The sequence below is a fragment of the Staurois parvus genome, unplaced genomic scaffold, assembly GCF_062004578.1.
Source record: "Staurois parvus isolate SC_StPar_1 unplaced genomic scaffold, SC_StPar_1.0 ptg000867l, whole genome shotgun sequence".
NCBI classification, from domain to species: domain Eukaryota; kingdom Metazoa; phylum Chordata; class Amphibia; order Anura; family Ranidae; genus Staurois; species Staurois parvus.
The window spans coordinates 678497-822675 of NW_028318663.1; the positions used below are offsets into that span (position 1 = coordinate 678497).

At 44.2% G+C, this 144179-nt stretch overlaps 6 protein-coding genes across 11 annotated transcripts in view; 2 read left to right on the forward strand and 4 right to left on the reverse strand.

Moving 5' to 3' along the window:
• Window positions 1–4275, forward strand: part of CDIP1 (cell death inducing p53 target 1) — a 41298-nt gene extending 37023 nt beyond the window's left edge. For all 3 annotated transcript variants that reach the window (XM_089655760.1, XM_089655761.1, XM_089655759.1), the window contains one exon: window positions 1–4275. This exon is cut by the window's left edge and continues 4879 nt beyond it. The gene's annotated coding sequence lies outside the window, so the exon portion shown is untranslated.
• Window positions 4276–7846: 3571 nt separating this feature from the next.
• LOC149443224 (nmrA-like family domain-containing protein 1) lies at window positions 7847–35225 on the reverse strand. The gene is made up of 6 exons (XM_089655762.1): window positions 35120–35225; window positions 23404–23515; window positions 12150–12388; window positions 10644–10893; window positions 9714–9904; window positions 7847–8203 (listed from the first exon to the last, which is right to left on the reverse strand). Exons 2-6 carry the CDS (start codon window positions 23438–23440, stop codon window positions 8024–8026), a joined length of 897 nt encoding a protein of 298 aa, XP_089511888.1. The 5' UTR covers window positions 23441–23515; window positions 35120–35225; the 3' UTR covers window positions 7847–8023.
• Window positions 35226–44786: 9561 nt separating this feature from the next.
• On the reverse strand, window positions 44787–68138 carry LOC149443225 (nmrA-like family domain-containing protein 1). The gene is made up of 5 exons (XM_089655763.1): window positions 67794–68138; window positions 59088–59326; window positions 49717–49966; window positions 47721–47911; window positions 44787–46683 (listed from the first exon to the last, which is right to left on the reverse strand). The coding sequence occupies exons 1-5, from the start codon at window positions 67894–67896 to the stop codon at window positions 46504–46506; spliced, it is 963 nt and encodes a 320-aa protein (XP_089511889.1). The 5' UTR covers window positions 67897–68138; the 3' UTR covers window positions 44787–46503.
• Window positions 68139–73923: 5785 nt separating this feature from the next.
• LOC149443226 (nmrA-like family domain-containing protein 1) lies at window positions 73924–84628 on the reverse strand. The gene is made up of 5 exons (XM_089655764.1): window positions 83694–84628; window positions 79923–80161; window positions 77182–77431; window positions 74476–74666; window positions 73924–74156 (listed from the first exon to the last, which is right to left on the reverse strand). Exons 1-5 carry the CDS (start codon window positions 83731–83733, stop codon window positions 73977–73979), a joined length of 900 nt encoding a protein of 299 aa, XP_089511890.1. The 5' UTR covers window positions 83734–84628; the 3' UTR covers window positions 73924–73976.
• Window positions 84629–90181: 5553 nt separating this feature from the next.
• Window positions 90182–100955, reverse strand: LOC149443227 (nmrA-like family domain-containing protein 1). The gene is made up of 5 exons (XM_089655742.1): window positions 100896–100955; window positions 98948–99189; window positions 97695–97944; window positions 92398–92588; window positions 90182–90407 (listed from the first exon to the last, which is right to left on the reverse strand). The coding sequence occupies exons 1-5, from the start codon at window positions 100933–100935 to the stop codon at window positions 90228–90230; spliced, it is 903 nt and encodes a 300-aa protein (XP_089511868.1). The 5' UTR covers window positions 100936–100955; the 3' UTR covers window positions 90182–90227.
• A 1755-nt stretch (window positions 100956–102710) lies between these two features.
• Window positions 102711–144179, forward strand: part of HMOX2 (heme oxygenase 2) — a 50582-nt gene continuing 9113 nt past the window's right edge. Inside the window, exons 1-5 of one of the 4 annotated variants that reach the window (XM_089655766.1) lie at window positions 102711–102866; window positions 115607–115720; window positions 139044–139161; window positions 142939–143430; window positions 143870–143990. In XM_089655766.1, coding sequence (XP_089511892.1) covers window positions 115629–115720; window positions 139044–139161; window positions 142939–143430; window positions 143870–143990 — 823 coding nt within the window. In that variant the 5' untranslated portion in view covers window positions 102711–102866; window positions 115607–115628. Of the gene's footprint in view, window positions 102867–112052; window positions 112214–115184; window positions 115208–115301; window positions 115341–115606; window positions 115721–139043; window positions 139162–142938; window positions 143431–143869; window positions 143991–144179 lie in introns of those variants that run through there. The other 3 variants (XM_089655765.1, XM_089655768.1, XM_089655767.1) reach the window with 3 other exon arrangements.

The window sequence follows — 144179 nt, forward strand, 5'->3', positions numbered from 1 at the left end:
ATATCATGCAGCCCACCTACATCATCCTTAAAATAAACAATCCATCTTGGGTGGACCGACCCTTGAAGTAGCTTAGCTTACCATCTTTGTGTATAAACTGCAAATATCTTAGAACTTGCTTTTGAATGAATATTTTCTGTATGGAAACCTGTACAGTCGTCTTACTCTCCGTCCTAGGCGTATGGGTCCTCCTGTGGTGCGTTACCTTGATTTTTGTGATGTCACCCTCTGTCCCTTAACCCTGAACCCATGAGAGTGGCATCTTGGCGGTCTTCTCTAGACAAGACCGTGTTCTGATTTTCTCAGGTTTGCTGGTTGATCCTCGCGTGCCACCGCACGGTGTTGCCTTTTTGCCTGAAAGTTGCATAGAATTTTATTTACTGATTATTTTTATGAATTCACACAGCAAAAAAAAATAATGAACTGCCTACTGACAGTTTGATTTTATCGATATTGCTATCTGTTGCATATTGGCTGGTGTTAGATCCTGCATGTCAGTCTGCACAGGGATTTAGATACACAAAAATAACAGTCTGCTAGGGGCTATTATGGCTTGGTATAAATCTCCAATTGTGTTTGATTTTTACAGTCCAGCATAATGTTTTACAAGTGGAACGCCACTTCTCTGAGGTATGAGATACTGTAAGGGAGAGTCAATGAGTCACTTTGGTAAGCGGGATTTCCTTTTTGGTTCCTTTTAAAGTGTCACTAAACTCACATTTTTTGTAAAATAAATTCAATGTGTCTAGATATAAATAGAATGTATTATCTCTCTCCTCCTCCATTTTATTTGTCAAACACAAGCCCTTGTCTTCTATTCTCAGAATTCCTGTTCTAAGGTGGCTGTGATTGTTCTTTATGCCCCCCTTGTGTATGTGAATGTAGCCACACTTTCCCGTTTCCCTGAGAGGGATTAAACGTCTTCATGTGGACACATTCATCTATCTGGGAATTGTAGTATGCATAGAGCAGAGCTACTACACTAGTAGCAATGAGGTGCATCAATGGAGGATCGGAAGCATCAGAGGCGTAACTAGAACCTTCAGGGCCCTGATGCAAAAAACCATGAAGGACTCACCTGACCCTTGGCCAGGGACCTTCTCAGTGTAAAGGGCCCTTTATTACGGTCCCACATCGGGACCCTTTCCAATGTTCTGCAGTGGGCCCCTTCTTGAAATCTTGTGGGCCACCCCAAGATTTCCAAACACCTGTTCCGAGTGTGATCTTTGCAACCCAGGTAGTTCTGCCACTGGTGTCTGTAGTGTTTTTTTTTTGTTCTGTTTTTTTGGAGTTTTTTTACAATTTTTTTATTATTTTTTAAAAAACTTTTACAATTTTTTAATTATTTTTTAAAAAACTTTTAAGGAGTCCCATTGTGTGGCTTTGGTGAGATATCAGAGGTCTAAACAGAGATGTTTCACGGTACCGATCACTGACTCTGTTCATTCATAAGTGAAACATAGTAAACTGTGTTTACTATGCTTCAGTTTGTGAATGAATGGGAATTTCTGTACAGAGTTAGTGAACGGTACCGATCACTGATTCTGTCCATTTCAGAAAATGAAGGGGCCGGTAAATGACATATTTACCATTTCCTTCCTCCACTCTCCATCCTGAAACATCCCGTGGGAGAAGGGAGGGGGGAAGCTGGCTAAACTTGGAAGGGATGAAGGGGCCAGGAAAGTGTACAGGGGCCCAGGGGCAGCAAGACCTGGATAGGAGGGGCAGCAATTAGAGAAACCAGTCCCCTTCATTCTCCAGAAAAATAGGGGGGATCAGTTCCTCTATACGCCGCCCCCGCCTATCCAGGTGTACAGGGGAGCCGCATGGGTCCAGGTTGCAATTGTGACTCCAAGTAGTGGGGTCACACCCCTGGGACATGGGACAATAAACCTTAAAACAATAGGAGACTTAAACAGCCATGCTTGATATTTTATTATGTATTTTATTATGAACAATTAAAGTAAAAAAATGTGAGTTTAGTGTCACTTTAAGGCTATACAGGCTCTCTAACAATCAGTGGTGTCCAATAGGTAATGGTCAAATTCTTCTTTTGCATATTTTAGACACACATACTATTCAGAAGACCGAGGCAGCCAGCCAGTTCTCCATCAGCCCTTTGTGGGGGTAAGGACAAGGGGAGTAAGAGTGCCACACCAAGAGTAAAGTAGCACAGTGGCTTTGGTGGGTAGTCCTCGGTTCAACCCTGGCCAGGGCACTGGTTTTGCATGGAGTTTGTATGTTCTCCCTGTGCTTGCATGAATTTTCTCTGGCTTCCTCCCACATGCCAAAGACATGCTGTTAGGTTAATGGGTTCCTGTTTAAATTGGCCGTCATTAGTGCATGTGTTTATCTATGTATGTGAGATAGGGATCTTAGATTGTAAGCTCCTTGAAGGCAGGGACTGATGTGAATGTGTGGTGTGTAAAGCGTTGTATGAATTGTCAATGCCATATAAATGCCTGTAATAATAAGTAGAGCGCTCATTAGTGCCCTCAAAGTTCATTTGAGAACTACAAGCCATCTGCTGCAGTGGCAGATGGGACTTATAGTTCATTCACAGAACTCTGTTGGATGGATGCAGCTGTGTGGGTGGAGCCCCAAACAGCCATGCTATTTTTAACGGGTGTGGGAAATTGGGGTGGGGGGGTTCTCCTGGGGACGGGAGCACAGTAACATGTTACACCCTACATACGGATGTAAAATGTTACAAAATGTGTACTTATCCTTTCAATTTTTTTTTGCTACAGATTAAGAACTGTCTGGCCAATTTTACTTGGAAAGGTCAGTACTTGATAGAGTTCTGACCTTACCCCAAAATATTGAAGCCTGGGGGGTCAGAACGACAAACAGGCATTTACAGAATGAGAACTCGGCAACCTCTAGGTTCTTTTGAAGAGAGATTTCCCATGTACCAGCTGCAGTGATCATATGTATCACCATGGGGTGTGCCCTGCACTTTAGGGAATGCTGTTTAATAGTATAAGGTGGATATATCAAGAGCCTGTGTGGGTCTAATGGAACAAGACTTTCTCCATTGTTCATTGACGGCATACCTCTTCTTTTTCTTTGACAAAATGGGTTATACTGCCACATACAGGACTGGAAACAGGTTGCAGAACACTAAAAAGATCAGCACTAAGGTAACCATGAGCTCTCTGTGCTAAGCATGCTTCGGGGGGTTAACTTGGTGTCTTCAGGAGGACATATGTCTTTCCTTAGCTCTGCTGGTCTGAGACTTCTATGATGGCTCTTTCTTGGGTTGCAAGACTTCTTGGATGGTCCTTATTCTTGGGCTGCAAGGCTTCCTCCTTTTTTTTTTTACAGGTGTCATAACCCCGCCCCTCACCCCAGATTTCATTTTCTTTGAGGGATTTGTCTCCCTTCCCTCATTTAGGCTTTTCTGTTGGCGTGTAATTTTTTTTATGACTGCTTTGCTAACCCTAAAGCTTTGGAGGGTGTCATAACCCCCTTGGGCCTGTCCCTTTTGGTTTTTGCAACCTAGTGTCCGATCCTCCTGTAGGTGGCAGAATAACCTTCTTTGTCATGGAATAAGAAGAGTTGTGTCCCTCAGTGAACTTTAAAGAAAAGGCCTTTACTACAACAAATTCCCATTATTTCCAAAGATGACCAATACACTGCCCTGCCTTACAGTGTTAATGTTGGTGGAAAAGTGGCATTACTCTGGAAAGTTAGAGTCACCACATTGAGATTAGAACCACAAAGCGAGAATGAAGTGATAAATGATTTAGTTGTGTTTTTTATATTTGCATCTGTACAGAAAACCAGCGGACATTGATCCCAATACACATAGCTGCATGCTGACTTTAAAGCCGATTTGTACCCAATATCTATACCTAGACCAAGGCAGCCATTTTCATGGCCCAGTATAAATTACTCTTAGTCTAGCCCTGTTGCCTCCATAGTAGCAGCAGGCATTGTGGCCAGATCTAGCAAAGCCTCTCTGGTTACACCAACAGTTGTCAGCGAGCTGATAGAACGCAATGCACAAAATGGCCGTCCTCGTTGTGACCAGAGAATGGGAATGGAAGCTGGGCAGATATATATATTTTATTTTTTAAACTCTGAATAATATAGACCACCAGCACACGTAACTCTCAAGTTTTTATTTTTTTTTGTTGTAAATTTTGCCAATTTAAACCTGATGTGACCTTGTTGCTCGCCACAAGAGCCCCTGTGGCGGCGGATTCCTCTAACTGTGAAAAATGTATATTTATTAGTATGTTGCATTAAACCGTAATGACCTAACAATCATCCATTGGTGTGGTGCTTTATGTTGCTGCATCCTGTCCCTGGGATACTTGAAATGGTGAAAAGCAGAAAACGACCACCAAAATACAAGCAGGGATGGAGATGAAATTAATAGGGCCAAGCAAAGTTGAGAGTTTTCATCTCCATGAAATTTCACCATTGGGGTGAAATGCATTGGAGGGAAATCAATGCCCCATTATTAGTGTCAGTGGGAGGAATAGTGCCCCATCATTGGTGTCAGGGGGAGGAATAGTGCCCCATCGTTGGTGTCAGGGGGAGGAATAGTGCCCCATCGTTGGTGTCAGGGGGAGGAATAGTGCCCCATCGTTGGTGTCAGTGGGAGGAATAGTGCCCCATCGTTGGTGTCAGTGGGAGGAATAGTGCCCCATCGTTGGTGTCAGTGGGAGGAATAGTGCCCCATCGTTGGTGTCAGTGGGAGGAATAGTGCCCCATCGTTGGTGTCAGTGGGAGGAATAGTGCCCCATCGTTGGTGTCAGTGGGAGGAATAGTGCCCCATCGTTGGTGTCAGTGGGAGGAATAGTGCCCCATCGTTGGTGTCAGTGGGAGGAATAGTGCCCCATCGTTGGTGTCAGTGGGAGGAATAGTGCCCCATCGTTGGTATCAGTGGGAGGAATAGTGCCCCATCGTTGGTATCAGTGGGAGGAATAGTGCCCCATCGTTGGTATCAGTGGGAGGAATAGTGTCCCATCGTTGGTATCAGTGGGAGGAATAGTGCCCCCATCGTTGGTATCAGTGGGAGGAATAGTGCCCCCATCGTTGGTATCAGTGGGAGGAATAGTGCCCCATCGTTGGTATCAGTGTGTGAGGAATAGTGCCCCATCGTTGGTATCAGTGGGAGGAATAGTGCCCCATCGTTGGTATCAGTGTGTGAGGAATAGTGCCCCATCGTTGGTGTCAGTGGGAGGAATAGTGCCCCATCGTTGGTGTCAGTGGGAGGAATAGTGCCCCATCGTTGGTGTCAGTGGGAGGAATAGTGCCCCATCGTTGGTGTCAGGGGGAGGAATAGTGCCCCATCATTGATGTCAGGGGGAGGAATAGTGCCCCATCATTGGTGTCAGGGGGAGGAATAGTGTCCCATCATTGGTATCAGTGGCGGGAAAAGCGCCCCATCATTGGTGTCAGTGGGGGGGGGGGGGGGGAGGAATAGTGCCCCATCGTTGGTGTCAGTGGGGGAGGAACAGTGCCTCATCGTTGGTGTCAGTGGGGGGGGGGGGGGGGGGAAATAGTGCCAAGAGTGTCACAGCATGGTGCTGCTGCACACTTACTGGCCGCTCCCTCACTCGATTTTCGTGGGGCCGCTCGGCTCCGCCTCCTCGCCGGTGATTGGTCGCCTGTGTGCCTTTCCAGTGCTGGCGCCCAATCACCGGTGAGGAGGCGGAGCCAAGCAGCCGAACTGAAAGGAGCAGCCGCGCTTCCTGGACCGGATCGTCGTGGGACCTGGACCGGAGCCAGGTGAGGTACAGCAGCCCCCTGCCCGCCGCTGTACTTAGTGTCCCTTCCGCCACCGCGCCGCCCCTTGAAAAAGTGCCGCCGTATACCGGCGTATAAGACGACCCCCGACTTTTCAGAAGATTTTCATGGGTTAAAAAGTAGTCTTATATGCCGGAAAATACGGTGTGTATATATATATATATATATATATATATATATATATATATATCGAATCACAACCTATATATTTCCACGCTAAAGTGATGGTGAAAGTAACACAAATTTAAATATAGTAAAACAGAGCAGCCGTTTTAAAGAACTCATAAATCAATATACAGTGACTAGAAAAGTTCACATAAACAGCACTGTTTGTGAATTTTTCTAGTCCCTGTATATTGAACTATTATTTCATAAAGGTTCGTGCACCTTTAGGGATATTTTCTACACAACTTCTCCATGCACTGCGACATCTCAAGCACATTGCAATCCAACCGTCCGCTATAATAAATAAAAAGTGCTGCTTTGACATTCCATACCTAGTTGCCAGAAATGGAGGAACTCAGTAATGAGAAAAGGTTACAGAATATGGCATTAGTAGTTATGCTGCTCCACAGTGGCTCCCTGTACCTCCAGCGCTCATCCATCCCCAATCTGCTATTCTGCTTGTCAAGCCCTTTACGGGGTGTTGTAAGGCGGCCAAGCAAGATACGACGTGAATCATTTACTTTTTATATTACAGTGGTTCTAAAGGCAGGACATGTTGGCATTGACACATTCCCTGCAATTAAAAGGTAGAGGAAAGAAAAAAAAAAGAAAGAAGGTTCCACTGGAAGTACTGCCCCCCCTTATACTTACCCAAGGCGTGTCTCGATCCAGTTCTGTGCCGGTGTGCTGTGGCACTGCTCTCTCTCCCCACAGGACAGACGCAGGAGCCATTGACTCCCCCTGCTGTCAGTGAAATCCTGTGAGGAGGGAGTGGGGCAGTGCAACGCTGTGTATGTCTATGGACGCACACAGACTGGCCCGGGAGGAAGCCCACAGGTGTGCCCCCATAGGAAGAGACTTCCTGTAGTGACGCACTAAGTAAAGGGAGGAGCCTGGAGCGCTGGTAGGGGCCCCAGAACAGGAGGTTTGGAACCGCTCTGTGCAATACTATAGGTAACGTGTTTAAAAAAATAAATAAATACTCTACTAAGCCTTTACAACCAGGTCAACAAGCAATCAATCGCAAGTACACTACAGTGAAGGGGGGTGTAAAGGGGACAGAGGACACTATAGTGTAGGGGGTGTGTGGAGGGGCCAGAGGACACAGCAATTGAGGGGGTAATGTGTGTGAAGGGGACAGAGGACACTGCTTTGAGAGGGCACAGGACACCACTATGGGGGTGCAGAGGACACCACAATGGGAGGGATGTGATGTGAAGGGGACAGAGGTCACTGCTATGAGGGGGGGGGGGGGGGGGGTAATGCGAAGAGAGACAAGGGAAACTGCTCTGAGAGGGCACAGGACACTGCAGTGGGAGGGGGGTAATACGAAGGGAGAAAAAGGAAACTGCTTTGGGGGAAGACTCCCCTACTGTGGGGTGGAAGGGAGCAGAGGACACTAGTGTGGTGAGGGAAATAATGTGAAGGGAAGCGGAGGGCACTATGCTGTTTTTATTAGGAGCATGTTAGTACTGTAAAAAAATAAAAAAAAAAAAAGGGTGCCACCCCTTCCCCTGGGAATCTTTGATTACCTCCATGTTGTCCAGATAGATCTCAACCTAGTCCTGCTTTACAAACACTTAAAAGCTGGCTTTACATTGGTAACAACATCAATGTGCAGCTTGTTCATTTCTACGTGAAAGGGGATATGATCAGAATATACAAATGTCTTTCTAAAGAAGATGCATGGCCACAGAATGAAGTGGACAAGATTCAATTTAATCCTAAAACAGAGCAGTGAAGATGTGGAAATCCTACAGCTAGCTCTACCAGCTAAGGGTGTACTTCGCCTAAATAAACTTCGAGGAGTTTCTCAGCTAACAAAAAATATACAGTGGTGTCATGCACACACCAGGAACTAGAGGAACCTGTGCTTCCATCTCCTTACCAACTATAAGCAGAATGAAATGGAAGCCCATTAGGATTTTCTTATCCATTTTATTATTACAAAAGAATAGGATGACAGTCATGGCTGGTTTTAATTGGAAGGTGGATTGGTCATTGCTTCCTATGAAGAAAAGTCCAAATTCTGACCCACGTGGCATAAGTTCACATTGAAGAAACATTACAGTTTTTACTGTTCAGGGAATAAGGTTCACAGGTTGTCAAAGGCGGCCTTGTTCTCCTCTAGCCAGCACTGGAACTTTTTGGATTTGGGATTGAGCTGAAGGGTGAGCTGAATGTCGCGGTCTGGTTTCATCAAGTAGAACTTAAACATGTTGGCCAGCTCCTGTGCCCCGGGAAAGCCCATTTTTGCATAGTCTTCGGGAGTCATCTGCAAAAGTCAAGAGTGAAAGTTAAGCATGGCCTGCCATGTAATATGTAGCTTGCCATTGCTGGTCTTGTGAAAATGCAAGTTTCAGTCCTTAGCCTAGAACAGTATGTAGGAAGTTCTAAATTCACCTGCTCTGTTCTTGTCCAGCGATTATTATAAGTCGACAATAAGGTAAATAGAATTTTCAAAAGGATTGGCACTGCCAAGTCCTGTATTCTCACTTAATTTAATTTTAAGCATCAGTCCAGTTAAAACGTTTATATTAGCATAAAAGGCCAACATGCTTGTTCCTTCCTCAGGGCTTAGGAATGCTGAAAAGGTGTTTAGACTGAGATTGACGTTCACAAAAAGGGAAATTTGTGCCAGTTCTAAATATTTGTTTCCTGCCACTACTTTGGCAGCCATCCAGATCAGCCTCTCGCAACCATGGTTCCGTGAAACCCTAGGGTTCCTCTAAAGGTCGCTAGGGGGTCCTCAAGCACTGAGCAATTTCTGCTTCTTCAGTTACAACTGACACCAATGCAAAACAATTATCTAGTTATCTGTAAGGAGTGCGTTCTTTTCAATAACCACCAGTTCATTGGAGGTCCTTTTTCCCGCTGACCACAAATTTAAGGAGCATTCTTCCCAATGACTACCAGTGTAATTGGCCTTTCTATCCTCTGGCCACCAGTGTAAAGAGGCCTTTCTCCCTAGTGACCACCCTGGACTGTGCAGGGTGGTAAACAATAAAAAATAAATAGTCCACCAATGTAAGGTGGACCCTTTCACACTGTCCATCAATATAAGTAGGTCCTTCTACTTTCCACCAATGTAAGGGGGTCCTTCTACTCTCCACTAATGTAAGGTGAACCCTTTCCCACTGTCCAATGTAAGGGAAGGGGGTCCTTCTACTCTCCACCAATGTAAGGGGGTCCTACTCTCCACCAATGTAAGGTGGTCCCTCTCCCACTGTCCAATATAAGGAGGTCCTTCTACTCTCCATCAATGTAAGGTGGTTCCTCTCCCACTGTCCATCAATATAAGGAGGTCCTTCTACTCTTCATCAATTTAAGGTGGTTCCTCTCCCACTGTCCATCAATGTAACGGGGTCCTTCTGCTCCACCAATATAAGGAGGTCCTTCTACTCTCCATCAATGTAAGGTGGTCCCTCTCCCACTGTCCAATGTAAGGGGGTCCTTCTCTCCACCAATGTAAGGTGATCCTTTTCCGACTGTCCATCAATGTAAGGGAGTCCTACTCTCCACCAATGTAAGGTGGTCCCTCTCCCACTGTCCACCAATGTAAGGGAATCCTTACTGCAAAGGGCACTTTGAACCACCAAAATGGTTTAGACTTTTTATACTAAAATGCATAGACAAAGTCGATATGGAAAAAAAAAAACCCTTCAAAAACTCTCATCCTTGATTCTCTACTAGGTTTGAATCTTTGTGACCATGTTAGGCAAATCTCCCAATTTCTGTGTAAGCTTTGCCTTAGATTGGAGCGATCACTCGTCACCACTTATTACCTTGACATCTCTGATGTTCTTGCCAAGCACTCTGGTCAGTATAGCAGCATACTGTTCTGTAGTCAGCTTCTCCATGCTGAGACCGAGGTCCTTGCCAGCATATTTTGAGGGAGACTTTAAGATGGTGAGAACAACGCCACCCAGATCCTTCACAGAGAACCCATCCAGGGGGACATCACCCATAGGCAAGCCTGCAAGATGATACATTTCAGCGTCACACTATAGAATATGATCATGCTTCATTTTATAGACATCCATATGAGATCAGTCAAGATTTATTGATGAACATTGAGAAATGTATTATTTTTTGGTAAAGTGGAGAATGGTTAAAATTCTATTTTTTTTGCCATCTGTATCCTGTTGGGGAGATTACCATGCACTTCCTGTCCCAGAGTTACAACGGAAAGTGAGCGAAAGTCCACTCTTAGTTGTCGCCAGACCAGGGACCCTCATTGGAAATCTCCCCCTCTCCTGTTTCTTTGGAAATGGCCATATTTTGGCTTTCCCATCATTTTTCTCAGCGAGCATTGTCTCAAAGACAAACCGAGAGGATGATACTCCCCAGGGAGAATGCAGACATTAATAAAGACCTTACAGACGTTCCAACCCTTCCATACTCCAGTTGAAACAGCTTATAGTTACAAATTTGTGGGACAATATAGATTAGGCCAAGGAACCATTAGTCCAAAACAAATAGACTGACACAAACCTTATCCAAAGAGCGAAAAAAAAATCCAAAAAAGCAAGACTAGTGGCAATGAATGACTGAAGGTAGCATGGTATTGACTACAGACAAGACAAGTATTCACACCTGACTCTGGACCCTGTTGTCTATATGTGCCACATGTCCATTTGTCTACATGTACTTGTTTATTTCCACTTCAGTGGGATACCTACAGGTTAATTAACACTGCTACACCATCATCTTACCCAGAGTGTAGCCATTGCCATCCTTGTCCTTCTGTGGCCTGAAGAAGGTCAGGAAGTTCTCGTAGTAACAAGGGAGTCTCACGCTGGTCATCGGCATGCCGATCTCCCTGAAGTACTCCTCCACCTCCCCTTTACTGTCAAAATGATGCACTTCCAGCTTTCCACCAGTCAACTTCTTCACATTCTCCAAACCACTGAACACCACCAACGTCAGGCCAAGACGCTTAGACACATCCGCGATCAGTTTGCCCTTGAAAGAGAGGTCAGTTGTAACTTTCTGCTAAATAGGTTGTCAAAAACAAATTCTCCCAACCCGAGCTCTCTGCTAATTGTAGAACTGATTAGAGATCTGTAGCTGTCAAATCACAGTGGATCATGCCAGGCGTCTGTAGAGAGGTACCTGCTTCTACATACCTGGAAAGGGTCCTCCTCTACAGCATGCCAGTGAGGGACAGGCTTACTATGGCTGTGGCATGGAAAGTTTTGGAAGAATTTCCCAGGTCCAGGTCTCAAGGTTGGGAGCCACTGCTCTAGATCACTTCTGAAGATATGCTGCAGACACCCCCAGATACATGAAATGTTATTCCTGCAGAACGTTTAGATAATGTTCTCCAAGGTCATCAGAGATAAAACTCCCTCAAGCTTCATAATTGCTCCCTGTTAGTGATTCAAAAGCTACTGAAGTCCCTGGGTAAACATGAAAGTTGGGAACTAGCATATTCAGAAGGAGAGGACAGCAGTGGCATCCTGTGTATTTTCATTACTACAGTTTACAGGTTAGGTCAGCCATTCTCAACCAGGGTTCTGAGGAGCCTTAGGGTACCTCCAGAAGTTGCTAGGGGTTCCTTGAGCAGCGGTTGACTGACCATAGTCTGGGGTCAATGCCACTTGGAAGAACCAGCTGCATGAACCCACTGATCTTTTTATCTGATTGTATGGGTGGCATTCTGACCACCACTGTTAGAAGGCATTCTTCCCATTCACCACCAGTGTAATGGGCATTCTTCCCATGGATTTATCAGAGGTTCCCTAAGGCAAGCCATAGACAATGTGATGTTCTTTCCTGTAACCAGTCAGTGTTGATACAGAGCAGAGGTATTGTATTCTCTGGGTGGGGCTTGGAAAGCTGGCCCGGCCAGAAGAACACGGGGCTATTGCTAGTGGCTATAGCTGCTAGCAGAAAAAAAAAAAAATTAAAAAAGTTGCATGTAAAAACCAACATGCTGGTTGTTTCCAAGTTGTACAATAGCCTGCCCATAGGTGGTTCAAATCTCGGCCGGCCTGCATGACTCAAGACGTGAAAATTATTTCACGGGTTCCTATGGGGGTAGAAGGGCTGGGTTAGGTGATAAAAACAATGACGACATTTCTTCTCTGGAAATATCTACAGAGAAGAAATGCCTTCATTTGGAAGACCACCCTATTGTACATATAGTATGGTAACAGAGTGTCCCTCTTAGAGGAAAGGTTTTAGTACATAGCATGCACATGGATGTCTCAGTTTACCTGGGCAACTTCCTTATCTTTGATGAAATGTTCCCAGTAGTTGGTGACCACAAAAGTTCCATAAGCTCCACTCAGGGCAGCCTCAACGCTCTTCTCATCATCCAGATCTGCGGCCACCACCTCAGCACCAGCTTCCTTCAGCTTCAAAGCAGCTTCTTTGCTGACATCACGAGTCACCGCCCTGACTGCAAAGGTGTCATCTGCCAGCAGAGCCTTGGCTACAGAGCCGCCCTGAGCTCCTGTATAGAAGACAAAAGGTGGTCAGAGAAAGACATTTCCCTGGACAAGTCAAAACAATGAACTTCTCACATTTGCTTCCTTGTGGTCCCTTAAATATATAATAATGAACTAAAACCATTGGAAACTTTTTGATAAAAATAACGGTTGATCTTTTCTGGAACTTAAGAGCTGTATTGTTTCCTCTGCACACTTCCATGTTATCTAGAACAGCCCTCCTAGGTCCGATCTTGGCCTACAGACAGAATGCCTAAGCTGGCCATAGACGAGTCGAAAACCAAACAAACATTCTGTTGATCAAAAAAACGAAGATAGCTCATATGATTGCGACATCATTTGTTTTTTTTTTTGTTTTTTTAGAAAAACGAAATAAAAAAACCACCAGCATGTTGGACCAGGCACTTTCAATTGCAGCACAAAAATTGCATGTTGCCGTTGGCACACCAATGATGTGAACAATGAATGATTCAACGGTCGACACACATTTTGTTCGGTTTTCAGCTCGTCTATGGCGGGCTTTAGTTTCTAGGTTGTAGACATCTGAGAGTGGGAGGGATTGCATTGTAGTTTAGCAAAAGACAGGGTTGGCACCAGTCAGTTCACAAAAATTCTGTGTGTTGTCAGCCCACAATGGGACTTATTTATTTCAGGTACTTATAGCGCTGTCAATTTACACATTATATATATATATAGTGGGGATCGAAAGTTTGGGCACCCCAGCTAAAAATTTGTATAAATGTGCATAAAGAAGCCAAGGAAAGATGGAAAAATCTCCAAAAGGCATCACATTACAGATTAGACATTCTTATAATATGTCAACAAAAGTTAGATTTTATTTCCATCATTTACACTTTCAAAATAACAGAAAACAAAAAAATGGCGTCTGCAAAAGTTTGGGCACCTGCAGAGTTAATATCTTGTACTGCCCCCTTTGGCAAGTATCACAGCTTGTAAACGCTTTTTGTAGCCAGCCAAGAGTCTTTCAATTCTTGTTTGAGGTATCTTTGCCCATTCTTCCTTACAAAAGTCTTCCAGTTCTTTGAGATTTCTGGGCTGTCTGTCACACACTGCTCTTTTAAGGTCTATCCATAGATTTTCAATTATGATGAGGTCAGGAGATTGTGAAGGCCATGGCAAAACCTTCAGTTTACGCCTCTTGATGTAATCCCCCGTAGATTTCGAGGTGTGTTTAGGATCATTATCCATTTGTAAAAGCCATCCTCTCTTTAACTTCAGCTTTTTCACAGATGGCATCAAGTTACCATCCAAAATTTGCTGAAATTTTATTGAATCCATTTTTCCTTCTACTCGTGAGATGTTCCCTGTGCCACTGGCTGCAACACAACCCCAAAGCATGATTGATCCAACCCCATGCTTAACAGTTGGACAGAGGTTCTTTTCATTAGATTTTGTGCCCCTTCTTCTCCAAACGTTCCTTTGCTCATTCCGGCCAAAAAGTTCAATTTTAACCTCATCGGTCCACAGAACTTGTTTCCAAAATGCATCAGGCTTTTCTATATGTTCATTTGCAAAGTTCAAACGATGATTTTTGTGGTGAGGACGTAGAAGAGGTTTTCTTCTGATGACTCTTCCATGAAGACCATATTTGTACAAGTATCTCTTTATAGTGGAATAGTGTACCACAACTCCAGTGTCTGCCAGATCTTTCTGGAGGGATCGTGCAGTCAAACGTGGGTTTTGAATTGTTTTTCTCACAATCCTGCGAGCTGTTCTGTCTGATATTTTTCTTGGTCTTCCAGATCTTGCTTTAACTTCCACTGTTCCTGATGACTGCCATTTTTTAATTACATTCCGAACAGAGGATATTGACATCTGAAAACGCTTTGCTATCTTCTTATAGCCTTCTCCAGCTTTGTGAGCGTCAACTATTTTCAGTTTCAGTTTTCTAGACAACTGCTTAGAAGAACCCATGGTGCTGATTGTTGGGGCAAGGTCAGATGAGTCTGGGCATTTATAACCTTTGAGATTGACATCACCTGGTCTTCCCAGACGATGATTGAGAACAATCCATGACACTGGCAGGTCTCAGCTTTGCAAAGGGGGCAGTGCATGCTATAAATTCTGCAGGGTGCCCAAACTTTTGCAGACGCCATTTTTTTGTTTTCTGTTATTTTGAAAGTGTAAATGATGGAAATAAAATCTAACTTTTGTTGACATATTATAAGAATGTCTAATCTGTAATTTGATGCCTTTTGGAGATTTTTCCATCTTTCCTTGGCTTCTTTATGCACATTAGTACAAATTTTTAGCTGGGGTGCCCAAACTTTCGATCCCCACTGTATATATATATATATATATATATATATATATATATATAGTACATTCACATCAGTCCCTAACCCTCAAGGGGTGTACAATCTAAGGCCCCTAACTCACATTCATACACATACTAGGGACAATTTAGACGGGCCAATTAACCTACCAGCATGTCTTTGGAGTGTGGGAGGAAACCGGAGTACCCGGAGGAAACGCACGCAAGCACAGGGAGAACATGCAAACTCCAGGCAGGTGGTGCCGTGGCTGGGATTCGAACCAGCGACCCGAGTACTGTAAGGCGGAAATGCTAACCCTTTAACCACTAAGCCGCCCGTGCATTTCTGGCGGGTCTACGGGTATTTTTTTGGACTTGCAGTGTCTTTAAAAGCTAAACTCCAGTCTTTCCTTCAGTCTCGCAGAGTTGTACCAGCTCCTCTCCTGAACTGAAATGGCTTCCTCTGATCTCACTGCACACTGTGAGCTTCTCACAATGTGCGTTAGAAACTGCAGGAAGTCAGATAAGCTATTTCCTGGCTGGAGGACATCCAGCTTCATCAAGCCTCCTCAACCAGCCCGATTTTCCCTGGCCTGCCCCTTTCATGAATTGGATTTCAGTTCTTCCATTCATAGAGGCTCAGCATCACATGTGAGTGTTACCAACTTTTCCCGTTTTCAGGAAGCTATGTGCAAAACACTGCCATCCCCTCCCACCAAAATACCAATCCCTGACGAAACACGTAGGAGGGAGCCACGCACACACTACCAACTGGCCAGTGGCCATCTTTGTTGTTGGAATACATCTATGGTGTTTTTTGTACATGCCAATTTTAACTTTGACCATGTAAGTGCAACATACTTAATACTTTTCTTAATATTGGTGGTTTTACAATATGTGGAGCATTTCTCTATTACATGTATTTTACTATGAGTGTCTGCTTTACGGATTCACATTGGAGGGTCTGGAGCCATCATTTAAGAGTCGTTTTGGTTGGCTCCTTGCCACTTTTTCGCAACATTCTGGAGGACTGTCTATATCCATGATGTTACCGATACAATATTAACGAGCGTTGATTGACCACTCTTAGTAAGGGGCCACAATCCTTCCGGTAAGCTTTGCATGCGAGTGGATGGTGTTACACTGGTTATATGAAGTTCTCTGGTTTCATCACGGCACGTGGGACTGATTCGTTTTGATTGTATCAGAGACTTTACACTGTATTATAATTATTTATCACATTTAATTCTTAAGATCAAGGTTTAGGATTTATTCACTGGTTAAGCTCTGCACTATTGGTTTTAAACCCCTCCTACCAACCTGCCTACATTGTATAGAGAAGCACAGTGACCTAGTGATGACATCACTTGATCTAAAATGAGGTGTGCAATAAAGATGGAATGTAAATATCAAACGTAGGCGAGCGCTGGAACTATAAATCAGCTAGCACCAAGGTATAGGTAATAACTCCTTCTAGATAAATATATAGAAAGTGCAGCGCTAAAATAAGTGAATGATATTATAGTGAAAATAAAGTGCAAAGTCAATCTCACATAGCGAAAAAAAAAAATAATAATAAATCAGCGGAACAGTCAAGGGCAGCATATAAAAAAAAAAATGTGCAATTATTGAATAAATGTGAAACAGTAAAGTGCAGCATAAAAGTGAGAATATATAAGTGAATGATATTATAGTGATTTAGTGCGGACTAAGTGTCCAGTGATTATCTGTTCCTGTGCTAATTAATCACCGCTAGCTCTGTAGTGCGCGCACTTGAAGAAAACCCACACTGACACACGAGTTCAGTTTGTGAATATTTCTCATTTATTGGAATGAAAAAGTGAGTTTATATATGCAAGATGATGCAAAAAAATCACATGAGAGCAGCATTAGCATTATATTAGTCTTTGATTGGTCATTTTACACGAAAACAATCTTCCTTCAGAATATAAGCGTAATCCTCTTCTAGGTCTGATCTCTAGAAAGAAATATTTTCTTTGCTCTCAAGTTCACTCGATGGGAGGGGTTGCTGAGCAGCCATTTTTGAGTTGAGGACTACAAAGACACACACAAACACACACTCTCGAAAGTTTGGGCGCCCCAGCTACAAATTTGTATTAATGTGCATAAAGAAGCCAAGGAAAGATGGAAAAATCTCCAAAAGACATCAAATTACAGATTAGACATTCTTATAATATGTCAACAAAAGTTAGATTTTATTTCCATCATTTACACTTTCAAAATAACAGAAAACAAAAAAATGGCGTCTGCAAACGTTTGGGCACCCTGCAGAGTTAATATCTTGTACTGCCCCCTTTGGCAAGTATCACAGCTTGTAAACGCTTTTTGTAGCCAGCCAAGAGTCTTTCAATTCTTGTTTGAGGTATCTTTGCCCATTCTTCCTTACAAAAGTCTTCCAGTTCTTTGAGATTTCTGGGCTGTCTGTCACGCACTGCTCTTTTAAGGTCTATCCATAGATTTTCAATTATGTTGAGGTCAGGAGATTGTGAAGGCCATGGCAAAACCTTCAATTTACGCCTCTTGATGTAATCCCCCGTGGATTTCGAGGTGTGTTTAGGATCATTATCCATTTGTAGAAGCCATCCTCTCTTTAACTTCAGCTTTTTCACAGATGGCATCAAGTTACCATCCAAAATTTGCTGAAATTTTATGGAATCCATTTTTCCTTCTACTCGTGAGATGTTCCCTGTGCCACTGGCTGCAACACAACCCCAAAGCATGATTGATCCAACCCCATGCTTAACAGTTGGACAGAGGTTCTTTTCATTAAATTCTGTGCCCCTTCTTCTCCAAACGTACCTTTGCTCATTCCGGCCAAAAAGTTCAATTTTAACCTCATCGGTCCACAGAACTTGTTTCCAAAATGCATCAGGCTTGTCTATATGTTCATTTGCAAAGTTCAAACGATGATTTTTGTGGTGAGGACATAGAAGAGGTTTTCTTCTGATGACTCTTCCATGAAGACCATATTTGTACAAGTATCTCTTTATAGTGGAATAGTGTACCACAACTCCAGTGTCTGCCAGATCTTTCTGGAGGGATCGTGCAGTCAAACGTGGGTTTTGAATTGTTTTTCACAATCCTGCGAGCTGTTCTGTCTGATATTTTTCTTGGTCTTCCAGATCTTGCTTTAACTTCCACTGTTCCTGATGACTGCCATTTCTTAATTACATTCTGAACAGAGGATATTGACATCTGAAAACGCTTTGCTATCTTCTTATAGCCTTCTCCAGCTTTGTGAGCGTCAACTATTTTCAGTTTCAGTTTTCTAGACAACTGTTTAGAAGAACCCATGGTGCTGATTGTTGGGGCAAGGTCAGATGAGTCTGGGCATTTAAAACCTTTGAGATTGACATCACCTGGTCTTCCCAGACGATGATTGAGAACAATCCATGACACTGGCAGGTCTCAGCTTGGCAAAGGGGGCAGTACATGCTATAAATTCTGCAGGGTGCCCAAACATTTGCAGACGCCATTTTTCTGTTTTCTGTTATTTTGAAAGTGTAAATGGAAATAAAATCTAACTTTTGTTGACAAAATATAAGAATTTCTAATCTGTAATTTGATGCCTTTTGGAGATTTTTCCATCTTTCCTTGGCTTCTTTATGCACATTAATACAAATTTTTAGCTGGGGTGCCCAAACTTTCGATCCCCACTGTATATATATTCATACAAAACATTTAGAAATATAAAAGTAGATATGTATAGAAAAATGTATATATTCAACAGGAAACCAAATAAGCATTTTACCATATCCATCACAGTAGTGAAAATAAAGTGCAAAGTCAATCTGACATATAGCAAAAAAAAAAAAAAAACAACTAATCTCAACAAATACTGCTCTGTCTGCTTTTCTCAAAATGTCTGAAATAAATTTTATTATTTTTCAGTGCATTCTGGAAGGTCTCCTGGGGTTATCTTTAAAAAACCCTTCTAAACGCAAACGCTCATAAACACGGTATGCAAATGGACGTTTTTTAACCTGCGTTTTCCAGCAGTCAGTTTCCATTGTTCAGCAGTGTCCCGTGTACATGGGGCATAATATTCACTTATTTTAGCGCTGCACTTTCAATAACAATGGAATGTCTGAATAATGTCCCCTCTTCTCCTGTCCCATTGACAGCCATTGAATATTGATTGTTCCATCACTAATAGTTTGCATCTCCCCAGCAACAAAAAACCCCGAGAGAGGTTCTAACACTCCTCGTTGATCCACGGGCTTTATTATTTTTTGAGATTCTGGACGTGAACAAGTAGCAGATCTGGAAGTTTGCCTTTAACCCCCCCCCCACAAGCTGGTCGCTTCCAGTAGCATTTGGCCCACCTAATATCCGGATTGTAAAACACTCGGGGCATTTATGAACCATTGGTGCCAGGAACGGTTACTGATAGATGTTGGAGAGGAGCCAAAACAATCACACTTTGTACCGCAACATGTAACCGCTACACGAGCCAAACCAATAACCTGGCTCAGTGGTAGGCACTGGGCAAAGGACACAATCTGCATGGAGTTTGCATGTTCTCCCCTGTATTTGTGTGGGTTTCTTCCAGGTACTCCGGTCGCCTCCCACACTCCAAAGTAGGCCTGGACATAGGGAACATTTGCCCGGTGGGTCAAGGCCACCGGGACAGGAGGGGTGGCGAGGCGGCACATAGAGGAATCGATCCGTACATTTCTCCCACAACCACTGAATGCCAGCTTCTCCTCCTCTCCCTCCTGCAGGCAATTCAGCAGCAGCAGGGAAAAATAAATAAATAAATAAATGCACGGACCGGTTCCTCTATGTGCCACCTGGCAGCCCCCCCTATCCATCTCCTGCTGCCCTGTGCTCCTATATACTCCCCTGGTGGCTGGCTGCCCCCCCAATTCTCTGCAGTGCTCCCAGGTTCCCCCTTCCCTGTGGCTGCTGTAGGGGATCTGTCAGGATAGACTGTCCCCTGGGGCTCTGAGCTGAGAGAGTCTCTCTCACAGCCCAGAGCCAGTGTTGACAGTTCCTCCCACCACCGATGGGATTGAAGAGAGAAAACTGGTTATGCCCCTCCTCCTGTGTCTGCCCCACCCATACTCCCTGGCAGTCTTGTGTCTCCCCCCCCCCCCCCCCTTTCTCACGTGTTTTTTTTTCTTCCTCTCTATCTCACACCAAAGCCCTCGGGGCTGTTAAAAAAAAAAAAAAAAAATATTGTAAATAAAATTGTTACAGTATTAAAAAAAATAAAAACCTACTGACAGTAGTAGTGGAACTACCAGGGTCACAAAGGTCACTCTTGCAACCGGGCCCTGGTGTTCTTCCACTAGGCTACAAAGATAGGGTCCCCGATCTTGGGGCTGCTCAGTCCAAAATGCCTTTTTTTTTTTTTTTTTTTTTTTTTATTGTCCCAGTCCAGGCCTGCTCCAAAAGACATGCTGACAGGATAATCGGCTGCTATCTAAATTGACCCTAGTATGTATGAGAGATAGGGACCTTAGATTGTAAGCTCCTTGGGCGCAGGTTCTCATGTGATGGGTAAATGATCAGCTCTATATGACTACTGGTAATAAATGAAATGCTGAGTTCTAACAGCTGATCTGTGCAATCAGGCAAACATTAACTAGATGTAATAAAAAGCCATCCCTGGATCATTGGTCTCCTCTGCTCACCCATCGCTCTTCAACCGTATTGACAATCAATGCCGAAATCTCAGCAATGAAATCTCTGGATATGACCTGTGCCACGCCAAACACGCCTTCCTCCCGCATGCAGCTAAACCCTTTCTGCAGACACTATGGGGTTTATTTACTAAAGCTGGAGAGTCCAAAATCAGACTCCCTTCTGCATAGAAACCAATCAGCTTCCAGGTTTCATTGCCAAAGCTTCATTGAACAAGCTGAGGTTAGAAGCTGATTGGTTTCTATGCAGAAGGGAGTCTGATGTTGGACTCTCCAGCTTTAGTAAATAAACCCCCACATGTCACATGTCTGCAGCAGATGTGGGACTCAGATTTATAGACAGATAACAGGAGGCGACAAGCAACACCATTCATGGAGAGGGCGCTGTAGAGTCATTTTTGCACTTAAATAGCCACTTATTAGGATGAACCCCTCCCCCTCCAGAGGATCCCCCCCCCTCTTCCTGACCATTGCGCGGTCATGCAATACTGCACCCAAATTAAATTTATGTCCTTTTTTCCTGACAAATAGAGCTTTCTTTCGGTGGTATTTGATCACCTGTGCGGTTTTTTTATACAAAAAAAAAGACTGACAATTTTGAGAAAAAAGTATATATATTTTACTTTTTGCAATAAAACATCCAGTTAAAAAAAAAAAAAAAAAAAAATCAAATTTTGTCATAAATGTATGGGGTCCAAAGTCTCACCCCATGTTTTCCAATGAGCATCTTTCATATCTATACAACTTAATGTAGTTTCTGCACTACTTTGGTCCGACTTTCATGCGACTTGAGGTCTATAGACGTCAATGTTATTACACATCTGTGCGACTTCAAGTTGCAGTGACTTGAAAGTGGTTCCTGCACTAGTTTGGTCTGACTTGTGACTTGAGGGCCATGGAGTTTATTATACAGGATTTATATAACGCCAACAGTTTGCGCAGCGCTTTACAAAATGAAGGCAGACATTACAGTTACAAAAAAAAAAAAAAAAAAATTGTTACAAGAGGAAACAGAGGGCCTGGCTTGTTAGAGCATACAATCTGAATGTAAACCTTCCCAAGTCACACCTAAATGATATACATGCGACTTGTGCATGACTTTGTAGACTGCAAAAAATCATCCTTGGTCAAAGCAAAGTCGCACTAATCCAAAGTCACAATGAAAATCGCACATTTTTAAAATCGCAAAAGTGTAAATGAAGCCTTAGTGCAGATCGGCATTCATTAATGTATCACCAAGACCCCATTCATACTTGTGAGACTTGTAATGTGACTCTGGACATCAAAGTCGCATGACAAGTCCTACTCCATATTTTCCAATGACAAACATTCATATACATGTGACTTAAAGTTGCAGCAACTTCAAAGTAGTTCATGCACTACTTTGGTTCAGCTTTCATGCAACTTGAGGGCCATAGACTGTTAGATGTTAATCCTCAAGTCATGAATGTTGTACATACCACAGTGGGTCTGACTTTACAGAGGGACAAATCGCATCAAAAGTTGCAGAACTTTGGAGTCATAGAAGTGTGAATGGAGCTTACATATAAACAGGAACAAAAACAAACAATGCTATAGTGCATGCACAGCTTGCCAAAACGATTGTTGTTGTAGGCACCATTCACACTTGTGCAACTTGTCATGCAACTTTGGACCTCATCAGCAAGTCACATGACAAGTCGCACCCTGTTTTCCAATGAGTATCTTTCATATCTATGCGACTTAGGCTCCGCTTACATATATGCATTTTGCGTTTGATGCTTTCTGCAGTTTGTTTTGTGTTTTTCTACACGTGTTTTGCTGAACTTTTTTTTTTGTTAAAGTGGAATATTTGTTCGTTGCTGGATAGAATAAAAATGCAAAAAACGCAGCAAAAACACTACCATGCTTTTTAAGTAGCTTCTCCATTGAACTTGGTTGTAGCAGAAATGCTGCTTTTTGCTTTTGAAAAAGTCCCTGACCCTTTCCAAAAATGCAGCAGCTCAAAAAAGCATCGCTGTGAATGTGTTCCATAGGAAAACATGTTAAATGGACTGTAGTGCGTTTCTGCAAAAAGCACAAAAAAAAAAAAAAAGAAAAAAAAAACCCACAGCGGTTTGTATGAATGGGGTGCGATGATGAGGCGGGGTGGAAATTGCACGAATTCCGCACTGTATCAGTGTGAATCCGGGCTGAATGTAGTTCCTGCACTACTTTGGTCCGACTTTCATGCGACTTGAGGGCTATAGACTTCAATGTTAACCCTCATACATCACATGAGAGTCACTCCTGAACGTGTTAACATGCGACAATTGTGCAACAGTTGTCCATTATCATTGGTCAAAGCCAAAGTTGTATCCAAGCCGCACCCATCCAAAGTTGAACTCCAAAGTCACGTGACTTTGGAGTCGTACAAGTGTGAAGGGAGCCCGTCATTGATTGATCTGCCAGAAGTTTTTTTTTTTTTTGTTCTATAGGGCTCCTTCTAGTGAATCAAGCCGTGTCCTCGGCTCAGTCCTGCTGGATATCCAAGTCTGCAATCATCTCCTCTACAAAGTTTACTATTAGGGCCGGTTCACACTAGAAACAGTCCAGATGCGTTTTTGCATGCACGTTTTTTGATGTGTTCTTTATGCATTCCAGTGCGTTTTTTTCCCCATTTCTGCATTGCGTTTTTGCACTTGAGTTTCTGATGCGGTTTTTTTTTCTTGTTTCTAGGCAGATTTAAAACACAGCAAAAATACAATACATGCTTTTCTGCAGCATTCCCATTGAAGTCTACAGAACCATAAATGCAATGTTTTGCGTTAAAAAAAAAGTCCCCAACCCTTTCCAATAAACGCACCAGGTGAAAACACGGAGATGTGAACCTGTCCCATAGGAAATCATGTTAAAATGGACTGTACTGCAAAACGCAGCAGAAAACACTTAGGTGTGAACCCGGGGTAAGGCCAGCCTTGAAGGACAAAATTGTTTGGTGACGTTTAGGCACAGGAGCCAAGACCAAGCTGCAGAAAACCTTCACCCCGATTGTTCGTTGACTTTCCCAGCCTGTCTGAACTCCCCCCCCCGTACAGACTTTCTTTGTCTCACTCACCTGTGGCTCCAAAGACTGTGATCACTTTCTTGGACATGGTGAGGGTGGTAGTGGTGGTGGTGGAGGAGGAGGACACCTTCTGGTCTTAGATGTTCACCTGTGGAAGGCTTCGCTAGAATGAATCAGGAAGGAGAAGAGACAAGTTTATATAGGAAGCCGTGGTCACCCCCACCCCTGACTACTCTGTTTGGCTTTGAACCAAGTTGTCACTATGACTCAGCAGAGTACAATAGATGGCTGGAGGGGGACAGAGCCTGACCGGGCAGATGGACCCCAGCCAGAGACCCCCTCCACCTCCTGATCTCATGCCAGGGCAGTCAGCAGCCAGTCACATTACACAGGAGGAGTCTCCTTCTCTGAATGGATCACTTTTCCTCCCAGAGCCTGGATACAGAATATAAAAGGTACAATGTACCAAAGTTAATGAAACGTCAGCTGCCTGGAATAACAGATGACACAAAAACACTCATTTCAAATCCAGTGCGTTCAGAAAGTATTCATGTGTTCAATGTTGTTACGTTGCAGCCTGATTCTACCGTTGTCTAAATTCATTTTTTTTTCTCATGAATCTACACTCCCCGGAATGGCAAAGTGAAAAACAGAATTTTACAAATGTTTGCAAATGTATAAAAAAAAGGAAAAACTGAAATATCACATTGGCGAAAGTATTCAGACCCTTTGCCGCAACACTTGAAATGTAGCTCCGGTGCCTCCCATTTCTCTTCAACGTTGCTGAGATGTTTCTACACCTTGATTGGAGTCCACCTTTGGTAAGTTAAATGGATTGGACATGATTTGGAAAGGCAAACACTCTCTATAAAGGCCTCATAGCTGACAATGCATACTGTATCAGAGCAAAAACCAGGAGGTCAAAGGAGCTTCCTACAGAGCTCAGAGACAGGATTATTGCAAGGAACAGATCTGGGGAAGGCTACAAAAATTCTGCTGCACTGAAGTTTCCCAAGAGCACAGAGACCTCCATAATTCTCAAATGGAAAAAGTTTGATTGGAGTCCACCTTTGGTAAGTTAAATGGATTGGACATGCTTTGGAAAGGCAAACACTCTCTATAAAGGCCTCATAGCGGACAATGCATACTGTATCAGAGCAAAAGCCAGGAGGTCAAAGGAGCTGCCTGCAGAGCTCAGAGACAGGATTATTGCAAGGAACAGATCTGGGGAATGCTACAAAAATTCTGCTGTACTGAAGTTTCCTAAGAGCACAGTGACCTCCATAATTCTCAAATGGAAAAAGTTTGGCACAACCAGGACTCTTCCAAGAGCTTTTTTGCAAACTCCATATAGGCTTTCATGTGTTTTGCACTGAGGAGAGGCTTCCGTCTAGCTACTCTGCCCAGATCAGTGGAGGGCTGCAGTGATGGTTATCCTTCTGGAGCTTTGTCCCATCTCCACACAGGATCTTTGGAGCTCAGTCAGAGTGACCATCGGGTTTTTGGTCACCTCTCTCACTAAGGCCACTCTACCCTGATTGCTCAGCTTGGCTGGTCAACCAGCTCTTGGAAGAGTCCTGGTTGTGCCAAACTTCTTCCATATGAGAATTATGGAGGCCACCCTACTCTTAGGATTATTGCAAGGCACAGATCTGGGGAGGGCTACAAAAAATTTCTGCTACACTGAAGTTTCCTGTCTCTGAGCTCTGCAGGCATTTCCTTTGACCTCCTGGCTTTGCTCTAATACAGTATGCATGGTCAGCTGTGAGATCTTTTATAAAGAAGTGTGTGCCTTTCCAAATCATGTCCAATTAATTGACTTTACCCCAGGAGGACTCCAAACAAGGTGCAGAAACATCTCAGCAACGATCCAGAGAAATGGGAGACACCTGAGCTAAATTTCAAGTGTTTTTGTAAAGGGTCTGAATACTTGTGCCAATGTGATATTTCAGGTTTTTATTTTTAATAAATTCACAGACATTTCTAAAATTCTGTTTTCACTTTGTCATTATCGAGTACTGAGTGTAGATTAATGAGAAAAGAAAGGAATTTAAACAACTGTAGTATCAGGCTGCAACATAACAACATTGGAAAAAGTGAAGGGGGTCTGAATACTTTATGAATTTCATATATATACACACACACTATTGCCAAAAGTATTGGGGCGCTGGCCTTTACACACACATGAACTTTAATGGCCTCCCAGTCTTAGTCCGTAGGGTTCAATATTGAGTTGGCCCCGCCCTTTGCAGCTATAACACCTTCAACTCTTCTGGGAAGGCCGTCCACAAGGTTTAGGAGGGTGTCTATGGGAAGGTTTGACCATTCTTCCAGAAGCACATTTGTCAGGTCAGGCACTGATGTCGGGGGAGGAGGCCTGGCTCACAGTCTCCGCTCTAATTCATCCCAAAGGTGTTCTATGGGGTTGAGGTCAGGACTCTGTGCAGGCCAGTCAAGTTCCTCCACCCCAAACTGGCTCCTCCATGTCTTTATGGACCTTGCTTTGTTTGTAATGTTGGAACAGGAAGGGGCCATCCCCAAACTCTTCCCAAAAGTTGGGAGCATGAAATTGTCCAAAATGTCTTGGTATGCTGATACCTTAAGAGTTCCCTTCACTGGAACTAGGGGGCCAAGCCCAACCCCTGAAAAATAACCCCACACCATAACCCCCCTCCACCAAACTTTACACTTGGCACAATGCAGTCAAGCAAGTACTGTTCTCCTGGAAACCACCAAACCCAGACACATCCATCGGATTGCCAGACAGAGAAGCGTGATTGGTCACTCCAGAGAACACATCTCCACTACCCTAGAATCCAGTGGTGGCGTGCTTTACACCATGGCATCTGACGCTTTACATTGCACTTGGTGATGTAAGACTTGGATGCAGCTGCTCGGCCATGGAAACCCATTCCATGAAGCTCTCTACGCACTGTTGTTGTGCTCATCTGAAGGCCACACCAAGTTTGGAGGTCTTTAGCTATTGACTCTGCAGACAGTTGGTGACTTCTGCGCACTGTGTGCTTCAGCATGCGCTGACCCCGCTCTGTCACGTGACGTGGCCTACCACTTGGTGGCTGAGTTGCTGTTGTTCCCAGTTGCTTCCACCTTGTTATAATCCCACTAACAGTTGAGCGTGGAATATTTAGTAGCCAGGAAATGTCACGGATGGACTTATTGCACAGGTGACAACCTATCACGGGACCACGCTTGGAGTCACTGAGCTCCTGAGAGCGACCCATTCTTTCACCAATGTTTGTAGAAGCAGTCTGCATGCCTAGGGGCTTGATTGTATACACCTGTGTCCATGGAGGGGATTGGAACACCTGAATCCAATGATTTGGAGGGGAGTCCCAATACTTTTGGCAATATAGTGTATATTATATATATACCACATACAATGAAACCACCTAAAATTTTGCAATCTACACAATAAATAAAATATAAACTGTAACAATTGCTGGAATTTTGCCCACCATTTATCAATCTTCCATAGAACAATGATGGCCGTGTATCCTTCTTGGCCTCCAATAGAGACGCCATTGTAAGATCCTACAGAAACCTGTTCCAGCATAGCGTGCATCAAATATTTAAATTGTCATTATACACCCAATACAGGTGCGCCCTTAAATATTTAGGACTCATTTACACGCGTGACTATTATTGCCTTCCCTCTGAAAAGTATTGTGCGTTGGATCATTTTTCAGAGGGCAACTGACAGAAGGCGTGCAGGTGATCGCCTCTTCTCCATCTGTTTTAACCCTCAAAACGCTGACCCCCCGCGCTGCAACCATGCGAATTGCAAGCAGTTCAAGCCAGTTGCGGTGTGACCCTATTCATTTGTTTGGCTGTGGTAATGTGAATTGCTGTATAGGTTTGCCTGCAGCCTTGGCTTGTGTACAGCCTTGTGCGGTGCAGGGGGAGGGAGGTCAGGAGCAGTAAATCTGTGGCTCAAACAACTGCTTTTACCACCCACTGGCTACCCTTGTGAACAAGCCCCAAGACGCTGCCGTTAAAGCTCAACTCCAGTCGGATATAAAATATACTAAATGAATGCAGCTCTCCAATACATTATACTTAAGAACCTGAATGACCTGGTATCAGCCTCTTGCAGTCCCAATACAGCAGGGCTGGAACATGAGAGGCAGAAGCAGCACAAAGATCCAACAGGAAGCACGCTGATAGGAGGAAGGAGCAGAGTGACAGAGAAATGAGCTTGTTACTGTACTTTTACTCCTTGTACTGCTCAGTCTCAGGCTGGAGGTGGGTCCAGGATGACCTGGGCTCAGAGGAAGTGGGTTGAATGACACTTGCCATCAGCCTGAGGACATCTAGTGGCAGAAGAAAAGTACTGCGGGGAATCCCTGGCTTGCAGGTGAAGATTGCAGCCAAAAATGATTTAGTTATTTGATCCTATAATAAGTTATTCATTTTTAACTCTCTACATCACTGCTGTAACTTGTATATACCATTGGCATCAAGCACCAGCGAAACAGCTGATATATAGAAAGTGGAATGCAAGAAAAAGAAACCCTGCACCATGTGTAATAACGCATCAGGGCTTCCAGGTGTACATAATACATAAAAAGAAAATAAAATTGCCCCTACTATAGAAAATTCCTCTTGTCTCTCTCCTATACTGCCCCAGCGGTCCATAATTGAGCACAGACAGTCCTTATTTCACGTGTCTGAGCTGGAAATTGGCAGAAATGATTAGAAAATGTGAAAATGTAACGGTAATTCTCAGCGTGTTTAGTGTGGAGGGTGCGTTCATTGAAGAGGATCATCTGTGTAATCCTCCGAGCTATGACACGCATGACAGATAATCCGAGCGGTTTGGTCCTCGGCCCAGACATGGACAGTACAGAGCAACAGTCACCAGATGGGAAAGAACATTAAAGCGGAACTCTGGGCAAATGCATATTCTCACCCAGCATCCCTTTAACTGGGCTGTTCCAAAAGTCTGCCTGATCATGTGACCACTGTGATTGGTTGTCACATGATCGGGACTTCCAATCATTAGTGATGGGCCGAACACCCCCCTGTTCGGTTCACGGTTACGTGGCCTACCACTTGGTGGCTGAGTGGCTGTTGTTCCCAGTTGCTTCCACTTTGTTATAATCCCACTAACAGTTGAGCGTGGAATATTTAGTAGCCAGGAAATGTCACGGATGGACTTATTGCACAGGTGACCACCTATCACGGGACCACGCTTGGAGTCACTGAGCTCCTGAGAGCGACCCATTCTTTCACCAATGTTTGTAGAAGCAGTCTGCATGCCTAGGGGCTTGATTGTATACACCTGTGGCCATGGAGGGGATTGGAGCACCTGAATCACATGATTTGGAGGGGTGTCCTAATACTTTTGGCAATATAGTGTATATTATATATATAACACACACACTGAAACCACCTAAAATTTTGCAATCTATGTGATTGGTTGTCACATGATCGGGACTTCCAATCATTAGTGATGGGCCGAACACCCCCCTGTTCAGTTCACGGTTGAACATTCGAACCTAAGGAACGTTTGACTGCAAACTTCAAACAGAGGGGACAATTCACTAAGCGGTATCTTACTGCATCCGAGTCTCTAGACTGGGAGCACGTCATGATTTACTAAATTTGACTTTTATCAGCCTCTAAAGCTGGCCATACAAGGGTCGAATTCCGAACAAATTTTCTTCTAAAATTGTAACTAAGAATTTACGTTTGAATTTTGCACCATTAGTGGGCAGCAGCAACGGCTGATTGTCATGTAGCCATCGAATTTGAATGATCGGGCATGTTGGGAATTTTTTGAAAGATGAATGAATTTCTAATCAATGATGGGAGAATCGTGCGAGATATATAATCACAAAAGAAATGAGCGTGACCTGGAAAGAAAAGAAGATTCCCAGACACGAAAATTCTTTTCAGAAGCAACATGAGGTGAAATTGAAGGCTTGGTTGGTCGAATTTCGAAATCAATGGTGGCGCCATGGGATTACAAAATGCACAAAATTTTTGATTTTCTAAAGAAAATTAATTTGGAATTCGATCTGTGTATGGCCTGCATTACAGTCCCTGTACAGCAGAGCTCAGACCAGGAGAGGGAGTAGTAATACAAGGAGCCAATAAGTTGTGCTGCATTGCATAAGAGCTTTATGGGCCTGGTGCTGAGAAATTTGATGGATCTTTTTTATTGAAATAAATTACATGAAAATGCAATTTTTTTTAGAACAAAATAAATTAAATGGGGGAGAGAGAGAGGGTGGGAGGGGGTGAGAGAGAAAGAGTGAGGGTGGGAGGTGGTGAGAAAGAGGGTGGGAGCAAGAGAGTGGAAGGGAGTGACAGAGAGAGAGAGAGTGTGAGAGGGAGTGAGAGAGAGTGGGAGGGGGTAAGAGAGAGAGAGTGGGAGGGGGTGAGAGAGAGAGAGTGGGAGTGAGAGAGAGAGTGTGGGAGGGGGTGAGAGAAAGAGAGAGGGAGAGTGGGAGGGAGTGAGAGAGGGAGAGTGGGAGGGAGGGGGTGAGAGAGAGGGGGTGTGAGGGTCTAGTGGGAGGGGTGAGAGAGAGAGGGAGTGGGAGGGGTGAGAGAGTGTGTGGGAGGGGTGAGAGAGTGTAAGGGAGTGAGGGAGAGAGAGTGGGATGGGTGAGAAAGAGAGGGGGGTGAGAGAGGGGGGGGCGAGAGAGAGTGGGAGGGGTGAGAGAGAGAGAGTGGGGGGTGAGGGGGAAAGTGTGGGAGGGGGTGAGAGAGAGAGTGGAAGGGAGTGAGTGGGAGGGGGTGCAAGAGAGAGAGGGAGGGGGTGAGAGAGTGGGAGGAGTGAGAGAGAGAATGGGAGGGGGTGAGAGAGAAAGAGAATGGGAGGGGGTGAGAGAGAAAGAGAGTGGGAGGGGTTGAGAGGGAAAGAGAGTGGGAGGGGGTGTGAGAGAGAGTAGAAGGGGGTGAGAGAGAGTGGGAGGGGGTTGAGAGAGAGAGGGTGGGAGGGGTGAGAGAGAGAGTGTGGGAGGGGGTGAGAGAGAGTGGGAGGGGGTTAGAGAGAGAGAGGGTGGGAGGGGTGAGAGAGAGAGGGTGGGAGGGGGTGAGAGGGAATGGGAGGGGTGAGAGAGAGAGAGGGTGGGAGAGAGAGAGAGTGGGAAGGTGGGAAGAAAGTGATGGGCTTTAACTTGGCAGATTTCTAGCCCTCTACGACCTAAACTATCCCCATATACAGAGGTGCTGTGTCAGGGCGCATACTGCTGAGTTCATGCTGGTTCATTGGGAGAAAAGCAAACCAGCAGTAGAATAGCGAGAAGAGGGAATATTTTCCGTCAGCGCTGTCATGATGACAGATGGACAGGTCTGGTTTTACTTCTCACACACTGGTGCCGGTGGCAGGTCGCAGAATGCTGTGTCACTCCTGGCCTCACTTTTTTTTTCTTTTGCACGGAATTCATGTTTTTCTATTTAATTTAGCATTATTTTATTTTTTTTCATAACATTTTTCCTAAAGTTTTGCAGAAAAAAAGTACAAAATACAAAGGTTGCCTCTGCTGAGCTAAAAAAATTAAATAAAAAAATAATAAAAAAGAAATGATAATTTACTAGCTGTCTTTCACCCAGAATGTCATTTCCTTCCACACGGAGTAAAGTGTGGAGGCTTCAACTGCTCACCTCTCCTGAAAATACTACTTCTCCGGCTGGTATTGACAACTTCTGGACAGTTTTACCCCCCTTCATGACCAGGGCATTTGTTTGCTGTTTGGCACTGCACTACTTTATTTGGCAATTTGCCGGTGACACCCTGTATCCAAATGACATTTTTATAATTTTTTTCACACAAATAGAGATTTCTTTTGGTGATTTTTATACATCACATTTTTATTTTTTGAGGTATACTCAGATGTACTGAGATGTACTGCTAGGGTGACAGTATGTAAAAAAAAAAAACATAAATAATCATTAAAAAAAATAAAATAAAAATGTAAAAACAATTTTTGAAAAATTGTAATTTTTGGTTATAAACTAATTTGTTTTTTTTTTACTAAAAAGATAACTGATTACATTTTGGCCAATATTTATGAAGAAAGATTATTTATTTGCAAAATTTTATAAGAAAAACACTTTTTTCAAAATTTTTGGACTATTTCATTTACATAGCAAAAAAATAAAAAAATCCCAGCGGTGAATAAATACCACCAAAATAAAGTTTTATCTGTCTCAAAAAAATGCTAAAACATTCATATGGGTACAGTGTTGCATGACCGCGCATACTGGGATACTGACTGGTGACAATGGATGGGTGCACAAAAAACAAAGTAACTAAGAAAGAGTGACATATGTAAAGCATGCTAACAAACCGCCTTGGGGAGATGGAAATGAAATGATGACTCCCTCCATTGTAGAAGACTCACATGGGTGACAACAGCACAGAAATCTGCAAACTCATCCCAGCACATCACATCTCACCTCTTTGTTTAGTTCTGATTCCCAGCAGCCATGAAGTCCTGACAATGCTGATCCCAGCGCTGGGCCCAAGCTCACTTAGGGTCGGTTCACACCACAATTCCTTCATTCCAGACGCGTTTCTGCATGTGTGTTTTTCATGCATTTTTTATGTGTTCCAGTGTGTTTTTTTCCCCTCTTTTTTTCCTTCATCTCAATCAAGGACAAGTGCTTTCTGGTACATTTTTTATGTATTTTGCTGCGTTCCAAATGCATTGCTGACTCTGGCTCTTTGGCTTGAATCCCTGACTCCAACCTTGTCATCAGAACTGGTACCTTCATTACCAACTGTTATCGACCTTGGCTTCAATCCCTATCTCCAATCTTGTCATCTGAATAGGTAGCTTCACTGCCCAACTGTTACCAACCTTGGTTTGAACATACCACTCTGATCCTGTCTTTTGAATTGGTAACTTCAATGCCCAACTATCACCGACCTCAACTTCAATTCTCAGCTCTTCTCCTGTCTTTTGAATTGGTACCTTCATTGCCCTACTGTTACTGAACTCAGCTTCCATTCCTGTCTCCAATCCTGTCTTCTGAATTGGTACCTTCATTGCCCAACTGTTACTGACCTCAGCTTCAATCATCAACTCTTCTCCTGTCACCTGAATTGGTACCTTCATTGCCCTACTGTTACTGAACTCAGCTTCCATTCCTGTCTCCAATCCTGTCACCTGAATTGGTACCTTCATTGCCCTACTGTTATTGACCTTAGCTTCAATTCCTGCCTCCAATCCTGTCTTCTGAATTGGTATCTTCACTGCCCAACTATTACTGACCTTGGCTTGAATCCTCAACTCTTCTCCTGAATTGGTACCTTCATTTCCCTACTGTTATTGACCTTAGCTTCAATCCCTGCCTCCAATCCTGTCTTCTGAATTGGAACCTTCACTGGCCAACCATTACTGACCTCAGCTTCAATCCTCAACTTTTCTACTGTCTCCTGAATTGGTACCTTCATTGCCCTACTATTATTGACCTTGTCTTTAATCCCTGTCTCCAATCCTGTCTTCTGAATTGGTACCTTCACTGCCCAACTGTTACTGACCTCAGCTTCAATCCTCAACTCTTCTCTTGTCTTCTGAATTGGCACCTTCATTGCCCAACCGTTACTGACCTCAGCTTCAATCCACAACTCTTCTGCTGTCTCTTGATTTGGTACCTTCATTGCCCTACTGTTATTGACCTTGGCTTCAATCCCTGTCTCCAATCCCTTCTTCTGAATTGGTATCTTCACTGCCCAACTATTACTGACCTTGGCTTGAATCCTCAACTCTTCTCCTGAATTGGTACCTTCATTGCCCTACTGTTGCTGACCTTGGCTTCAATCCCTGTCTCCAATCCTGTCTTCTGAATTATTACCTTCATTACCAACTGTTACCGACCTTGTCTTCAATCCTGTCTTCTGAATTGGTACCTTCATTGCCCAAGTGTTACCGACCTCAGCTTCAATCCTCAACTATTCTCCTGAATTGGTACCTTCCTTGCCTTACTGTTATTGTCCTTGGTTTCAATCCCTGTCTCCAATCCTGTCTTCTGAATTGGTACCTTCACTGCCCAACTGTCTCCGACCTCAGCTTCAATCCTCAACTCTTCTCTTCTCTTCTCTCCTGAACTGGTACGTTCATTGCCCAACTGTTATTGACCTTGACTTTAATCCCTGTCTCCAATCCTGTCTTCTCAATTTGTACCTTCATTGCCCAAATGTTACTGACCTCAGCTTCAATCCTCAACTCTCCTGTCTCCTGTCTACCTTCATTGCACTTCAGTTATTGACCTTGGCTTCAGTCCCTGTCTCCAATCCTGTCTTCTGAATTGGTACCTTCATTGCCTTACTGTTATTGACCTTGGCTTCAATCCCTGTCTCCAATCCTGTTTTCTGAATTGGTACCTTCATTGCCCTACAGTTATTGACCTTGGCTTCAATCCCTGTCTCCAATCCTGTCTTCTGAATTGGAGCCTTCCCTACCCAACTGCTACCAATTGCAGCTTGAACCCCCAACTCCAATCCTGTCCCCTGAACTGGTACCTTGTTGCTCAGCTGTTAGTGAACTCAGCTTGTATCCTGTCTATGATCCTGCCACCTGCTCTGGAATCTTGGTGTTTCTGCATCTGGTTCCTGTCCAGGAGTCTACTGTCATCTGGTTCATGGACCTGATGACTTTAACAGATCTGCTACTATTCCTTGTAACACTGGCACTTGTGCCACTCCATGTCTTTGTATGCCCTGTTGCCAATTTCAGGGGTGTTGGACAGGAGGTGCAAGAGGGGTTCTCCTTGTCAATTTGGTGTCCATTAGGTATGTAATAAGTTTAAATATGCTTTAAAGTGGAGTTCCAGTCACTTTTGTATTTATTGAAAGTCAGCAGTAACGAAAACTGTACGAAAACTGTACGAAAACTGTATGAAAACTGTACGAATACTGTACAAAAACTGTACGAAAACTGTAGCTGTTGACTTTTATAAACACACACTCACCTGTCCCAGAGTCCAGCAATGTGCTCACCTGTGCCATCCCTTCTCTGCTTCTTCTTTCCCCGGTGCCGGTATCACAACTGTGGGCACCATGTTGTGACAGCTTGCAGCTTCACAGCCGGGTGCACACTGCGCATGCGCGAGTCGCGCTGCACATTCTGATTGGTCCGGCAGTCTTCTGGGACCTGTGAAGGTTCCCAGGAGACTGCGGGAGGAAGGAAGTGGGCCAATCTTCCAGCTCACTTTGCTGCGGCAAACTGAGCCGGAAGTGGGAGTGGGTACCTGTCAAAACAGGTATCCGCTCCCCCCCAAAAGGTGCCAAATATGGCCGTGGAGAGGGGGGGAGGAAGCAAACAACCACTTTTTAGTGGAACTCCGCTTTAACTATCAGTATAGCCAAGTAGATGAAAATACCGCAGAGGTAAAATCAAGTTGAGTTGCGGCACAGAAAGACGTGAATGGTGACAAATTAAAGAGGTATGCTCAGCTGCCACATCCATCTACCAGTGGCTGAACAATGAATTCACAGTAAAGCAGCCGACAGCCAACAAGCCGCCTCTGCCGAGGCCTCAGACAAGGGGGCCCAGGAGGGCTGCCTGCCTCTCACTGAACATGCTCGGAATCCCCTCCCTGGTGTAGCTGACTACACGTGACAACAAGGCAGTCATTGTGGAAGAGCTTGTCGGCCCCTTCCTCAGATCCTGGACCACCAACAAAACAAAGGGGGAAAAAAAAGAACATGCCTATATTTCCAGGCGCTACAAACGTATCAGAAACAAAGACCCCATAATAATAGAATATAATAAATGCCCAGAGCAGAACTTACTATGCAGCAGACAGAGCTACGGTGCCACCAGCTGTCAGAAGGAAGTGATGTCACCATCTACTAGTTCACCCAGGCTTCGGTGTCAGTGGTGGTCTGAAGAGCAATCAAGCATTTACAACTCTTTTGTGGGTTCGGTCTGTGTATTTAACCCCTCGCCCTCCAGAGGATTTACCCCCCTTCCTGACCAGGCTATTTTTTGCGTTACGGTGCTGCGTTACTTTAACTGACAATTGCGCGGTCATGCAATGCCACACTCAGATGAAATTTACGTCCTTTATTTCCCACAAATTTAGCTTTCTTTCGGTGGTATTTGATCACCTGTGCGTTTTTTTATTTTTTGCACTATAAAAGAAAAGTCCAACAATTTTGAGAAAAATACTATATTTTTGACTTTTTGCTGTTAAACATGTCCAGTATAAAAATCTAAAAAATCAAATTTTGTCATAAACTTAGGCGAAAATGTATTCTGCTCCATGTCTTTGCTAAAAAAATCCCAATACGTGTAAATGAATTGGTTTACGTGAAAGTTATAGGTTTTTTTTTACTAGTAATGGCGGCAATCAGCGATTTATAGCGGGACTGAGGCATTCTGACACTGGGGGGGACTGACTTGGTGTCACTGACATCCCCAGCGACACCAATACAGTGATCAGTGCTAATAAAAAGCACCGACATTGCACTGGGCAGGAAGGGGTTAACATGTGGGGCGATCAAAGGGTTAAGTAATGGCAGCGATCAGCGTCTTATAGCGGGACTGCGGCAGACAATCTGACACTGGGGGGGGGGTAACTAACTTGGTGTCACTGACATCCACAGTGACACCAATACAGTGTTAAAAAAAAAGCACTGTACCAGGGGCGAACTGACAACTAATGGGGCCCCCGGGCAATAGGGGATAATGGGGCCCCTGTGTCCTTGCCCAAACTCAAAAAAGCCTATGAAAATGGTACCAGGGGCATCTCATGGGGCCACCTAATGACCCCAGGCCCTCGGGCGGTGCCCGAGTTTCCAAATGGTCAGTCCGCCCCTGCACTGTACTAATGGCACTGGGCAGGAAGGGGTTAACATGAGGGGCGATCAAAGGGTTAACTGTGTGCTGGGAGTGTTTTACTATGGGGCGGGATGTGTGTGCTTCACTGTTATCACACTGCTTTGGATGGCTGTGCTGTGCACAGCCATCCAGATCACTGTGCCCGAGCTGACAGGGAGGTGAACTGTTAGTAAACAAAACAGTTCTCCTCCCCGTCGGAGAGCCTTGGAAATCACTGGGCGCCTCGCACGTGCCCCCTATCTGGAAATGCAAAATCACATATATATATATATATATATATATATACATGATTTTGCGCACCCGTGCCACCCTGTAGCAGTATTTCTGCTGTAGGACGGTCAGGAAATGGTTAAAGCCCAAATAAAAAGCTTGCAGTTCCTCTTGATGTAATCTGTTGGTGGGCTTTAGCAAGCTTAAAGTAGCTCACTGAAAACGTAAGGCCTGTGCCGATAGTCTTTTGTTTGCTTCACATTTCCATGCAAGTCCATGGGAATGCAAAACCTGCCTTAAGCAAGTGAAATGTAGGTCAGAAGGCCAATGCACCTGTCTGTCGGGAGGTGCAGCATGGTGCGGCGGCAGTGAATATTCCGGTTGAAGGAAGCAGTATTAAAATCAAAGTTAGATTTTACAAACAGCCCGGCGAGAAAACTCACAGATTGTAATGGCAGCATGGAACAGAGCAGGTTCTGGGCGTGCCGACGGCGTCTGTTTCAGAGGGTGGAATGTGGCCTGGCTGGTCTGTACCAAAGTGGGAGGATTCCAGGAAGGATGGCATGTCCCTACTCATCTGGAACCTTTACCTGCCACTATTCACTTTCCCTGACAGACAGGTGACCTGTCCCTACACTACCTACTCCCAAAACGCTTGCCAAACCCGGGAACCAGGGTCTTAAATAGACTCTGCTTGACCCAAGATGGCCACCAGAGTCACGTCTGAATGGATAGCTTCCCCAGTGGTCCAGGAAACCTCTTGATTTACTCTCCTTCTGCAATGCTTAAGTACCACCTGCAGTGGAGAAAGTGGATTGCAATGAATTCTGAATAATCTCAGAAGCTACTCAAACTGATGTCATAGACATCACCTCAAAGGCCATCAACGCAGATCCAGAGCAGAGGACTGACTCTGTAAGACGGGGATCAAATGGATGAAATAGTGCAACCCGAATGTTGCATGCAACATCTAGGAAGGCATAGCAGAAACTGAAGTGCTCCGATGCTTATGGGGGTTGTTAGGTGTTGAGAACATGTGCCAGGAGGCCCCTTTTGGTTCTTTTGTGAATGAAGCCCAAGTGATCCACATCACCCAAATCTAAACTAACAATCTCCATCTAAGTTGTTAGTATGTAGAAAGATATGGCATTTTGAGTTGTCACTGGGAAAGCATTGAGGAGAAATCCTCCAATGGGGACACCTAATAGGGTGACAGTTGTCTAAGAGAGGATTTTCCTTGAAGGTCTTTGGTCTCCAAACTGAAGCTCAGGGGCCAAATGTGGCCCTTTGTATACTTTTATCAGGCCATTGGGGCACTATTCTTCCCACTGACACCAGCGATGGGGCACTAATAATTCCCCTAATACCAAAGATGGGCACCATTTACTCCTACTGATGCCGGGACATTTACTACTTCCACTGGCCCCCATAAAGTTAGAAGTACAGCAAACCGAGCCCTTGTTTGTCGACACAGATGGCATAAAAACATGGAGGCAAATCTCCCTAATGGTGACACAGATGGCATAAAAACATGGAGGCAAATCTCCCCAACGGGGACACAGATGGCATAAAAACATGGAGGCAAATCTCCCCAACGGGGACACAGATGGAATAAAAACATGGAGGCAAATCTCCCCAACAGGGACACAGATGGCATAAAAACATGGTGGCAAATCTCCCCAATGGGGACAGAGATGGCATAAAAACATGGAGGCAAATCTCCCCAACGGGGACACAGATGGCATAAAAACATGGGGGCAAATCTCCCCAACAGGGACACAGATGGAATAAAAACATGGGGGCAAATCTCTCCAACGGGGACACAGATGGCATAAAAACATAGAGGCAAATCTCCCCAACGGGGACACAAATGGCATAAAAACATGGAGGCAAATCTCTCCTATGGTGACACAGATGGAATAAAAACATGGAGGCAAATCTCCCCGCTGGGGACACAGATGGAATAAAAACATGGAGGCAAATCTCCCCAATGGGGACACAGATGGCATAAAAACATGGAGGCAAATCTGCCCAACGAGGACACAGATGGCATAAAAACATGGAGGCAAATCTCCCCAATGGGGACACAGATGGCATAAAAACATGGAGGTATGACCATTCTCTACTCTATCCAAAGCAAAAAAAGTTTTGTATACACTTTAATACGTGTGAAGAATGTATTCTGTATATGTGCAGTACAGTGGCTAAGTGGTTAGCACTTCCGCCTGGCAGTACTCAGGTCGTTGGTTCAAATCCCAACCACGACACCACCTGCCTGGAGTTTGCATGTTTTCCTTCTGCCTGCGTGGGTTTCCTCCGGATACTCCGGTTTCCTTCCACAGACATGCTGGTAGGTTAATTGGCTCCTGTCTAAATTGGCCCTAGTATGTGTATGTATGAATGTGAGTTAGGGACCTTAGATTGTACACCCCTTGAGGGTCAGTGACCTTAGATTGTATGCCCCTTGAGGGTTAGGGACCTTAGATTGTACACCCCTTGAGGGTCAGTGACCTTAGATTGTACGCCCCTTGAGGGTTAGGGACCTTAGATTGTACACCCCTTGAGGGTTAGGGCCCTTAGATTGTACACCCCTTGAGGGTTAGGGACTGATGTGAATATACAATATATATGTAAAGCGCTGCGTAAATTGACGGCGCTATATAAGTACCTGAAATAAATAAATAAAACTGATTGTTGTCATTTATCTGCTGAGTACAGCTGGCTGTGAACAGACATACAAATACATGAATGACACCCTGGCCCTGTACTGTATGTTGTAGTGTTCACGTCAGTCACTCAGCCGGGTTCAGGGATGTAATACATATTTCTCCTGAACAATCAGGTTTTTCAGTTGAATGCAGCAGACTGGCCCAGTGACTTTGCACCTTCTCAGCCGGGTCTCAGGACTGGTTAGACCACTCCTTGTCCTTTCCCCTATTTACAGATAACAGCCACAAATAAATGAAGGGTTTATTAACCCCTTGCCCTCTGGAGGACTTACCCCGCTTCCTGACCAGGTCATTTTTTGCGATACAGCCCTGCGTTACTTTAACTGACAATTGCGCGGTCATGCAACGCTGCACCCAAATTAAATTTACGTCCTTTTTTTTCCCATGAATAGAGCTTTCTTTCGGTGGTATTTGATCGCCTCTGCTGTTTTTATTTTTTGCATTATAAACAAAAAAATACCAACAATTTTGAGAAAAAAACTATATTTTTGACTTTTTGCTAATAAACATGTCCAGTTAAATAAAATGTAAAAAATCCAATTTCATTATAAATATACACCAAAATGTATTCTGCGTCGTGTCTTTGCTAAAAAAAATCCCAATATGTGTGAATTAATTGGTTTACGTGAAACTTATAGCGTCTGCAAATGGCGGTGTAGATACTGGGATTTTTAAATTTTTTTTTACTAGTAATGGCGGCAATTAGCGACTTATAGTGGGCATTGTGACACTGGGGGGAACTGACTCGGTGTCACTGACATCCCCAGCGACACCAATACAGTGATCATTGCTAATAAAAAGCACTGACACTGTACTAATGGCACTGGGCAGGAAGGGGTTAACATGTGGGGCGATCAAAGGGTTAACTGTGTGCTGTGGAGATTGGACATAGTGAATGCAGGGTCCAGGGAGACCAGATATAGTGAATGCAGGGTCCGGGGAGAGCAGATATAGTGAATGCAGGGTCCTGGGAGATCGGATATAGAGAATGCAGGGTCCAGGGAGACCAGATATTGTGAATGCGGGGTCCGGGGAGACCGGATATAGTGAATGCAGGATCCAGGGAGAGTGGATATAGTAAATCCAGGGTCCAAGGAGAGCGGATATAGTGAATGTAGGGTCTAGTGATACCAGATATAGTGAATGCAGGGGTCCAGAGAGACCAGATATAGTGAATGCAGGGTCCGGGGAGAACGGATATAGTGAATGCAGGGTCCGGAGAGACCAGATATAGTGAATGCAGGGTCCGGGGAGACCAAATATAGTGAATGCAGGGTCCGGGGAGACCGGATATAGTGAATGCGGGGTCCGGGGAGACCAGATATAGTGAATGCAGGGTCCGGGGAGACCAGATATAGTGAATGCAGGGTCTGGGGAGAGCGGATATAGTGAATGCAGGGTCCGGGAAGACCGGATATAGTGAATGCAGGGTCCGGGGAGAGCGGCTATAGTGAATGCAGGGTCCGGGGAGAGCGGACAAAGTGAATGCAGGGTCCGGGAAGACTGGATATAGTGAATGCAGGGTCCGGGGAGAGCAGATATAGTGAATGCAGGGTTCGAGGAGAGCAGATTTAGTGAATGCAGGGTCCAGGAAGACTAGGTATAGTGAATGCAGGGTCCAGGGAGACCAGATATAGTGAATGCGGGGTCCGGGGAGACCGGATATAGTGAATGCGGGGTCCGGAGAGACCAGATATAGTGAATGCAGGGTCCGGGGAGACCGGATATAGTGAATGCGGGGTCCGGAGAGACCAGATATAGTGAATGCAGGGTCCGGGGAGACCGGATATAGTGAATGCAGGGTCTGGGGAGAGCGGATATAGCAAATGCAGGGTCCGGGGAGACCGGATATAGTGAATGCAGGGTCAGGGGAGACCAGATATAGTGAATGCAGGGTCCGGGGAGAGCGGATATAGTGAATGCGGGGTCCGGGGAGACCGGATATAGTGAATGCAGGGTCCGGGGAGAGCGGATATAGTGAATGCAGGGTCCGGGGAGAGCGGATATAGTGAATGCAGGGTCCGGGGAGAGCGGATATAGTGAATGCAGGGTCCGGGGAGAGCGGATATAGTGAATGCAGGGTCCGGGGAGAGCGGATATAGTGAATGCAGGGTCCGGGGTTTAGTAACACATTAATCTTGCATTAAACATCTAATTTGTTGCTACCAGCATTAAAAAAATCTGAATGATTCAGCACACCAGTGTGAACAGTAATGTAAAGTACAAAGTCCAGGGAACCAAGGAATCAAAAATGATCTCCTAACACCTTCTGAAGTCAGTTTGGTCCCTGCGGGTGTCCGTCCCTGGTGCCTTATGAATTGACATGTAGGACCTGTGCTGATGGGCTTTTCTTTGCATCAGAACTGCTTTTCTCCCTATACAGGTCTATGAGATTGTAGGACTCAAGCAGGACTGAATGAGATCAACTGCATGTTAATGACTCTGTCAATGAATTCTGAACCACTTTAGAAACATCTCAAATTAATTTCAAAGCCATGCTGGATTATCCCATCCACACACACAAGGACCAAACCCTTCAACACAGGCCAATACTGCCACCCTGGTCAGGACTGGAATTACAAGGTTGCAATCTCACTGTTCACCATTAGGTGGAGACAACAGCCTATGAGAAAAGACCAGCAACCAGATACTGACTTGGCTGCAAGGAGCAAGAACTGCAACTCCCAGCAACCAATCAGAATCATTCTTCTACAGCTGACTATCTCAAACGTTTTTCAGCCGTGTCACCCTTTAAAAGTATGATAAATCTTGTGGCAACCCAGTCTATGATCAGAGCCGCCTTCACATCAGAATCCCCCTTCACATCAGAATCCTACCTTCACATCAGAATCCCCCTTCACATCAGAGCCCTGAATGTTACTTGTCCAGGGAACACCTGAGCCCGGGACAACGCACACAGCCGCCTTGCTGAAATTATCTTCACTACAGAGGCCCCCCTTCACATCAGATGTCCCTCTTCACGTCAGAGGCCCCCCTTCACATCAGATGTCCCTCTTCACGTCAGAGGCCCCCCTTCACATCAGAGTCCCCCCTTCAAATCAGAGGCCCCCTTTACATAGAATCCCCCCTTCACATCAGAAGCCTCCCTTCACATCAGAGTCCCCCCCGTTCACATCAGAGTCCCACCCTTCACATCAGAGTCCCCCCCTTCACATCAGAGCCCCCTTCACATCAGAGTCCCACCTTCAGATCAGAGGCCCCCTTTACATAGAATCCTCTCTTCACATCAGAAGCTTCCCTTCACATCAGAGTCCCCCCCCTTCACATCAGAGTCCCACCCTTCACATCAGAGTCCCCCCTACACATCAGAGTCACCCCCTTCACATCAGGGTCCCCCATTACATAGAATCCCCCCCTTCACATCAGAAGCCTCCCTTCACATCAGAGTCCCCCCCTTCACATCAGAGTCCCACCCTTCACATCAGAGTCCCCCCCCCTTCACATCAGGGTCCCCCTTTACATAGAATCACCCCTTCACATCAGAAGCCTACCATCACATCAGAGCCCCCTTCACATCAGAGGCTCTCTATCACATCAGAGCCCCCATTACATAGAATCCCCCCCTTCACATCAGAGTCCCCCCTTCACATCAGAGGCTCTCTCACATCAGATGTCCCTCTTCATATCAGAGCCCCCTTTTACATCAGAATCCCTCCTTCACATCAGAGGCTCTCTCACATCAGATGTCCCTCTTCACAGCAGAACCCCCCTTTACATCAGAATCCCCCTTTTACAGCGACTCAGCTTTACAGTAGAGCCTCCCCCTCTTACATCAGAGTCCCCCTTTTATGTTCCCCTTTACATCATAGGTCCCCTTTGCATCAATGTCCCTCCGTCACATCAAAGTGCCCAACATTGGAGCCCCCCCTTTACATCACAGTCCCCCCTTTACATCAGAGGTTCCTTCTTTATATCAGATTGCCCCTTTCACATCTGAGGTCCTTCTTCACATCAGAATCCCCCTTTACATCAGATTTCCCCCTTGACAGAACCCCCCCATCACATCAGAGGTGCCCCCATCACATCAGAGCCCCTCACAAGTCCCCATCACATCAGGGTCACCCCTATACTTCAGAGGCCACCTATACATGAGTCCCCCCATCACTTCAGAGTCCCCCCCCTGACCATTTGGAAACTTGGGCACTGCCCGAGGGCCCGGGGTCAGTAGGGGGCCCCATGAGATGCCCCTGGTACCTTTTTCATAGGCTTTTTTGAGTTTGGGCAAGGACACAGGGGCCCCATGATCCCCTATTGCCCGGGGGCCCCATGAGTTGTCAATGCGCCCCTGGTTCTGATGTCACTTGGTAGAGTCAGCTGCATGAACCCAATGATCTTTTTAGCAGTGTGTAAGGATGGCATTCTGACCATCACTGTAAGGGGTGCATTTTTCTCCCTGACCACTATTATAAGGAGTATTATTCCCACTGACCACCAATTTAAAGACCATTCAGACCATTCTTCCAAATGACCACCAAAGTGAGTATCATTCTTCCCACTGACCTCCAATGTAAGGGACATTCTTCCCACTGACCTCCAATGTAAGGGACATTCTTCCCACTGACCTCCAATGTAAGGGACATCCTTCCCACTGACCACCAATGTAAGGGACATTCTTCCCACTGACCACTAATGTAAGGAGCATTCCTCCCACTGACCACCAATGTAGGGTCATTCTTCCCACTGACCCCCAATGTAAGGAGCATTCTTCCCACTGATTACCAATGTAAGGGACATTCTTCCCACTGACCACCAATGTAAGGGACATTCTTCCCACTGACCACCAATGTAAGGGACATTCTTCCCACTGACCACCAATGTAAGGGGCATTCTTCCCACTGACCACCAATGTAAGGAGCATTCTTCCCACTGACCACCAATGTAAGTGCCATTCTTCCCACTGATCACCAATGTAGGGGGCATTCTTCCAACTGACCACCAATGTAAGGGGCATTCTTCCCACTGACCACCAATGTAAGGGACATTCTTCCCACTGACCCCCAATGTGAGGAGCATTCTTCCCACTGACCACCAATGTAAGGGACATTCTTCCCACTGACCACCAATGTAAGGGGCATTCTTCCCACTGACCACCAATGTAAGGGACATTCTTCCCACTGACCACCAATGTAAGGGACATTCTTCCCACTGACCCCCAATGTGAGGAGCATTCTTCCCACTGATCACCAATGTAAGGGGCATTCTTCCCACTGACCACCAATGTAAGGGACATTCTTCCCACTGACCACCAATGTAAGGGACATTCTTCCCACTGACCCCCAATGTGAGGAGCATTCTTCCCACTGACCACCAATGTAAGGGACATTCTTCCCACTGACCACCAATGTAAGGGACATTCTTCCCACTGACCCCCAATGTGAGGAGCATTCTTCCCACTGACCACCAATGTAAGGGACATTCTTCCCACTGACCACCAATGTAAGGGACATTCTTCCCACTGACCCCCAATGTGAGGAGCATTCTTCCCACTGACCACCAATGTAAGGAGCATTCTTTCCACTGACAACCAATGCACTGATTGCCAATAAATTGGTTTGTGCAAGGGTTCCCCGGATCTAGAAATTACTTCAGGTAACAGGAGGACAGGTAAAAAAATTCTGGCTGGACTATACAGTATAAACAATTATAACAGACTATATAAACAACACATTTTGGGTGATTTATTTGGAAAACAGTCAACTTTCTCCTTGTAAAGTAGGTAGGTTTACATGCTGATATAGAGTACAGTTGTGACCAAAATTATTCAACCCCCAATGCTGTAAAGGGGTTTAGGGACTATAGTGTACATTTGGAATTGTATTCAGAATCAAATCCTACAAGGACGTTGTAACTACCCAAATGCAACTAAAATGACATCAATTGTTTATGTAATACAGTAGTAAATGGTTCTTATGTGGTTTCTTCATTGCCACAATTATTCAACCCCTTAAAGACTACCACTCTGAAGAACAGAGGTTCATACAGGTGCTTTCCATCAGGTATTGAAAACACCTGTGGATGTCACCGAGCAGCAATCAAGCATAATAAGCACCAATTAGGCAGCTTTAAAATGACTGTGATACTCAGCTCCTTCTAGACATTTACTGGTGTGGTTACAAACATGGTGAAAGCAAGAGAATGGTCCAGGAAGACAAGAGAAGAGGTGATTTCTCTTCACAGGAAGGGCAATGGCTATAAGAAGATTGCAAAGATGTTAAACATACCAAGAGACACCTTAGGAAGCATCATTCGCAAATTCAAGGCAAAGGGCACTGTTGAAACGCTACCTGGTCGTGGCAGAAAGAAGATGCTGACTTCGACTGCTGTGCGCTACCTGAAGCGTAGAGTGGAGAGAAGTCCCCGTGTGACTGCTGAGGAACTGAGAAAAGATTTGTCAGATGTGGGTACAGAAGTTTCAGCCCAGACAATAAGACGCACACTGCGTAATGAAGGCCTCCGTGCCAGAACTCCCAGGCGTACCCCCTTGCTGTCTCCAAAGAATAAGAAGAGTCGACTGCAGTATGCCAAAAGCCATGTGGACAAACCACAAAAGTTGTGGGATAGTGTTCTGTGGACTGATGAAACAAAATTAGAACTGTTTGGGCCCATGGATCAACGCTATGTTTGGAGGAGGAAGAACAAGGCCTATGATGAAAAGAACACCTTGCCTACTGTGAAGCATGGTGGAGGGTCAATCATGCTTTGGGGCTGTTTTGCTTCTGCAGGTACAGGGAAGCTTCAGCGTGTGCAAGGTACCATGAATTCTCTTCAGTACCAGGAGATATTGGATGGAAACGTGATGCAGTCCGTCACACACCTGAGGCTTGGGAGACGTTGGACCTTTCAACAGGACAATGATCCCAAGCATACCTCCAAGTCCACTAGAGCATGGTTGCAGAGGAAAGGCTGGAACATTTTGGAGTGGCCATCGCAGTCACCAGACTTAAATCCGATTGAGAACCTCTGGTGGGACTTAAAGAAAGCAGTTGCAGTGCGCAAGCCTAAGAATGTGACTGAACTGGAGGCCTTTGCCCATGAAGAATGGGCGAAGATACCCGTAGATCGCTGCAAGACACTTGTGTCAAGCTATGCTTCACGTTTAAAAGCTGTTATAACTGTAAAAGGATGCTGTACTAAGTACTAAGATTGAATGTCACTTGGGGGTTGAATAAAACTGATAATGCTGTGAGCACAGAAAAGACATTTGTGGTTATTTCATTATAACTGTTATGTTATATTTGTCTGACCTACAAGTGCCTCTTTAATGTAAATGTAAGCAAGATGACTGAATGATCAAAAGCAATGTCAAACTGGCCAAAACACTCAATTTCAGTGGGGGTTGAATAATTTTGGTCACAACTGTAGGTAAGACAGCATTACAAGTCCTTAAAAGCTTCCTTATTTGCTTCCATAAACTGCTTGAAGGTTTTAACAGCGGGGTTGAGTTTGCGGGTCAGCTCCACGTTGCGGTCCGGTCTCATGTGGTAGAATAAGAACATACTGGCCATCTCCTGTGCTCCTGGGAAGCTCAGTTTTTCGTATGCCTCAGGAGTAATCTGTATACACAGCAATCAGAGATTAGGAGGAAGACTCTTTAAAGCAGAATGCCATTTATGAAATATCAACTCGCAACAAAGACTCTTCTTTACAATATAAAATAAATCTATATAAATACTAGACGGGAACCACTGTAAAACGATCGCTGTATATATGCAAAGAAACATAAAAGAGGACTAGTGATGACCTATTTGGCTCGTTGGACATTCGCCAAACAATTGACAAAAATTTGCAAACCCCACTGAAGTCTATGGGATGGGAATCTTGTAATATTTTATGGCCCTTTTTAAAGCCAAATTGCAAGCACTGGGTAAGAAAATTAAAGAGGTGGCTTGGCACTGCCATGACACTGCCAATAACACATGTCATTTTTGCAAAAAAAAAGTTAAGAAATGCCATTCATTTGGGAGAGATCACTTCAGTTTATGCAACTTTGAGGGCAACGTGGTAAAAACACCAATCCTGTGCTATAACAACCAATGGCTGAGCACCTGCCAGAACCCTAGCAACCAATAATGTCATTGGTTGCTAGGATGTATGGGTCCAGCCCACATTATATCCTTGGATTCTTTGATAAAGTCAGTCACTAGCATCCTAGCAACCAAGAAGAGGAAAGTCATTCATTTGGTGGTAGTAGTGATACCTCTGCTAAATGAATGACTTCCAGCTGCAGCAGTTGGAGGTTTGGCGGGTGAGTGAACTGGCCACTTGGCGAACTAACAAAAGTCCAAGTTGAACTCCGCATGGCCAGAAACTCGAATCTCATCCTTAAAGCAGATGCAATAAATGATTCCATTGAAGAGGTATTCTGCAATAACTTTAGACTTTTCGAAACAAAATTGAAGTTCTGCTGTAAAGCCCATTACAGACATTTTGTAATTATAAAAATTTACATAGAAACAGGTGTTAGAAATATAAAAACAACAAAAAAAAGTTCTGGCTGCAGCTACTTCACACTCTGAACATGTGTGGGTGTTCCAGACTCTATAGATGATGGCAACATCACCAGAGTCACGGAGATTATGATCAGCCTCACCTTAGAGTCTACGATGGTCTTGCCAGTCACCTTGGACGTGATCTTTGCATATTGGTTGATGGTTAGTTTTTCTGCACTCAGTCCGATATCCTTCCCAATGTATTCTGAGGGACTCTTCAGGATGCTGCAGACAACTGGACCGAGGTCCGTGACTGATATCCCATCCATCGGAATGTCTCCCATAGGAATGACTGAAGAAGAAATAATTCAGGACAGAGCCATGAGAAAGTTATAATAGCTTGATGGTTCACTCAGATCAAAACTGTTGTATTTACATAAAATGGGCATTTTGTATATGTGGATGTTCTGCATTCTAGTTTCCAGGATCTTCTGTGTTACCCTCACTTCCTGTCCTAGAAAGACACAACAGGAAGCGAGAGGAAATTTCTCCAAAGTGAGGAGAAATGCCTTCCTAGACAACTGTCACCAAAATGGGTGTGTCCATTGGAAGATTTTCCCTCACCTGGTCCAATATCAGTAGTTACCAGGACAAAGGGAAGGGGTCCAAGCCCTCCACTGGTTAAAAATAAAGACCTGTAGATTACATATTGAAAGCAGATCTGATTAAAAATGGATAATGGATAGCATGGACAAGATAGTTGGGAAACAATATTCAAAGCTAGAGATCTGATCAAATTGATGTTATATTACTTAATACATCCATTAAGCATGGTTAGCAACAAAGCGATTTTATAACACATTGAAATCTGTCCTAAATGTTAAAAATATGAACTACTGGATACTGAAATATGAAAGATAATAGGTGATGAAATATGATTGGCAATTCATATAGCAACCCCCATGATATCAAAATTGATAATTCATACAGAACAACCCTTATAACAGTTTTCTGTGTAAGTGAATCAAGTTACTGGATGTATCTCCAATGAATCACAATGATATCAAGATGCATTTGATGATCATTATTCTGTGTATTAATAAATAACTAAAGATGAATGTTGCAACTTGTTAGAAACCAAGATGGATACAATAAAAATAGCTATTCTTGATTAATGAGTTGTTTCTAACTATAGCACATAAAACCTGACAGATGTTCTACCACAGCCTTGTTCAACTTTTTGTTAACCCCAGAGGAACCCTTGAAATACTTTTCAGGTCTAGTGGAACCACTGCTAAAAATAATTCATTGGTGGCCAATGGAAAGAATGTCCCCTTTACAGCCGTGTCAGGCAACTGACTCTGCCAAGTGATGTTGGGCCGCAGAACTGTGCAGACACCATCACATGGAAAATCAACCAGCCACATCTCAAGGAACCCCTAGCAACCTCTGGAGGAACCCTAGGGTTTCAATGAACCATGGTTGAAAATAGCTATTCTAACCCATCCCCACTCTACCCAATGCTAAGTTGTAATAGTAATAGTTTTGAATATGCTTTACAAAATCAGAATGGGAAGGGTGCCTAAAATGGTGAATACTAGGGGGTGTTGGTGTGGTGGCCAATACAAGGCTCTTAGCCTAAGAGGGCAGAAAGTTGAAGAGAAATATAAGATGGTACCTGCTTCTCAGACATATAAAACGGGATTTTCAAAAGTTAAATGGCAAGCCAAGGCCAGCTTAATGGTAGCCTGCAACCACAGAAGGCCATGTCCAGTAGTCAGACTGTGATCTTAGGTCTGTATCTGGTAGGAACTTTGGTCCCAAATTCAACATTTGCCTTAGGTTCCATAGGAGACCGGGGAAGGGTGCTATCACCATGCTTGACTCCTAGATTTATGGACTTTTCCTCCTCAATAAATGTGGAAACATCTTAAAGCTGGAATATTTTATGAATCAACCAGTCAAGTCATTCAAAAATAGACAAAATTCTAAACCTTGTTCCCTTGGCGAGGGTCCCAAGACCTTCCAGACATCCTAAATACTCCACAATCATTTTTGTTTAAAGGTGCATTTTTTTTTTTATAAAGATTATCTGGAATATTACATTCATTATGTAATTTCGGCTGTATGTGAAAAATATCCCCCTTGAATCCTTACCCAGCTGATACGTCTTCCCATCTTGGCATTTCTGTGGCCTGCAGAGTGTATAGAAGTTCTCAAAGTAGAAGGCGAGCCTTACACTGGTCATGGGTACTTTGATTTGTCTGAAATATTCTTCTACTTTTCCTTTGCTGTCAAAGTGAAGAACCTCTAGCTTGCCCCCAGTCAGTTTGTGGACATTCTCCAGACCACTGTAGATCACATGCTGTAGGCCCTGCTGTTTGCAGAGATCTGCAATCTGTTTACCCTGCAACATAAGCAAAAAACAAAGCAAAGGGCTTTATCAGGAGTTACTGTGCTTTGACCCTTAAAAGTAAAGGGCAATAATATACCCAATAATGAAGCCACCATCTTTTTCCAATAATATTTCCTTTTAGAGCAGTGGTACTCAACCTTTCTAACCCTTTAATACAGTTCCTCATGTCGTGGTGACCCCCAACCATAAAATTATTTATCCAGTAATTATAATTCATGAAGTGTCGTTTTACCTCCAATACTGCTGCTTTCAACACAGTAGCTGCTTTTAACAGAGTAGCTGCTTTCAACACAGCAGCTGCTTTCTACACAGTAGCTGCTGTTTACACATCAGAAATATGTGTTTTCCAATGGTCTTAGGCGACCCCTGTGAAAGGGTTGTTCGACCCCCAAAGGGGTCGCGACCCATAGGTTGAGAACCACTGTTTTAGAGGAACCTTCTCAGCTCATAGGCAATATCAACAAGTGGGATACACAATGAAAAAACCCCACCATTTAATATTAATGATTTCTCTTAAAGGAACCTTCTCAGCTCCTGTCCAAACATTAACATGGGGCAATATCATATCCCTAAACAAAACCATTACAGTTTTCCACCTGAACCTTCTCAGCTCCTGTATAATAGTGGCAATATCATACGCAACCAAAAAAACACCACAGTGTTCTATTAATGGTTCCTCTTAGAGGAACTTTCTCAGCTCCTAGCCAACATTAACATATGGCAATATCATACTCAACAACAAAATCACCACAGTTTTCCATTAATGGTTTCTCCCTTTAGTATCCTTCTCAGCTCCTTGCCAACATTAACATATGGCGATATCATAGCCAACAACAAAAACCACTACAGTTTTCCATCAATGGTTCCTTATAGAGGAGCCTTCTCAGCTCCTGTCCAAATATTAACATGGGGCAATATAACCAACAACAAAACCACAACAATTTATCATCAATGGTTCCTCCTGAACCCTCTCATCACCTTGTCAATGTTGACTAGCGAAAATATCGTACACAACAAAAAAACCACCACAGTTTTCCATTATTGATTCCTCCTGAAGCTTCTCAGCTAACTAGTGGCAATATAATACACAACCAAAAAAAAAACCACAGTTTGCTATTAATGGTTCCTCTTGGAGGAACTTTCTCAGCTCCTAGCCAACATTAACCTATAGCATAATCATACCCAGCAACAAAACCACCACAATTTTTTATTAATGGTTCCTCTTAGAGGAACCTTCTCAGCTCCTAGGTAATATTATCATATGGCAATCTCATACCCAACAACCAAACCACCATAGTTTTCCATCAATGGTTCCTTTTAGAGCAGATTTCTCAGCTCCTGGCCAGACATTAACATGAGGCAATATCATACCCAACAACAAAACCACCACGGTTTTCCATTAATGGTTCTTCCTGGACCTTTTCAACATCTTGTTAATATTAACTAGTGACAATATCATACATAACCAAAAAAAACACCACAGTTATCCATTAATGGTTCCTCTTGAACTCTTTCAGCTACTTGTTACTATTAACAAGCGGCACTACCCTACACAAAACCTAAAAAAAACCACCACAGTTTTCCATGAATGGATCCTCTTAGAGGAACCTTCCCAGCTCCCAGCCAGTATTAACATATGGAAATTTCATACCCAACAACAGAAACACCACGGTTTTCCATAGAAAGTTCCTTTTAGAGGAGCCTTTACAGCTCTTGGCTGATATTACCACATGGCAAGTAGCTCCATTTCCTTCAACAGGATAATTGAAGAGCTAAAAAGTGTTGAACTAAAAGAACGGGACATGAATTAAACCAATTCCAGTTATGAAAATGTTATGAAAAATACGGCAATTAAGTAATGTTTGCTAAAGTGGATTAAGGATTGGGTATATTTTTCATGTTGGATGCATGCTGAGTAATCTGTAAATATAACACTTCCAGATACATATGACCTCTCACAGTGCAGCCCCTGACAATGTCTTAATTAGAGATGAGCGAATCGAACCAGGCGAACCGGAATTCGAGTCGAATTTCAGGAAATATTCGATTCGCGTCAAATCCGAAATTTTGCCTACTTCGGGTGCGCGAATCGAACATTTCCCGATCAGCCGGCAAAAGTGTCCCTGCAGTGAGCTCCGCTATTTCTGACAGTTCTCTGACAGAAGGAACACATGTTTAGCGGTTGAAACATTGTATCTATTAATTTACATTTAGGATACAGATGTTTCAACCGCTGTACATGTGAAGAAGCTGTGAGAGAACTGTCAGAAATAGAAGAACTCTGCACATACACTTTTTGCCGGCTTGGAATTATTCTTCTTTTCATCCTACTTCTTCTTCTTCTTCTTCTTCTTCTTCTTCATCCTCATCCTCATCCTCTTCTTCTGAGGATGAGGATGAGGATGAAGAAGAAGAAGAAGAAGTAGGATGAAAAGAAGAATAATTCCAAGCCGGCAAAAAGTGTATGTGCAGAGCTCCTCTAAGTGTATCTGCAGAGCTCCTCTAAGTGTATCTGCAGAAGAGAGGAACTCTGCACATACACTTTTTGCCGGAAACCGCTGTATGGAGGGAATGTCCCAGAACTGTCAGAAATAGACTATTAATGACAGTTCTGGGACTGTCCTTCCATACAGCGGTTGAAACATTGTATCTATTTGTTTCCATAAATGACATTCTGCAAATACACTTAGAGGAGCGCTGCAGATACACTTTTTGCCGGCTTGGAATTATTCTTATTTTCATCCTACTTCTTCTTTTTCTTCTTATGAGGATGAGGATGAAGAAGAAGAAGTAGGATGAAAATAAGATTAATTCCAAGCCAGCAAAAAGTGTATCTGCAGCGCTCCTCTAAGTGTATTTGCAGAATGTCATTTATGGAAACAAATAGATACAATGTTTCAACCGCTGTATGGAAGGACAGTCCCAGAACTGTCATTAATAGTCTATTTCTGACAGTTCTATGACATTCCCTCCATACAGCGGTTGAAACAGCTGTATGGAGTGAATGTCCCAGAACTGTCATAAATAGTCTATTTCTGACAGTTCTGGGACAATCACTCCATACAGCGGTTTCAACCGCTGTATGGAGGGAATGTCATAGAACTGTCAGAAATAGACTATTAATGACAGTTCTGGGACTGTCCTTCCATACAGCGGTTGAAACATTGTATCTATTTGTTTCCATAAATGGATCCATTTATGGAAACAAATAGATACAATGTTTCAACCGCTGTATGGAAGGAATGTCCCAGAACTGTCATAAATAGTCTATTTCTGACAGTTCTATGACATTCCCTCCATACAGCGGTTGAAACCGCTGTATGGAGTGAATGTCCCAGAACTGTCAGAAATAGACAGAAACTGTCACAGAACTGTCCTTCTTCTCATCCTTCTCCTTCTTCTCATCCTTCTTCTCATCCTTCTTCTCATCCTTCTCCTTCTTCTCATCCTTCTCCTTCTTCTCATCCTTCTCCTTCTCCTTCTTCTCATCCTTCTCCTTCTCCTTCTTCTCATCCTTCTCCTTCTCCATCTTCTCATCCTTCTCCTTTTCCTTCTTCTCATCCTTCTCCTTCTGCTTCTCCTTCTCCTTCTCCTTCTTCTCATCCTTCTCCTTCTTCTCATCCTTCTCCTTCTTCTCATCCTTCTCCTTCTCCTTCTTCTCATCCTTCTCCTTTTCCTTCTTCTCATCCTTCTCCTTCTGCTTCTCCTTCTCCTTCTCCTTCTTCTCATCCTTCTCCTTCTTCTCATCCTTCTCCTTCTTCTCATCCTTCTCCTTCTCCTTCTTCTCATCCTTCTCCTTCTCCTTCTTCTCATCCTTCTCCTTCTCCATCTTCTCATCCTTCTCCTTCTCCTTCTTCTCATCCTTCTCCTTCTCCTTCTTCTCATCCTTCTCCTTCTTCTCATCCTTCTCCTTCTTCTCATCCTTCTCCTTCTCCTTCTTCTCATCCTTCTCCTTCTTCTCATCCTTCTCCTTCTCCTTCTTCTCATCCTTCTCCTTCTCCTCATCCTTCTCCTTCTTCTCATCCTTCTCCTTCTTCTCATCCTTCTCCTTCTCCTTCTTCTCATCCTTCTCCTTCTCCTTCTTCTCATCCTTCTCCTTCTCCTTCTTCTCATCCTTCTCCTTCTCCATCTTCTCATCCTTCTCCATCTTCTCATCCTTCTCCTTCTTCTCATCCTTCTCCTTCTCCTTCTTCTCATCCTTCTCCTTCTCCTTCTTCTCATCCTTCTCCTTCTTCTCATCCTTCTCCTTCTCCTTCTTCTCATCCTTCTCCTTCTTCTCATCCTTCTCCTTCTTCTCATCCTTCTCCTTCTCCTTCTTCTCATCCTTCTCCTTCTTCTCTTCCTTCTCCTTCTCCTCATCCTTCTCCTTCTCCTTCTTCTCATCCTTCTCCTTCTCCTTCTTCTCATCCTTCTCCTTCTCCTTCTTCTCATCCTTCTCCTTCTCCATCTTCTCATCCTTCTCCTTCTCCTTCTTCTCATCCTTCTCCTTCTCCTTCTTCTCATCCTTCTCCTTCTTCTCATCCTTCTCCTTCTTCTCATCCTTCTCCTTCTCCTTCTTCTCATCCTTCTCCTTCTCCTCATCCTTCTCCTTCTCCTTCTTCTCATCCTTCTCCTTCTTCTCATCCTTCTCCTTCTCCTTCTTCTATCCTTCTCCTTCTCCTTCTTCTCATCCTTCTCCTTCTCCTTCTTCTCATCCTTCTCCTTCTCCTTCTTCTCATCCTTCTCCTTCTCCATCTTCTCATCCTTCTCCTTCTTCTCATCCTTCTCCTTCTCCTTCTTCTCATCCTTCTCCTTCTCCTTCTTCTCATCCTTCTCCTTCTTCTCATCCTTCTCCTTCTTCTCATCCTTCTCCTTCTTCTCATCCTTCTCCTTCTCCTTCTTCTCATCCTTCTCCTTCTTCTCATCCTTCTCCTTCTTCTCATCCTTCTTCTCATCCTTCTCCTTCTCCTTCTTCTCATCCTTCTCCTTCTCCTTCTTCTCATCCTTCTCCTTCTCCTTCTTCTCATCCTTCTCCTTCTTCTCATCCTTCTCCTTCTCCTTCTTCTCATCCTTCTCCTTCTCCATCTTCTCATCCTTCTCCTTCTCCATCTTCTCATCCTTCTCCTTCTTCTCATCCTTCTCCTTCTTCTCATCCTTCTCCTTCTCCTTCTTCTCATCCTTCTCCTTCTCCTTCTTCTCATCCTTCTCCTTCTCCTTCTTCTCATCCTTCTCCTTCTTCTCATCCTTCTCCTTCTCCTTCTTCTCATCCTTCTCCTTCTCCTTCTTCTCATCCTTCTCCTTCTTCTCATCCTTCTCCTTCTTCTCATCCTTCTCCTTCTCCTTCTTCTCATCCTTCTCCTTCTTCTCATCCTTCTCCTTCTCCTTCTTCTCATCCTTCTCCTTCTTCTCATCCTTCTCCTTCTTCTCATCCTTCTCCTTCTCCTTCTTCTCATCCTTCTCCTTCTTCTCATCCTTCTCCTTCTCCTCATCCTTCTCCTTCTCCTTCTTCTCATCCTTCTCCTTCTTCTCATCCTTCTCCATCTTCTCATCCTTCTCCTTCTCCTTCTTCTCATCCTTCTCCTTCTCCTTCTTCTCATCCTTCTCCTTCTCCTTCTTCTCATCCTTCTCCTTCTTCTCATCCTTCTCCTTCTCCTTCTTCTCATCCTTCTCCTTCTCCTCATCCTTCTCCTTCTCCTTCTTCTCATCCTTCTCCTTCTCCTTCTTCTCATCCTTCTCCTTCTCCTTCTTCTCATCCTTCTCCTTCTCCTTCTTCTCATCCTTCTCCTTCTCCTTCTTCTCATCCTTCTCCTTCTTCTCATCCTGCTCCTTCTTCTCATCCTTCTCCTTCTTCTCATCCTTCTCCTTCTCCTTCTTCTCATCCTTCTCCTTCTTCTCATCCTTCTCCTTCTTCTCATCCTTCTCCTTCTTCTCATCCTTCTCCTTCTCCTTCTTCTCATCCTTCTCCTTCTCCTTCTTCTCATCCTTCTCCTTCTTCTCATCCTTCTCCTTCTTCTCATCCTTCTCCTTCTTCTTATCCTTCTCTTCTCCTTCTTCTCATCCTTCTCCTTCTTCTCATCCTTCTCCTTCTTCTCATCCTTATCCTTCTTCTCATCCTTCTCCTTCTTCTCATCCTTCTCCTTCTTCTCATCCTTCTCCTTCTCCTTCTTCTCATCCTTCTCCTTCTCCTTCTTCTCATCCTTCTCCTTCTCCTTCTTCTCATCCTTCTCCTTCTCCTTCTTCTCATCCTTCTCCTTCTCCTTCTTCTCATCCTTCTCCTTCTTCTCATCCTTCTCCTTCTTCTCATCCTTCTCCTTCTCCTTCTTCTCATCCTTCTCCTTCTCCTTCTTCTCATCCTTCTCCTTCTTCTCATCCTTCTCCTTCTCCTTCTTCTCATCCTTCTCCTTCTCCTTCTTCTCATCCTTCTCCTTCTCCTTCTTCTCATCCTTCTCCTTCTCCTTCTCCTTCTCCTTCCTCATCTCCAAGGGCATTTAAATTAAAGGTACAGTGTTCTGCACTAATTTAAAGGCTCTCTGAAGCCTAGAAACCCTTTTTATAAGTCATCTTCATAGCGAAGAAATTCGCATCGAATCGAATTTCACACTGGAATTCGCCGAATCAGCCGAATCAAATTTTGAGAAATTCGCTCATCTCTAGTCTTAATCTGCTTTTCTCTCTAGAAGGAGGGAACAATCTTTGTTCGGGAATCACCATCTACTTCATGGACTGTGATGCTGGCTTGGCATACTCAAATCCTGCTGCCTGTGCAATTCTTGACTGTGTTTACAAATGTCTGATGCAGGTCAGCCCCTGCTGCAGCCTTTCATCTTGTGACTACAAAGGAACAATGTAATTGGTGGGGAGAAAAGAATGAGGAAATGCTAACTCCTGCCTGCAGCAGACTGATGACATCATCTCAGTCGTGGTAAAGTTGAATGCCAAAAGTGTAAAATTCAACATTAATGTAATTTTTAAATATATGGAGGTATAATATGGGAATAACTGTTTTACTGCTATCTGTGTCCCCCTGATGAGATCCACACTCTCAATTTTTTTGGTCACCATAGTCACCAGGACAGAATGTTATGGGAAATTCCACATTTTTTGGTTATCACCAGAATGTGAGGTGGGGGGAAATCCTATGTTGACACTTATTCTGGTGGCTGCTGTCTAAGTGGGGAATTCCCTCACTTTGGAAAAGTATCCTCCTACTTCCTGCTGGGTCACAAGGACAGGAAGTTACAAGAAGTCATCCCAACAAGACAGACGAACTGACAGAGTTTTAAAGTACGTATAAGATGATATAAGCCATAGCCGAAATATATTTTGTCTGCTTAAGCACTTTGTATCATAAACAATTAGCATTTTAAAAAAATACAATACTGTTTTCACTTTTTTTTTATTCTTTTGGGATTATTTTATGAAAGCTGCACATGTAAAAATACTGACATTACATAAATGTGTTGAAGAATAAGACGAGAAGAGGCCCTTTGGGCTGTACGGAGAAAATTGTCAGGGAATACCTTACACCTGTTTGCAGAAGCAATTTAAATTGTTCCTAAAGCCTGCACCCTGCATTCACTGTATCCGCTCTCCCCAGACCCCGCATTCACTATATCCGCTCTCCCCAGACCCCGCATTCACTATATCCGCTCTCCCCGGACCCCGCATTCACTATATCTGGTCTCCCTGGACCCTGCATTCACTATATCTGGTCTCCCCGGACCCTGCATTCACTATATCTGGTCTCCCCGGACCCTGCATTCACTATATCTGGTCTCCCTGGACCCTGCATTCACTATATCTAGTCTCCCCGGACCCTGCATTCACTATATCTGGTCTCCCCGGACCCCGCATTCACTATATCTGCTCTCCCCGGACCCCGCATTCACTATATCTGCTCTCCCCGGACCCCGCATTCACTATATCTGCTCTCCCCGGACCCCGCATTCACTATATCTGGTCTCCCTGGACCCCGCATTCACTATATCTGCTCTCCCTGGACCCCTCAATCACTATTTCCGGTCTCCCCGGACCCTGCATCCACTTGATCTGCTCTCCCGGACCCTGTATTCACTATATCTGGTCTCCCTGGACCCTGCATTCACTATATCCACTTTCCCTGGATCCTGAATTCACTATATCTGGTCTCCTTGGACCATGCATTCACTATATCTGGTCTCCCCGGACCCTGCATTCACTATATTTCGGCTCCCCGGACCCTGCATTCACTATATCCGGTCTCCCCGGACCCTGCACTCACTATATCCGCTCTCCCCGGACCTTGCATTCACTATATCCGCTCTCCCCGGACCCTGCATTCACCATATCCGCTTTCCCCGGACCTTGCATTCACTATATCCGCTCTCCCCGGACCTTGCATTTACTATATCCGCTCTCCCTGGACCCTGCATTCACTATATCTGGTCTTCCTGGACCCCTCATTCACTATATCTGTTCTCCCTGGACCCTGCATCCACTATATCCGCTTTCCCCGGACCCCACATTCACTATATCTGCTCTCCCTGGACCCTGCATTCACTATATCTGCTCTCCCTGGACCCCTCATTCACTATATCTGTTCTCCCTGGACCCTGCATTCACTATATCTTGTCTCCCCGGGCCCTGCATTCACTATATCTGGTCTCCCACAGTACACACAACATGGAAATGCAATTATTTTAGTAAATATAAACTGCTAAATACCTTTTCTCATCAGCAGTATAGAGCAGTCTTTTGACTTCTATCAGTGTCCAACAGAGCACTGGTTAAAGCTTGTAGGAGGAGTTTTTTTCTTCACTGATTGTCTTATGAGGCTGCATGACCCCTGACCCTCTGCCTGGACACTTCTGATTGGCCTGTGCCAATACACACCAAACTACGCATGTGCAGCTTGTCCCAAGACTCTGTTCTATCAGCAGATGGATTGGGGACAGTAGAAGAAGGGGTGGATCAGAGAAGACAAGATCAAACAGCCTTTTTACACAATGCAGAGGATTAACCCCTTAGGTTCCACAGTGAGTATAACAAGCATGCTTTACTGCATATACAGACTGATTGTACTGTTGTGGGTTCAGTAACACTTTACATTAAAGCCAGTCTACAGCAAAGTGAAGTCATTGGCATTATTTGTTACCTGTTTGACCTCCTTATCCTTATCCATATGTTCCCAAAAGTTGGTAACCACGAAAGCTCCATCTGTTCTCTTGAGGGCGGCCTTCACACTTGTCTCATCATCCAGATCCGCAGCTACGACCTCAGCACCGGCTTCCTTCAGCTTCTGAGCTGCTGGTTTGGTGACATCACGAGTCACCGCCCTGACCACAAATGAGCTGTCCTGAAGAAGAGCCTTGACCACCGAACCACCCTGAGCTCCTGCAAGAAGGGACTCGAATGGGTTACCAAGATGGGGTACAGTCTGAGGAGCAACAGGACAATTGAAGGGCTGTGTGTATAGAAATGCACAGAAAAGGCGTACACATTGACATTCATTTTAATGCATTGCACTAGGTTTTACCTATATCCCTCTATAGCAGGGGTCTCCAAACACTCTAAGCAAAGGGCCAGTTTACGATCCCTCGGGCTTTAAGGGGGCCAGACTGTGACTTGTGGGAGTAGAAAATGCCCTGGTGTTAGTGCCCCATCATTGGTCTTAATGGGAGGGATATTGCCCCATTGTTTTTCAATGAGAAGAAAAATCCTTCCTTGATGGAGTGAATAGGGAGTATGGTGATCCATCATTGGTGTCCATTGGTGACATAGTACCCCAAGGGCCAGATAAAGGCAAGCAAAGGGCCACATCCAGCCCCCAGGCTGCAGTTTGGAGACCACTGCTCTATAGGGTGTGCTTATCGAATCCAGAGCACTATGTGTCATTTCTGTCTGATGCTTCATTCCTCTGCTGTCTGCACAAACCACTTCTGAGATGTTTCCCTGACACCAAGAGAAAAATGGTGACAGAGGAAGGAGCTCTAGCAGACTGACAGCCACAGCTCTGTTCCTGTGTGCTGTGTGGAGGAGGCGTGTCCCTTCCCTCCAATCAGCTCTCAGAGCTCTCCTCACTGAGCTCTGCAGTGTGTAATTTCAGCTCTCCACCCCCTTTTTTCTGAACTATCAGACAAGCTATAAATTCAGCAGTTTGAACAGATGTGGGGACGTTAAGACTGCAGAGAGACAGGTACAACTTATGTAGGAATATTTTGTTTCATCTCTGTGTATCACCTGAGGTCAGTCACTTCACTGGGTATATGTAAGGGTTTACAACCACTTTAACTGTGCTTTTTTGGGGGTTTGTGAACTTTACCAAGGCTTAGATGGACTCAGATAGATCTTTAAGTAGGGACAACAAAAACACCTGAAGTCTGGCAGACTAGCTAGGTTCACATACTGTCTCCCAGCTCCAGAGTGAGCAGGATGAATAGGGAGCTGACAATGACAAACATAGATGTCAGTCAGGGCCGGATCTGCGGGGGTGCTGGGGTGGGCTTTGCCCCCCAGATTTTAGTTGTGCACCTCCAGGTCTAAGAGTTCCTCTCTGATGCAGACAGTTGAGGTAAGGGAGCACTCTGATGGAAGCACTGATTAGGGGGAGTAAAATGGGACTCTGATGAGGACTCCTGACATAAAGGGGGACTCTAATAGGGCCATCTGATACACTATATTGCCAAAAGTATTGGGACGCCTGCCTTTCCACGCACATGACCTTTAATGGCCTCCCAGTCTTAGTCCGTAGGGTTCAATATTGAGTTGGCCCCGCCCTTTGCAGCTATAACAGCTTCAACTCTTCTGGGAAGGCCGTCCACAAGGTTTAGGAGGGTGTCTATGGGAAGGTTGGACCATTCTTCCAGAAGCACATTTGTCAGGTCAGGCACTGATGTCGGGGGAGGAGGCCCGGCTCGCAGTCTCCATTCTAATTTGTCCCAAATGTTTTCTATGGGGTTGAGGTCAGCACTCTGTGCAGCCAGTCAAGTTCCTCCACCCCAGACTGGCTCCTCCATGTCTTTATGGACCTTGCTTTGTGCACTGGTCGCAGTCATGTTGGAACAGGAAGGGGCCGTCCCCAAACTCTTCCCACAAAGTCGGGAGCATGAAATTGTTCAAAATGTCTTGGTATGCTGACACCTTAAGGGTTCTCTTCACTGGAACTAGGGGGCCAAGCCCAACCCCTGAAAAACAACCCCACACCATAATCCCCCATCCACTTGGTATAATGCAGTCAGGCAAGTACTGTTCTCCTGGCAACCGCCAAACCCAGACATGTCCATCGGATTGCCAGACAGAGAAGCATGATTGGTCACATCAGAGAACACGTCTCCACTGCTCTAGAGTCCAGTGGCGGCGTGCTTTACACCACTGCATCCGACGCTTTGCATTGCACTTGGTGATGGAAGGCTTGGATGCAGCTGCTCGGCCATGGAAACCCATTCCATGAAGCTCTCTACACACTGTTGTTGTGCTCATCTGAAGGCCACACCAAGTTTGGAGCTCTTTAGCTATTAACTCTGCAGACAGTTGGTGACTTCTGCGCACTGTCCGCTTCAGCATGCGCTGACCCTGCCCTGTCATGTGACGTGGCCTACCACTTGGTGGCTGAGTGGCTGTTGTTCCCAGTTGCTTCCACTTTGTTATAATCCCACTAACAGTTGAGCGTGGAATATTTAGTAGCCAGGAAATGTCACGGATGGACTTATTGCACGGTTGGCAACCTATCACGGGACCACGCTTGGAGTCACTGAGCTCCTGAGAGCGACCCATTCTTTCACCAATGTTTGTAGACGCGTCTGCATGCCTAGGGGCTTGATTGTATACACCTGTGTCCATGGAGGGGATTGGAACACCTGAATCACATGATTTGTAGGGCGGGGCCAATACTTTTAGTGTATAAGGTGGCACAGATTCTGTTTAATCACCCTAATGTAATAACAGCCTAAGGGCTCGTTCACACTTGACTTCTTCCCAAACTCCCCTATAACGTTAGACAGGCATTTTACAAGCGTTAAAAATGCTCCCCAAATGCCCTATGCGCGTTTTTGAGACTTAACCCTAACCCTGACCCTAACCCTAACCCCTGACCCTAACCCTGACCCTAACCCTAACCCTAACCCCTGACCCTAACCCTGACCCCGACCCTAACCCCTGACCCTAACCCTAACCCCTGTCCCTAACCCTGACCCTAACCCTGACCCTAACCCCGACCCTAACCCTAACCTCTGACCCTAACCCTAAACCTAACTCTGACCCTAACTCCTAACCAGGGGCAGACTGACAACTCATGGGGCCCCTGGGCAATAGGGGATCATGGGGCCCCTGTGTTCTTGCCCAAACTCAAAAAAGCCTATGAAAAAGGTAAAGGGGCATCTCATGGGGCCCCCTACTGACCCCGGGCCCTCGGCAGTGCCCGAGTTTCCAAATGGTCAGTCCGCCCCTGCTCCTAACCCTAACCTGCATCATAACACCTACTACATAATGAACTTAATGGTATTAATGCTCCGTAAACGCCTCGCAAATGCCTCAAAAATGCAACGCAAACACCTGCCATTAGTAAGCATGGCATAAAAGAAGTGAAGACTGAATTAATTCATAAACGCAGTTATGATTGGATGTACCAGTATGCTGGCTGAGTGGAAGGACACACAGTCGAGGGAATAGGCAGGACTGATGAATGGCAGAATTCAGGACTTAGTGAGCTCATCTGTTGGCTCACTCTGCTCTCTCCTTCAGCGTACTGCATTATCATCTATTTTCCTGTATTCCTTTCTAATGTTGCATTCCAAGGTAATCTCCTGGGATGAATGCCAGTGAGGAGGTGTGCGGGAGCTGGGTGTGTTCTGTTTGAGTATTATAACCTGAGATTAGGCGTTATGGTCTTTGTGTTGTGTAACCAACTTTCTAACTTCTGCACTGTTTCCCCAGCTTGACTTTGACTACAGCGTAGTGCATTACCGTCTAAAAATGAGATTTATTGAATAAAAAGTAGTATACTCACAAAAGTATAAAATCAAAGGCACATCACAAAGAAGACATGTTGGCTCTGAGGAAGAGGTTCTGCCTTGAAATGCATCAGACATTTGGAACAGCCACCATCTAGGGAGATTGGAACGTGTTGGCTTTTTTGTGATGTGCATTTGATTTTATTCTTTTATGAGCATACTACTTTTTATTCAATAAATCTCATTTTTAGAAGGTGATGCACTAGGCCCGTGCGCCCTCTGTGAAGGTGATGCACTAGGCCCGTGCGCCCTCTGTGAAGGTGATGCACTAGGCCCGTGCGCCCTCTGTGAAGGTGATGCACTAGGCCCGTGCGCCCTCTGTGAAGGTGATGCACTAGGCCCGTGCGCCCTCTGTGAAGGTGATGCACTAGGCCCGTGCGCCCTCTGTGAAGGTGATGCACTAGGCCCGTGCGCCCTCTGTTTGTTTCTTTGCACACAGCTCCTTTGGACTTCCCTGGTCCGTTGAGGGCAGCAAGGCTTGCATTCCCAAAAAGTGCTCCATGTGGGGTTACTGACATTGTGGAGCTCATCGTCCAGCGCAGGAGTTTCAGCATTCATTTGCTCATGCTTTATTATCTGACTTTGACTACAATATGGACTCAGGCCCATAATCCCGTTTGACATGAGGATCCTCCGGCCATGGCATTGGTCACATGACCAGCCAGTGGAGGGAGTCCATAGCACCATGTATAACAAGTTCTAAATGAACAAAGCGTTTTTTTACTGTACGTGGCTATAAATGGAGGCTATAATGGTTTGGGCAGCACAGTGGCTAGATGGTTAGCACTTCCGCCTGGCAGTGCTAAGGTTGTTGGTTCAAATCCTAACCATGGCACCACCTGCCTGGAGTTTGCATGTTCTCCCTGTGCCTGTGTGGGTTTCCTCCAGGTACTCCAGTTTCCTCCCACACTCTAAAGACATGCTGGTAGGTTAATTGGCTCCTGTCTAAATTGTCCCTAGTATGTGTATGTATGAATGTGAGTTAGGGACCTTAGATTGTACACCCCTTGAGGGTTAGGGACCTTAGATTGTACGCCCCTTGAGGGTTAGGGCCCTTAGATTGTACGCCCCTTGAGGGTTAGGGACCTTAGATTGTACACCCCTTGAGGGTTAGGGACCTTAGATTGTACGCCCCTTGAGGGTTAGGGACCTTAGATTGTACGCCCCTTGAGGGTTAGGGACCTTAGATTGTACACCCCTTGAGAGTTAGGGACCTTAGATTGTACGCCCTTTGTGGTTAGGGACCTTAGATTGTACGCCCCTTGAGGGTTAGGGACCTTAGATTGTACGCCCCTTGAGGGTTAGGGCCCTTAGATTGTACGCCCCTTGAGGGTTAGGGACCTTAGATTGTACGCCCCTTGAGGGTTAGGGACCTTAGATTGTACGCCCCTTGAGGGTTAGGGACCTTAGATTGTACGCCCCTTGAGGGTTAGGGACCTTAGATTGTACGCCCCTTGAGGGTTAGGGACCTTAGATTGTACGCCCCTTGAGGGTTAGGGACCTTAGATTGTACGCCCTTTGAGGGTTAGGGACCTTAGATTGTACGCCCTTTGAGGGTTAGGGACCTTAGATTGTACGCCCTTTGAGGGTTAGGGACCTTAGATTGTACGCCCCTTGAGGGTTAGGGACCTTAGATTGTACGCCCCTTGAGGGTTAGGGACCTTAGATTGTACGCCCTTTGAGGGTTAGGGACCTTAGATTGTACGCCCCTTGAGGGTTAGGGACCTTAGATTGTACGCCCTTTGAGGGTTAGGGACCTTAGATTGTACGCCCCTTGAGGGTTAGGGACCTTAGATTGTACGCCCCTTGAGGGTTAGGGACCTTAGATTGTACGCCCCTTGAGGGTTAGGGACCTTAGATTGTACACCCTTTGAGGGTTAGGGACCTTAGATTGTACACCCTTTGAGGGTTAGGGACCTTAGATTGTACGCCCCTTGAGGGTTAGGGACCTTAGATTGTACCCCTTTGAGGGTTAGGGACCTTAGATTGTACGCCCTTTGAGGGTTAGGGACCTTAGATTGTACGCCCCTTGAGGGTTAGGGACCTTAGATTGTACGCCCCTTGAGGGTTAGGGACCTTAGATTGTACGCCCCTTGAGGGTTAGGGACCTTAGATTGTACGCCCCTTGAGGGTTAGGGACCTTAGATTGTACGCCCCTTGAGGGTTAGGGACCTTAGATTGTACGCCCCTTGAGGGTTAGGGACCTTAGATTGTACGCCCCTTGAGGGTTAGGGACCTTAGATTGTACGCCCTTTGAGGGTTAGGGACCTTAGATTGTACACCCCTTGAGGGTTAGGGACATTAGATTGTACACCCTTTGAGGGTTAGGGACCTTAGATTGTACGCCCTTGAGGGTTAGGGACATTAGATTGTACACCCTTTGAGGGTTAGGGACCTTAGATTGTACGCCCCTTGAGGGTTAGGGACTGATGTGAATGTACAATATATATGCAAAGCGCTGCGTAAATTGATGGTGCTATATAGGTACCTGAAATAAATAAAATAATAAATTGTATTTTATTCTTTTGGTTTTCAGTCTGGCCCAATTCTGTCACATGGAGTGAGTTCCTTAAAGTGGTTTTCAACCTCAGACATGAAATATGAACAAAGCATATCCCTCTACAGTGTGTACTTGTCTCAATTAAGAGCACTAAGTGTCATTTCTGTCTGCTGCTTCATTCCACTGCTATCAGCATGAGTCACTTCTGACAAGTTTTCCTGACACCAAGAGAAAAATGGTGACAGGGGAGGGGCTTCCAGCAGATTGACAGCCTCAGCTCTGTTCCTGTGAGTGGAAAAATGCAGCCTGTTCTTCTTTTTTTTCTGCATCTAGAACACACTGGAACTGCAAACACTAATGTGAACTACGACACTGACAGCCATATAACCTACTTTGGATGCAGAAAAAAAGCGACTGAAACGCATGTTGTGTGATCCTAAGCTGGCTATAGATGGGGTGGGCTAAATGAAAAAAAAAAAAAAGATTTCTCCATCCACCCAAGCGAGGTAGTTGGAGGAATCCCCCCTGCCGAGACATTGTATTCTGAGAGTGGGACAATACATTGAACAGAGGCTCCAGCCTATTAGCTGCAGCTACTGATTGACAGAAATGTTTCAGCTTTTCCGTTCAACATACTGTATAAGGGACAGATCACAGGATAAAATTTCACTTTTGATGAGCTAAGGCTGGTCCACAGCAGAGGCAGTCCAGTGCATTTTTATTCTGCATCAAAAATGCATGCACAGTGTTTTCCTTGTATTCCAATGTCCCTAGTTTACACCAGTGCAGTCAACAAAAGTAGAACCTGCTGCATGCTTTCTGTATGGAATGCATCTGGACCGCAGCAAAACACATCAAAAACTCACCAGAACCATGTACTGAACTGGAAAAAAGAGGGGCGAAACGCAGCAGAACGCATAAGAAGAGCATCAAAATGCACATGCAGAAACTCATACAGAACACAGGGATCGTGGTGGGAACTGGACCCTACAAGATACCATAGTCTCCAGGTGAAAGAATAGATTTTAGCTATTATTATTTGGGGTCTAATTCTGGTTCCCCATGCATATTTAGACTAAATCGCAATAATCTGTCACAATAATCAGTAGCAGCACCTTCCCCAGGCTTTATATTTCCAAATACCCAAACATGGCTGCCTTATGGTGGCTATACATAATTAAATATTATTATCATCCGATCAATGTGCGATTTGGCTGAAAAGATCGAAATGGCAAACAATTGAACAATTCTTTCTGATTGATTTGGACTTGATCTAGATTGTATTTGACCATGGTCAGGGCCATGGATAAGGGGGTACCACTGGTTCTCCTGTATGGGTCCCAGGCCAGCAGGGGTGTCCAGGCATCAGGGTGAATAGGATGTGAGCAGGGAGGGTGATCGACGGGGGGGGTGATTACTGGAACTGATCCCTTGTATGGCTCTCTCTGCAGCACCCTCCCAGGGGGTACCACTGGTTCTCCTGTACGGGGCCCAGGCCAGCAGGGGGGTCCAGGCATCAGGGTGAATAGGATGTGAGCAGGGAGGGTGATCGACGGGGGGGTGATTACTGGAACTGATCCCTTGTATGGCTCTCTCTGCAGCACCCTCCCAGTGCATCATACAGTTCCCCATGTTGCCCAAGCCCCCCCTGTGTGCCTTCCCCCATGCCCCTGCAGTTCTGCCAGCTTCCCTCCTCTCCTTCCCACCAGCAGATGCAAGAATACAATAGGATCAATAGGATGGAAGTGTGGGAAGGGTCCGTAAATATGTCACATTTACCAGCCTCTTCCTTTCCTGAATGAACACAATGCTGATCTGTTGCAATCACTCATTGTGTTCATTCGTAAGTGAAGCCTAATAAACTGTGTTTATTTGGGGGCCCTACTACATTGGCTGTATGGGGCCCTGTGGTTTCTAACAGCAGCCCTGATCGCGGTGCATGGATCAGCTGCACTGAGATGCTTTGTTCTTGAATTTTATCACATTATGGGATTTCATTGTGAAAATAGAGATACAGTTGAAAATTTACGATCATATTTTCAAACTGTCATTCGAAATCTACATCCCCATGTGTGTCATATTGATCGAACGTGCTGCTGACTATAGATTTCTTATTTGGAATCAGAAAATAAATTGATCATTTAAAGAAGTGTGTATGGCAACCATTAGGGCTACGGATGTGCAAACTTCAACTATCTCAGCTCTTGGGAAGAGCAGCATTTTGGGATGTTGACCTTGGCCGCCCCAGGACCTCATCCTGGTATGGTGCACACAAGGTGAATACCTTCTACTGTATGACTAGTTCTCCTTTGAACACCATCCAGTGGCCTTGATCCAACTTTATTTCACTCACCTGTGGCTCCAAAGACGGTGATGGTTTTCTTGCCAGCCATGGCTGAGGAAGCAGAACGCTCAGATGATGATGGAAGACCAAGAAGTGCTTTCTTGTAATCCATGCAAAGGTGGACTGACTTCTTACTTCTGTCCCAGCCTGTTTTACCCCTAGATGCTCAGCAATGTACACCATTCCCTGCCCAAACAGGGTTGTGGTTAAAACAGAAAAAAGGATTTATTTAGTTTGAAGCAGATAAACGAAGACGTATTCTTTTCAGTCAGTAGGTAGACGCCTAATGGGTGGTTTTTTTGGCAGAGACTCTGGGCTTTCTCTGCAGGCAGATTTATTTACTTCTCGTAGAACTTCTGGCTGCACTCACCAATGATCTGAGCAAATGCTGGAAAAAACTGAAGCGTAAATTCTATTAGCGGCAGAATCCTGCAAGTCATAGCTATGCACGTTCATGCCCTGTCATGCAGTTGTGACATCCTTCAAATGTAGGTGTGCCACCCATCTTTGTCTTCTCGCATAAAATAGTATTTTATTGATGATTTCCAAACTGTAATTTGTAATGCTTCTAGAAACTGCAGCTACTGATACCAAAAAAGAACAACTGCAACGGCATTTAAAGGAAAGCTTTGCCTAAGACAGTCTACCTATCCACCATATACCCTACTCCATGGAAGCCATAGTTTCCATACACTGCACTGATGATGCCCATAGAGTAAGGCATGCTCTGTTCTAAGTTGGCTTTACTGTGATACGCACTGTTTTGGTTGGAGGGCTATTTGATTCCTCTAGTCCCTTCTTACCATAACCGGTATGGTTCTACTGCTTTTCAGGTCCCAAGCCCTACTCCATAGAAGCCATGGTTTCCATATACTACACTGATGACAACCACAGAATGAGGCATATTCTGTTTTAGGAAGGCTTCACTGTGTGATTTGGTTGAAGGGCTTTTTGATTTCTTTAGTTCCTTTTTGCTATAACCGGTATGGTTCTACTGTTTTGTTGGGTCCCCAGTCCTACTTTATCGAAGCCATGGTTTCCATACACTGCACTGATGATGGCAATAGAATTGGGAATTTTCTGTTCTAGGATGGCTTTACTGTGTTAGACACTTGGGGGTTTATTTACTAAAGCTGGAGAGTCCAAAATCAGACTCCCTTCTGCATAGAAACCAATCAGCTTCCAGGTTTCATTGCCAAAGCTTCATTGAACAAGCTGAGGTTAGAAGCTGATTGGTTTCTATGCAGAAGGGAGTCTGATTTTGGACTCTCGAGCTTTAGTAAATAAACCCCTTGATTTCATTGGTGGGCTTTTTGATTCCTTTAGTCCCTTGTCACCATAACTGGTATGGTTGTACTGTTTTGTTGGGTCCCAAGTCCTATTTTATCAAAGCCATGGTTTCCATACACTGCAATGATGATGACCATAGAATAGGGCATGTTCTCTTTAAAGAAGGCTTCACGGTGCTACACACTGATTTAGTTGGTGGTCTTTTTGATTCCTTTAGTTTTTTTCTCACCATAATCTGTATAGTTATATCATCCTGTTTGGTCCCAAGCCCCATGCCATAGAAGCCTCGGTTTTCATACCCTGCACTGATGATGGCAATAGAATGAAACGCATTCTGTTTTAAGATAGCTTTACTGTACTACGCACTAATTTGGCTGGAGGGCCTTTTGGATCCTTCGGTCCCTTTTCACTATAACCTCTATAGTTATACTGTCTTGTTGTGTCCCAAGCCCTTCGCCATACAAGCCATGGTTTTCAAGTCCTGCACTGATGTTGCCCATAGAATGGGACATGTTCTGTTCTAAGATGCCTTTACTGTGCTATGCACTGATTTGGAAAGCCTTTTGATTCCTTCAGTCCCTTCTCACCATAACCTCTATGGTTATACTGTCTTGTTGGGTTCCAAGCCCTACTCCATAGAAGCCATGGTAGTCATACACTGCACTGATGATGGCCCTAGAATGAAATGTGTTCTGTTTTAAAAAGGCTTCACTGTGCTACACAATGATTCGGTTGGAGGGCCTTTTGATTCCTTTAATTCCTTCTCACCATAACCTGTATAGTTATATGATCCTGTTTGGTCCCAAGCCCCATGCCATAGAAGCCTCGGTTTTCATACCCTGCACTGATGATGGCAATAGAATGAAACGCATTCTGTTTTAAGATGGCTATACTGTACTACGCACTGATTTGGCTGGAGGGCCTTTTGGATCCTTCTGTCCCTTTTCACTATAACCTCTATCGTTATACTGTCTTGTTGGGTTCCAAGCCCTACTCCATAGAAGCTATGCTTTTCACACACTGCACTAATGATGGCCAATAAGCCTGAAACAGCTGTATGCAGTTTGGAATAAATGGGGCTATTTGTGCACCTTACACTAGCACAGGGCATCTGTGTGTTGGGATGTAAAGAAATGACGTGCATTGCTCTATTCAGTCCTGGAAAAAGTAGTAATCCTCTTTTTTGGGATATGTTATGGGATCAGACATGTAAATGCCTTGTGTTCTAAGGAGGCTTTACTGTGCTCACACTACACTGTGTCTAAGGAGTTCTATGGTCACAGCATACACTTTCATTGTATCACATCAGCATTGTAATAACAATACAAACAATAGTTATATTTAAAATCTCCTTTCATGTTATGAGTGCTGCCTGTCTGTTGGTTGTCTCTTTCCACAGCGTCCTGGATTCCCAGCATGCTTTGCAGATTCTCCTAATTTCTAAGGACTACATATCCCATGGTACTGTGCTGCCTGCAAGCAGTCCTGTACTGACTCCGCCTCCTGAATCTCTGTAGTTCAGAAGGCGGACTCTGTGAAAGGTGCGACACAGCACTGCCTATTCACAGGGCATAATGAATATGTGTCACAGAATTCAAGGAATGAAATGTGTGGGGTCTTCACAAAGTAAGTTTACAAACTTCAAGATAGTTCAGAATAATAGGAGTAGTCTAGAAATAATGGAATAAAATGTGGTAATGGATATAGGATTTTACATTTGGACCATAGATACACTTTAAATGTTTTGGTGATATCAGGAGAACAGTGTATGATCATACAATGTTTTGTATGTTTTACTTGTGTCATGCATGTTATACAGCTGGTGTCTAATACTGAGACCCCTTTAATAATAAGTGAAGAAGGGGAAGCCTGCATGGCCCTGGGAGGAACCTGCGTTTGTCCATTTATGATAAAAAGTAGTGGCAGACAGAGTGATCGCTTCTTTCGCTCTTTTCTGCTTGTGGACTGCTGTGGACTACCCTTCGCATTTCAATGTTTTTTATTAGTTTTAAACATTTTAAACAGAAAGGGACATAATCAAAAGACCCCCCCCCCCCCATGCAGGGGCTATCAATGGCACATAAAATATAACCAGAACAATGCTACAACTCCAGCAAAGCAAAAAGCATGTCCACGCAGGGGCTATCAATGGCAGAGACAATACAAAAAGTACAGTGGAGAATCTCCAGCAATGAAGCAAGTCAAAGGCAGATCTCTACTGCAGCACAAAAATCAGACAAGAACAAAAAGGATAAAAGAGTAAACAAGGAAGGAGAAGACAAGACCAAGAGCAGGGATCCGGGAGACACATATGATTACTCTGAAACAGGGCCTCTTACAGAAGTGCCTCTATAGAATACATTCCAAGTGAATAAGGTCATAGTATATATTCTCCACGTGCCTGCCTGTCCTATTCTATATATAGCCCATAGACTGCCATGTACAATGGAAAATGTATACAGTTGTTTATACACTAAGACTGCTTCCAAATGGCCATACAAATCTAATTTCTGCTATTGAGTGTATGCTCCTTTCTGCACCAACAGTGTACCACCAGTGTACAGAACACCTCCAGGCTGCTATATTGTATTGAATTTTGCTGAAAATGACACAAAAAAGTAACTTCTAACAACATTAAATTACAGTATGGCTTGTGTAACATCTATCTATCTATCTATCTATCTATCTATCTATCTATCTATCTATCTATCTATCTATCTATCTATCTATCCATCTATCTATCTATCTATCTATCTATCTATCTATCTATTTATCTATCTCCCAGAAAAAACACATATATACTGTATACAGTGTATATATATATATATATATATATATATATATATATAAAACTTTTGTTTTATTTACTAAAATAATTGCACTTCCATGTTCTGTGTACTGTGGGAGACCGGATATAGTGAATGTAGGAGAGTGGATATAGTGAATGCAGGGTCCGGGGAGACCAGATATAGTGAATACAGGGTCCGGGGAGACCGGATATAGTGAATGCAGGGTCCGGGGAGACCAGATATAGTGAATGCGGGGTCCGGGGAGACCAGATATAGTGAATACAGGGTCCGGGGAGACCGTATATAGTGAATGCAGGGTCCGGGGAGACTGGATATAGTGAATGCAGGGTCCGTGGAGACCAGATATAGTGAATGCAGGGTTCGGGGAGATCAGATATAGTGAATGCAGGGTCTGGGGAGACTGGATATAGTGAATGCAGGGTCCGGGGAGATCGGATATAGTGAATGCAGGGTCCGAGGAGAGCGGATATAGTGAATGCAGGATCCGGGGAGACCATATACAGTGAATGCAGGGTCCAGGGAGACCAGATATAGTGAATGCAGGGTCCGGGGAGACCAGATATAGTGAATACAGGGTGTGGGGAGACCAGATATAGTGAATACAGGGTGTGGGGAGACCGGATATAGTGAATGCAGGGTCCGGGGAGACCGGATATAGTGAATGCAGGGTCCGGGGAGACTGAATATAGTGAATTCAGGATTCGGGGAGACCATATAGAGTGAATGCAGGGTCCGGGGAGACCAGATATAGTGAATACAGGGTGTGGGGAGACCGGATATAGTGAATGCAGGGTCCGGGGAGACCAGATATAGTGAATGCAGGGTCCAGGGAGACCGGATATAGTGAGTGCAGGGTCCGGGGAGACCAGATATAGTGAATACAGGGTCCGGGGAGACCGGATATAGTAAATGCGGGGTCCGGGGAGACCAGATATAGTGAATGCGGGGTCCGGGGAGACCAGATATAGTGAATACAGGGTCCGGGGAGACCGTATATAGTGAATGCAGGGTCCGAGGAGACTGGATATAGTGAATGCAGGGTCCATGGAGACCAGATATAGTGAATGCAGGGTTCAGGGAGATCAGATATAGTGAATGCAGGGTCCGGGGAGACTGGATATAGTGAATGCAGGGTCCGGGGAGACCGGATATAGTGAATGCGGGGTCCAGGGAGAGCAGATACAGTGAATGCAGGGTCCGAGGAGAGCGGATATAGTGAATGCAGGATCCGGGGAGACCATATACAGTGAATGCAGGGTCCAGGGAGACCAGATATAGTGAATGCAGGGTCCGGGGAGACCAGATATAGTGAATACAGGGTGTGGGGAGACCGGATATAGTGAATGCAGGGTCCGGGGAGACCGGATATAGTGAATGCAGGGTCCGGGGAGACTGAATATAGTGAATTCAGGATTCGGGGAGACCATATAGAGTGAATGCAGGGTCCAGGGAGACCAGATATAGTGAATACAGGGTGTGGGGAGACCGGATATAGTGAATGCAGGGTCCGGGGAGAGCGGATATAGTGAATGCAGGGTCCGGGGAGACTGAATATAGTGAATGCAGGGTCCGGGGAGACCAGATATAGTGAATGCAGGGTCCGGGGAGACCAGATATAGTGAATACAGGGTCCGGGGAGACCAGATATAGTGAATGCAGGGTCTGGGGAGACCGGATATAGTGAATGCAGGGTCCTGGGAGACCAGATATAGTGAACGCAGGGCCCGGAGAGACCAGATATAGTGAACGCAGGGCCCGGGGAGACCAGATATAGTGAATGCAGGGACGTGATTTAGGAACACTTTAAGTAATATGTTTAAATTAACATTTTTGCGCCTGAATTTTAACTCTAAAATGTTTGTAGACTGTTAAAGGACAGTACAAAGTTTTGTATGTTTTATCTGTCCCACACAGGTTTAAGGTGTCTGAGGTTTATCAGAGGATCGCATGGTAGAGCTAATGATCGATGATTACAACAAAGAACTATGAGTGATATGAAAAGCAACAACACAACAACTTTACTAATTCAAAGTAGGCCGTTTTATGATTAAAAAAAAAGTTTTAATGCCGATTTATAGTAGGTAATGTCATATTACAAGTCTGTAAGAGCGTCCTTCTTGGAAACCAAAAACTGCTTAAAGATTTTCAGGTTGGGATTCAGTTTGTGGGTCACCTCCACACTGCGCTCAGGTCTCATCCGGTAGAATCGAAACATATTGGCCAGTTCATCTGCTCCCGGGAAGTTGAGTTTTTCGTATTCCTCAGGGGTGATCTATGTGCACAACAAAAAGAGTTTCAGAAAAAGTTTACAACTAAAAAAAGTGATTTAATTTTTCATGAGAATTATGAGCCATAAATCCTTCACTTCTCCTCCTCTGAAATTGTGATGCCATAGCAAGAACTATTACACTAAATTCCTTGTTAGCACTGAAGAAAAATTTACCAAGTGCCAAAGGATTACCTGGTGCCAAAGTTCTGTGACAGTAAACACATTGATTTAAATTTCTGAAGTGTGAAGGTTTCTGCCTCTACGGATGATGGCAGCACCACCAGAAACAAGTAGATGGTCAGTAGAATAATATCAGCCTCACCTTGGAGTCTACAATGGTCTTGCCGGTCACCTCGGACATGATCTCTGCATATTGTTGGACAGTTAGCTTCTCTGCACTAAGGCCAATATTCTTCCCGACATATTCTAAGAAATTCTGTAAGATGCTGTGGACAATTGGGCCGAGATCTGCCACAGATATTCCATCCATAGGAATGTCTCCCATGGGAAGGGCTAAAGGAGAATAAAGAACAGATGAAAAACAATGAAAAATTTGAAGTAACATGTAACCATTAAAATTAACATTTAAACAAATGCAGGGTCGTCATTAACCTTCTATTTGTCTCTAATGGCTCAGTTCAGTTTGTAATGGCTCCACCCCGTCTTCAGCTGCAACACAGTCCCCCTATAGAGAACAACGGCAGCCATGGTCCTTCAGTGCAGGTAGCATTTGGACCATTGTACAAGGTAACAACAGTTCAAATCAGGGGCGGACTGACAACTCATGGGGCCCTCGGGCAATAGGGGATCATGGGACCCCTGTGTCCTTGCCCAAACTCAAAAAAGTCTATGAAAAAGGTACCAGGGGCATTTCATGGGGCCCCCTACTGACCCCAGGCCCTCAGGCAGTGCCCGAGTTTCCAAATGGTCAGTCCGCCACTGGTCCAAATGCTATCCACCTTGATAGGACCCTGGCTTCCTATTGTCATGTAAAAGGGGAGTGTAATGCTTTAGAACAACAACCTAAATGCTATCTGCATTGATGGGACCATGGCTGCCTATTATTCACTATAGAGGTAGTCTGGTGCTACGGTCACAATGATCCAAATGCTATTTGAATTTATGAGACCATCTCTGCCTATTGTTCTCAATATGGGGAGACTGATGTTACACATCCAAAATGCTATCTGCATTGATCGGAATGCCTAATGTTCAACATAGGATGAGTGTGGGTGTCAGGAATGGACTCAGCACTGGTGGTGGGACTCACCTGCCGTGTGGGCTGCAGTACCAGAGCTGACCAGCGGGTGCTCTCAGCAGCCAGAAGCTCACACCTGCAATCAGCCAAACCTGGGGCTGATTGCAGAAGGTGTATTTAAGGCATGACCAGGCCTGTGATCTGGGCCTTGGTGTATGTTTTCCCATGAGCCCCTGTACCTGGTATCTTGTGTTCCTGCCTCGTTGCTGACCCTGCTTGATCCTGACCGCTGCTGATCGTCTCCTGTTGAACCCGGCTTGTGACCCTGACCATTCTCTGCCTGATCCTTTGTACCGCGCTGCCCGTGAGTGACTGAACCCAGCTTGTGACCCTGACCATTCTCTGCCTGCTCCTTTGGTACCTTGCTGCCCGCACATTGCTGACCTGACCCGTCTGACCACGCTAGCTACTCTGCCATCCATCCAACCTGCACGGATCCAGCCGTCCCTGCTCACACCTTCTGCCTCTTCACATCAGGCTTTCTACCTGCACATACCTCTGGCGGATCCCTCTACCACAAGCAGGTATACTCAGGGGCCGCGACCTGGTTCCTGTCTGCTCCAAGTCCATCCCCACCATCAGGGGCCCTGGTGAATAAGCAGACTGGGACATAGACTCCGCGCCCTGGGGAATCCTGTCCTGGGAACTGCTAGAGGTACCACCGAACGGTCATTACAGAACCCTACGGCCGGCCTGACCATTCCACCTCTCCAGCCCTGACTACGCCTGTGTTCCTGCACGTACTAAGATTAGTGGAAGGTTGGTTTGTTCACTGTGCGTTTATATATATTATTATTATTATTATTATTACTACGAGTTTATATAGCGCCAAAGGGTTTCCTCAGCGCTGTACAATAGGGGGGACAATACATGGCACAGTACAACAACAACAAACAACGTACGAGGGGTAAGAGGGCCCTACTCTTATGTGTGGCTAATAATAAACTGTATTATTATACTATACCTGAAACCTGCGTTTCCCTGTGTCAGTCCACACCTTTCTGGTCATTCCTAAATTCCTGACAGTGGGGCAGCCACAGCATGAAGGCAGCCCCCCAAAAACAAAAGCTTGTGTGCTTCAGCTATGGCATTGGGGTCGTAATCTGTTGGGATTTGGATTCCCAAATTCAATAGTTTCCTGGAATCTAATGTAGGAATTTTTTTATAAAGAGAATTTTGTTTGTGTGCTTTAGCAAGACATGCGATCTTACAAAAAAAAAATGCAGTGTTACAAATCAGAGCAGTATCACAGCCTATTAGGTACTAAATATAGGTACTATAGGTACTAAAACAGTAAATAAAGACAAAGCTTATCCGGCAGATATGGAGAGGTTGGTAACCAGTCCAAAAATTTCTATTCATCTGGGGAAACTCCCCTTCTAATGTAGGATTTAGCCTTTTGTGACCCCTAGGCTTTGCTCCCCACTGGCACCCTCTCTTGGTGCACCCTACCACCTCCATCGCACTCACCATACTGCATGTCCCACCACCTTTCCTATATAAGTGGCTCTATGAATGTACAAGTCAAGCTTCAGGTACACAATAGTCCCAATATTCCCAATTAAATCTTACCCAACTCTTTATGGGGGGGTGTAGGGCAGTCTTTTGTGGCTCACTGGGCTATGTTACCCACTGAGGCCCTATCTTGGTGCCCCCCACACCATGGCACTTACCACACTGCATCTCTTACCATCTTGCTTATATTAGTGGCTCCATAAATGTACAAATATAGTTGCATGCAGCTAAACAACATTCCCATTAAAACCTTACCCAATTGATATGTCTTTCCATCTGGGCATTTCTGCGGCCTGCTGAGAGTCAGGAAGTTTTCGAAGTAGAAGGCGAGCCTCACGCTGGTCATGGGTACTTTAATCTGCCGAAAATACTCTTCAACTTCCCCTTTACCATCAAAGTGATGAACCTCCAACTTGCCTCCAGTCAATTTGTAGACATTTTCTAGGCCGCTGAAAACCACATGCTGTAGGCCTTGCTCTTTGCACAGATCTGCGATCCGTTTTCCCTGCAACACAAAAATCCTCAAAGCAACATTGGTAGGAAGGGCCTCGTTAAGAATTGCAAAGTCTTTGAAAGTTGGCACAATATTGTATTTAGTAAAAGTCAACCTCTACTCTCAATCAAAGGAACCTCATCAGGTCTGGCCATCTCTAACATATTGCAATCAACCCTAGAGGCCATTTCCTTCAGTAGCACAACACTACAAAATGCAAGATTGAACCAAAGCAATGTTTTATAGAATCTTTTAAATTCATAATTTGCCAACTAATGGCAACACTGATATAGGACAAGCACAAACATGTTTTGTAGGTTCTCCTCTATCACCTCAGTTGATAGCAGGTCATAACAATGAACAGATGTTTTGCTACTCTGTATGAAATAGAACCCTGGGACCCTCATCAGCGCTATTTAACCAATGTGCTAAATTGACTTTTCTGATGGCAGACAGTGTTGCACCAATTAAATTCTTTTTGGCAGACAACCAATCAAACACAACTGAAATGGTAGGGGGACACTTGGACTGTGCAGAAACAGTTGTCAGTGGTTATTCTGCACCTATTTACAGATGCAGCTTATAAAAAAAATGGAGTATATGAGATGTCAAGCCAGCCCTTCTCTAACATCTTGTCAGGGCTCCGGGTATGACCAGATGTATGTGGACTGACGCAGGGAAATGCAGGCTTCAGATATGTTATAAACAATATAATTTATTAACACTAACAATACATAAACGCAGTGCAATACTAAAACATAACACAGTGCAAACGAACCAAACCAAACCACCCACAGATAACAGTACATACAGTGCAAGCGTCGTCAAGCAGGCCGGGTCAATAACAAGCAGGTAGGAACAGGAGGAGCAGGCAGAGAGTAGTCAGGTCACGAGCCGGGTACAGCAACTAACGGGCAGGTAGGTACAGGGGGTCAGGCAGAGAATGGTCGAGGTCACAAGCCAGGGATCAAACAGGAGAAGTCAGCAGAGGTCCGGATCAGGCAGGGTCAGCAATGAATCAGTCAGACAGGGACAGGAACAGGAACAGGGATGCAGGTAACAAGATACAGCGGCCCAGGAAAAACACACACCAAGGCACAGACTGCAGGTCTGGCCCATCCCTTAAATACACCTGCATAATCAGCTTCAGGTGTTTGGCTGACTGCAGGGTTGAGTCTCTGATTGCTGAGAGCACCCGCTGGCCAGCCCTGGTACTGCAGCCCACAAGGCAGGTGAGTCCCACCATTACTGGCAAGTCCATTCCTGACACATCTGTTCCAACAATGGACTTAGTTTCTGTCTAGCCAGGTGCTTCCTAGGGTTTTCTAACAGTTCAGGCCGAACTATTACTCAATTAACCTTTCACCAGCCCTGATGAAGAGAAGTATTGTCCCCTAAAACGTGTAGGCTTGTTTTATCTGCGCAAATAAAGAAATAGCTGTATTCCTAATGAGTACTTTGGTTCCTGTGATTTATTTCAGCTTTGGTTGCTGTTACCATATATACACTATATTGCCAAAAGTAGTGGGGCAGTCCTCCAGATTATTGGATTCAGGTGTTCCAATCATCTCCATGGCCACAGGTGTAAAAAATCAAGCCCCTAGGCATGCAGACTGCTTCTACAAACATTTGTGAAAGAATGGGTCGCTCTCAGGAGCTCAGTGAATTCAAGAGTGGTACTGTGATAGGTTGCCACCCAGTCTTACATCACCAAGTGCAATGCAAAGCTTCGGATGCCCTTGTGTAAGGCACGCTGCCACTGGACTCTAGAGCAGTGGAGACGTGTTCTCTGGACTGACCAATCACGCTTCTCTGTCTGGCAATCCAATGGACGTGTCTGGGTTTGGCGGTTGCCAGGAGAACAGTACTTGCCTGACTGCATTGTGCCAAGTGTATAGTTTGGGGGAGGGGGAATTATGGTGTGGGGTTGCTTTTCAGGGGTTGGGCTTGGCCCCCTAGTTCCAGTGAAGGGAACTCTTAAGGCGTCAGCATACGAAGACATTTTGGACAATTTCATGCTCCCAACTTTGTGCGAACAGTTTGGGGATGGCCCCTACCTGTTCCATCATGACTGCACACCAGCACAAAGCAAGGTCCATAAAGACATGGAGGAGCCAGTTCGGGGTGGAGGAACTTGACTGGCCTGCACAGAGTCCTGACCTCAACCCCATAGAACACCTTTGGGATGAATTAGAGCGGAGACTGTGAGCCAGGCCTCCTCCCCCGACATCAGTGCCTGACCTGACAAATGTGCTTCTGGAAGAATGGTCCAACCTTCCCATAGACACCCTCCTAAACCTTGTGGACGGCCTTCCCAGAAGAGGTGAAGCTGTTATAGCTGCAAAGGGCGGGCCAACTCAATATTGAAAGTTCAAATATTGAACTTTAATGTAATGCCACTAAAGTTCATGTGCGTGTAAAGGCAGGCGTCCCAATACTTTTGACAACATAGTGTGTGTGTATGTATATATATATATATATAGTCACTAACAGTGGCTATTACCTGTGCAACTTCTTTCTCCTTGCTAAAGTGATCAAAGAAATTGGTCACCACAAAAGCTCCATAAGCACCACTGAGGGCTGACTTCAGGCTCTTCTCGTCATCCAGATCTGCAGCTACCACTTCTGCGCCGGCTTCCTTCAGCTTCACAGCAGCTGGTTTGCTGACATCACGAGTCACCGCCCTGACCGCATACGAGCTGCTCTGTAGAAGAACTTTGACCACTGAACCACCCTGTGCTCCTGAAAGAAGGACATTAGGTACTTTAACGAATATGCCATCAAACCTCTGCAGGCTCTAGGAAGCATTTCCTCAGTCTCCTCTTCTACAATGATCAAACAGCAAGATTGTAAATCTGTAGCAATTCATGCATGTTAATGCACCAAACTCACTTTCCTTGCACCAACATAGCAGCATGCAACCACATGTATGCTGCCATGGATTGTCACCAGGAAAAGAAAAATTATGGTAAGTATTTGAAACAATTTTCCGATTTGATTCAGGCCCCCGCAACAGCTTACACTGACAAGTGACCTACCATATGAAGGAGAATAAGGGAACAATGACCAACAATATTATTATATATTAAAAAAAGAAAGTAGTAAGTCATATCTGCTTACAAATTTGGAGGAGAGCACGTGCACGTGGACTTACAAAAGGAGGCACTACTGTACGTGGAGCCAAGATGCCATTTTCATAAAGCAAAATGTATCTTAGAAAACATGAAGGCTGACATTTCTGACATTTTAAAAATGTTAGTTGCTTGGCTGCCATGATGAGCTATGGCCTTCCAAACTTTAAATGATCTGAAACAAATATGCAGATCAGGAAAGTCCAATAGTGACTAGAAGTTTTGGCTGCTAGACAATTCTGGGCAACAAATTATTGTTCTACAAAGGACTTTGATGATGGAATTAGGAGAAGATTCAACTGAGAGCAAGCTAATCTTCGGGATATATTGGTCAGCCAGACAAATACATTTTTTAAAAAGGGGTCTAAATTGGCAGCACAATTGGCAGCACAGTAATGTGACATCAGCAAACTGCTCTGTCATTAAGTGAAGCTGTTGTCTTTTTTGGGCCAATGGAGTCCTCTCACTCTTTTTTTTTAAAGTTTAAAAAGTCCATTAGAACTAGCCTAGTTAGGTGCTTCCCCGGATGGGAGTGCTGGGGTTAACTTTATCCTGGGTTTTTTGTTTGGCAGGATCTTTGGGTTTGACCCACTGCTCCTGTGATTAAAAATAGGGACAGTGGTCCAGAGCCAGAGAGGCCCTGGAGAAAGAAGGAGGTTCCCCAAAGTTCCCCTTGAAGACATCAAGAGCCTTGTGGCAGGTCCATCAGCTGCGTTCAATGAGGGGTACAGCCACATAAGAGCCTGAGGGATGTGAAAGCCATCCAACTTGGGGTTCACCCCGAAGACACCAGCCACTGGAAGATGCCACTAATGGACCTTTGTTTGCATGGACTCTACCTTTGTGGGTACTCCAGGACAGCCTGAGTAGGATTAGGGAATTAGTGACTTGGAAACGACTGTTTGCTCATTGGACTTTTTTACTGCTTAGCACTTTATTCACTAAAGAGTTGAACATTACCTTTTGTCTGCTCTGAAGTAAATTAAAGGAGTGCATTGCAAGTAACTGGCACAATTCCACACTTAGTCTATTGCCTGGGTCACTATCACATGGGATATGAAGAGTCATCATTATGCATTACTACATGTAGTTGCCATGGGCAATGAAGGCACAGTCAGCAAGCAGCCTGTCGATACCGTGTATCTGTTATAGATGGATTTGCCTCTAGCCGCGAGTGAGATGATGTCAACGCTCCCTACGCTGCATCCCATCTCCCAGGGCAACCAGAGTGAAACTGCATTTCAGAGGTCCCCATCCTGTACAGAGGTTCAAAGAGTCAAAGCCAAATGCAGGATGCATTCTGTGCTATGTGCACAGCGGGGGTTCCAGGTTGCTACCAGGATTGGTAGTGGGAAATGCTGGACAGGTGGCATTGGTCAGTAATTGGCGCGGCCCACCTAATTACGGGGAAGATGTACATTTGCACAGGGAAAGTTAACTGGAGAACAGTTGTTGTGCAAGTCTACATGGTGTACGTTCATCTCGAATAGTGGAGGGCCCGCTTAAGGTTGAGTATTCAATGAGAGCAACCTCAGCCTTGTCCTTTGGCATTGGTGAAAATGGCATGAGATAAAGGTACCCAGTGTGTGAAGTAAAGTGATCCTGTTACAGGTGCCCAGTGTAGGGGATAGTCACGTGTGATCCGCGCTTGGCGCCCAACAGTTTAATTGGGACACATACAGAAAGGCTGGTTATCATCTACCCCTGCCCCACCCTCCATACATGTAATTTCACAGAATGTGCTCCCTCTCCCCTATCCAAAGTAAGCCATCCTCCCCCATCCTAGATGTATCCTGACATCCTGATATGTTTGCATACCACAGGGAAATCTTTCACTGATAAGGCCATGATTGTGTAGTCATTCCCCGTAGATTTTATTGGGACGGTCTACAGCCTCCCTCTCCATACTTGGGTTTCAGTCCTATAAAGGTCTATGGAGATCAACCATGCAGGTGCATTCAGTGCAGAGAGGACTGGAAACGTTGTGGCCATGGAATGTATGCAAATGGGGCAGTGGAGAGACTTTAAGGGAAGGGTCAGGTGTACATTATGTGAATGTGCAGTTATCCTTTAAGAATGTTTAATGAATAACATTCCAGACTGTTTTCTTGCTCTTTTACATACATTTTTCAGCTGAACACATTTGTTTTCTGACTCCTTCTCTATGGAGTTGGCATTTCAAGATGCAATCAATACTATATTATTCAATAAACTGCCTTAGTGCTATTTAAAAGTAGGTAGGTGCAGTCCTTTGTAGATGTGCCGCAGCAAGAGGACAATGTCAGTTGAGCAATCCGATCACCAGCAACAAGATCTCTAAGAAACAACTGACCTTTTCCTATAAAGTGCTCTCCTGCTGGTGGGACCAAGATGTTACCCTATGGCTGCTACCTCAGCTAAAAGTAAGATTCTGAAATATTGCAGGACAGCAAGGGAACAAAAATTATTAAAAGAAGTGGCACCCTCGCCTCCATGATCTGAGAATTGCCTATCTAACATTCATCGTCATTTTTTTTTTTTTTTGATACCAGTATCCCTGTCCTAAAAAACCCATACTAAATTCCAAGTGGCAAACTGACAGCAGGAGTTAAAAAAGATCTAAACCCAATTGCTAATCTTAGCTTTAACAAATGAATGTCTTTTCAAAAGTTGTTTTCACTCCTTTTCAATCAGCTTGCAATAAAAGATTATCTGGTGATCCTGTCATGAAAGTCCTTGCTTGGACACTTCCTGTAAAGAGTGACTACTGCCTCCCAATTCCACTCCTGTGCTGTCACCCTTTCATGTGCTCCCATTGTGAATAGTACAATCGGTAGTGCCACCACAATTTGGGGGAGATTTATACAAACTGGAGCACATAGAATCTGGTGCAGCTGTGCATAGTAACCAATCAGCTTCTGTGCACTCCAGTTTTAGTAAATCTCCCGCCGTTAGGTAGGTATGGTGAACAGTTAACACAATCAGAAAGCCAGTGCAGAGCAATGATGTAAGAGTGCATGTAGACAGGAAAGGTTGGAGGAGATAAGCAGCAAGAAAAAAAATAAAAAAAATTATATATATAAAAAAAATCTAGTCTAAAATGTTTTAGCAAACTAAATATCATTCAGTAAGGGTTTAGATCTTCATGGAGTTCTTTCTCTCACCTGTGGCTCCTAGGACAGTGATAAGTTTCTTGCTAGCCATGATGGAGGAGGGGAAGGACGCAGAATTCTCTGGAGACAACAGATGCAAAAGATGTGCTTGTATGTAGATATACAGAGGTAGATTGCCTTAGTGGATTGTTCCCTAGTATGTCTACCAAGGTGGATTGTCTTCTTAGAAGTCTACAGAGGTGGATAGACTTCGTAAAAGACTACAGAGGTGGATTGTCTTCTTAAAAGTCTAAAGAGGTAGATTGTCTTCTTAAAAGTCTAGAGAGGTAGATTGTCTTCTTATAAGTCAACAGAGGTGGATGAACTTCCTAGAAGACTAAAGAGGTGGATTGTCTTCTTAGAAGACTACAGAGGTATAGTGTCTTCTTATAAGCCAACAGAGGTGTACTGTCTTCTTAGAAGTCCACAGAGGTGGATTTTCTTCTTAGAAGACTACAGAGGTGGATTGTTTTCTTAGAAGTCTGCAGGGTTGCATGGACTTCTTAGAAGATTACAGAGGTAGATTGCCTTCTTATAAGTTCGCAGAAGTGGATTTTCTTCTGAGAAGTCTACAGAGGTAGATTGCCTTCTCATAAGTCCACAGAGGTGGATTGTCTTCTTAGAATTCTACAGAGGTAGATTGCCTTCTTATAAGTCCGCAAAGGTGGATTTTCTTCTTAGAAGTCTACAGAGGTAGATTTTCTTCTTAGAAGTCTACAGAGGTAGAATGCCTTCTTATAAGTCTGCAGAGGTGAATTTTCTTCTTAGAAGTCTACAGAGGTAGATTTTCTTCTTAGAAGTCTACAAAGATGGATGGTTTTCTTATAAGTCTACAGAGTTGAATTTTCTTCTTAGAAGTCTACAAAGATGGATGGTCTTTTTATAAGTCTACAGAGTAGAACTGCTTTCTAGCAATGTGCCTTGTTCCTAATGGCTCAGCACAGCACGCCCCTCCCGTTAAGGAACATTAGTGGAAAAACAAGAAAAGGATTCATTTTGTTTGTAGCTGAACATTCCTATTGGGTGCAATTTTCATAGGCTTTGTTGACAGCATAAGTAGCCAATCAGAACCTCTTCCTCAGGCATTTCAAAGAAGGTCACTAAGTGTGTTTATTTTTGCTACAATGTCTTGCTGCACCCACCAGATATCCAATCAAACGCTGAAAAAAGTGGATACAAATACTCTTTGTTACTACCTAATCTTGCAAGTCATATCTGTGCAGACTCATGCTGACATCCAGTTAGGTGTGTACACGCCTCACCTGCATTTTTTTAGATTTTGACAAGCTGTCATTTACTCAAGGATTATCAATTTGAAGACAGCTTAGATTTCGCCTCTAGCCTTGTAGAGGAAGAGGTGAGGCTCTAGAGCGGGTGGAAACAAAACTGAGAACTAGTGATGAGCTGAGTGGATTGCACAGACTGTGATTTGGCGCAAATTTGGACTTTCTGAGATGATTGGATGTTTACTGCACTTTGCCGATTTGCTGCACTCTGCATAGTCAGCTTGTAATTAGGTCCAGAAGACCCCTTACCAGTCTATTACCTTATGAGAAAGCTGAACCATGCCTGAATGCACCCCTTTGCAGTCTATGAAGCTAGCACCCCCCCTTTCCCCTCACTGTCTGCCGCTGACCGGCCAACAAGCAAAAATGGCAAATTGAAAAAGAAGCACACAGGTGGCACAAACACCTAGCGCGTTATCCAAGGTTTATTTAAAAAAAAAAAAAAAAGACAAGAAAAATACTCACAAAATGAAGTAAATGCAAAAGCCTAAACTCCACAATGATGGTCCACAATGATGGCAGAGTGTCCGTCTGGTGGTACGGATGGCCTGCTGACGTGTTTCAGGGACGTATCCCCTTCCTCAGAGCTGAAGCCGACAAGTGAAGATTCCCTAATATATATATGTGTATGACAAGTGCTTAACAAGAACCTCCCCTCAAAGCCAGAGGGGTTAATCCTCCACATTGTGTAGAAAGGCTCTTTGATCCTGTCTTCTCTGATCCTCCCCTTCTTCTACTGTCCCCAATCCATCAGAAGCTCTTTATTTCTGTTCAGCCAGTTTCAGGATTCAGACACCTCTGCCAAGCAGCGCACCCAGATCTTTGACCTCCAATACAATAGTCACACTGATTATTCAACAGCACAACCTTTATTGAAGGTGTGAGAAAGTAACTCTGACTCCCCTACAGATAACTAAGCTACTAGCAGGAGAAGAAGACCTCTTCAGCATCCATCTGCTTCCTCTATTGGCTGATCTGCTGGGTGTGGTTGTGCTGTTGACTACTCAGTGTGACTGTTGTATTGGAGGTCGAAGATCTAGATGCGTTGCTCGGTGTCTGAATCCTAAAACTGAATGAACAGAAGTAAAGAGCTTTTGATGGATTGGGGACAGTAGAAGGGGAGGATCAGAAGAGACAGGATCAAACAGCCTTTCTACAGATTGTGGAGGATTAACCCTTTAGGTTCCACATCCAAGCTGAATCCAGAGTGGTTTAGCTACCCCAATTAAGGTCCATTGTTTGGAAAATCTTGATCTGCTCTTTTGGAGATCTGGAGGAAGATTCGAGTGTCCGGCTTTCTGGTTAGTTTAAACAAAGAGTGATTGACCACACTTAACAGGGGGTCATGCCATTCCGGTAAGCCTTCTGCAGTAGTGGTTGGTGACACAACAACTGTCCTTGGATTTCTTTTGTTTCATCACAACCTCTGGGACTTTTCTTTCATTTTTGGATGGACTATTTTTTATACACTTTTCACTGTTTCTTTATGATTATTTATCACTTTTTTAAGCTCTGCACTTTTATGTATTATTGCAGATTGCCTAGTATCAGGGTTTTTGTGTTCAGCTGCTATATGTTTCACAAATCATTTTTTAATTATTTATTATCTATTGTTGTTTTTATTAGCGCCGGTTTATATATATATTTATCTTCACATTATACAAATACATTGCATACTTGCCCATTTGCTTGTTCACCAGAAGTCTGCAAGAGTGGACAAGGGATATGAAAGTAGACTAAAGGACCACTCCAGTACGAAACCTAGATTTGCCATTTTAGCTGGTGATTTGTGGAAAATAATCTGTCCTGCTTAGAAGATTGGCGTTTCAGAATTGCCAGATCAATGATCAGAGTTGCAGAACTGCTGGTGACATAACGGACAGGGGAGCTGCAGTATGGAGAGGCAGACGCCTGACGCACTTGGAAGTGTCCAATGCTCAAAACTCTGTTGGCGTCTCTAGTTCTGTAAGGCGCAGTTCACACTTTTCAATAAAAAAGTGCAGCGCGGGATAAGTTTATGATAAACAATTGTCACCAATGAATAAATAAATAATATCGCCAATACAATAAATATTATTATATAACTATTAAGTGAATATGGAGCATCATCAAGCACAAAATAGGAGTGTGATAAAATCAAAAGTCTGTAATTCAGATAAGTGTTCAAAATAGTGCAGGCTTGAGGCGATCAGGTCAGCAGATTAGTGTTTCATTCACATATAATCAATAATGACTTCTGAAAATACGTGCGATTCAATCCGTGTGATATTTGTATAAAGTGCACACTCACCAGATGCACATAAAGAATACGCATTAAGCCCTCCTCTGGACACAAGCTTCCTCTGCAGCCACGCTTCCTCTGGGGGTCTCTGTGAGCTTAGCTCAAATTAGAGCCAATATAAAGTAGTGTAAAATACTAATCTATTAATTCAGATGATCATCCGGCAAATTACTATATAAAACGTTGCATTAAGCAAGAAAAAATGAGAAAAATGACAAATCAAAACATGTGGCTGATCAGCCACTCTCCAAAATGGCCACCGGACCTTCGTACGGCTCTGGCGGCATGACGTCATGACGTATGGCTCCTCCTTGACGCGTTTCGTGCCAAGCGCGTTATCAAAAGGGGTGTGCCTCACTTTGCACTGTGTGAAAACAAGCGTGTTGAGCGTTGGGGTGCTGCAGTGCAATTCATTCCTAAAGGCACCCCAATGCATAGTGGCAAGCGACATACAACAATACATGACTGCAAAAGTGTAAAACCATCCTCACAGGACAAAGACTGGATGCAACTGGGGCCATCATAGTAAATATTATACATATATTTTCCAATACTGTGTTGTTTTTTTTTTTTTGGTAGGTTAAAGCAGTATTAAACCCAAAAGCAAACATTTATTATATTTCATCTTACCGATTCTTCTTTTTTAGACTTCCTTTCTTCTATTTTTATCAGGTGATTCAGCCAGATAGTCTGTTGTTTTTTGACAGAGCAAGCTTTCTTGCAGTTACAGGAATGGGACAGACCATTTAACACTGGCAGGGGTGCTTAAAAATAATCACATTTTATTTCTTTGTATAAAACCTTTATCTTAAAAGGGAAAACTGTTTGCTGTAACCAGGGGTGGACTGACAACTCACGGGGTCCCCGGGCAATAGGGGATCATAGGACCCCTGTGTCCTCGCCCACACTCAAACCACACCCAAAAAAGCCTATGAAAGGTACTAGGGAATCTCATGGGGCCACCTACTGACCCCGGGCCCTCAGGTAGTGCCCGAGTGCCCGAATGGTCAGTCCGCCACTGGCTGTAACTGATTATAAACTGTGAGCTGGATTTCAGCTTCAAGTTGTTATTGTATTTAAATCTGCTAGTACATCCAACACTCCCCTCGCACCAGACTGACAATGCTGTTGTTACATATCTGCCCCCTGTGCTCCTTCGTCCAGAGTGGGGCCACTCTAATACAGGAATTGCGGTACTGGCTAGATCACCAGGGGAAAACAGAGGGAAAAGGCCTACGAAAAACCCCAAAAAACAATGCAGCCACTAGATCTAAGGATCGGTAAGCTGCAATTTGTTATATTTTTTTGGTTTGGTGTTTAATACCACTTGACAGGGTCTCTTTGAATTTTCTATGCAACTATGTGGTGCAAGTGCCTCCCTGATTGTATAAGAATAAGGCCCCATGTACAGGGGACATTTCTGAACGATGGAAACTGACTGCTGGAAAATGTAGGTTAAAAAACGTCTGTTTAGCCGCGTTTGCAAAACGCACAGAAGAACCTCCCAAATTCCCAGAATGCACTGAAAAGTGGTAAATTATTAACTATTTCAGACTGTTTCAGAGAAATACAGAGTAGAAGCAGAGACAGCAGTATGTGTTGAGATTAGCTTAGGTGTGAGTTGCTCATTAACATTTCTTTTGTTTTCAAGGGTGGGAAAGGTGTCTGGTGGGGGGAGTCATTAAGGTCACCTGGCAGGGGGTCTTCATGAGGAATTTGACATGTGAATGGTCATTAACATATCTTTTGTTTCCAAGGGTGGGAGAGGTCTGAGGTGTGAATTGGTCATTACAATGTGTGACAAGCTTGGTAGGAACATCCTGTGTTCAGTGTTTTGTCCATCTGAGTACCTTGAAAATGCTTTGCATGCATTTTTCATGATGAAAAAAGGCTCTGCACAGCATTGGGAACTGGAAGAGTTAAAACAAAAATTCAAACGCAAATGCTTATAAACGCGATTACAAGCGTTTTGTGTTTGAAACGCTGATAAAATCTGCTGAACGCAAGTTTTCGGCGTTCAAAAAAACAACTGTAAACTCAAATGCCTGTAAACGACTGTAAACGATGATGTGTACATGGACACATAGGAAAACATTAGGGAGAGTTCAGGGGCTGCTGAAAAAAACGCTGAACAGCTCCTAAACGTGAGTGTATCAGCTGCAGTGTACATGGAGCCACTAAAAGGATTGTCCAGTTAGATCCTCATACATTAAGTTTAATGGTAATCTAAAGACAGCTGTGCAAAGCCTATACAAGGACAGTAGATTGTAGCCGGTGTGGCCGGCTTCAGATTTACCAACAACTATGTAGAGCAATGGCCTACCCCAAACAATCAGTTACATTTATATCCAATCAGATGGGTCCTTGCCAGGGGCAGACTGACAACTCATGGGGCCCCCGGTCAATAGGGAATCATGTGGCCCCTGTGTCCTTGCCCACACTCAAAAAAGCCTATGCAAAAGGTACTAGGGGCATCTCATGGGGCCCCCTACTGACCCTGGGCCTCGGGCAGTGCCCGAGTTTCCAAATGGTCAGTCCGCCCCTGGTCCTTGCACCACACAATTGTTGGTAAAGCTAATGGTGATTTTACATTCTGCGACATGTGTGACCAGCTTTGGGGAGATTTTATTACTGTAGTTCCCAGGACATATAAAGGGCCTGAACATGCCTCAGATCTTTAGACTCATCTATAACTACTGTATATTATCACTTTTTAGTGGACTGGCCCTTTGATGTATTTTTTGTTTTATATATATCATATCCATAAAGATAAAACTCCATTCAAAAATTAAATATGGCATAGTCAAGTGTGGGAATATTCTCTACATTCTACTCTTTATCCCTGATTTGGCCTGTCAAGTGTCAAGTGTGGTCAAGTGTGGATCCAACTGTGCTGGTTAGATGTCAGATACAGACCATGGAACCACCAATAATACATCTGGCTCACTGTTTATTAAAAAAAAAATATTTTCCATTGTTTTACTCTTTACAGAATGCGGCCTTGTTTTCCTCCATCCAAGGGCGGAAAGCCTTGACCTTGGGGTTGAGCTTGTGGGTCACTTCCACGTCCCGTTCTGGTCTCATCATGTAGAACCGAAACATGTCAGCCATGTGCCTCACTCCATGAGCGATGCGCTTCTCAAAGTCATCAGGGTGGATCTGAAGGGGCAATGTAGTGATATACAATTAGGAAGTCATTCCTGTCCTCCTGGACCCTCTCCCTCTTTCCCACCCATATACAGTAATACCTCGGTTTAAGAATTTAATTCGTTCTGCAAGACTTTTCTTATAGCGAAAAATTCTTAAACCGAAATGCCGTTTCCCATAGGAATGCATTGAAAACCAATTAATCTGTTCCGGAGATCAGAAAAAAGTAAACACTAATAAATACCGCATGAGTTATTTTATCAAGTCATGCGGCATTTTAGTAGTGACAACCATGTGTTAATATTTCACTGTCAGCGGGGTTCCCCACTGACAGCTGAATGTAAAAGAATTGCCGGCAATTAAAAAAATTATTTAAAAAACTGCGTGGGGTCCCCCTTCCCATCCATACCAAGCCCTTCGTGTCTGGTATGGGTTTTGAGGGGAACTCCCACGCCAAAATTTAAAACAAAATGGCGTGGGGGTCCTCCCCAAAATCCATACCAGACCCTTTTCAGAGCATGCAGCCTGGCAGGTCAGGAAAGGGGGGGCAAACAATGTTTCTTTTTAGTTTCTTAAAAGAAACAACATTTCCTTTAACTTTGGGGAAAGTGACAGCTAATTCTGTGAGCTATAATGAAGAAAAAAAAAAGAGCCAGCAATTGCATTTAAAAATCAGCACTGACATACACTTCGTATTGCGAAAAAAATTCATACAAAATTTGTAAACCAAGACATTATTTTCAGTGGATTTTCATTTGTAAACCGAAAATTACTTTAACCCGGGACTCGTGGTAGTGATGTCATCGCGTTTAGGCCAGTCAGCCGGCCAGAGCTCACAAACCCAGAAGGAAGACTGGGTGAAGATGGAAGCCCCGGTGAGCCGTGACAGCGCTCCTCTGGAGGGCTTCGTTTCAAGGTAAGTCCTTCATAATGTTCTAGTATGCATTGCATTGCATACTAGCACATTATGCCTTTACCCAGGGGCGTCCCTGGGGTTGGTTTCACCCGGTGTGATAACACTTGGTGACACCCCCTCCGACGATCCCCGCAGAATGGATCGGATCTGCGGATTGAGCATAATGGATCAGAGTCCGATCGATTATGCTCCCCAATCTGCAGATCCGATCCATCCTGCGGGGATCATCGGCATGCAACCTATACATGGTGACGCCAGACTCGCTCCACGAAAAGGTAAGTTGTAAAGAAAGCCGACGATCCCCGCAGGATGGATTGGATTTGCGCATTGAGCATAATGGATCGGAGTCCGATCCATTATGGTCCCCAATCTGCAGATCCGATCCATCCTGCGGGGATCATCGGCATGCAACCTATACATGGTGACGCCAGACTCGCTCCACGAAAAGGTAAGTTGTAAAGCAAGCCGACGATCCCCACAGGATGGATCGGATCTGCGCATTGAGCATAATAGATCGGAGTCCGATCCATTATGCTCCCCAATCCGCAGATCCGATCCATCCTGTGGGGATCGTCGGCATGCAACCTATACGTGGTGACGCCAGACTTGCTCCACAAAAAGGTAAGTTGTAAAGCAAGCCGATGATCCCCGCAGGTTGGCTCGGATCTGCGGATTGGGGAGGATAATGGTTCGGACTCCGATCTATTATGCTCAATCCGCAGATCCGATCCATCCTGCGGGGATCGTCCGCTTGCTTTACAACTTACCTTTTTTCGTGGAGCGGGACCGGTGTCACCCCGTGCGGTAGGTGTCACCTGCCTAGAGACGCACCTGCCTTTACCTTGTGGTGGTTTTTTTCTGGATGCGGCTTACTACCGCTTTAAATGTATGACATAGTCAAAAAGACTGAAGACCAGAATTTGTGCCAGTCATCTCTGTTTCTAATATGAAATTTCAGCTGGTGTGCAAGAGATGACATGAATCAGTACAGCTAAGGCTTACTATGTGTAGCACAGTTTGGGGCATTGCACAGATGACTGGAAATATCGAACAAAAGGCTACCATGTCATGTAAAGTGATCGTCACCTTGGCATCTTTGATGGTCTTTCCGGTGACTTCAGACATAATATGCGCGTATTGTGCCACCGTTAACTTTTCTGCGCTGAGTCCGATATTCTTCCCGCCGTAGTGAGACGGATGCTTCAGGATGCTGACAACACATGGACCTAAATCCTTTACTGAAATCCCATCCAGGGGGACATCACCCATCGGCAGGTCTAATAGCAGCATAGATAAAAAAATACAGTTTCAGCTTTGTTTAGGCAGCGTTCATCTTTCGCTTCTCTCCTCTCTCTTTCTCCCTTCCATTATTTTTCATTCATTTCCAATATTGACATGACCTAACATTTTCAGTTCTACATACAGTTATTAATTTAGTCCCTGCCCCTGCGGAGCTTCTTCCCAGTAGAGTAGCCAATAGCATCCAGTTAGATACCATAATAGTAAAAGGCATTATTCTTTGGCGTACTGAATAAACCTGTCTCTCTCTAGAAAACCCTGAACAACTGAAAAGAGGATTTTTATTCTTTTATTCCTTTTTTTTCTATGTAAAAAAAAAATCTACAGTTATAGCTGATTGGGATTTCAGTGTTTTACAGGCAGCGTTGTCAGCTCACCACAAGAAATTAAGAGCTCACAGGAAGGTCAAAAAGTCGTTTTCGAAAGTTGCAGTGTCTGTAACCATTAGACTCCATCAGGGGCGGACTGACAACTCATGGGGCCCACGGGCAATAGGGGATCATGGGGCCCCTGTGTCCTTGCCCAAACTCAAAAAAGCCTATGAAAAAAGGTACCAGGGGTATCTCATGGGGCCCCCTACTGACCCCGGGCCCTCGGGCAGTGCCCGAGTTTCCAAATGGTCAGTCTGCGCCTGGGCTCCATGCACACGGGGCATTTTGGTAATGCTGGTACCGTTAGCTGTGTAAAGTCACATTAAAAACGTGAGCTTTTCAGCTTTTTTTTATCATTTGTGCATTAGCGTTTAGCTGCGTTTTCCTGCGTTTGCTTTTTTGTGTTTTTTTACCAAAAAAATAAATTTTTTTGGTCAAAAAAAGTCCAAGAAATGCTAGTTAGCGGCGTTTTACCACGATTTACCACGTTTTGCCGCATTTTTTTCAGAGAAAGTCCTCATGCACACTGGACGTTTTTACAGCTGCTGTTTTTGACTTTTGATGTTTTTTGGTGTTCTTTTCTACAGCTAGTAAACCTCTCAACATGTTATCCTATATATTTTTTTTGGTCAAAAAAGTCCAAAAACACTGGTTAGCTGCGTTTTACCGCGTTTTTCAGCGAATGTCCTCATGCACACTAGACGTTTTTACAGCTGCTGTTTTTGGCTTTTGATGTTTTTTTATATTTTTTTCTACACCCAGTAAACCCCCCAGCATGTTCTCCTATGTGTCCATGCACACATAGACAGTAATCAACATTTTTTGGCTGGAAAAAAAAAACCAAGGACTAGTGGGTTTCTAGAGAAGTTTTTAGCTGTAAAAACGCTCTAATGCTAAAAAATGCAGTAAATCGTGGTAAGATGCCACAAACCGGCATTTTTGGACTTTTGTTTGACCCAAAAATTTTTTTTTGGTTAAAAAAACGCTAAAAAAACGCAAATGCAGAAAAATGTGGTACAAAGCAGCTAAAAGCGGTAAAACACTGCTAAACGCTAATGCAACAACGCTAAAAAAAGCTGAAAAACTCACATAATGTGACTTTATACAGCTAACGCTACCAGAGTTATCAAAACACCCCGTGTGCATGGAGCGTTTTTACAGCTAAAAAACTCCTCTAGAAGCCCACTAGTAATGGGTTTTCTTTCCAGCGAAAAAAACGTCCCTGCCAAAAAACGTAGATTCCAGTCTATGTGTGCATGGACACATAGGATAACATGCTGGGGGGGAGTTTACTAGCTGTAGAAAAAAACTTCAAAAAGTCAAAAGTCAAAAACAGCCGCTGTAAAAACGTCCCGCGCGCATGAGGACTTTGAGTCCCTAGACCTTACAGTTGTGTCCAAAATTATTCAACCCCCAATGCTGTAAAGGGGTTTAGGGACTATAGTGTACATTTGGAATTGTATTCAGAATCAAATCCTACAAGGACGTTGTAACTACCCAAATGCAACTAAAATGACATCAATTGTTTATGTAATACAGTAGTAAATGGTTCTTATGTGGTTTCTTCATTGCCACAATTATTCAACCCCTTAAAGACTACCACTCTGAAGAACAGAGGTTCATACAGGTGCTTTCCATCAGGTATTGAAAACACCTGTGGATGTCACCGAGCAGCAATCAAGCATAATAAGCACCAATTAGGCAGCTTTAAAATGACTGTGATACTCAGCTCCTTCTAGACATTTACTGGTGTGGTTACAAACATGGTGAAGGCAAGAGAATGGTCCAGGAAGACAAGAGAAGAGGTGATTTCTCTTCACAGGAAGGGCAATGGCTATAAGAAGATTGCAAAGATGTTAAACATACCAAGAGACACCTTAGGAAGCATCATTCGCAAATTCAAGGCAAAGGGCACTGTTGAAACGCTACCTGGTCGTGGCAGAAAGAAGATGCTGACTTCGACTGCTGTGCGCTACCTGAAGCGTAGAGTGGAGAGAAGTCCCCGTGTGACTGCTGAGGAACTGAGAAAAGATTTGTCAGATGTGGGTACAGAAGTTTCAGCCCAGACAATAAGACGCACACTGCGTAATGAAGGCCTCCGTGCCAGAACTCCCAGGCGTACCCCCTTGCTGTCTCCAAAGAATAAGAAGAGTCGACTGCAGTATGCCAAAAGCCATGTGGACAAACCACAAAAGTTGTGGGATAGTGTTCTGTGGACTGATGAAACAAAATTAGAACTGTTTGGGCCCATGGATCAACGCTATGTTTGGAGGAGGAAGAACAAGGCCTATGATGAAAAGAACACCTTGCCTACTGTGAAGCATGGTGGAGGGTCAATCATGCTTTGGGGCTGTTTTGCTTCTGCAGGTACAGGGAAGCTTCAGCGTGTGCAAGGTACCATGAATTCTCTTCAGTACCAGGAGATATTGGATGGAAACGTGATGCAGTCCGTCACACACCTGAGGCTTGGGAGACGTTGGACCTTTCAACAGGACAATGATCCCAAGCATACCTCCAAGTCCACTAGAGCATGGTTGCAGAGGAAAGGCTGGAACATTTTGGAGTGGCCATCGCAGTCACCAGACTTAAATCCGATTGAGAACCTCTGGTGGGACTTAAAGAAAGCAGTTGCAGTGCGCAAGCCTAAGAATGTGACTGAACTGGAGGCCTTTGCCCATGAAGAATGGGCGAAGATACCCGTAGATCGCTGCAAGACACTTGTGTCAAGCTATGCTTCACGTTTAAAAGCTGTTATAACTGTAAAAGGATGCTGTACTAAGTACTAAGATTGAATGTCACTTGGGGGTTGAATAAAACTGATAATGCTGTGAGCACAGAAAAGACATTTGTGGTTATTTCATTATAACTGTTATGTTATATTTGTCTGACCTACAAGTGCCTCTTTAATGTAAATGTAAGCAAGATGACTGAATGATCAAAAGCAATGTCAAACTGGCCAAAACACTCAATTTCAGTGGGGGTTGAATAATTTTGGACACAACTGTATTTCCTATAACACCCTTGACCCCCAGAGTGTTTTTATTTTTTTTTTCATTTCGACTTTAATTTGATAGCAGGTTTGGATACATATATTTTTATTTTCTGCTGATTCAAAAGCTATCGCATCAGTGATTTTTATGTAATATAACGAAATGGTAAAGCTCAAAGCGAAGGTTTGCAATGAACTTTCAGACAGAATTATTCCACTTCTGCTTTTACATCGCATTGCATGTAATAATAGGCTCGCTTCATTGGTTAGCATAACATTCAGATAACTTTAAGTCGGGTTGCTGGGGGCACAAATGATGATTTGCGATCACTAACATTCGTGTTCACCAATTAATTTTTTTTTTTAACTCTTTTAATTTTTAATTACATTTTTAAATTTGTTTCACATTAAAAGTTTTTTTTTTCTTCATAGGGGTCTGGATCTGATAAGTGGAGACCTGATCCAGCCATTCAATGCAGCTGTGAATCAAGAGATCCCTTCCAGTAGTGATCTACTGTTGGCTGTGATTGGCCGGAAATAGATCACTATAGGAGTGATCTATTGCTGCAGAAATAGGCAAGTAAGGGCTGCTTCTGTTCCATCCAAGACACCGTATATGAGGAAGTGGCATGACACAACATACATTGTTCCTTCATATTTAAAGGCATTGGATTTGGAGTCATCCGCTTCAAACGCTTCTGTAGATCACTGTATAGCAAGATCAGAAGTTCATGAGCTGACCGTTTTAGCTCCTGAGCTTAATGCTGGAGGCCAACTGTCACTGACAGCCAGTGTCGTAGATATGGAGGTACCACCAGTCCTCCTGTATGGGGTCCAGGCCAGCAGAGGGGCCCAGGCAGCTGGGTGAATCAGATGGGGCAGGGAGGGTGATCGGCATGGCCAGGGGCAATTACTGGAATCAATTTCCTGTACGGTTCTCTCTCTTTGTAGCAGAGAGAAAGTTGGCTTCTTCTCCTGTTCCTCCTGCTTTCAACTGCTGCAGAGAGAGGCACACAGGGGTTCCAGTAATAGCTCTCCCCCCCCTCCGCCACATCTATCACCCTCCCTGTGCACCATACGTTTCCCACTTCTGTCCAGGCCCCCACCCCCGCAGTGCTGCTGGCTTCGCACCTCTCCTTCCCACCGGCAGCTGCAAGCACACAATAGGATCCTTCAGGATGGAAAGTGGGGGAAGCAGCCAGTAAATATGTCATATTTACCAGCCCCTTCTTTTTTTCCTGATTGAACACAATGAATGATCAGTATTGATCACTCGCTGTGTTCATTCATAACTGGAGCATAGTAAACTGTGGCGGTTTTTTGGGGCGGGGGGGTTTGGGGGGGTGGCTGTCAGGTTGGCTGTATTGAGCCCTGTGGTTTCTAGCCTGCTGAAAGCTGGCAGTTCCAACCTAAATGTTGAGTGTCACCCACATGAGCCAATGAGTTCTGAAGCCGTTTGAAAAGATCACTCAGTATTTTTGTGGTTAAAGAGACAGAAAATGTAGAAAAGTGTATGATTTGCAGAGACCTACTGCATATGCTTTTAAATAGTCACTCAACTGTTATGTCCTACTGGTAGCCAATACCAACACATGGACACCATCCTCATTCCAAAAATCTGCATTTTGTTATAAAACATACTGTCCTGCATCATACAACACAAATTTATTTAATTTAAAATATTAATAATTAATCTAAAAAATGAAATATTCTCAGTCACCTACTTAAAGCATAGGATTTCCCATCTTCGCACTTATGGGGCTTATATTCGCCTAGGAAGTTCTCGTAGTAGAAGGGAAGCCTCACGCTGGTCATGTGACATCCGATGTGTCGGAAATATTCCTCCACTTCTCCTTTGCCATCAAAGTGATGGACGCCCAGTTTTCCACTGGTCAGCTTTTTCACGTTCTCAAGACCGCTGTAAACCACATGCTTCAGGCCAAGGCGCTTGGCAAGATCGGCTACCAATTTTCCCTTGGAGAGAGGTGGACAAAAATAGTTTCTCACAGTTGAGGGAAACAGACTGACATCTGAGATCATAAGACTCTTATATGGTCAGTTCGACCAGAAGCCATATTACAAGGAAGCGTTTATTGACACAAAAAGTAAAAAAAAAAAAAAAGCCATTTGTACCTCTCAATCTGAAAAAGGGAAATCTTTTGGCACAGAATATTTAGATGAAGGACACACCCATGTCACCACCAGATGCCATGAATCAACAAACAGCAAAATACACATGTGAAATACACATATAGGAGCTGATTCATCTGCCAAAGGATTTGCCTTACTGTCCATCCAGTCCTGAGATTCCCACAGCTCTGTCCCACAGCACAGCTTTGTCTAACAGGGTACGAGACCTGATGGTTATCTGCTGCAGTTCAGCAACACTTAAAGGTTTTGTCCCTTCTCTAGCCTGTGAATGGACAGGAAAAGGAGTAGCAGTAGACTGAGCTCACCACTGTCACTTTGCGCTCTCCTCCTATCAACTTGCTCCTTGTTGGCACAACTGATTGGCTGCATGAGCCGCTTCTCCATCTCCCAGTCTGAGCTTAACAGTGTTTTCAGACAAGACTTATATATTGTTCACATAAGATTCCATTAAAAAATGTCTGTTGGGTGCAGGGGTGGACTGACAACTCATGGGGCCCCCAGGCAATAGGGGATCATGGGGCCCCTGTGTCCTTGCCCAAACTCAAAAAAGCCTATGAAAAAGGTACCAGGGGCATCTCATGGGGCCCCCTACTGACACTGGACCCTCGGGCAGTGCCCGAGTTTCCAAATGGTCAGTCCACCCCTGGTTGGGTGAAAGCTGTATGTATCCTGGGTAAAAACATTAATAAATAGACCCCGAGGCAGGCGTATGTTAAATCCACTCTGGCTTTATTCACCTCTACTCTTCCTTATATTAGCATTTGAAAATAATGCAAACAATAAACTATAGGATAGACTAAATCTTGCAATTTCCATTAGAGTTTACCTGGGTGATTTCCTTGTTATGGTCAGAGTGCTGGTCTGACGCATTGGTGACCACAAAAGCTCCATGAGCACCTTTTAGCGCAGCTTCCAAACTCTTCTCATGATCCAGATCCCCAACTACCACCTCCGCGCCGGCTGCCTTCAGCTTCGCAGCAGCCGGTTGGCTGGGGTCCCGGGTCACTGCCCTGACCGCAAAGGTGCAGTCTTGCAGGAGAGCACAAGCCACTGAATTACCCTGGGCACCTGCAGGAAAAAGTGACCCCATTATTTTAATATTTTAATTATATGACAAGCATGGTAGGCAGAGCCAGCCCTTCGCTTCTTATTTATCTTAAACCCTTGAAATAGTTTGAACATTTTAGGGAACCTGTGATAAAAATTATCTACTGCTCACAGTACGTTAGTATGACCAGTAGGTTGTAGAGTTATTAAAAAAAATGGTGCTCTATCTAATCATGAAATTACAGTAATAACCAATGTACTGATCAGAAAGAAAAAAGTGAAAATTCCCTTCTATATTGGAGAGTCAGTGGAGAAATGTCTCCTTAGATTGGTAATCAATGAACCACGATTGCATTATAGGTGTGCAGAAAAGGGCTTCTTACATTTGTGGTCAATGACCTGAAGGACATCTCCCATTGGTGGATAAGTGGAGGAAGAATATCCTTTACTTTAATCAGTGGAGGATTACATCCTCCTTACATCTCCTTAGGTTAGCAGTCGGTGGAGAAAAGCCCCACTTACATTGTGGGTCAGCAGAGAAGGACTTCTTACATATTTGGTCAATGAGCCAAGGGACACCTCACATTAGTGGACACCTAGAGGAAGACTACCCTTTACTTTAATGGATGGTTAGTGGAGAAGCCCCCCCCCCCTTTTACATCTCCTTAGATAGTCAGTAGAGAAGGATCCCACTTATATTGAAGGTCAACAGAGAAGACTTCTCAGATTTATGGTCAATGAGCCACGGGACATCATACAATGGTGGACAACTGGAGGAAGAATGTCCTTTACTTTAATTATCAATGGAGAAGCCCCCTGGCCCCTGACTGTAATTGTCATTGAAGAAATGCTTCCTTAGATTGGTGGTCAGTGAAGAAACAGCCCACTTACATTATAGGTCAGCAGAGTGGGGCTTCTTATGTTTACAGCCAATTAGCTAAAAGATCTCACAATGGTGGACAGCTGGAGGAAGAATGTCTTTTACGTTAATGATCAGTGGAGAAGCCCCCTGGCCCCTTACATTAATGGTCATTGAAGAAATGTCTTCTTAGATTGGTGGTCAGTGAAGAAGGGTCCCACTTACATTATAGGTCAGCAGAGTGGGGCTTCTTACATTTACAGTCAATGAGACATCTCACATTGGTGGGCAGCTGCAGGAAGAATATTCTTTACTCACGCCCCTCTCACATCTTACATTGATGGTCAGTGGACAAGAATCCTCACACTTGTGGACCATAGGAGGCAGAATGCCCTTTACATTAGTGGTTACTTTAAAGATTACTTAAGGAACCCCTAGCAACCTCTGAAGGAACCCTAGGCTTCCACAAAACCCTGTTGAGAAAGATAGTCTTGGGTACTTGAACAGTAAGATTTCCCTGCCATAATTCCTGCCCACCTGGGAGTTTTGACTTTTCCTGTCCATCTTTGCGTGTTCCAGCTCCACCTGTTACATTCTCCATAATATAAAATAAATAGAAAAAACTATCAGCAAGAGTGGGAGATCCTCAACAGTTACAACTGGTGTGCAGACCCAGGAACTTGCAGGGATTGTACTAATAGAGTCCCAGAATGTGAGAAGACATTGTCTGATGGTTGAACTCTCCAGATGCTACTAAACACTGAACTATGAGTTTTGGGTAGATGAAGCTACATAATAACAATGCTACAGGTCAACAGTGTTAGCCACCGAGCCTCTGTGCTGTTGAAACAGTCAGTCATTTACTTACCAGTGGCTCCGAAGACCACGATGATTTCCTTTCCAGCCATGGCGAATGAGATAAGAGGCGAGTGGTAATACGTTAACCAGAAGACAAAGAACCCTGAGCTTTATATAAAATTAGGGTGCCCCCTCCTTCTCTCACCAGTCTATTCATGAGAACCATGTGACTCAGCAACGCAAATATTTCCCAGGCCAAAAAGTTGAAGCTGGTCCAGATCTCCAGGGTTTAGAATGTAGCGCTTTGTTTTCTAATTCCATAGCCAATTATGTATTGATCCCTGTGCACACAATCCAGGGTGCAGTGTTTTACCTGTGGAAGCCCGCCAACCAATTGGTGCCTTCGTGGTTGAGATACAGCACTCTTCCATAACGTTATTGTGGAGGTGATGAGAACGATGGGCAAAAAAGAAGGATTATAAATTACTGAAGCAAACAGTCACCAGGCATGGTTCTATATGTTAAGATATGAATGGTTTCATTGTGTGTACTTTAGGATTATCTGTCCATGGAGAATGTAAAAATTACAAGAAAAAATTAAAGCTTAACTCCAGGAAAAACAATGAATGTAGGTGGACAATGGCCATCTTGTGGCTTTATTCAACCATACCACCTATGACCATCAATTCATCCATCAAGGTTGGTTAAATAATGCCCCTTCCCCTGCGTCTCCAATTCAAAATGCTGACAGCCAATGCCCTCCCATAGCACAGGGTGACCAGTGGTGTAACAACCCTTCGTGGTTGATTGAGTAGGTGGGTTCTTTCTGCAGATCCCCTTAGGTCTTTATCTGCCTGTGAATTCCCCCTCCCTGGATTATGGTCTAGTCCTGCTTAGCCAATGAGCACCACCCATAAATCCTCTCAAGGCTCTATGGAGTTAATTTACTAAAGCTGGTTCACTCAGAATCTGGTGCACCTGTGCATGGTAGCCAATCAGCTTCTAACCTCAGCTTGTTCAATTAGTCTTTATCAATAAAACCTGGAAGCTGATTGGTTTCTATGCAGAAATGCACCAGATTCTGAGTGAATTAGCTTTAGTAAATGAACCCTTATGTGTCTAGGCACCATAGAGCATCGGTTAGCGGCCAAAGAGACATGACTAAGGGCACCTTACAGATCCCCCCTCCCTGCGACTGGAGATATACCAAACGTTTGCAGATGAATGATAACATCATGGCAAGTAAAGGTATGGGCGTTTGCCATTGCAAGCATTACGATGGATACTGACTCTGCCCACATTGAAGAAAACATATTTTAAATATATTTTTTTAAATATTCTTCTCAAATATATTGACATATATTTGAAACACTACTATTTTGGCCATATTCAATATATTAAAAAAAAAAAATATATATATATATATATATATATATATATATATATATGTGTGTGCAATGCCTATGAAATGTGTTGGCCTTGGACCTGTTGTTTCTTGGGTAATTTTTACAATAAAGCATCGTTGCGTAAATGCCAGGGTCATGAGAGGTGACTTGATGTCATTTCTTTAGCCAAAGGACCAGAGTCACAAGATATTCTGCTGAGAGCAAGATAACGACTTGTTTATGGAATGAACCGTGTTTAGGACATCTAGTGACCTGTTTAAGGACATCTAAGTTCTAAATTCTTAAGTCTGGGGAGATGAAAAGAGGTATTGGGGTAGATAAGAAAAGTGTGACTTTCAGATAACGCATATGGTGGTTGAACATGACTGTTATCCTAATGGAACCCTTCTGCTAGCCCCTCCCATGGTGGGTGTGGTGCCACCCACTATTGGACTGCTTCCAGAAAAAGGGTTTATAAGGTGAAGGTCCGGCAAGACCAGTGGAAGCTCCCCTAGTGGCCAGAGGACGCTCTGACGCTGGGATTTTTACCAAGGCTATATGGGCTCATCAACTGGTCGCGCCTATGGCTTCTCAGTGACCCCCTAGGCAGTTTGGTTCCGATGGGATTTGTTCCTCCCAGCTTCCACATAGCTTCGGTAATGTATTAATTGTATGCTGTGACGCTGTCAAATGATGTGTCTATTTCATGCTGTGATGCTCACATTATTATTGGTGTGTGTTATAATGCAGATTTTGATGGCTATAAGATATATCCTCCTGTGTGTCGTGTGATAATAAAAGTGGAGGTTTTGACAGTGTAAGAATATTGCAGTTGGATTCTGTTATTTCTTGGAGTGCCGGGTGAATGCTATGATGTGCCAGGGCAGGTATTCATTGGGCAGTTGGTCTTTCACAATGCATAGAACATGCAATGGTTTAACCGGTTACCGCCCGCCCAATAGCACAAAGGCAGCTGGGTGAACAGCTCGTCCGTCCATATGGCGCCCTTTCAGGCAAGCGCAGTGCGCCTGCCCACAGGGCCGTTTTGCGGCCCGATCTGTCACCGGCCGTGTACCTCGCACAAGGCAGATGACAGATCTGTGTACCGTCCCAGTACCATGTGACCTGCTGTGACCAATCACAGCAGGTCAGATGACAGTTGTATACAATGGACGGCTTCCTTTCATGCCATCCATTGTATACAAGTGTGTCTAGCTGTGAATGGCGATCACATGCTCAAGCTGGGCAAAGCTGTGTCATTTGATTAGCCGTGGCCAAATCACAGCTAAGCACAAAAAAAAAACCCTGAATGAATCGATGTCATTCAGGTACCTGCTTGCTTATAGCAAAGTAATTCTTTGCTATAAGCAAATTGTGTAAAAAAAAAAAACACTGATCACTTCCCCAAAGCAGTACAATGTTACTATGGTAACATTATACTACTTTGGTCATAGTGAAATATAAAAAAGAAATCTTAAAAAAGAGAAAAAAATGTAATAAAAAATTTAAATTAATAAACAAATAAAAAAAAATTTAAAAAAATATAATTTTTTTTTTCGTACTGTGACCAGTCAGTGTCCCTGATCACCGCCATGCCAGTTATATGATGACGCTGTACTGCACTGGTGACAATATGTAAAAAAAAATAGTAAAAATAATTTTTTTAATTTTTTCATTTTCTGAAAAAGTATGACAAACAAATTACAACTTCAAAAAATTCACCAAGCCTCTTATGAAGTACGTCGGACTGTCTGCTTTGCAAAAAGGGGTCATTTGGGGGATATCTGTACTATTCTGACATTCTTTGACCTCAAAAAATTAGATTGGCCGTCAGTACTTCAGGACTGATCAATATTCAGATCTATACCATAGTTTGTGAACTCTATAATTTTCCTACAAACTAAATAATACATCCTAATTTGGGTTATTTTCACCAAAGACATGTAGCAGAATACATCTCGGCCTAAATTTATGAAGAACAATTATTTGTTTGCAAACTTTTTTAACAGAAACAAAGAAAAACGTGTTTTTTTTTCAAAATGTTCGGTCTTTTTTTGTTAATTTAGCAAAAAATAAAAACCCCAGTGTTGCTTAAATACCACCAAAATAAAGCTCTATTTGTGTGAAGAAAATGATAAAATTTTAGTTTGGGTACAATGTTGTATGACCGCGCAATTGTCATTCAAAGTGTGAGAGCGCTGAAACCTGAAAACTGGCCTGGGCAGGAAGGGGTAAAAGTGCCCGGTATGGAAGCGGTTAAATGCTGATTAAAAGTACCTGCATGACTGCATGTTGATTGTGTGCATGTATATGACTTGTTTTTAGTAATTGCACCCAGCATCACTATTACAATATATATATATACACACACTGTATGTTGAAATGCGTTTGTTATATATTACAAAGTAAATTAAAAATATTTTTAAAAATATATTTTCGAAATATACTGTATGTCTTTAAAAATACATTTAATCTACGATTTTGGAATACATTTACAAATATATATTAAAATTACTCTTTTATATGTTAAAGAAAATCTGAAGAATATATTTAAAAATAATTTATTTAGTATATTAAAAATATTATTCATATATTATTAATTATTAATATTAAAAATTATTATTATTAATATATAAAAAATGCATATATATATATATATATATATATATATATATATATATATATACACACACATATATATATATACACATACATACACATACAGTATGTATATATATATTTTGAAATATATTGAATACGGCCAAACTTGTAGTACTTCAAGTATATGTCAATATATTTGGGAAGAATATTTTTAAAATATATTTAATATATATTTTTCTTCCATGTGAGCAGAGTCAGTATCCATCATTAACATATAAAAAAGTTATTTTAACATATATTTTTACATGTATTTGTAAATGCATTACAAAAATGTAGATTCCATGTATTTTTAAAGACATACAGTATATTTGAACATTTATTTTTAAAAATACTCTTCATATATTTTGTAATATCTAAAAAACGCATTTCAACATACAGTATATATATATACAGTGTATATACAGTGGGGCAAAAAAGTATTTAGTTAGCCACCAATTGTGCAAGTTCTCCCACTTACAAAGATGAGAGAGGCCTGTAATTGGCATCATAGGTAGACCTCAACTATGAGAGACAAAATGAGAAAACAAATCCAGACAATCACATTGGCTGATCTGGAAAGAATTTATTTGCAAATTATGGTGGAAAATAAGTATTTGGTCACCTACAAACAAGCAGGAATTCTGGCTCTCACAGACCTGTACCTTCTTCTTTAAGAGGCTCCTCTGTCCTGCACTCATTACCTGTATCAATGGCACCTGTTTGAACTTGTTATCCGTATAAAAGACACCTGTCCACAACCTCAAACAGTCACACTCCAAACTCCACTATGGTGAAGACCAAAGAGCTGTCGAAGGATACCACAAACAAAATTGTAGACCTGCACCAGGCTGGGAAGACTGAATCTGCAATAGGCAAGCAGCTTGGTGTGAACAAATCAACTGTGGGAGCAATAATTAGAAAATGGAAGACATACAAGACCACTGATAATCTCCCTCGATCTGGGGCTCCACGCAAGATCTCACCCCGTGGGGTCAAAATGATCACAAGAACGGTGAGCAAAAATCCCAGGACCACAAGGGGGGACCTAGTGAATGACCTGCAGAGAGCTGGGACCAACGTAACAAAGGCTACCATCAGTAACACAATACGCCGCCAGGGACTCAGATCCTGCAGTGCCAGACGTGTCCCCCTGCTTAAGCCAGCACATGTCCGGGCCCATCTGAAATTTGCTAGAGAGCATTTGGATGATCCAGAAGAGGATTGGGAGAATGTCATATGGTCAGATGAAACCAAAATAGAACTGTTTGGTAGAAACACAACTCGTCATGTTTGGAGGAGAGAGAATGCTGAGTTGCATCCAAAGAACACCATACCTACTGTGAAGCATGGGGGCGGCAACATCATGCTTTGGGGCTGTTTCTCCGCAAAGGGACCAGGACGACTGATCCATGTACAGGACAGAATGAATGGGGCCATGTATCGTGAGATTTTGAGTGCAAACCTCCTTCCATCAGCAAGGGCATTGAAGATGAAACATGGCTGGGTCTTCCAACATGGCAATGATCCCAAACATACCGCCCGCGCAACGAAGGAGTGGCTTCGTAAGATGCATTTCAAGGTCCTGGAGTGGCCTAGCCAGTCTCCAGATCTCAACCCCATAGAACACCTTTGGAGGGAGTTGAAAGTCCGCATGCCCAGCGACAGCCCCAAAACATCACTGCTCTAGAGGAGATCTGCATGGAGGAATGGGCCAACATACCAGCAACAGTGTGTGCCAACCTTGTGAAGACTTCCAGGAAACGTCTGACCTCTGTAATTGCCAACAAAGGATATATAACAAAGTATTGAGATGAACTTTTCATATTGACCAAATACTTATTTTCCTCCATAATTTGCAAATAAATTCTTTCCAAATCAGCCAATGTGATTGTCTCTATTTTTATTCTCATTTTGTCTCTCATAGTTGAGGTCTACCTATGATGCCAATTACAGGCCTCTCTCATCTTCTTAAGTGGGAGAACTTGCACAATTGGTGGCTGACTAAATACTTTTTTGCCCCGCTGTATATATAAATATTTTGAAATACATTGAATATGGCCAAAATTGTAGTAGTGTGTATTATGTTTAAACTCAAACACAAAAAAAAATATATTGCAGCTTACCAGTTCTTAGATGGGGTGGCTGCTTTAGTTTTCTTTTTTTTCTCTTTATTTGGGGAGGGGAAAGCTCTTCTTCAGTAAAACCAACTTACCTGCCTCTTTGCAGCCTTCTTTAGAATGTGCATGGTTGGCTCGGTATACATTCTCAGCACGCCTTGGTGCCAGGAAAAATGAACTCCCATGTGCATGCGAGGTATACATGTCAGTCCCCACCAGCCAATCAAGAAAGCTGCTCATTTACATTAGTTAGTATTTCCTGACAACTCAGATGTAAGTGTTGAAGGTCTCACAGACCCCTATGCCTAGGGCTGGGTATTTTGTGGATGGCCTCTGTTCAAGGACACAATGTGAATCTGTGGGATGCTGGGATTTTATTGAATCCCAGGACAGTTCATGGAATCTGGGATGGTTGAGAGGTGTAATTCTGTCCTGGGTCAGTGAGAAGGCCATAATGCCCTGATGTAAGTGGGAGGCAACAACACCCTGGGTTCACTGGGAGGCAACAACACCCTGGGTTCACTGGGAGGCAACAACACCCTGGGTTCACTGGGAGGCAACAACACCCTGGGTTCACTGGGAGGCAACAACACCCTGGGGTTGGTGGGAGAAAACAAAGTCCTGAGGATAACAGGGAAGCAACGATGTCCTGGCATTAGTGCGAGGCAACAACAACCTGAGTTCACTGGGAGGAAACAACATCCTGGGGTCACTGGAAGGCAACAACACTTTGGGGTCACTTGGAGGCAACAGCATCCCAGGGTCAGTGAGAGGCATCAGCGACCTAGAATCAGTAAAAGGCAACAACATCCCAGGGTCAGTGGGAGGCCATAGCGACCTGGAATCAGTAGGAGGCAACAGCGTCCTAGGGTCAGTTGAAGGCAACAATGTCCTGGGGTCACTGGGAGGCAACAACACCCCATGGTCTGTAGCAGGAGGAAACAACATCCTGAGGTCACTGGGAGGCAACAATTCCTCGGCATAAATGGGAGGCAAAACACCCTTGGTTCAATGAGATGCAACAATGTTCTGGGGCCAGTAAGAGGCATCAACACCCCAGGGTTAGTGGGAGAAAACAATGTTTTGTAGTTGTTGGGGCGCCAAAAACACTTGGGGTTACTGAGAGGCAACAACACCCTGGGGTCAGAAGGAAGCAACAACATCCTGGAGTCAGTAGAAGGCAATATCATCCCAGGGTCTTTGGGAGGCAACAACGTCTAGGGTCACAGGGAGCCAACAACACCCCAGAGTCAGTAGGAGGAAACAAAGTACTGTGGTCACTTGGATACAACAACACCCTGAGGTCAGTTGGAGGCAACAACATCCTGGGATCAGTAGATGGCAACAATGTCCCAGGGTCATTGGAAGGCAACAATACTCTGGGTTCAGTAAAAAGCAACAACGTGCCAGGATCACTGGGAAGAAACAACACCCTGGGCTCACTGGCAGACAACATCATGAGCTCACTGGGAGGCAACAATATCCAACAATGCCTTGGCAAAAGTAGGAGGAAAAAACACCCTGGGGTCAGTAAGAGGCATGAACATCCCAGGGTCAGTATGAGGAGAAAATGTCCCATGGTCACTAGGAGGCAACAACACCCTGAGAATCAGTAGAAGGCAACAATGTCCAGGGGTCACTGGGAGGCAAAAGTGCCCAGAGGTAAGAGGCAACAATGTCCCGGGATCAGTAGAAGGAAACAATGTCCTGAGGTCACTGGAAGGCAACAACATCCCAGGTTCAGTGGGAGGCAACAACACCCCAGAATCAGTGGAAGGCAACAACGTCCCAGGGTCAGTTGACGGTAACAATGTCCTGGGGTCTCTGGGAGGCAAGAATGCTCCAAGGTCTGTAGCAGGAGGAAACAATATCCTGAGGTCAATGGGAGGCAGCAATTCCCCGGCATAAATGGGAGGCAAAAACACCCTCAGTTCAATGAGCAGCAACAATGTTCTAGGGCCAGTAAGAAGCATAAACACCCCAGGGCTAATGGGAGGAAATAATGTTCTATGGTCACTAGAAGGCAGCAACACTTTGGGATTACTGAGAGGCAACAACACCCCAGAGTCAGTAGGAGGCAACTACGTCCTGGGTTCAGTAGAAGGCAATATTGTCACAGGTTAATTGGGAAGCAACCTCCAGGGTTACATGGAGGCAATAACACCCGAGAGTCAGCAGGAGAAAACAAAGTACTGTGGTCCCTGGGAGGCAAACATTTGTCCCAGGGTCACTAGGAGGAAACAACACCCTGTGGTTCACTGGAACGTAACAACAGTCCAGGGTCAGTAGAGGGCGACAATATCACCGGGTCACTGAGAGGCAACAACACTCTGAGGTTGGTAGGAGAAAACAACATCCTGGGGATCATTGGGAGGCAACAATTCCCAGAGGTAAGAGTCAATAACGCATTGGGGTCAGTAGAAGTAAACAACACATTGGGGTCACTTGGAAGCAACAACATCCCAGGGTCAGTAGGTGGAAACATCCTGGGGTCAGTAGGAGGAAACAACATCCTGGGGTCAGTAGGAGGAAACAACATCCTTGGGTCAGTAGAAGGCAACAATATCCCCGGGTCACTGGGCGGAAACAACACCCTTGGGTGGTAGGAGGCAACAACACCCGGAATCAGTAGGAGGCAACAATGTCCCAGGGTCAGTTGAAGGTAACAATGTCCTGGGGTCAGTAGAAGGCACCAACATCCCAGGGTCACAGGGAGGCAACAACACCCCAGAGACAGTAGAAAGAAACAAAGTACTGCGGTCACTGGGAAGCTAAGACACTCCGGGTATAGTAAAAGGCAACAAAAGTCCCAGTCTCACTGGGAAGGAACGACGTCCTGGGGTCAGTTGAAGACAGTAATGGTCACTGGAAGGCAACAACATTGCAGGTCACTGAGAGGCAACAACATTGAGGGTCGCTGGGAGGGAACAACATCCTGGGCTCACTGGGAGGGAACAATGTCCTGGGCTCACTGGGAGGGAACAATGTCCTGGGCTCACTGGGAGGGAACAACATCCCAGGGTCAGTAGAAGGCATCAATGTCACTAGGTCACTGGGAACAACGTCCTGGGGTCAGTTGAAGGCAGCAATGGTCACTGGGAGGCAACAATGTCGAAGGTCACTGGAAGGGAGCGTCCCGGGGTCATTGGGAGAGAACAATGTCCCGGGGTCACTGTTAGGGAACAACATCCCGAGGTCACAGGGAGGGAACAATGTCACTGGGTCACTGGGAACCACATCCTGGGGTCAGTTGAAGGCAACAATGGTCACTGGGAGGCAACAATGTCACTGGGTCACTGGGAACCACATCCTGGGGCCAATTGAAGGCAGCAATGGTCACTGGGAGGCAACAATGTCGAAGGTCACTGGGAGGGAGCGTCCCGGGGTCATTGGGAGGGAACAATGTCCCAGGGTCACTGTTAGGGAACAATATCCCGAGGTCACAGAGAGGGAACAACGTCCCGAGGTCACCGGGAGGGAACAACGTTCTAGGGACACTTGGAGGGAACAACGTCCCAGGGTCATTGGGAGGGAACAACGTCACAGGGTCACTGTTAGGGAATAACATCCTGAGGTCACTGGGAGGGAACAATGATCCGGGGTCACAGAGAGGGAACAACGTCCCGGGGTCACCGGGAGGGAACAACGTCCCGGGGTCACAGGGAGGGAACAACGTCCCGGGGACACTTGGAGGGAACAATGCCCCGGGGCCACTGGAAGAGAACAACGTCCCGGGGTCACTGGGAGGGAACAACGTCCCGGGGACACTTGGAGGGAACAACGACCTGAGGTCACTGGGAGAAAACATAGAAATTTGCTCAAAATTAGAAATTTGGAAGAAAAAAGGAAGGGGGAGGAGCTGCAGTGAGGACATTATAATAGGAAGAGAGGGGAGGGGCACTGTGGATGTCAGTGACCAGAGGCAGAAGGTGAGCTGAGAGTGTGTTAAGCCCCATCTGAGCACCTTGAAAACACTTTGCATGCATTTTTCATGATCAAAAAAGGCTCTGGACAGCATCGGGAACTGGAAGAGTTAAACACATTTTTCAAACGCCAATGCTTATAAACACGATTTGCCACGTTTACAAGTGTTTTGCGTTTGAAACTCTGCTAAAATTAACTGATGAACGCAAGTTTTCTGCGTTCAAAAAAACAACTGTAAATGATGATGTGTACATGGACACATAGGAAAACATTAGGGAGAGTTCAGGGGCTGCTGAAAAAAATGCTGAACAGATCCTGAATGTCAGTTTGTCAGCTGTAGTGTACATGAGCCCTTATGCAGGCCATAGACGGGTCGAAAATCAGCTGATTTTTCGGTCGAAAAAAAAAAATCGGCAAATTTTTGCACCGTTAGTGGGTTAATTGGTCGTCCATTTTTCGGGGTTTTGGCACATTTTTTTATCGGTAAATTTGGAAAATTCGCGGCCGATTTTGACGATCGCCCTGATTTTCCTGGCAATGATGGGCAAATCGGCAAATCATTTTACCGATAAAAATCTGTGCATGAGCCGTGACCTGAAAGAAGAAGAAAAAGAATTCCAGTCTGCTATTATATTTTATTTGAAAAGTCTTGCGGTTGCAACAATGTATCCAAATAAAAACCTCTGTATCCGAAATGGATACAAATAGATACATTGTTGCAACTGCAAGACTTTTTCATATCAAGTATAATAGCGCAGCTCTCTGCAGGGACAGAAGTAATTATGGGGTTAAATGCCGGCCATAGACAGGACGAAAATTAGCCAATTTTTTTACCGTTGGCCAATCGAACAACCGGTTTTCTTTTTTTTATAAAAAAAACGGCTGGTTTTCGACCCGTCTATGGCCGGCATTAGTGTTGGTGAGATGCAGGATCCGGAGACAGATCGGTTCTCCTCCACTCTGCCCCTTCCTTGCTTCATTTACACGCTGTTAGCGCCCTCTATACGCCTGTATGTGTATAGCACCTCCCATTGCGCCGTGCTAGCTGGGACTTCACAGCCCAGGCTCCGCCCCCCGCGCTGCATACGGTACATTGTGGGCGGAGATTATCTCTAAAAATAAAGCTTTGGAAGTAAAAAAAAAAAAACAGAAAAAAAAAAACAATGCTCAGTGACAGATGTTCTGGCCTCGCCTCCTCGCGGCTGCCTGTTGCCATAGGAGCGGGTGTTTCCGGTGTGCGGCCTGTTCCTGCGTCACCCGGGAGTTGTGTCCGAGCTGAGAAGAGCGGGGAGAAGGCGGAGAGCGGACACAGGGAGTACCCGGTGAGGAGAGGACCATGTACTCTGTGTGGGGGGACTACAACTCCCAGCATGCCTCCAGAAATGAAGAACCAAAGCTCCCAGCATGCTCAAGGACCACAACTTCCAACATGCCCAGGAGCCACAACACTCAGCATGCCCAGGGGCCACAACACTCAGCAGCCACAACACTCAGCATGCCCAGGGGCCACAGCCCCATGAAGTCCAAGGACCACAGTTCTCAGCATGCCCAGGGGCCACAACACTCAGCATGCCCAGGGGCCACAACACTCAGCATGCCCAGGGGCCACAGCTCCCATGAAGTCCAGGGACCACAGCTCCCAACATGCCCAGGGGCCACAACAGTCAGCATGCCCAGGGGCCACAGCTCCCATGAAGTCCAGGGACCACAGCTCCCATGAAGTCCAGGGGCCACAACACTCAACATGCCCAGGGGCCACGGCTCCCAGCAATGTCTAGGGTGATTAAGAGACCACAATTCCCAGCATGCCCTGACAGCTAAGGCACTACAGTTTCCAGTAGTAGCAGGATAGCTGATATTGGCCAGCATGCCTAGAGAGCTTGGGGTGCACAATTCCCGGGCAGTTGAGGGACTACAGCTCCCAGCATGCCCAGAACTCTGATTTCCAGCAGTGTTCGGAGAGCTGACATTTGCAAGCATGCCTGGGCAGCCGAGGCTCTACAGCTTCCATAATGTCCAGCAGCAGATGAACCGACCACAACTCCCATAATGTCTGGGCAGCTGAAGGGTTATCACTCCCTTGATGCCTGGACATTTTCCAGCCTGTGCTGAGCCAGCTCCTATGACGTTTATGCCTTACCTGTTGTTAGGCACGGAGTCCCCTGTCATGTCTGAACTGCATATGAAAACATTTGTCTCCGCACTACAAGTCCCAGCATGCCCTGCCAGATCAGTCTGCCACAACAAATTCCCATAAGACACACACTTGGTTTCATAGGCCACTCTGCCCTTAGATACGGGTCCCATAAGGTGACGAACGGTCACAGGGATCTGTTACTTTTTATTCTTTTATATAATGTAATGCCTTTCTAAATATTTAACCCCTTCACACCTGAGGGTAAAACAAATGTAAATGCCTAAGCACAATTCAGCAACGATGACGCGTGTTAGTAAAACCGTCCATATCATCACAACTACTCTGTACATCCAGGTGGAATATACCGCGTTTTTTTTCAGGACAAATTGGGCTTTCAGTTGGTGGTAAATGGTAATGGATATCTCCTGATTCTTTTTTATTTATTTTTTTATTATCCAAGGAAAACTGGCCCAAAATAGTAAAAAAAATTCATTATTTTTTATTTAGCTGTGTGTTTCTCGTTACTACCATAACCTACCACCAAAGAACAACCCAAAATAAATTCTCCAGCTCTTGGCGATCGCAGCGATACCATATATGTGTATGTTATTTGTTGTTTGTACCCGTAGTGCAGCCCAGAAACAATAGTGCGCATTTTGTTTTTGTCTTTTTTTTTATTTTTTTAAACCTTGACCTTTGACCCTGACCCAAACACTACCCTGGCACTGAACTAGATCAGGCCGCATATTTTTGTGACGTTGGCGTCAAGGGGTTAAAGATAATTACAACACATCTTAGGATGCTAGTGTGCAAACAGGCTTGGTTATCTCCTGTATCATTCTCACATTGTTTAGTTATATTTGTGTGTCTATATATACAGTGTACCCCGCATTCACTATATCCGGTTTCACCGGACCCCGCATTCACTATATCCGGTTTCACCGGACCCCGCATTCACTATATCAAGTCTCCCCGGACCCTGCATTTGCTTTATCTGGCTTGAAAGAGGAATTTTCTTTCTGCTCTAGGAGGATGCAGAACCCCTGACCTCTGTCTGGACAGCGCTGATTGGCCCTGTGCTGATCACATGCACTCTCCCAAGAAAAAAAAAAAACCTCTCTAGCAATACACACCAAACTGAGCATGTGCAGAATGTCTCCACACGATATGTCTTGTCAGGAGGTATGAGGGGGACACTGGAAGAAGGGGAGGATCAAAGAGGTCAGGATCAAACAGCCTTTTTACACAATGCAAAGGATTAACCCCTTAGGCTCCACACTCAGTATAATGAGCATGCTTTACTGCATATATTATTGTACTGTTGTGGGTTTAGTAACACTTTAAGTCTACCATTGTCCATCTGTAATTTTCTACAATGGATCCCACACCTGTTCTTTGTAGAACTGCAACATCTTTTGTTTCATGACCAGACCTCTCTGATCCAGGTTCATAGGATCTCTCTGATCCCGGCTCACAGGATCTCTCTGATCCCGGCTCACAGGATCTCTCTGATCCCGGCTCACAGGATCTCTCCGATCCCGGCTCACAGGATCTCTCCGATCCCGGCTCACAGGATCTCTCCGATCCCGGCTCACAGGATCTCTCCGATCCCGGCTCACAGGATCTCTCCGATCCCGGCTCACAGGATCTCTCCGATCCCGGCTCACAGGATCTCTCCGATCCCGGCTCACAGGATCTCTCCGATCCCGGCTCACAGGATCTCTCCGATCCCGGCTCACAGGATCTCTCCGATCCCGGCTCACAGGATCTCTCCGATCCCGGCTCACAGGATCTCTCCGATCCCGGCTCACAGGATCTCTCCGATCCCGGCTCACAGGATCTCTCCGATCCCGGCTCACAGGATCTCTCCGATCCCGGCTCACAGGATCTCTCCGATCCAGGCTCACAGGATCGCTCCGATCCCGGCTCACAGGATCGCTCCGATCCCGGCTCACAGGATCGCTCCGATCCCGGCTCACAGGATCGCTCCGATCCCGGCTCACAGGATCGCTCCGATCCCGGCTCACAGGACAGGTTGACTGTTCACTTATATAATTATAGTATACAGTAATTAGCTGAGTCATGGTTTTTTTCCTGGTTCAGACAAAGCAGACAAACAAAACCCTGGAGTGATATGATCTGAGGACGACCCGCCAGTTCCGGGCTCGTTAATCAGTAGGTGCGTTCAGCTGTTGGTCACCTGCTTCCCTGCTTACGTGACAAAACCCGAGAGGTATCCAGAATGGGTGGCAGAGGGTGACAGGGAGCTGTACAGAGCTGTGTATCCGGTGTACAGTCACAGCGCAGTGCTGGTCAGAGGATCCAGTTTGGCTTTGTCATTCTGTAGGGGAAGTGAGGACAAAGGATTAGGTGGTGGGGGGTGGTCAGCAGCGGGGTGGAAGGGGCAGAAGAATGCTAGGTCTTCTCTTAATTGGTACCAGGAGGCCGTGTTGGATTATGTTACTCTTGTGTTGTTTTGTTGCACGCTTGTCCCACTGATTGCAGCAGAAGTCTCTTCCTTTGTTTCCTTTGTCCGCTATCTAGCGCCGGCTTGACCTCATTCTGTTATTTCATACAGAACGGGCTGTAGATCGAGGGCCATGGCTCCAGACAAGCTGGATGGAGAGCAGCAGGAGGAGAACAGTCTTTATGGAGCTACTGCAGGAGAAGAGGAAGAAGACCAAGGTCTGAGGTGAGAGGATGCATCATATCTCAGTTCTTTGTATACTTGTGTGTGGATTGTTATGTGTCAGCACATCCTTGTCTGCGGAAGTGTCTGTACGCCAAACTTGGTAAACAGAGCGTGGAAGTGGCATAGAGCGCCCCCACAATATGTGTATAACACAGACATAGGTGGACAACTACTTCAGGGGGGGCTCATCAAAACCAGCTGTGCATACTGACCAATCCGCTTGTTGAATTAAAGTAGTCTAAAAAGTAAATTATTATTATTATTATAATACAGGATTTATATAGCGCCAACCATTTGCTCAGCACTTACCGCAGGTAAGGGGAAAAAAACATTTAAAATCTCCTCCAAGTTAATGTCATAATGTGCTAGTATACATCGCGGCGTACTAGTACATTATGAAGTACCTTAACCCCTTACCCTCCTGAGGATTTACCCCCCTCTTCCTGACCAGGTAATTTTTTGCGTTACGGCGCTGTGTTACTTTAACTGACAATTGCGCGGTCATGCAACGCTGCACCCAAATTAAATGTACGTCTTTTTTTTTTTTTTTTTCCCCATGAATTGAGCTTTCCTTCAGTGGTATTTGATCGCCTGTGTGGGTTTTTTTCTTTTTTGCACTATAAGCAAAATAAGGCCGACAATTTCAAAGAAAAACAATATTTTGGACTTTTTGCTATAAAAAAAAACTACAATTTTGAGAGAAAAAAAACAATATTTTAGACTTTTTGCTATTAAACATGTCCAGTAAAAAATCTAATTTCGACAAATTTAGGCAAAAATGTATTCTGCGACATCTTTGCTAAAAAAAAAAAAAAATCCCAATACGTGTAAATTAATTGGTTTACGTGAAAGTTAACGTTTACAAATGGTGGTATAGATAATGGGATTTTTTTTTTACTAGTAATGGCGGCAATCAGCGACTTTTAGCGGGACTGCGGCGGACATTCTAACACTGGGGGGGGGGGGAACTAACTTGGTGTCACTGACATCTCAGTGACACTAATACAGTGATCTGTGCTAAAAAAAAAAAAAAAAAGCACTGACACTGTATTAATGGCACTGGGGAAGAAGGGGTTAATGTGAGGGGCGATAAAAGGGTTAGCTGTGTGTGTTTTACTAGGGGGCGGGGGAGGGTGTTTTTCACTGTAAGCACACTGATCGGGATGGCTGTACTGTGCAGTGTGCCTGAGCTGGCAGGGAGGAAGATTGTCAACAAAACAATCTTCCTCCCTGTCGGAGATGCTCAGTAATCACCGGGCGCCGGCGAGCAAATGCCAGGTAGGACTTGGTGATTTGACATCCGCGAATGGCAGTGTGGGTAGGGTGTGTGCGCCCCCTACTCGGAAATGCAAAATCACATATATACGTGATTGTGCGCACAGGTGCCGCCCTGTAGCAGTATATCTGCTGTAGGGTGGTCCTTAAGCGGTCAAAATGAAGCCCTCCAGTGGCACTCTGTCACTGCTTCAGAGGGTTCCATCTTCAACCCATCTTCCTTCCAGGTTCACAAGCTCTGGCCATCCGACTGGCCGAGCCACGATGATGTCACTCCCACGTATGCGCATGGGAGTCCTGGGCCACGGCACAGAACTCTGAAGGTATGGCAGGGGTATGCCATTCCTTCAAAGCACATGCGCCGGCTCTAAGAAACAGCGAACATCTCCTAAATAGTGCAAGTTTAGGAGACATTAATTTTACCTACAAGTAAGCTTTATTGTAAGTAGGTAAAAGTAAAAAAAAAAATAAGTTTACTACCACGTTACACCTCTGCAGTTTTCAGTGTAACACATTGAGGACAGCAAAATAAACATTTCCAAGTAAACTTTTTTTTTTTTTGCTACAATTCTTACCCCAGAATTTGCAGTTTTCAACTGTCAACCCAGCGCTCTCTGCTCTCTGTGCTGCTGCCTTTCTTCACAGGAAAGAGTAAACGGTGGACAGTGCAGTCTCCAGTCAGTCTGTTAGCTTGGCAAAGGAAGGAGGGAGGAACTGGAGAGTGCCTTTTCATCCTAGACTATGGGTTGTGTGTTTCTATTGATGCACACAGTGTAGGGGCGTAAAATTCTAGTCCCTACATGCAAAGGTGTCTCCATAGGATGATGTAAGAAAAGTGTGCTACCATTAAACAGGAAACCTGGGTCAGTGATCATGTTATCGGCTTCAACTGGAACATAGGAAAGGATTAAAGGATAAAGAAGCTGCGTACTCAGTAAGTGATTGGATCAGCTGTTGAAAGAGGGTTTAATATCACTTTAAGCATTGAAAATAAAATATAGAAGCTGATTGGTTGTTGCTCCAGATATCAGTTGCTTCATTTTAGATAAAACTGTATGTCCTTTTTTATATTTTATTTTTTTTTTTTCTGCTCCAGCTACTTGAAGTTTACAACTCTGTTCATTACTGTGCTACTCTCATGATACCTACACTGACAGCAACACGTCAATACAAAGTGGGCCAATGTAAATTTGCTATAAAAAGTTTACAGTCTGAAAAAAAAATCAGTTTCAGCTTTTTACTAAAATACAATGTTTTGTTAAATTAATCGTAGAAAGTATTACATTTTGGTTTAACCACTTTCCTCCCGCCCTATAGCAGAAATACTGCTACAGGGCGGCAGGGCTGTGCAAAGTCGCGTATGTATGTATGTGTGTATACATGTCGCGTATGTATGTATGTGTGTATACATGTCGCGTATGTATGTATGTGTGTATACATGTCGCGTATGTATATATGTATGTGTGTGTATATTTATACCCAGTGATTGCCGTGTAACGCAGACGGAGGAGAGACCTGTGTGTAAACAACACAGGTCTCTCTCTTGCCAGCAAGGACATGCTGCTTTGTATTTCTATGCACAGTAAAGAAATACAAAGCAGTATGTCTTCGTAGTAAAACACACAGAATATGATGTAAAACAGCACATAGTTAACCCTTTGATCGGCCCCAGATGGTAACCGCTTCCCGCCCAGTGTCATTAGTAAAATGTCGGTGCTTTTTAGCAATGATCACTGTATTAGTGCCACTGGGGATGTCAGTGGCAGTTAGTCATTTTGCCCCCCAGTGTCAAAATGCCCGCCACAGTCCTGCTATAAGTCACTGATTGTCGCCATTACTAGTATAAAAAAATGTAAAAAATTCCAGTATCTACACCGCCATTTGTAGACGCTGTAACTTTCACGTAAACCAATTAATTTACACGTATTGGGATTTTTGTCAGCAAAGACATGGAGCAGAATACATTTTGGCCTAAATTTATGAAGAAATTAGATTTTGGATTTTTTTTTTTTTTTTTACTGGACATGTTTTATAGCAAAAAGTCAAAAATATTGTTTTTCTTTTTAAATTGTCTTTTTTTGTTTATAGCGCAAAAAAATAAACACCGCAGAGGTAGAAAGCTTTATTTGAGGGTTAAAAAGTACATAAATATAGTTTATGTACAACGTTGCATGACCGCGCAATTGTCAGTTAACCTCTTGCTGACCGCGCATAGCCGAATGACGGCTTCACCGTGGCCGGCCAGTTCTGAGTGGACGTCATATGACGTCCTCCCAGAACGCGCTCTCCTGCGCGCCCCAGGGGGCGCGCACCCGGCGATCTCCGTGATCGCTGTGTCCTACGGACACAGCTGATCACGTGATGTGGTGAAAGGCCGATCCCACCGGCCTTTTACCACGTGATCAGCGGTGTCCAATGACACGCTGATCACAGGGAAATGCAAGTGCCGGTTCTCGGCTGCACTTTCCTCACGCTGTCAGATCGTGAGGAAAGTACTGCCGAGAACCGGCAGTTGTCAGAGCGGGGATCGGCACCGATCATCAGGGCACTGATGATCAGTGCCCTGATGATCGGTGCCCAGCAGTGACACCCGCAAGTTCCGCCCAGCAGTGCGCCCACTAGCCCTGCCCACCCGTTCCCAGCAGTGCCCCCACCTGTGCCCAGCAGTGCACCCACCTGTGCCACTCTGCAGTGCCACCTACCTGTACCCAGAAGTGCCACCTACATGTGCCCACCTGTGCCCACCCACCTGTGCCCACCCACCTGTGCCCACCTGTGCCCACCCACCTGTGCCCACCCACCTGTGCCGCCCACCAGTGCCGCCCACCAGTGCTGCCAGTCAGTGCCACCAGTCAGTGCCCAGGGATTGTGCCAGTCAGTGCCGCCAGTCAGTGCCCAGAAGTGATGCCAGTCAGTGCCGTCTATCAGTACCCATCATCAGTGTCACCTATCAGTGCCGCCTATCAGTGCTGCATATCAGTGCCGCCTATCCGTGACCCCTAATTAGTGCTGTCTATCAGTGCCGCCTATCCGTGCCACCTCATTAGTACTGCCTATCGGTGCCCTTTAGTGCTGCCTATCAGTGCCCATCAGTGCCGCCTATCAGTGCCCATCAGTGCCGCCTCATCAACGCAAATCAGTGAAGGAGAAAAAATGCCTGTTTGAAAAATTTTATAAAAGAAACAAATAAACTTTTTTTTTTTTCAAATTTTTTGCACTTTTTTTAATTTATAGCGCAAAAAGTAAAGCGCCCAGTGGCGATTAAATACCACCAAAAGAAAGCTCTATTTGTGAGAAAAAAATGATCAAAATTTCATATGGGTACAATGTTGCATGACCGCGCAATTGTCAATCAAAGTGCGGCAGCGCTGAAAGCTGAAAATTGGCCTGGTAAGGAAGGGGGTATAAGTGCCTGGTAGGCAAGTGGTTAAAATAACGCTGCGCCCTATCACAAAAAATGGCCTGCTCAGGAAGGGGGGGGTAAGTCCTCTGGAAGGGAAGTGGTTAAAAGAAACATGAAATACACACATTCTTAGCATGTCCGAATGTTGTGCATTCACAGATTTATTGATCGTTTATTTTTTGTAGTTGCTCAGTTGCTAATGTCTATTTTGCCTTCTCACCACAAGCAGTGATATATTCTGCTGCATCACCTCCGAGTTTGTGGCCAGTGATTTTGTTTTTAACTACTTTAATACTGGGCACTTTGACCCCCTTCCTGCCCAGGCTAATTTTCAGCTTTCAGTGCTGTCGCCCTTTGAATGACAATTGCACGGTCATGCAACACTGTACCCATATGATACATGTTTTTGTTTTTTTTTTACTTTAACACATTGTGACCAGAGCAATATATTGTATTACTCTGGGGAACTGATCAGGATGTTTGTTTGTTTTTTTTTTTTAAACACATTATGATTGCTTATACCAGTGCATTTCACTGGTATAAGCAACCATTTTTACTGAAAGAAATTGATTCATTCAGTGTTTACTATTATGGATAGCTGTGAGTGACCATATCTAATTACATGGTACGGATTGGCTGTGATTGGCCCTGTCTATATCATGTGATCACTGTCACCAATCACAGCGAGCAGCACAGTAGTACACAATAGATGGCATGAATGAAAGCCATCCATTGTGTATAATTGTCAAGTGATTTACTGTGATTGGTCACAGCAAACACACGGCACCAGCAGCGGCCAGTACACTGATCGGTTATCTGCTGTGTCCGGGGATCACAACATCCACCCAGAACAGTGAATGTCCTGCTGGTCATCATTTGACTATAGGCAGGGCAGGAACTGGTTAAAGAAAAATTAAAGGCAAAACATTTTTTTCATTTTGGATAGAGTAAAAGGCTTGTTCACACCAGAAAGCAGTGCAGAAAAGGAACTTTCCATGCGCATTTCCCACACTGCGCTCACAACGCATTACCTTTTGTGATTTGCTGTGGGTACCAGTGTAATATTTACAGCACACCAAATGCAGATCACAAATGCAATGTATTTGCAGGCACTGGATTGCATGGCACCATAGTACCATAGTACCATGCGATTTGGTGCAGTGCATTTTTGAAAAGTAGAGCATGGACTAGTTTTTTTGGAGTTCCATTGTGATTTGCAGTCCCTTCCAAATGAATGGGTTGCAAAGTCTCACTGCATGGGAATCAAGAGGAATCACACAGGAAAACAGGCCGCATTTCTGTGTGATTTTTAGATGTGAACTGGTCTGTATGGGAGGATTTATAACTACGGTTAGGTTTTGTTTTCTCCGTTTGTGTATCATTGGGGAGATTTCACTTCACTTCCTGACCCATAGCCAAAACAGGAAGTGAGAGGAAATCCCTTCAAATTTCCCCTCTTTTACTGTTTTAGTGGCAACTTAAAATTTGTGGGTTTTTTTTTTTTATTACTTTATGGTGATAAAGGTAAACAGAAGAACAGTAGAAGGTGAATCTCCCTAACTGGGGCTCAGATGGCAATAAAAACCTGACTGGTTTTCGAATCCCTCTTCACGCTATCCAAAATTTAAAAAAATTGTGTACTTTTATATTTTCTTAAAGGCTTTGATCATGTTCATTTTCTGTTAAGGCTTTGATCATGTTGTTTGCTGTTGGTGAGAGAGGCTGGTGTATCTGGTAAGAGCAAGTTGTAGCCTGCCTGGACAGTTTTGTGCTCTGACTTGCATTTCACAAATTGTATGAGAGTCCTAAACAGCATACCGTAAATCATTACCATTTATGTACCTGTGACTTAGGCTTGGTTCACACCTATGCTTTTTGCTTTCTATCCGTTTTTAATGCTTTTTGCATTGTGCTTTGCATTTTTACATGCTTTTTTTTTTTTTATGCATTTTTCCTGCATTTTGTGTTTTTTTTTTTTTGTTTTTTTTTTCTTTTCTTTTCTTTCTTGTTAAAGTGGACATTTGTCTGTTGCTGGGAAGAAAAAAAATGCAAAATGGTGCATTTTTGCTTTAATAGACTTCAGGGGAGATGCTGCAAAAAAGTATGCAGAGCGTTTTTTGACACATTTTAATCTGCTCAACAACAAATTGATTTAACCCCTTCACGCTGCCGCCTCCCATTCCTTTAAGGGTTCCAGAAGCTGGGAGTTAGGGTCATGTGACCGCCATGACGCGCCGTCACGGCGGTCACGTGATCGGGAAAGGTCCAGATCGAAAGAGGAGATCAGGACCTTTCCGTGAGTACCGGACATGTGTGCTGGCAGTGCTCGGGGCACACGCTCACAGCACATATGTCCTTTTTTATTTGCACTCAAATGTGCAGCCGCTTGGCGTCTAGGCCAAGACACTGGGAGGCCGCACATTTGTCTGCAGCCGGCGTGAAGAGGTTAAAAAGAAAAGCACAGAAAATGCAAAACGAATCAAGAAATGCATGTGCCGAAACGCACTGCAGAAACAGATCACAAGCAAACTGCATAGGTGTGAACCGGGCCTTTGGATAGCTCGCCTGTAATGGGGAACAGAAGACTGGTCTGCATCCACTTACTGTAGTTGGAACAGAAGAGAATAGTAATTAATCCGCTCTTCATTTCTTACAACAAATACAGTATATTACAAAGGTGATAAAAGAAACATTGCACTCTTGTAGACATTTCTGTCAGAATGATAAAATCTCCTTTACCCTAGGTTCACATCTATGCGGGGGGTGCCGCTGCGGATCCGCACGAAAATCCGTGCAGCCGTACCACCCGCACAGAGAAATGCAGACCCACGTGCAGGTGCCACTAGTTCTAATGGCACGCCGTCCGCACTGGAAAACACAACCGTACTGGGGACCGAGGTGCCCGTGCGGGCTGCTTTTTCCAAATAAGTGCAGGGACTTCTTCCCTGCGGGTCATGGGCACAGGAGTCCATTCAAATGAATGGGCTCTCGTGCCCGTGCAAAACGCAGCCCGCACGGCCGCATATATGTGAACCGGGGGTTAAGTAATAGGAATATCTAAAATAGATCTTACCGCAGAAAGGAGTAACACACCATGACGTATGAATTGCTAACATTACAGGAGAAGTATAGGGTTTCCAAAAAAACAATTATACTTGCCTAGGTGGATGATGCATCGGTCCGATGCTGCATCTTCCCCCGCCGTTTCTAAGAATGAGAACTGAGCGATCATAGACCGCTGATCTCTGTGTTCTCCAAACAGAGAATGGTGACTGTCAGCCACCGCTCTCTGCTCTGCCCCTCCAGCGCACACTGAAGCCCTGGGCTGTGGAGGGGGGTAGCAGGAGCTCCTGGCTGAGTCTTTCACCGACCCGCTGAGAGGCTGAGCTAGCTGCCGGTCCAGGCATCTGGGTGGATCCCAACTTTAAAGTTGGGATCTTTCCAAAGCCTGGACTGGCTGAGAGGCATTAATCGACAGCTGGCTGAAAACAGGTCACAGGAGTGCGGAACGAGCTCCTGTGGTCTATTAGAGAAATATAGCTTTGGCCATACTTCTCCTTTTTAAAAAAGAACTTGTACAACATATACATGTGCCATTTACCTCTTGCCGCCTATGTAACACATGCAGTATATGCAGCTGCAGAGATGACTGGCTTTAACACCCACATGTGGCACATATATGTCCTTGGGTGGCCTAGGCTGCTGTGCTGAGAGCGCATTCATAGGCTTCTGATCATGTGACCACTGTGATAGCCAATCAGGGGTCACATGATAGAACCTGGGTTGGGTGGTAAAATATCAAACATTTTTAGATGTACACATGGAAGTTTTCAGAGTACGATTTGGTTTTTAACACCTTCCCGCCCAGTCTATAGCAGATTGACGGCCGGGCGGGACACTAGCCATTGTGACTGGGCGTCATATGACGTGCTGTCAAAACAAGCCACTCATGTGGCCTCCACGATCTGTCACTGACCAATCACAGCAGATCACATGTCAATTGTTTACAATGGATGGCTTCCTGTCATACCATCCATTGTATACAATTACGTTGTTAGCTGTGACTGGTCAAGGCAGTCACATGATACAAACAGGGCCAATCACAGCCCATCTGTATCATGTGATCAGATTTGCCCAATCACAGCTAATCACAACAAAAGACTGAATGAATCAGTTTCATTCAGTAAAAATGATTGCAAATATCAATGAAATACATCGGTATTCGCAATCAATGTGTTAAAAAAAAAATTCAGATCACTTGCCCAGAGTAGTTCAGTGTTACTATGGTAACATTGTATTGCTTTGGTCACAGTGTGCAGAAAAAAATGGAATGAAAAATAAAAAATAGAAACATTTGAAAAAAAAAATGCTAATTCAATTATTATTTTTTTCACCAAAGAAATATAGCAGAATACATTTTGACCTAAATTTATGAAGAAATGTTATTTATTTGCAAAATTTTATAACAAACGAAGAAAAGTGCGTTTTTTTTCAAAAGTTTCATGTGTTTTTTGTTTTATTTAGCAAAAAATAAAAAACCTCAGTGGTGATTAAATACCACCAAAAGAACACTCTATGTGTGAAAAAAATTATAAAAATTTCATATGGGTACAGTGTTGCATGACCACGCAATTGTCATTCAAAGTGCGACAGCGCTGAAAATTGACCTGGGCAGGAAGGATGTATAAGTGCCCGGCATTGAAGTGGTTAAAGATACACGTGTGAGTTTTTTGAACACACATTTAAAACGTATCCAGGTTTAGAATCCATGTAAAGCCTAGGAGTACTCCCGATGCTGAATATACGTCTGTGTACATTTCTCAGAACAGCCGGTGACCCGGGCTAGTAATCTATATGAGGCAGAACTTCAAGGTGACAGGTGTGTGCAGTATATATAATACATTCGTCCTGCCTGTACTGGCCCCCCCAGCTCAGAGTAGGCTGAGGCTTCTGATCAAGGTCACTGGCTAAGCTGAGGTATGTACAAAGCCTGGGGAGGGGAGAAGGCCTTGTTAGTCATATGCTCTTTAGATTTATTATCCTTTTAAATGTTTTATAGATTGTGTAGTTTGTAGATATACACGTACATGGGGCAGCCATATTTGCTTACTACACTACAATTCTGCCCATTTCAATCCTCCGTAAACCCCCTCACCCCCACCAAAAATTCAGTAGACTTACCTTTTTTCTAGCCTCTTTGGGTTCCTCTTCCTCGGGCAATGGGTGGGTCAGGGGTACTGCAGAGAATGGCAGCACATAAAGATTTGGCGTCATTCCGCAGTACATCTCCTGTGGGTTCAGGTCAGCTTGATGATGAACTTCAGAATGGGGGTCCTTAACATCTTGGGCTTACAGAAAGTGGATTAAAGGAAGCTGGGCGTCATTCAACCTAAAAGAAGGAATGGCATTGGATCACAGAATGAAGAGTCTGAGGGACGGCACCAGAGAGGAGCTGCATTTTGTAGCCAGACCTTCTTCATTTGAGAATGGAACATGAAACTCTTTCGGTTTTAAGATCTATGGAGGTGATCAGAACTAGCTCTTGGGGAAGTCTGTTCCACATTTCACAGCTCTTACTGTATAGAAGCCTGTTCTTTATGAAGAGGTTAAACCTTTACTCCTCCAGGCACAGAGAGTGCCAGAGTGCTCCATTTTCAATGATCTTAAAGCGGAGTTCCACCTGAAGAAAAAAAGTCAGCAGCTACAAAAACTGTAGCTGCTGACTTTTATTATACAGCCACTTACCTGTCCCTTGGTCCGGCAGTGTCCTCACCATCGCTGGTTTCACCGGCCGCCTTCTCTCCCTGGCACCGGCATTGTTGTGGTGGTTTATGTAAGGATATATATTATTTATAAAGGGCGTGTCCCTTTCCCTTAGATGAAATATTACAGTGCCTCCAGCCGTTAAAATACGGCAAATATTTAGTAAACCAATAATTTGGACACCTTGATAATTTGATCACCACTTATTATTATACCTTGAATTCTTTTAGCCAATATGATTTCGTACCATACACACAAAATTTGCCTTATAATAGATAAATATAAAAATTTATTTATGTACAAAAATTATATATATATTAACACAAAACACAAAAGACTGGTGATAAATGAATATTGGTACACACAATCAAAAATATATCCTACCAATGTAAGACACACTAATAATGTCTCTAACTAATTACATCAATCACAAATTTAAATGATATGATATTATTAAATTTATTAATAATTAATAATTTCGAATATCTCAAAGGTTATATTCTTACACGCCGTGGCCATAGGCCTGCAAGAAGTAAGCCCTTGATATGTGATACTCTGGTTATTAATATTCAATAAATTATGAAATATGGAAAAATTTATAATATGGCAATAAACAATTTTTAACAGTAACACAGTATCTGACTACATATATCTAACTACCCAATATTGTTGTAATACACTTCGGTAATTTTTATGATTCTACACAACAGAGGAAATAATTAATACAACATCAAATAAACATCTCACCACACCCGGACGTCAGACTAGGCAACTCTCCCGTGGATTTAGCTGGCAGTGGAACGCCTTTAGACTGATATATAGGCAAGTGATAGATTCAATAGGGGAGAATGTAGGAAGTTATAAGATTAGAGGTTTAAAGTTTTAGGAAGTTTGAAAAGATGGAAGAGTAATTATTTCAGCAGAGATCTTCTTCAGATGTCAGGTCTTTCCATGAGGTCTTATGAGGGTTCTTCTTTTTCATGAGGTTTTTTTTTTTCTCTGTTACAGCACATGGGCTTTTTATATCCACTAGTCCATTGTTCTAAGATACCTTCCCACCAGGCTTCCTGATTGGCTAGTTGAGAAATGTGTGTACATAAGCTATTTCTCACCTGCCCGCCAGGTGGCGGTCATGTATCACAGAACAATGTGAGTATTTGATATGACTCATATCTTGGGTGGAATCTTCAGGTAATTTCAGGAATAAAATATACAGCACTTTCCAGATATAGCAGTGATCATACCTATGATATTCTAAATAGGGACCATGGAATATAGGTGTATATTCGGTTATTCCTCCTTGAAGTATCATCCTGTTTGTTTCCTGATAAGACATGTAACTAATGCTAGTTTATAATACATCTTACTTCCCATCATCTCAATACTCAAGTTAGTGATATATAGTTCCCATTGCTGAGTATTTAGTGGTGTTTAAAGTCTATGACATCTTATTTATAATCTGTTTTTGTAATACATTTTTGTAATGATATACAGTGAACTTTTAGACTTAAATGTCCTGAATTTCACCCCTTTGTTTCAGCATCAACATTCCCTCTGTGTAGGGAAAAAAAATCTCTGTTTGCCTAGCCCTTGTATTTGGCTCATGGTAAACAATTGTTAATGCTTTCACCCTTGGTGAACAATAGTAGATAGTAATAGTTTCAGAGGTCTGTTGGTTCATCACACTCTACAGGTTTTGGTTAAGCTCTCAGACAATCAGTTTGGTTCCTCTATTGTCATGTCCAGACCTTGTATATGTTTACCTGCTTATTGAAGTCTGAATAATGGTGTTTGATCACCTGAGAACTTTAAAATAGTATTGTCTCTAGGAGGAAAGAAAAACAATCCCTTTACCCATTACATTTCTCTAGCTAGATGGTTCAACCAAGACAAAATTAACTCTTAGCATCCGGCTATTGCTGAGCTGTTTGCCATATAATATTATGTCTTGATAAAAGTCATATTCTTGAGACATGATTCAAAAGCCCACAACAAAATCCCCCTTTGTTTGGGGTACAGGCACGTGTATAGGGGTGTCTGTGTCGCAAAACATGAGTGGGGCTTTTGGCTAGAGTGATTGTTCGTCTTCTCCGGTGAAGGGAATGAAATAATAAAAAAAAAATTTCCGATAACAAAATGGCAGCGGTAATGCTGGTTGTTCCTCAACTTGACTCGGCGTCTTTAGATGGACACTTCCGATGACGATCCTGGTCTTGTGATGAGGCCGGCCTGGCCTGGCACATCCACCTTGGGGTCCATGGGTCCTCCGCACGACAGGTCTCTTAGACGGTCTCCTAGGCGGGTTTTTTCCTCTGGACTGGCCCTTGGTGGCCTGGGACATCAGGTTATCGTCTCCGGATCGATCTCTGGCATCTGGTCTTTCCCACAGGACATTATAGCTTCCTTCTAGGGTCCGGTCATTGACACCTCCGATCGCCGGTCTGGTCATAGTCTGGGCCTTCCTTTCTAAATTATTAAAATGAACAGTTTGAGTAATGGATATACATAAAATTATATTACTGGATCCTGTAAGGCAAAAGATGAATTATATGTTTAAAGGAAATTTAATAATGATCTCAATATCTCCAGATAGGAATTGGTGGGTTCAGTCTTCCAACAACTGCAATTGAGACTTCGGATGGCAAGCACGTAATTGGTTGATGTGCACCCATCTATCACTGATTTCACCATACCGGGTAACCTGCAATTTATATGCGACCGGAGAAATTTTATCAATGATAGAGAACGGACCTTTCCAAGATGGAAGGAATTTCCGTTCCTTGATCTGGTCTCTTGCAAAGTTGTATAGATAGACCTTGTCACCAATCTCATATTCCTTCTTGGAGGTTTTGAGATCATAGTATGTCTTAGCACTAGTTGCAGCTCTTTCCAAATTTCGCTGGGCAAAGGCAAAAGCATATTGCAGATGTTTACGTAAATCCTCTATGTACTGGTGTGTGGTGGTAGCATTGATCAGATTTTGATCTGTAGTGCGATACAATAAGTGCTGGGGCAGTACCATCCGTCTACCTGTCATCAGTTCAAAAGATGACATTTTTGTAACTGTATTCGGAGTAGCCCTCAACGCCATCAGGACCAGCGGGAGTTTGACATCCCAATCTTTGCCTGTTTCCTTAACAAATTTCTTAAGGACATTAACGATGGTCTGATTGTATCGTTCTACACCACCACTAGAGGCTGGCCGATAGGCGATATGCAATTTCCTTTTAACCCCCAAAATTTTCCACAATTTGGCCATCACTTCGCTAGTGAAGTGCGATCCTCTATCAGACTCTATCCTCTGAGGTAAACCAAAACGAGAAAATACATGATTTATTAGCAATGCAGCACATGTCTCGGAGCTGTTATTTGGTGCTGGTATACATTCGACATACTTGGTGAATAAACATGTAACTGTTAACATATACCGATTTCCTCGTGAAGATTTTGTTACTGGCCCAATAAAATCCATCTGAAGGTCTGACCAAGGCATACATATCCCCCTCTTCTGGAGAGGTGCTCTGTGAGTTGGCTTGGTAGGTTGAAATTGGGGACATATTAGGCAACCTTGGCAGTACTCCTTCACATCACGCAACATATGAGGCCAGTAGGCATAATCCCGCAGGATCTCATACGTGATCTTCTCTCCACGATGACCGGAAGTGGGAGCATCATGGGCATGCTGTAGCATCAAACCTCTAAATTTAAGTGGGACGACCCATTGTTGTACGCCACCCTTTGAGGTTCGTATCAACAATCCCTGGTATAAAGAGAATTGGGATTTGGATTTCATTAAGATACGTAAATCCTCCTTCCCACTATATACTTCCTTATTTATGGGATTTTGGTTGGGATCTTCTATATGACTATAAAACAAGCCAATTATTGGGTCTTCTTTTTGGGCAGTAATTAAATCCTCACTAGGAGAATCGTGACTCCACTGTAATGCATTCGGATCACCAGCTGTTCTGGCCTGTTGCCTGGTGACAGCTTCAATCTGTACGGTACCTAAAAATTGGTCAATGTCTATCAGTTCACCGGTGATTGCCCCTTCCTTGGCTAGAGAATCGGCCAGATCGTTCCCTTCTTTCTCGGCACCTAGAACCTTGGAGTGGCCTTTGGTCTTCTTGAAGTGCAGAGTGAGATCATTGGACCTTACCAGTTCATCAATGTGACAAAAGAGCTTACCATGTTTCACGGGCTTGTGATTACTCTTGTTCATGTTGTTTCGCTTCCACCTAGGGAAATACTCCACAAAACTATTCCTGACATAATTGGAATCGGTGATGATGGCACACTCTGTGATGTTGAACTCTATAGCCATCTCAACTGCTCTAAGAATTGCAGTAAGTTCAGCAACCTGACTGCTTTTTGGTCCAAGTTTGTATCCCACAGAAATTGGGGTGACACCTTGGGTCCAAACGATTCCAATACCTGCCACTAGTTGGAGCTGTTCCCCATCCTTGTGATGAAAAGCACAACCATCCACATATACACACGGCAGCTGTTTACAGTATTCTTCATCGTAAACCTTGTAGGGAGAGAACAGTTGTTCTTCCAGAAAGTCAGTGTCCGGGCCCTCCATAGCAGGCGTAGTTGCGGAACAATCATGGAGCTCGGCTAGGCCCTGGGCTACTGGACTTTCCTTGTTCTGTTTGTACCGAATTTCAAGAGGCCACCCTTGCAAAGACAAAGTCCAAGCAGTGATGCGGCTATTAGACACATTTCCTCCCTTGATACGTTCACTCTTTAAATACTGTAAAGGCTGGTGTGCCGTTTCAACAATGATTCTCTCTCCCTGAATGTAACTGCGGAAATTCTGTAATGCCCACACGGTGGACAATAGAGCTTTTTCACAGTCACTGAACTTTACTTCAACCGGGGACAAAGTTTTACTGGCATAGGCAATCACCTTACTGACATCATCACGTTTCTGGTAAAGAACAGAACTCATACTTACCTGCGTAAACCCTGTCTCTAGATAGAAATTTTTACCCCCTTCGGGATATCCGAGACACGGAGCTTGTGTGAGACGTTCCTTTAATTCCTTCATGGCGTCCTCCTGTTTCTTACCCCACGACCATTCGACATCCTTCTTCAGTAGGTGAAGCAGTGGCTTGCTTATCTCGGCGTAATTATCAATAAACTTACGCGAGTAGTTTACCATACCTAGGAAGGATCTCAATTCTTTAAGGTTAGTAGGGACTTTACAATTCAGAACCGCCTCAACTTTCTTCTTTTGTGGGTTCAAACCTTCAGCAGTAACTTCATGGCCTAGGAAGTTTACCTTCGTGCGACACCACTGGGCTTTTTGTAAGGACAGTTTTACTCCTGCTGCTTTTAATTGGCCCAGGACATGCCGAAGTTCTGTAATGTGTTTGGCCATATCAGTACTTTTGATCAGGATATCGTCCACATATGCCAACGTCCCCCTTTCGAAGGCGTCTGGCATGGCCTTGTGCATGAACACAGCAAATTCATGTCCGGAATTTATGAATCCGAAAGGCATTCGTACCCAACAATATTGTCGATTCCCAAAACTGAAGGCCAGTTTGTATTGGTCTTCCTCACTCACCTTTATGGTCCAATACCCCTGTGCACAATCCAAAGCTGTGAAAACCTGGGATCCTTGGAGCTGGGCGAGACACTGGTCTATGTATGGGACCGGCCATCCTGACATGTACACACGTTTGTTCAGCTGACGGAGATCAGCGCATAAACGCCATTGTCCATTGGGTTTTAAAATACCCAGGATCGGGTGGTTGTAGGAGCTGTGGATGGGCCTAATTATACCCCTTTCATGTAACTTCCTGATAATCTCAGCTAGAGATTCATAGGAAGCTAATGGTAACCTATACTGTCTTACGAATACTGGTGGGGCATCTGGATCTGTTTGGATCCTAGCGATGTGTAGGTCAGTAGTCCCACAATCGTAAGAATCCTTGGCAAAGATCTCTTGGAATTCAAGGAGAAGCTCTCGGAGCAATTGTCGGTCGAGATCACTGGCACACGTGTCGGCGAGGGCCACCATCTCTTCCACTAACTCCTTGAATCCAGGAAAGCTTTCCGGCTGACCTATCTCATATGCCTCTTCAAGTTTCGTGGTGAGGTCATTGGGTATGTGATGTGTGTGTGTGTTCTCCTGCCATCCAGGTTCTTTGGGGTACTCTTGTTCTTTGATTGGGTGATCAAAGACAATTGATGTCTCTTCGACTCGACAGGTGCCATCTTTAGAATCGAATGGATAAATGGACTCTATGGTGAAAATACCCTCTGGTAATGAATGGAATGTTTGTTCAATTAATTGTTCCTCCGACAAATATTCATCGGGGATGAGTCCAATCACCTGGTTAGTGACCCCAAAGGTGTAATATTCAGTCTCTACCGCTAGACCAATAAGGGTCTCTTTGGGTAAGACGATGTCCTGATTGGACAGATTATGTACGTAAATGTACATCGGGGATTGATGTGTGTTGACTAGGGGCGTGTGTGTAATGTTCAGTCCCTCCCCCTGCATTTTATGGGAGAGGCATACTAATGCATCTGACCCCTTCAGTCTATGTCCCTTTTTAACTTGGATGGGGAGTATGAAGTTATTTATGCCCTTAGGAATTGTAATCCTCTGGGCTACCTGGACTTCAACAGCATAAGGCATCTGTTGCTGGGATTTTAAAGCTAAGTCCAGATTTTGGTATTTTTCGGGGTCCCCCTTTAGTCGACTCCATAAACAGTCATTAATTAGGTCGACTTGCATTGCAAAGCGATGTAATACATCGTTGCCAAAATAAATTTTAGTTTGGGGATTATCCAAGACTAGGAACACATGGGTGGCTGTTTTGTTTCCTACAGTGACGTTTAAGAGACACCTAGCCATTGAATTGTAATCATCAGAGTCATCAAGGGAGTCTGAAATCCAATGACGCTGAGGTGTGGAGAAACGGATCATTTCCATTTCGGTCAGGTGTTTTATCAACCCATGGCTTACAAAGCTGTGTTCCTGTCTCAAATCTAGTTTGGCATATTTTGACCTATTAAGACCATTTATCCGGATGGGGATAAACAAGTCGCTGTTAACCCTTTCAATACCTGTCAAGAATTGGGTGTGATCTCCCCCTTTTCTTGGTTTATCCTCCTGATGAAAAGATATCGTAAGGATGTCATCTTGGAGGGAAATATCTTTGATTTTATCTTGGGGAATTCTAAAAATGTGTTCCTCATCTCTTCTGATAGGGTTATGGTCATCAGGTTTGATAACCGTTATATCAGGAAGTTGGCTGTTCCTGAAATGGATTTCTAATGATCCAGGCCTTTCTTCCACCAGGTGGCAGTGTTGTCGGGAATGGGGAGTTTTAAGTTTCCCATATTTAATTGGGGTATTTACCTGTGACCACAGGACTTGGTTCACACAATCAACTATGGTGTTCAGCCTTTTTAGGAAGTCCATCCCAATTATCATGTGGTGCTGTGATATGCTAGCAATGATGATGGGGTGTCTCAGTTCCTTATTACCCAGTTTCAGTTTAAGCCAGGCGGTACCCATGACTTGTAAAGGGTCTCCACCTACACCAATCAATGAGCTGTCAAAACTTTTAAGTCTTGGCTTGGTGGGCATGACATTCGCCACTTTGTCAAAATGCTCCTGTGACATGATGGTTGCTTGGGATCCAGTGTCTATTAAGCCGACAATCGAAAGATCACTGGCATCCTGCACCTGCACCGTGGCATAATATCTCCCATCAGATTCAGTCAGCTCACACATGAAATTAGTGTGGTTGAAGATCTGTGGGCCCTTCAATAACATATGACTGGCTCTTATCTCACCGCATGTGGTGGACACATCACCCTTATCCTCCCTGGTGGGATTCTTGGACTGTCTCAAGACAGAAGCACAACTAGAAGTTGGTGCTCCGTCTGGCTTGTCAATCCCGACGACTTCCGATGCCGCGACTATATTAGGGGCAATAGATGGACACTGAAAAACAGGAGAATCATTAATAACCAACAACTGGTCCCCCTTTGAGAACTAGCTTCTCCATTAGTAGGCGTGTCAGGGACGGGGCACACATCTCCTGTCATTTGACTCCGTGTCCTCCCCTGTTGGTTTAAGGCTTGGTTGCCTGTTAATTCTGTGACCCTTGGTTGGTCACAGGAGCTGCTCCTAAAAAAGGATTGGATGGAAATTGAGTGACAAGCCTGTCCATTTGTTCAGCCATTTTGCTGACCTGTGCCTCTATTTGTCCAATACGCTCAGAGGAGTCATTCTGTTGATTCTCCCTTTTCCTATATTTGCGCTTGTATTTTGGACGAGACTGGTAATGAGACTCAGAGTCAGAACTACTGCTCTGGTCCCGACGCCATTGTTCTCTCTGAGGTTTTGGGGTCTCCCTGTTATTAAAGGGAGCCTGGGGTACTGTATCCCCCCTTTGAGCCTGAGGGTGTTCTTGGCGTGGAGGAAATCTTTGGAAATCGGAGTTTTTATTAAAATTGGGATTCTTATTGTAATTATGGTTCCTGTTGAAATTGGGGTTCCCATAAAAATTCCCATGTTGGTTTTGGCGAGGATAATAGAACCTCTGAGGATACCATTGCCTCCTTTGATTTTCATCACTGTACTGGCCCTTACCATACTTTTTATTCTTCTCACTTCCACTACCGTAGTTCCCTGGCTTTTGCCTATCCTTTCTCACCCACTGGTTTTGGGGTGCAAAGTTATGGACCTCCTTCACTTGCTGGGTTTGAGGTGCAAATCTAGGGGAACCATTGGTTTTACCCCCACGGACTACTTCCGCATATGATTTCTTCTCTGCCTGCACATTTGGATTTGGAGGGGAAACGGTAGTGGCTGCTACTATCTTGGGGCTATTTTTAGGTTCTCTTTTTATCCCGCCCTCACTGGACTGTTGGATCGAGAATAAATAGTCACTCTCTCTCACCAACCAATCAAGAGAGCATCCCTTTCTGTAATCCTTTGCAAGTCCCAATTTTATGTAAGCAGGTAATGCTTCATAGAATAGTGTCTTGAATTCTGGCTGGTTAGGATTGGGATCCTTTTCAGCCAGGAAATAGGCATTTCTGAGGACAGCCAGAAATTCTGCAGGGCTTTGGTGAGGACCACACTTTAAATTGTAGGCCGCAGCCTTGGCAGAGGTTACAGTTTTATAAGGCCCAAATTCCATGTGGCACTTATGTTTAACCTCTCTCCAGGACTGATTGGAATAGGCCCTCAAGGTCTCAAAGAATTGCCGGTATTTCTCCTCAAACACCCATGGCAGCAATTCTATTTTGGTGTGGTCATCTCTAATGCCCAGAATCTCTAACGTCTGTTCATATGTTTTCATGTGTTCGGTGATTTCAAGGGACCCTTTCTTAGAAAACATAGGAACAGTGTCCTTCAGGAACTTAATGACCTTTGGGGTGTCATATCTCCTGAATGACCCCTGGGATTTCCCTTCCTGCCTATATGAAACCTCATATCTTTCTTCAGAGCGCTCTGGAGTGTATCTTGAAAGCTTAGGAGGTGACCTATATTCTGACCCTGACTCACTATCAGATACTTCGCTGTGATGCGGGTATCTCCGCTCATCAGCCTCTGGCTTGACTGGGTTGGTCCGTCTTTGGACCCCAGAATTTATTTGGGCCGTCAACCTTATAATCTGCTCCTCCAGAGTTTTCTGCTCAGATTTTATCAAGGTAAGTTCTGACTGGTCATGCTTATCCCCTGGGTGAACTTTAATTTTGACAGGAGATAACCTCTCTGATCTGAAGTACTCCACCTCATCTTTTAAGTCCTGATACTTCTTTTGAAGTTGTTTTAATTCCTGAAAGTTTCTTTCATATAGGTCCTGAGCACTTCGAAAGTCTCCGACCAATCTATCATAATGTTTCTCGGATTCGTCTAAACGAACACCGGCATGACCAAGCTTCCCTTTCAAAGACTCAATGTCCTGATTTTTGCTTTCTAACAAGAGGCGGGCCTCTGACAACTCTTCCCTTAGAGTCCTGGTCTGCTGGGCAGCTCCAGCGGTCATGAACCATAACATGGGCCAAGCTTCTAGGAGAAGTCTGTCACGGCTTCTATCACTTTCTGCTCCAGCAAATGCTATTAAAAACCCAACAACCTGGCCCTTTTGGTTGAACAGGTCCTCAAAGGTATTCATGGCCTGCTCCTTCTCTTCATCCACAAATTCATTATTGCTATCCCCCAAATTCAATCTCTTGCGGAGATAATCTATTACTCCACATTCAACATAATTCTGCCAAGCACCGGCAGCTTTCCGGGCTGGCTTCAGAGTTTCTTCCTCAATACCTTGGGCCGCCATATTTTCCTCGTTATGCTTGGAAGAGGTGGATCCGTGATTACTGGATGCCATTTTGATACAAAATATATGTTTGATAACGTGTACAAATATACAATCACCAGTGCGTTTTGTGTTATGGTACGATTTCTATGGCTCTCAGCAGTGCCTCCAAATTTATGTTGTGGTGGTTTATGTAAGGATATATATTATTTATAAAGGGCGTGTCCCTTTCCCTTAGATGAAATATTACAGTGCCTCCAGCCGTTAAAATACGGCAAATATTTAGTAAACCAATAATTTGGACACCTTGATAATTTGATCACCACTTATTATTATACCTTGAATTCTTTTAGCCAATATGATTTCGTACCATACACACAAAATTTGCCTTATAATAGATAAATATAAAAATTTATTTATGTACAAAAATTATATATATATTAACACAAAACACAAAAGACTGGTGATAAATGAATATTGGTACACACAATCAAAAATATATCCTACCAATGTAAGACACACTAATAATGTCTCTAACTAATTACATCAATCACAAATTTAAATGATATGATATTATTAAATTTATTAATAATTAATAATTTCGAATATCTCAAAGGTTATATTCTTACACGCCGTGGCCATAGGCCTGCAAGAAGTAAGCCCTTGATATGTGATACTCTGGTTATTAATATTCAATAAATTATGAAATATGGAAAAATTTATAATATGGCAATAAACAATTTTTAACAGTAACACAGTATCTGACTACATATATCTAACTACCCAATATTGTTGTAATACACTTCGGTAATTTTTATGATTCTACACAACAGAGGAAATAATTAATACAACATCAAATAAACATCTCACCACACCCGGACGTCAGACTAGGCAACTCTCCCGTGGATTTAGCTGGCAGTGGAACGCCTTTAGACTGATATATAGGCAAGTGATAGATTCAATAGGGGAGAATGTAGGAAGTTATAAGATTAGAGGTTTAAAGTTTTAGGAAGTTTGAAAAGATGGAAGAGTAATTATTTCAGCAGAGATCTTCTTCAGATGTCAGGTCTTTCCATGAGGTCTTATGAGGGTTCTTCTTTTTCATGAGGTTTTTTTTTTTCTCTGTTACAGCACATGGGCTTTTTATATCCACTAGTCCATTGTTCTAAGATACCTTCCCACCAGGCTTCCTGATTGGCTAGTTGAGAAATGTGTGTACATAAGCTATTTCTCACCTGCCCGCCAGGTGGCGGTCATGTATCACAGAACAATGTGAGTATTTGATATGACTCATATCTTGGGTGGAATCTTCAGGTAATTTCAGGAATAAAATATACAGCACTTTCCAGATATAGCAGTGATCATACCTATGATATTCTAAATAGGGACCATGGAATATAGGTGTATATTCGGTTATTCCTCCTTGAAGTATCATCCTGTTTGTTTCCTGATAAGACATGTAACTAATGCTAGTTTATAATACATCTTACTTCCCATCATCTCAATACTCAAGTTAGTGATATATAGTTCCCATTGCTGAGTATTTAGTGGTGTTTAAAGTCTATGACATCTTATTTATAATCTGTTTTTGTAATACATTTTTGTAATGATATACAGTGAACTTTTAGACTTAAATGTCCTGAATTTCACCCCTTTGTTTCAGCATCAACATTCCCTCTGTGTAGGGAAAAAAAATCTCTGTTTGCCTAGCCCTTGTATTTGGCTCATGGTAAACAATTGTTAATGCTTTCACCCTTGGTGAACAATAGTAGATAGTAATAGTTTCAGAGGTCTGTTGGTTCATCACACTCTACAGGTTTTGGTTAAGCTCTCAGACAATCAGTTTGGTTCCTCTATTGTCATGTCCAGACCTTGTATATGTTTACCTGCTTATTGAAGTCTGAATAATGGTGTTTGATCACCTGAGAACTTTAAAATAGTATTGTCTCTAGGAGGAAAGAAAAACAATCCCTTTACCCATTACATTTCTCTAGCTAGATGGTTCAACCAAGACAAAATTAACTCTTAGCATCCGGCTATTGCTGAGCTGTTTGCCATATAATATTATGTCTTGATAAAAGTCATATTCTTGAGACATGATTCAAAAGCCCACAACAGCATCATCAGTGTGGGAACCCGGCTGTGACAGCTTGCGGCTTCACATGCCCACTACGCATGTGCGAGAAGTGCTGAACTTTGTAAATGGCCCCGTAGTCTTCTGGGACCTGTCATGTGTCATTGCCTAGGTGATCTCAGCGGAAGTGGGAGCGGGTACCTGTCAAATTCGGGTACCCCCCCCCCCCTTGCTCCCCAAAGGTGCCGATCCTTAATCAGGAGCGGGGGACAAAGTTTTACAGCGGAACTTCCTGTTTTGGGTGGAGCTCCGCTTTTAAAGTGGACAACTTTGCATGATGTTTATTATATAGACAATTTATACATAGTGATCATATGTCCCCTTATTCGCTTCTTCTTACAGGATCAGTATACAGCGAGAAAAGTGTGTCGGAACATAATATCTAGTACATCAGTGTAGTGTGCTTGACACCTCTGTTTGATTCTGAACATTGTTGTTGCTCCCACCCAGACCCACCGACCTGTCAGAGCTCCTGAAAGAGGGCACCAAGGAATCTCACGAGAAGGCTGAAAATACCAAGTTTGTGAAGGACTTTCTGAAGGGGCGGATCAAGAGGGAACTGTTTAAGGTTGGTGCTATATATATGTGATTTTGCACACCCGTACCGCCACGTTGCAGTATTTCTGCTATAGGGTGGTGTGGAAGCGGTTAATTGACAAAAACGTTGCCATTACTTAAAGATAAAGTAAAAATGTTTCTGAATTCCGGTAACTTTTTTTCTTTTCTTTTTTAACTTCCTTTCCTGGGGTTCCTTTTTTTTTTTTTTTTTTTTTTTTTTTTAAGATTTCTCCTGCCCATGCCGCTAAATTTCCATTCTCTCTGTGTCTCTGGGACCTGTGAAGTCCTGTGTGAATCTCCGCAATGTGTATCCTCCCGCTACTACCACTCAGAGCATTGCACACACAACCAGAGCCAATGAAGGACACAGAACCGCTGTCGGTCACCACTGTGAAGGAGGAGACATGTGACTTTTGCTCTGTGTCCCTCTTGCTGGCTGCGTGTGGCGCTCTGGACAGCTGTACGTAGAGTTGTAGTACAGAACCGGAGTGCACATGTTGTAGACAATGGCGAAACTAGACATTCTTTCACACGGAGCCTAAGTAGCCTTATGCTCGATTCAGCTCTGGTGACCGGGAGGCTGCACGTACCCATGGAGGAGCATGGGGAAGGCGGTGCCCCTCTCAATGCAGGGCCTGGGGTACATGGGGCTCCCCCCTCCTAGTTTCAGCCCTGGTTGTAGATACTCTCATAGAATTCCATAGGCCTTGGCGGCACACAGAGAACAGGAACATAATGGCTCATGCAAAAGGATAATTATTGAATATCAGTGCGGTAGAGGTAGGGTTTCCCAAATAACTACAGCTGCTGAAAACCTCTGCCACCGCGGCAGAAAAATATATCAATCTCAGAGTCTGCGCTAAAAATCCGATGTCCCTTTCAGCCCGGGTTCAGCGTTTTCAGTGCGAATTCCGATCCGCATCAGAATCACACCCCATTCATGCGAACCACTGCGGGTGTTTATGTTAAGTTAACAACAAACCGAAAGCGATCCGCAACATGCAGTGCGATGTGCACAATAGGATCTAATAGGTGTGAGTAGCTATGCAATGCAACTCTAGTGCGGACCCAAAAAAGGGTCCTGCACGTTTTTGGTGCGATTAGAGCCGTAGAAATGTATACAAACGCATGTGATTTGCACAGGAATGCGGTGCGGTTCCTGTGCGAATCCCATGCGATATACCGCACCACAGAAGTGTGAACCCGGGCTGAATGTCCTTTCAGAGGAGATTGACCTTTTAGCGCTGACTCTAAGATTAATTGAAAAAGGAGAACATTTAAAAAAATTCAATTGCTTGTAAGTTGTATTAATTTCTACCTTATTTAGGAAAACATTTGACTTTAACCCTACTTTCAGGGTTACATGGGGTAAACGAAGGGTTAATCAGGGATTAAATGGGAACATATTTTATTCAGAAGAAAAAATACATTTTTTTTTTTTTTTTTTGGGTTCGGTTTCTTTAACTCACATCATTGAAGATTGAAGCTCATCCCTTTTTGATCTGCAGATGCTTGAAACAGACTAAACACAAAACTAACAATGATACTTTCTATCTCCCTATCTCTGTCCCTTGTCTGAATAGGACAAAAGGTCTGTTTTTTTGGCAGCAGCTATTACAGCTGCCGTATTTACATAGCTTTCACTGGCAAGTCCAAGGGGGAGAAGGGGAGGGAATGGCAGAGGGGCAGCAGGTCAGGGTGTACAAGTCATGTCCTCTCATGTCCTCTGCCCTCAGCTGATTAAAGAACAGCTTCTGTTTTTGTGGGGTTGTCCTGAAAGCCGCCTACCCCACCGAGGGGCAGCCTCCCCCCCCCCCACTTTGGAGATTCTTGCTTCTTGCCTTGCCCACTGCTGTACAGACTTTGTAGAATGTTACGGACATGTTCTTACCCTATTTCTGAATTTGAGCTCCTTTGGTTGTCTGGGCCAGCCATAGGAATGAATGGGCCAAGCAGTGCCATGTGCAATAATAGCTAAATGTGACTTGGACTTTTTTTCTGCAATTACTTTGCTGCAAGGGACAAGGCTGATGGAAAGTATTAAAGTGGTTGTAAACCTTTACATATACCCAGTGAAGTGACCAGCCTCAGGTGATACACGGAGATTAAACTAATCTTCCTACAAATGTTGTACTTGTTTATCTGCAGTCTTCTCCTTCTCTACATCGGTTTCAAGTGCTGAATTTTTATAAAGCTTATCTGAGCTCTCAGAAAGCAGTGGGTAGAGAGCAGAAATTACACACTACAGAGCTCAGTGAGAGGTGATTAGAAGGGGCACACCCCCTTTACACAGGCACAGAGCTGAGGCTGTCAATCACAGGCTTATGCTGGAGCTCCCTCCCCTGTCACCATTTTTCTCTTGGTGTCAGGAAAACTTGTCAGAAGCGATTCATACTGATAGCAGAGGAACGAAACAACAGACGGAAATGACACTTGGTGCTCTTAATTGAGACAAGTACACACTATAGAGGGATATGCTTTGTTCATATTTCATGTTTGTGTTTTACAACCACTTTTAGGTGGCTGCTACTCAAGGTGTTGGAGGGAACATTTTAACCACTTCCCGTCCGACCCATGTACATAAACGGCTGGATGGGAGCTGTGCGGGAGCAGGTGGCCGTTTATAAACGTCCTGCTTCCCTGCCTGTGCGTGCTCCCTGGGAGCGCGCGGCACCACGATCCGGTGCCCGCTGTGTCATCCGGACACAGCTGAACACCGATTGCTGTAAAGGACCTCTGTGTGAGGTCCCGATCATGTGATCACTGATTGGCCAATCAGTGATCACATGAATAGTAGTAGGAAAGATGTCACTTCTAACATTGCTTACTACCTGTGATCACAGAGGTCACATGGTACAAGGCTATTCTCAACAGTCTTGTACCATGTGACAAGCTATGACCAATCACAGCTCTCACAGTATTTCTCAATGGTTGCAAGAATGCAGCCAGAAAGAAAGAAGAATGATTGCTTTTACAGTCTTTATTGGGGTAAAAGCAATTGGTGTAAAAAAAAAAAATCTTCATCACCCCCCACAAGTAGTACAGTGGTGACAGTGTACTGCTAGGGTGACAGTATGTTACTAAAAAAAAACAAATAATATAAAAAAGTTTGAAAAATTATAATTTTTGGTTATAAACTAATTTGGGTTTTTTTTTTTTTTTACTAAAAAGATAGCTGAATACATTTTGGCCAAGATTTATGAAGAAAGATTATTTATTTGCAAAATTTTATAAGAAAAACATTTTGAAAAAAAAAACATTTTTTTTCAAAATGTTTGGACTTTTATAATTTATATAGCAAAAAAAAAAATCCCAGTGGTGAATAAATACAACCAAAATAAAGCTTTATCTGTCTCAAACAAATGCTAAAAAATTCATTAAGGTACAGTGTTGCATGACCGCGCAATTGTCATTCAAAGTGTGATAGCGCTGAAAGCTGGCCTGGACAAGAAGGGGGTGAAAGTGTCCAGACTGGAAGGGGTTAAGGCAACAGGTAGAATTCACGTTTTTCAAGCTCTTAATTTAGAAACTGACAACCAGAGCTATGTGTAAGAATTATCGGAGGCTTTTACCTTTTTTCTTTGTAAAGTTCCCTTTTTTTAAATGTCTTGTTTTTTACTTTTAGATTAAAAACAAAAGGGATATCTTGAATTGTATCCTTGTTTATTATTCTAAGCTGCTTCTTGTCCTAACTATCCCCGATATAATTTACGTATATAATTTATGTATTCTTCTGCTAAATTATTTTGGAAAACCAAGCTGTAAAAGGTGTTTCTGTCATACACAGCTGGCCACCGCCGCGCTCTTCTATACATACTCCGCTCTGGAGGAGGAACTAGACCGGAATAAAGAACACCCAGCCATCGCCCCGCTATATTTCCCACAGGAGCTTCACCGGGCTGAGGCTCTGAAGAAGGATCTTCTCTATTTTTATGGAGACAACTGGGAAGAGGCCATTCAGTGCTCGGATGCTACTAAAGCCTATGTTGAGCAGATCCATCATCTGGGTCTTCACCAACCGGAGCTTCTGGTGGCTCATGCCTACACCCGCTACATGGGGGACCTGTCAGGAGGACAGATCTTGAAGAAGGTGGCTCAGAGAGCTCTGCATCTCCCCAGTGATGGGCAGGGTGTCCAGTTCTACATGTTTGATAATGTCACTAATGCCCAGCAGTTCAAGCAGCTGTATAGGGCCCGACTGAACACACTGGACCTGGAGAGTGAGGCCAAGGAGAGCATCGTAGAGGAGGCTAACCGTGCCTTCCGGTTCAATATGGAAGTGAGTGCTGTACATTTAACACCTTTTAAAGCCTTGTACACACTTAAGATCTATGTTAAATAACCACAAATTAGAGAATGCAGCAGGAGAAGTTGTGTATACCCCATATTCATTCGTAGCACCCATACTTCCTATTTAGGTAGGAACTATGGCTAAGAGATCTCCGTAGACTTCAACAAATTGGTGTCTCTCTGCCCACAGACACAGACTCCTTGAATGAGATGGGTAAAAGGGGGCTTCAGCTTCTGTTTTCCACCTGTAGAGACCTCAGATACTTTTGCTTTTTTCAGGGTTTAATTGCAGAGGCCTCTATAATTAAGTCCCAAAAAAGGGTGAAACACATCTGAGGAGGTCTCTACAGGTGGAAAACAGGCTTGTGTTTGTGGATATGTGGATTTATTAATCTACTCCTGGCTTTCCTGTTCCTTGTATTCCACAGGTGTTTGATGAGCTGGATAAAATAGGAGCTACAATTCCCGATGAGCCTCAGGGTGCTGGTCTCCCATTGCATGAGGGGAAGGGAGATATCCGCAAGTGCCCCTATTATGCTGCTAAAGAAGGTGAGCTTTCTGAGAATATTCATTTAACATCACTATGTACAGCAATGTGCCACCGCTTCCACCTCTGCGGGGATGTCATCAGCACACTAGTGAGCTTCCCAGTAGGACTTTACAGCCACTAAGTGATGCAATTTTCAACATTTTAGGCCTACATGGGGTCCCCTTTATTGGACAAATGATAACAATTGT

Bases quoted from the DNA above. Each gene is read 5' to 3' on its own strand.
- LOC149443225 (XM_089655763.1), bottom strand. From the start codon at position 67,896: ATGGATTACAAGAAAGCACTTCTTGGTCTTCCATCATCATCTGAGCGT. The intron at 59,327-67,793 runs GTGAGTGAAATA...CCCTTCTTGCAG, and splicing joins CACCGTCTTTGGAGCCACAG to GAGCTCAGGGTGGTTCGGTG. The intron at 49,967-59,087 runs GTAACAAATAAT...CTTATGTTGCAG, and splicing joins AGGATAAGGAGGTCAAACAG to GGTAAACAGATTGCAGATCT.
- LOC149443227 (XM_089655742.1), bottom strand. From the start codon at position 100,935: ATGGCTGGAAAGGAAATCATCGTGGTCTTCGGAGCCACTG. The intron at 99,190-100,895 runs GTAAGTAAATGA...TTTTTCCTGCAG, and splicing joins CGTGGTCTTCGGAGCCACTG to GTGCCCAGGGTAATTCAGTG. The intron at 92,589-97,694 runs GTAGGTGACTGA...TGCTGCTATTAG, and splicing joins TGGGAAATCCTATGCTTTAA to ACCTGCCGATGGGTGATGTC.
- LOC149443224 (XM_089655762.1), bottom strand. From the start codon at position 23,440: ATGTCCAAGAAAGTGATCACAGTCTTTGGAGCCACAG. The intron at 10,894-12,149 runs GTAAACTGAGAC...CTCTCTTTCAAG, and splicing joins AAGATAAGGAAGTTGCCCAG to GGCAAACTGATCGCGGATGT. The intron at 8,204-9,713 runs GTAATAAGTGGT...TGACTTTTGCAG, and splicing joins AGAACATCAGAGATGTCAAG to ATGACTCCCGAAGACTATGC.
- LOC149443226 (XM_089655764.1), bottom strand. From the start codon at position 83,733: ATGGCTAGCAAGAAACTTATCACTGTCCTAGGAGCCACAG. The intron at 77,432-79,922 runs GTAATAGCCACT...TTTGTGTTGCAG, and splicing joins AGGAGAAAGAAGTTGCACAG to GGAAAACGGATCGCAGATCT. The intron at 74,667-77,181 runs GTAAGGTTTTAA...ATTCTCCTTTAG, and splicing joins TGGAAAGACATATCAATTGG to CCCTTCCCATGGGAGACATT.